Source organism: Euwallacea similis, chromosome 2 (genome assembly GCF_039881205.1).
Source record: "Euwallacea similis isolate ESF13 chromosome 2, ESF131.1, whole genome shotgun sequence".
In the NCBI taxonomy this organism is placed as follows: Eukaryota; Metazoa; Arthropoda; class Insecta; order Coleoptera; family Curculionidae; genus Euwallacea; species Euwallacea similis.
The window spans coordinates 8,353,437-8,497,615 of record NC_089610.1 but is presented as its reverse complement, the minus strand read 5'-3'; the positions used below and the strand labels follow the sequence as shown (position 1 = coordinate 8,497,615).

General features: G+C 36.0%; 1 protein-coding gene across 1 annotated transcript; it reads right to left on the bottom strand.

Annotated features, from left to right (window-relative positions):
* Positions 1–70,562: 70,562 nt before the first annotated feature.
* On the bottom strand, positions 70,563–71,707 carry LOC136417453 (uncharacterized). The gene is made up of 2 exons (XM_066403152.1): positions 71,155–71,707; positions 70,563–71,092 (listed from the first exon to the last, which is right to left on the bottom strand). The coding sequence occupies exons 1-2, from the start codon at positions 71,672–71,674 to the stop codon at positions 71,079–71,081; spliced, it is 534 nt and encodes a 177-aa protein (XP_066259249.1). The 5' UTR covers positions 71,675–71,707; the 3' UTR covers positions 70,563–71,078.
* Positions 71,708–144,179: the final 72,472 nt, after the last annotated feature.

Below are 144,179 nucleotides of genomic sequence, written 5' to 3'. Positions count from 1 at the left end.
ATGCATTAAATGCCTTTTTTTTTAACAAAATTATTCGTGTTTAAGCATTTTTAAAAATATCAAGTTTATGAAAGTTATAAATGTGTTGCAATGATTTTTACAAGCGCTGTATAATATATTATACAGGGTGGCTAAACGAAAACGAAACACAAGCTATTTCAGGCTCTTAAACTATTAAAAAAAAAACGCTCGGACACGTCAATTATTATTTCCAGGGGGAAATATTTTTTGAACATAATGCAACCCCTACTTGTCATACCTTGCCCAGGGTGGAACCCATCCCCAAATTTTTAAAAAGAATAGTGGCTCAAGTTACGTCTCGTTTGAAAGGTCTTTCGATTCTCTTTACGGCAATATATAGTTTAAATATTTTACTTCAGTGGTTTTCAAATAATTGATTATTCTAACATTTACAAATTTTATTGGAAAATAGTCACAATTTTTTGACAAACACGTTATTCAAATTGATGCTGCACGTTTGCTGGCATTTTAGGAATTTTAAAATGCCAATTTAAAAAACTAATAATGTAAACAAATTGAAATAAACAACGAAAAATAAATTCACTTAGATGTCAATTAAACTTGGACAGTGTGAAATCTAATTATTGATATTTGGTTTATCTTGTTTAAACAAAATAATAGTGAAAATGGTTTATACCCCACAAGAGACAATAGAAATCGTTGAGCTATTTTTTGCACATAATCAACATGCATTTTGGACAGCCAAAATTTTTCAATGAACGTGAGGCAAATAAAAATATGCAAAGAAAGTATGTCTTAGAGCTGATTGCTAAATTCAGGTAAGTTCAGGGAAACAGAATCGATGACTAATAAAAAAAAAGAATGGTGCAAGGCCGGTAAGGAACGAAGCTGCATAGGTTGTGGTTTTAGGACATGTTAATATGGATTCTATATTAAGCATTCGAAAATTAGCTACTGTATCTAGTGTCAATCGGGGAAGTATACAAGGGATTCACAAAGTCATCATTTCCACCCTTGTAAAATAAAGCTGGTAGAGGAAATAAATGAAGACGATCATGATCGCTGGATTGGATGGAGAGGTGCTATTGGATGGCACGATCACCAGATCTGTCACCTTTGGATTTTTTCTTTTGGGATCGCATTAAAAGTAAAATCTATGCTATACAACCAGCTTCATTAGAAGAATAACGCGAAAGGATTACGTTTGAATAACAACAGATAAGTTCTGAAATGCTACGAAACGTGCGTCATCGATTTGAACAAAATCTGTATTACTGCATGGAGGTTATTTTTAGCATTTGTTAGACTTGTTTTAAATTATGATTGTTTTAATAAAAAGTTTGTCAAAGAATTGCAACTATTTTCCAATAAAATTTGTAAATGTTAGAATAATTAATTATTTGAGAACCGCTGAAGTAAACATTTTAAACTATATGGCCGTAGAGAGAATCGAAAGACCTTTCAAACAAGGTGTAACTTGACCCACTATTCGATTTAAAAATTTGAGGCTGGCCAAGGTATGACAAGTAGGGGTTGCATTATGTTCAAGAAATATTACTCCCTAGAAATAAAAATTGACGTGTCTGAGGGTTTTGTTTTTTTAATACTTTAAGGGCCTGAAATGGCTGGTGTTTCGTTTTCGTTTAGTCACCCTGTAAATTCACATCATTCTACCTGCGTAAACCCTACAAATTCCAAACGTGGTTTACTGAGATCGAATTTTGTACCGTCAGTTTAGACTCTATCTGCAGTTAAACTTGAGATTAGAACAGATCAGTGGGATATACGAGAAATCTAGAACGTAATCTGCAGGTCGCGTTTAAACCCTGACTATACAATCCGGTTTAAAGAAGACGCGCTCTCATCGAGTATAAATTTGGAATTTTGAGTGGTTATAGAGACAACTCCATTTATTCATTTCTGTTCATATTAGCGGGGAAAAAAGCGCCAAAGTTGTTTTAAACGCGAGAACACGATTTGGCTTGCACAAAGGCCTAAATGGTTTGCTTCTACATATCCCGAACATTTCCCTAATGCATTTTCCCTTATAATCAGTTTTTTTTTAACTCCTTTTTTAATTAAGTTTCAAGCTCTATCAATCTCCATTAATCTTCTCAGCTAGACCGTTTAAGCTTCAAATTGAAACTCATATTTACTCGTTTTCAAAAATATGATATTAAAGTTTTATATGCTGAAGAATCGATACCCATGCATATGAGAATAACGGGGGATAATAAGTGAATTAAATTGCTTAACTGTAATATAGTTGAGCAGGATATTAATTCAAGTTGCACGGATATTTAAAATAATGTTAATAGTTGCCCGTTTCGAAATTGAAAGTGGTATCTACGCCTCTTGGTCTAACGGCACATGCGGAATTTTCTTCTAGAACTGTTTGTATAGGATGTCATGGATCGTGGTGGGGCCTTTAAACTCTCGAGGAGAACAAAACTTTTGATCTCGCGGGGAGAGAACGAAAATGGAAAAGGGGGAATTTCGAATAGTTCAATTCACATTCGTTCGGGCTAGTACAGGCATATGGAACAGAATTAGATTAGAGCATATCAATTAGAGCATTCCCATTCATTGAATTAAGACTGTGATCCGCTACTGATTAGTGTGTGAGACCGGTTAGCTCTGACTATATCGTATCCAGGAAAATTAGTGGGAGTAGTAAAACTAAATTTTTAAAAAATCGTTACATTTAATGAGGATGTGTTTCGCCGCTGATTGGCAAGCGTTAGCACTCTTCACGTGCGTAAATATTATATCAAGGGAAATTGGTGATTTTTTAGTCCTAATATCAGAGACGTGCCAGCCAGGATTAACACCATACTACACACGAATTTCTGATATAAAAGGTACTAAATTAAAAATATATATATACATGTAATAAGAATGTGATCCGTCACTGATTAGAGAATGATATACTCTCTCACGTTTTACATCGAGGAAAGTTGGTAGTTTCGTGGCAGCGGGAATTGGCAATATATTAGATTTAAATTTTCCAGTGTGAAGTCTTAAATTTGAAAAAGTCTCTACATTTCAAAGAATATATTCCTCCGCCTATTAAGGGTGATGCATTTCATGTAATCATTTCGAGGAAAAATAGCATGCTGTATTCGGAAAACAACAGAAGTGCCAATGAGGCATAATTCACATGAATTTTCCAATGTAAAAAGTATAAAATTTAAAAAAATCGTTATTCAATAAGAGTGGGTTCCGCCACTGCTTAGTGTGTGCCGCCATTCGTACAAGTATTGTATGAAAGAATTTTTTTATATTTATTGCCCCCAAAAATCAAAGGCGTGTCATTCAGGAATATCAACGCACGAGCTGCGACACTGATTAGTATGAGGAACCCTTGATAGTGGATTACACTACATCAAGGAAAAATGGTAGTTTTATACTAAAGACAGTTAAATTTCATAAAGTCGTTATTTCACAAAAACACTTACATCTATACATAAATAATCACACAAAAATGCAAAGAAACGAAAAGATAAATACATTTGGAAATGGATTGAAAATGGATGGATATTTGAAATGGAGTGGTTGAAGGGGAACAAGAAGCGGGATTGTCTTGTTTGTCTTGTAAGGCAAAGAGGGTTCAAAATGTTCCAGTTGTGACGATTGTCTTTCCATCTTCCCTGAATTTGTTGCAGTATTTCAGTTATTCTTGTCGTATGTGTGTGTTCGTATTGGTTGAGCGACTTCTCCTTGTAATCAATTTTAGTACAATCTGTTCCTATTGGCGTTCAGTAAGTGTCGCTAGTGCAACAATGGTCTGCAGATGGACATCTGCGTTCTTGGATTGAGCTATTTGAGAGCAGAAGTTTGATTTTAGTGGCATTTGGTGTTAGTCCCCATTTATATGCCATTACGTTGTCCGCTAGTATCTGAAGTCTTTCTACCGCTTTCTTGGTCGCTTATCACGTACAATAAGCGCGGGCACGTTTCATTAGAAAAAAAGGCCGTTTTGTGAATTTACCTGGATTACGAAGTAACCTTTTTCGACTTGCATGACCTGATCTAATCCCCCATTCGTTTGGTGTGTGTTTAATGATACATTCCGGAAATTAACCATGTCAATTAATCTCGAATCGACTATCCCGTATGGGTGAAGGGGATGGGGGGGGGGGGGCGAACCCAATTCGCTTTTTCTTTTCGCTGTTCATTCGGGATTTACAAGAGTTCCCGGAAAGGGATTAAAATTATGGTGGCATTAAAACAAAATATAGCATCGACTGAGGGCGGCCGCAGAACTTTAAAATTGCCATCGTTTGGCATTCAGTTCGGAGTCGATGCCGCAACCGTTGACCAAAAATATTTCGTCGTACCCTTTGAAACCTCCGGGCCCATCAATCTTTGAGGGTCGCGCAATCGACGCCCTTAAGCTTTGTGCGTCCCCTTTTGTAGTTTTTAGGGCGAGAATGACACCCAACGTCCTTATTCTGTCTTATCGGCCGCGATTTGAATATGAAAGGGAATAAAATTGCGTAATTCGGTTAAAATATTGCCGCCCTTAGTGATTAGTTGAATATGAGGAATTCTTGGTCGGATTTAATTGATAGCAAAACCAGTAGGAAAATAAACCAGTTATTCTAGTGTCTAAGTCTTTTTTGCATGTGTGAGCGTACAACAGCAGCAGAGAAGGGTTCGCTGACCAATCATTACAAACCTGCCTTTTTAATCACCGAGTACCGGAAGTCTCTACGAGATGAACTTTAAGCAACACTGGTAAGAACCTTCGGGGGTTTTACCGCGAGCATTTACAAGACTCGATGTCGGATTTACCCGAGCGATTTTCCTCAAAGCCCTAACCTGATGCCACCAGGCCATTCACAACAAGTTCTTATAGTAGGTACCTTCAGTAACGTAATTGAAGTTCGATGACTCTGCCGGATTTATTGATTGGTCACAATAATCATCCTCAATGCATCGATTTTTCATTAAAAGTTGCCAAACAAACAAGAATTGCTGGCGATTTGGACATTGGATTTTTTCGGTGAAATTTCCAAATTTAGACGTGCGGTCAATCGCAAAACGTGAAAATTGGTCTTAATGATAAGAACCGATTAAATAATTTGCTGCCAAATTTAGGTTGAATCGTGCAAATAATTAATGGAGAATTTGATATTTAAATGCTGCGCTTTTTCTCTTCATATAATTGTTCAATAAATAAATGGTTCCATTCTAGTTCGCGAGGTTTATTTGGCAATGGAAGTGTAAATTTACCCGACACTGGTGGCCTTTATTGCCAAAGCCTTTTAAATTAATAATAGCACGGGAACTCCTCGAGAAAAACCCTCTTCACTCTTGCTTGCCCGGGCTTTTTTCTTTGACATTGCAATTTTTAAGGCTGTTCTAAGACCACTTAATCGTAATTAACTTTCTAGGTCGTTAAATCTATACTCGGAGAATAAATTGGGAAAAAACGAAGAAAAAAATTTTGCTGAATTAACACGTTTAATAGCTTTATTGACACATTAAATCTATTAATTATGTGCTAATTTCAAACAGCGCAGAGAAATCTCATTATCAACAGAGCAGAGAGATCAAATACGATTTCTGCATTTATGATAGTTTCTGAAATATTGGTAAAATAAAGCTGCAGCATTATCATTTTTTTAAATTCTCAAACATCAAAAAGGTACAAAACGAAAGAAATGCTCACGGTTTCATCAAGTTCTTCCCATATCTACTGTGTTGTGTTGCATTTCCGTAAGTTCTTGACATTTCCATATACATTTTCAGGCGTTTCCTTAATTTGTACACTACTTCTCTTGGCAGGGAAATAAACCTTCACCTTAATATACTTATAGTATAAGGCTTTTCTGGAAATGGAATTTCTATTGAAACAAACCGCAGTCTTAGATGAAATAATATCTCTTTCCATCAATCATGATTTTATAGGTAAGTGGGCCAGGGGAGCAGATATCGGAAAAAAGTTTGCTAACGGAAAATACGTGGAAAATACGGCTCACGGCCACATCAAAAATTCGAACTTATTTTACCCGAAAAGGAAAGGAGTTTTCTCTTTTTTTCTTCATTTTTCATCCGCATCTGTCACTTTATACAAATTTAATCCTATCTCTGTCGCATGCATTTTGTTTCGGGTATCGGTATTCCCTTATTTTCTCCGTGGCTTAGCCTTTCGGTTTATGATGGCATAACTTCTGGAATAACGTATTTCCATAACCAATTTTCCGGGCCTTTTCCCTTTGTAATATATTTCGCCAGTTTCAATAACATATTTATGAGGGTGTATAGTAATCAGGCTATTTCTTATTTTTCGTTGCCGAAATAGAACTTTTTTGTGGATAATAAAAATTCCAATTTTCGTGGGTACGCCAGATTCTCAAATCCTCATTTTATTTTTCTAATTAAAAGCTTCGGTGTGGGCATGGACCGTCGATTAATTTCCATTTGTCTTGGTGACCCGAACGTACGCGCGCCTACCACCCACCTTCACCTTAATGACAAACCGCAGACTGTTCTGGCTATAACCACTATTTTATGGGTTTATGGGTTTACCGTTGGTCGAGTAGGATGAAAATAATGAGTCAGGTTTATATCAAAATGTAGTCGAATTTGTCTGAAAAGGACCATCGTCACTAGAAGATTTCCTTTAGACATTGGTGTATCTTAGTATCTTGAATCCAGGACTCTGGAAAAACTTGGGTCTGTTAAAATAATTTACTTATTCCAGATTGAAATTCTGAATAAAAATGCGAAACCCACATTCCCTGCTACAAATTTTCTACTCATCGTCTACATTTTTCCAAACTTTTTTGAATCATATTCAAATCAGCTCTGTTTTGGCTATTCGCATAAATTTATATATTAGCGAAAGAGATCTCATGTACGGTAGAATCAATGAAATTTGAAATTTACCTATTCATGCAATCTTTAGAGCTGAAAAACATTGTACATAATGGCGTGTTTTAAGCACCACAATATCCACTTTGCCTTATTTAATTTAGTTTCTGGAGCCAGCAGCTTCATAGCCAAGCAAAAATTGGTAATTAATTGCCTAAAATTATCACTCTGAATGTTTAAGGGCATTAAGAGGAGCATAAGGTCATTTCCTGCTACTCAGAAATCCCAAAACTGAGTCTCTAGATCAGAAAACTCTTGACTATTTGATATTCGAACAAATTCACGTTTTTCCCCTTTAGAGCTTATTCGACTACTCAAAAATTCAATCTGCGCTATTTCAGTTGATCAGAGCAACCAACCAACAATGGTGCTCAGATCGGAAGTTATCCTGTGTGACTCTTCAGGAGTAGCTCTTCTAACTTGAACCCACCTGAGTCAGTTTCGGTTATTCAAGAAGAATATCTTTAGGATAACATACAATATTTTCTTTATATAATTTCTTTAACTATTACTTGCATATACCCTTGGCCTTATTATCACTTTAGGAAAAAAGATATTATGCGTCACAGGACAAAAACTCACAAAGGAACTACTGGTCATTGTCCTTCGTTGTGCTGAACACAGGAGTGGCGCAATTCTTATTACTCAGCACTTACAGCTTTATAAATTGACTTATAGACATGCCTGCAATAACCTAACTTACTCTTTTTTTCAAGCTACGCCCATGATCTTTTCCAATTGGATTTTAATCTGATTTAGTCGATTTAAATAATTATGGTAAAGCCAATGATGCAGGAGGAAAGTGTGCCATTAGTCACCCGATTAAAATTGGAAAAAATGGACACTTAACTCATAGTTCAGTTACTAAGTAACGGATGGGCAATAAACTTCACCCATCTAGCAATATAAAGTGCCAACGTATGTGCATATTTTACAACCCATTTGAAGTGATTTGTCAACAAAATTAAAATACGACAAGTAATTTCATCTTCTGCTACGACCGGCCATAAACTTAATGAAATACGATGGTAATTTCGCAGTTCTACACATGGAAAAGGTTACAAAATAAAGGCAAACCCATATCGGTTATTATCAAACCCCTTCTGGAAATTTAAATTGGAAAATAAAGGGAGCGTGACCCCATCGTGTCTCATCCCCTAAATTTCATTTGTGTGCTTTGCGATGCATCGAGGGTGTGTTAAGTGATTCGAAAAGATAGTATTGCTATAATATGTTTTCACGAAGGGAAAATTGTTGGGCCCTTTTAGATGGAAAATTCTACCGGGATTAACATTGTTGTTGGTGGATAAATATTGCCTCTGCGAGACGAAAATGTTGGTTTAAAGCACGAAATATGAAAACCCTGAAAACCGAACTGAAGGGTCTTATAACTGTGCTAAATTATAAGGGAAACTTGGGGCACGCTAAAGCACGGTAAACGGTGAAATAAAAATACCGTTCATCACGTCGAAAGGGTCCGAAATGAGGCCTAATCCATCAAACTTCATTTGCTCTTTTCCTGTATCCTGAGCGGGTAGATTAGGCATACCGAGGATCTGGGCTCGGAACAAACAGAAATAAGTAAGAGAAGAGATAAGTATTTTTCTTTCGAATAACGGAAACGTCAGTCGTCGGTAATTACGTTCATTTTCAATTTATTTCAAGGCGTTCCTGGAATTTCATTTAGTAAAACCTTCATCCAGAGTTTGTCTTACCAACAAAGAAAAATAAATCGAGGTGTAATTTCTTTTATTTTTCCCGGAAGATTATAAGTTCATTAAACAACTAACCTGCAACCTTGCAGCTTGATGCAGAATGCCGAGAGAGACCAGTTTTAGGTATACGTGAGAGAAAAATCGAACCAGTTCTGATACAGCAACACGGCCAATAAAAATTAATATTCCGCATATAAGCTTAATATTTCCTCGGAAGGAAAAATGTCGTTTTAAGCGTTCCTGGAGACGCCAAAACGGCCATACCCAATAATTAAAAGCTATTAGATGATAATTTTGTAGGTACATCGATAAGTATTCAAATATTCATGAATTTTATTTGATTATGCGAGACGCAAGAAAATAGCATCAAGTGATATTAATCAATAACGAGATATCTTTTTTGAGCGACGACATTCATCAAATGAGTATTTCAATTTAATAGTATGTTATTACAGTAAATTAGCTGTCAATAAGAACTTGGAAAAATTTTAATGGGGAAAATTTATAGTGGAAAGAGCAATCTTTGAAGTTAATTTCGAAATGAGCACACAAAAGGGCAACGAGGTGGAAAACACGCAATACTGTGAAAAACTAGGACCTCTGCACTGCTGCAAGCTCCAAGTGGTGTACTCGAAAACATTAAAAAAAAATTATAAGAAAAAATTATAAGAAACAATTCCCAAAAAACAGTTCACGTTTCCTCAAACAAATTATATTGAATTTTTCATGTGCATTTGAAGGCAAAACTCCTTCATTTAGACAAGCAATCACGCTACGTTTCATCAAAGAAATTGTGCGGATTTCGCTTTGATGAGCGTAAGAATATAGTTCTGTTTCAGCTGCTTTGTCTGCAGACTGCTGAACCTTCACAGGAGTTTGAAGAAGGAAATTCTGTGGAAAATCAGACCGCGTTAGGCTGTGAAGAAACTGTGGAGATTTGAATAAGAAAAATGGAAGAAGCAGACAGACATACTGCTTCACATTTTTCTTCCAGATATAAGTTGATATTCACACGTGCTTGAAGAAGGATATTTCCTAAGAATGAGGAACCATTTTCTCGAAAAATTTTGCGGATTTGGCTGAGACGAGTGAAAGAAACGCAAAAAAAGAACATCAAATAATACACAAGGTGTTTCGTTGAACAGGTGTATCATGAACAGGTGTATCATTTGAAAAACCTTAGCTATGGGGATCCAGGCCACAGGTGCGAAGGTGTTCGAAATTAAAAAAAATCGCAAATCCGAGAACCAATCGGAAACTGCAAGCGATAAATAAATAACACGGAGACGTACCCAGATGACTTATCGCGAACTGAGGAATCAGGCACCGGTTGAGTTCGGCGGAACCGAGCTTAACCCATGATTCAACAGCTGGGCCTCAGTCCTCGAATTAGCTCTGTTCGAAACTCACCTCGCACAAAGTCTATAGAACGTAAATTCTCTATAGCATGTAATCGCATTGGAAGATTTAACCCAAATACACCTCAACGCCATAAAGAGTTCTTGAGATAGTTAGAAATACGTTCCCGCAAAAGGAACTCAAACTTAATAGAAAACACTCAAACAAAAGATCCTTGACACATCCTGCTTGAGCTCGGAATACAAATTATGCCAAGGTATACGAAGGGATAAAGTTCGGCGGAGCTTTATCTGAAATAAAAATCTGTGGTAATTTTCGCGGTGTCTTCGTATAATGAACGTTTCAAATGGAGGTGAAATAGATTGGATGCCTTAGTGTACCTATGAATATGGTTAGTGAAGCGGATATAAGAAGGTTCGGAGTCTTTTGAAATCTGAAATGAATGTAAGGACATTCGAAAACAGCTAACACTTCTGCAGACCCGTTTCCCCAGTTAATGAACGGATAATTAAGGGTCCTTTGAAGTCATCTTTGCAGAGTTTTAATCGGAGTCTCGGAAGTTTGAAGTTTGTATTGAAGTAGGGCCGGTTTCAAGATGGAAGACTTGCACGCTCTGAAACTATGAATCGAGGAGAGTAAACGAATTTAGTGAGTGCTGGTTTGAAAATACTTCACCTTTAAAGTCCTAAAGCAACATTGCTACCCGTTGGGTTGGAAATTTAATTCTGTATCATCTTTCGCAAGAATATTGTATAATTGTTTTTAAGTTTGCTGCCTGCAGGAATTAAGGCCAGCACTAATTTTATTTCAAAGAAAACTTGAATAAATATAGACTTAAAAACTTGAACAACTTTGTGTAATGGAATTCATTACTGGGTTTATAAATCCCTTGAACTTTTAACCTCACAAGTTGAAATGAAATCGTAATTTTAATTTCCGGAAGATTTAAATCTGCCTCGGTAATTTTTAAGAGACATTTTTCCGGCTATTTTCTTAAAAACCTAATAAAGAATATTTACAAGCAACAATGGAAAAGTTCCGCGTAGCAAAATGATAAATCGCAGTGGACATTTCAGGACGGCCAAAGCAGTTCATCATTTCTGCTTGATCTGTCGAGATAACTTCGGACAGAAATGATAATTTCGGATTATACGGAAAGTTTTCCGTTGCAATTTTACATATTAAAATGATCGAATTCGATGTACAGGGAGGTGGGCCAGAGGACATGCTTGTCAAGTGCGAGAGAATCAGTACTGGTTATTTATGACATCAGAGGCAGATTTAATAGGACATAATTCCCGTCCCTGTGTTATTTAAATTATTGGAGCAGGTGCAGGGCAGAAATCTCGACGAGCGAGTGGGTTCGCTCCGGACACGGCCCAACATTTAAATGGCCCATAATTTAGGGGGCCACGTACGCGCCCCTCAAAATCTGGAAATCGCGGGAGCATAACTGATGCGCAAATTCTATGGTAATCTCATGTGGTCCCGTTCGAGCTCACTGATTCAGGAATTATTTTTAAAAATTAGATCATCAAAGGTTTTCGTCTCTGGCTTGAAAATCAAGCCACTATGTTTCGCGGAATCGGGAAGAAACGAATGCTCATATAATTGCCCAAATTTGCGAATAAATTGTCTGATACTCTTTCCCTTCGCATTTCCTATCAGGAGCTTAAACGTGGAGTGTCTTCAACCTCAGAAGGAACTTTCAGGACGTTTAATTTTCACTTTCTCATTCGCAGAATATAAACCAATCTTCTCTCAATTTAAGAATTGCATAGATTTTGCCAGTAGAATTATTATTACACCGAGTAAGTAGAAATTTGCATTTTGAGTAAGTATGGTGTTCGCACTTAAACTACCTGTGTAAGTTGAACAGAGCGGCCCGTCTGCCTCTTTAACTCTTTGGTACAATGCGAAAATCCTGACTCAGCCAAGAAAATTTGATATAGAGGGTTCGCCTTTCGAAGCTGACTCAATCCGACTAAGAAAAATTACAACTTTAACGTATTTTTAAAGTTTTTATTTTTATTTTGTGAAAAAACCTGAGATTGTAAAAATATTTTCAACCTGATATGACTTCCGATTAAACCGGAAACTGATCTTTTTTTCATTCTTTTAAATGGAACACGGCGGTTTTTTTTTTAAATGAAAATGGGGTTTTTATCGAAAATAAACAATAATTTCATAATACTCCATAGGATTTTCATAGTGATTCTCAACTGTTCTTGATTTATTTTCATTTTTACGGCTTTTTCGACACTTGTAGAGCTTAACTAAAACTCAATTGTCTACAAAATGATTTGAGAAAGTTTTTGAAAAAAAATTATTGAAATTTGGAATTTGTAAATTCAAAAATTAATTTTTTTTTTAAATAACATCCTACAATTATTTTTGTATTGTTAGATGAGTAGAAAAAAAATGAACAAATACGATATGTATCATAAGTATCAGGAATTAATATGTCTTAAATAAATTTAAAAAAAACTATAAACTTTATACTGCGTAAGTAATAGATGCCTCAATGCACTTTTATACGATCAAATTGCTCAATGTTTACTTTGATTGTTTGTTTTGTTTTTTTACAATGTTAGGTTTTTTCTAGAAAATAAAAATACAAAATTCAAAAATACATTAAACTTGTAATTTTTCGTATATGGATTGTGTCAGTTCCTAAAGGCGAATCCTGTATTGTTCTGAGTTTTTGCTTCAATACTTGACATACAATAAGACAATAGAATCAGGTAAATAGGTACCTACTTTTTTAATTTGAAAATTAGATCCATCAATTTATTACGAATATTTTGAGTAATATATTTACTATATTTATCTCCTCCAATTTTCCGGTAATTCGAGGATTTGGCAATATTTGCATTCTGCGTAAGATTCCAAACATGGCTAGCTTTCATGCCCGCATAGCAAATTTTTTTCAAATGAGATAACAGTATATTATTTTACAGTAAGATTCCTCGGTTTGTTGCGAGTATTTTGAGCATACATTTGCTACATTTATCTTGTACAGTTTGCCAGCAATTCGAGAGTTTGCGAATATTTGCATTTTAGATAAGTTTCCAAACACGGCTCATTTTCGAGTCTGCATCATTGAATTTTTCAAACCAGCCACCTTGTATATTTTTTATGATTAGATTCGTAATACTATTATCAATATTTTAAAGGTATGTTTGCTATCTATTTCCTCTATTTTCCATCAGTTTTTGCATTCTGAACATCTTTTTAAGCGCGACTCGTGTTCGTACCTTCATAATTTATTTCTTTAAATGATACACCGTATGCATTATTTCATAATTATATTCGTTAGTTCGTTAAAGTACTTCCTACAGCTTGGCAGTAACTCGCGGATTTGCGAACATTTGCATTTTGAGTAACTTTTTGTACGTGGCTACGGTTCTTGTCTCCATAACTCTCTTTTTCTTAATGAGGCGCCCTGTATTATCTCTGACACTAAAATTCCATAGTTTTTAATCACGAATTTGTTTCATTGATCTCCTAAAATTTTCGAGTCACTAGAGGATTTGTAAAAATTTGCATTTTTTATGAATCTTTCAAGATCTGCATTTTTCAATTTTTCCTGCACAGAAACAAAAGATCTTTCGTATTAGCTAATTGCTTTAACATAATAAATTCTCAGAATTTCATGCATTATACTCGTCCCATTATACCGAACAAAAGCCCCCTAATAAGACCGTTCTTTTAGTAAATGGAGTACCTCATTAACCTTTTATAGTTCCCGTGTTCTGAGAACGAGGAGACATGCAAAAGGACTATTCGAGGTTCAGCCTTAGACTTCAGAGACTAACTTTTTATCTGCAGTGTTATTGGAGGCAATAAATGCGTGCATTACAAACTACATGATCCGCTAATGGCCGGCGGTATAAAGCTTTTATGACCAGTTTATCAGATTAAATTTATTCCTACAGATATGCCGAAATGTATTATACAAACCACCATCAATTTTACTACCTTAATAAACGTCTTTTGTGTTAGAGAAGGAGGAAGAATCGTAAATGAAATATGTTGAGAAAATCCTGACATATTTTAAATTGCTCATACGCTGCGGCATTTCAAGGAAAATCTGCAAGTTTGTACTCAATTTTCTACTTTTCTAATTCAAAATGGCATTATTCCTTCATTAGACTATAAAGCTAGAGTATAGACAAACCTCAAAGAGCCGAAAAAATACAGCTCAACGTTAATTCCTGGTACTTTAGAGCCCTTTTATAAACAACCGAGAGTGGCGTATATAAAGTAGACTTTACGTTCCGAGAAAAGTCTCATTTATAAAGCGAACTCAAGAAAGTTTAATGGCGGTTTTAATTGTGTTTGAAACCGCTTATTTTTTTTCCAACCTTGTATGGGATATTTACTCGTGAGCCGGAATTTATACATTTAAAACTATACAAAATCAATTTGTTTTGGGCCAATTAAATCACAATATTAGTTGATTATTTTGCGGAATTTGCAAGTTTCGATAAACGTGCAGCTGACAGGCTACATTAAAAAGGTAAATACATAAATGGGAAAACATATTCGGTGTTTGGAAACAAGGCTTATAATGTTATGATTTACCTTCAGGCCCAGACTTTGGCCCAAACTTTACATATGTTTCAATAAAAATAGAATTGCTCAAATTTCAATGCCTCGAAAATTTGATTTATATGCGGAAATTTCCTATACATAATTTACGAAACTTCTCGATTCTGTTACAAAAGTTTTTGCCTCCTTGGGAAAGCCTTCCGAATCCATATTTGTGGGACCAAACCTGCATTTATCCTGAGAGAACAAAATCGATACTGTCTCGTCTTTTAATTACATTGTGTTTCTGCCTCCCAAAATTCAATTTTTTTTCGACACTGTCCGAAATTCCAAAATAAAATCTCGTTCTGAAAGCTTAAATTCTTATCAGCTTTGAAACGCTTCTAAAAACGCCACTGATTTTAGTAAAAATTGTTAATAAAACTCTGGGCTGGTACGAGCATATTCCAGATATTATATAGCGCAATAAACTAGAGCAAAAGTAGCAAGAGTTTTGCGGTAATACCACGAAGTCTCAGAAAGAGCTGAGCACAATCTTCGCTTTGCTGCCACCACAACTTGACTTCTTTGAATTGAACACCAGGTATATTTTTGAATTTTTTAAAAGTATAATCAAGGAGGTGATTTTTAGCATTGATCACCCCATACCTATCTCTTATTGTCTAAGTAGTCGAATCTCCAAAAGAGCTTTGCACAGAAGAAATGTTTAAAAATCCCCTTTGTTGCCTTCGCCTTTCTACCCCCATTTTACTTTTTTCGTGAGTCTGCCGTCGAAAACGCGACTTTCTTCTGCAAGAATGGATTATCCTGTTACGATTTTTATCACTTCAATATCTTTCCTACGAGGAAAAGCTGCATCTCAGATTTAATAAATTGGATGATCGCAAAAAACCTGTTCAATCCCTTAATTAAATACGTAATCACAAGTAACATCCCGACATAAAAACGCAAGTTGATTCGAAGCACACTAATTGTTCACCTGTCTTGGAGAGAACAATGGTCTTCCGTTCACAAGCGAGGCACCCTCCCCGCGGCCCCGATCTGACCCCTAGGGCAGAGGTTGCTTTCGTTACACTTGCTTGAATTCAGTGTGAAAAAGAACCCAGTCCCACGATTGTGAGCCTTTTCCACAATAAGAACTATTATAGATGAATATGTTTATGTATGAGTCATTAAGACGTAGCCGGAAGGACGTATGAGAAAGCAACAAACTGTTGGTATATGAGTTGGTTTTTTCAGGAGAGGAAGTGTCCCATGGATTTGGTGAAGGTGATGAATAAGTTACTTGAACTCTTTCCATTTTCTGATGGTCGCAGGTTGCCAAACCTGAAACCCTTATGTTGTTTTTTCTCTTGATAAATGGAAGAAGGAAGTTTTGCATCTCCCTTCACCGAAATGTGTGGGTCGAACAAGACATCACGAAACAAGGCCTTGTAATATATCTTCCAACCTACTTGCCCTAGTTCGAGTAAGCTCATCGCCCTATATGGCGTACGCGTTATCAATCAAGAACATTATATCCGGGGAACAGGCAGTTATCTGAGGCGTGGAAGCTGGCCGATCGTTCTGTCGCTGGTAAATTACAGCCTAAATGCTTAATTACGTGAGTCAGCTACCGGTATACGACCAAATTCCTGCTGCTACACCGGTCCTGCTTTTTGTCCCTCGCCATCATCTTTTACGGCCCTAAGTGCAGTTACTTGTTTGATTAAATTTGCTTGGAGAGCGCACGAAAGTTTATCAGCTTTCACACGTCGTTATTTATTTTTGCTCGTATAATTGGAAAAGTTGCCTCCTCCGTATCAACTTAAGCTCTCTTGGTAATTGTAAGTTAATGGTATCTACCTATAAGGGTACTTCAATGGGGCAGCTTTATTTGATGAATGCGGGAAACGCACTTCAATCGTAGAAAAGAGAGAGAGAGTTGCCAAAACAACGATAAAATGCAAGAATGAGAATAAAAATGAATTACAGGGAGACTAAAATTAATATTTTTTTTTAATAACGCCTCACACACCAGTAAGTGTGTTTGAGGCAGTGATGGTGGAATTGCATACTATTCTCGATTAAACCTAACTGAGAATAATTATATATTATTTATATTAAATAAATAAAGTTATAGGAAATTCTATACCAAAATGTTATAACTCACAATTTTATACCAAATTCATGAAATCTGGGTGAGAAAAAAAGCACTCATGATCTATGTACACTCATGCATTTGTTATAAAATTAATCAGTAATTTTCAATGAACTTGTTATATTGCGTATCATCAAAATACTGAGCACAATAGATATGTAAAGCACGTTGACCTTTAATTCAATTTTACTAATGAACATATTAAAAACAAAGATATTAATATAGACTGAAACCACATCAGATTCTAACTCGGATATTTTAACAAAAGGGTTGAACGCGGTTCAATTTTATAATAACGAAAATTCATTAGGATTAAGTTCTGCTTAATTTATTTAATTTAAAATTTATTAATGAATTAACATTACAATGGACATTATAATTAGGAGGTGGAAGAGCACTAACAAACCGTACTGAAATATGTAATGCTTTTGTTTATTGAAGTTTGTTAATCGATTAGTTTTAAAAGCTGTCAGACTGGCGTCCGATTTGGCTAACCTAATTATAAAGTTAAAGCAGAGTGCAGTGTTCGAATTTTTAAAAACAAAAAAGGAAAAAAAGAAATGGAAGAAAAAATCAGAGCTTAGAATATGGTTCATTATTATGCTCCAGAACCTTAAAAGGTCAATATGCAAGCCCAGGCGATTAATTTTGACAGTATTAATAAGACTACAATACCAATAATCTTTCAACATGATAAGGCGCAGATCCTACTCCACCGTAGATGCTCTCTGCAAGCTGAATTTTCAGACTACTTCTCATCCTCCATACTCTCCAGATTTGATTTCATGCGACTTCCACTTCTTTCCTCATCTGAAAGGATATCTTAAAGGTAATCAAAGCCCCCGAATAATGAAAAAGAAAGCTGCCTACGTTAGGAGAACTATATTAGTTTAAACAAAGATTATTTTCAAAACTAAATATTACATTTTACTAGTGAAGACTCATACTTTTTGACATTTTCTGTTCTATCTATTTTAACTTCAATGCTACGCATATTTATGCAAATTTTATGAGCTGAGCCTCGTAGCTGTCAGATTTCGCTCTTTACCTTCAACCCATTTGTCCACATGGAAGGGTGGACCGCAACGAGGCGGGGTTGCGGTAAAACTTATTAATCCGATATTTTAATAAAATTAGTGGCAGGGAAGTAGTTCTGTTATAAAATATCAATTATAATACAGTTTCACTCGAATATCAGTTTTAATAAATTCTGCCTTAATCTCTCCTCGACGAAGCCCCCTCCACCCTTATCTGGATAAATGGGTCAAACCGGCCCTACGATCTGGTCTCAAATTCTCTGCTTGTCAAATACACGTTGGTTTGGGTGGTGCTGTTGCGGAAAGAAAGACTGTAGTTGGTATCTGCCATTTTTGTAATTTTGGACGAGCTGTAAAATTAATGTTCTGAACTCGCCACACAAAGGAAAATTAAATTTTCTTTTCTCAAAAACTCTGTGCTTTAAAGCAATTCTTAATTTTTCCTCTACATTTCCTCTCTTACAACAGTTGGTATCAGAGTGCAAATTGGTGCGCAATCCAACCGACATTCCTCATGTTAACCAAGCTTGGCATAGTAAAATATTAATTAATACAAGACTTGGCTTATATCCGAGCACATTTTCTAGCCAGGAACAATTATTTCAGTCCATTATCTGATCAGAACCCATAATTACCCAGCAATGTCACTACCAGAGTCTGGTTAAGCCCGCAATATCCACGTCAAAATAATAAAATATGGTCGGGTTGAAAATTCATTCGGTCGCAGCCGGTTTTAAAATTATTATTGTCGTATCCTTCAATAATTACTATTTTTATGGGTATGCCGCATTTATTTTATTAGCTTGATGTGAATGTTGAAATTGTCGATTTGAATCAATTTTGCGCTATTTATTGCCCATAAGGCACAACTGGGACAAGGCATGATGAGATTTTTTGTCCCAATTGGAATCGAATTCTTTGCAAATAAGTTCGAATAGAAAACAACGTTTTGGTTTTATCAATGCGATGTTTATTCCACATTTGAAAAACGTGCTTTTAATGGACTCGTGTTTTATGTGGCTCGTGTTTCCGTCCAGTTTTTGTTCTCGTGTCGAATCCCTGATTAAAAAGCTTTCAAAGGGGATAAAAATCTTGAAAGAGAGATCCATTAACTGTAGGAAATATTCGCCAGACATGTGACAATAACGTAAAAATTTCGTGAACAGCACAAAGAGCAAATTTCATAAACGAATCAGAGGAAGGTCTGACCGTTTTCGCCCACACTTCACGTAAATCACATAAAAAGCCACTCGTGGTTTATCTACTGAAATTACTACGAATTAGACAGATGAAAGGCGGATTTCGAATTGGTCGTAATAAAAACCCAGAAAGTGGGTAGCAGCACAACTTAATCTGTTCTCTTAATTAATCCGTATTGTATCAAAATTTCACTTCTAAGGACCGAGTCAAAGCCAATTTTAACTGCAATTAAAGCTCATCTCCTAGGCTCCGCACCAGGGGAAATTTTTGATTCCATTATGTAAAGTTAACCCTAATTTAAACTTCCGAATTAACGTATATTTATCGCCTCGCCATCATTTAAACTTTCACCAGGTGAAACTTTAAATTAGTAACTCTGTTTTACTAAACCCGTTACCATGGAACTCCCTCCTAAGAGTCCGAAATGTACCTTCTCCCCTCTTCAAACACATATTTCATCCATTAACTTCCCGGTTAAGCTATCTCCCCTAACTAGAGCGAACTTTTACCAGACCTAATATTTATAGTTTCCATTATAAATGAAACTTGGCCAGCAAATAGGCTGGTGATAAAAGTTGACAAGTAAATATGTTTCATAAGGGGGATGCGTCATGTCCCATGAAAAGGTCCGCATCTATAGATAGACGACAGAGATACGATTTTATTGCGAAACCATTACTATAGCCCTCCTCGTTTGGCTGGAATTGGTTTTTGTTGCAGGAAGTTTCATCGGAATATTGTATGAAGAAGGGGGTCGTTGCATGCGTCGTTGATATTTTAATTAGAAGTTCATAAATCCCCGTTTCCTCCCCTAAGTCTGGAATCATCGAGAACAAGCGCAAATAAATTAATTTTTACCAGAGTTTCCAGCTTTCATGATACACGATCATCGCTCATATGCCGTTTGTATTGGAGAACATTAATTACATCTGCACCTTTGTAAAACACACAACAAAAAGAACGTCGATGACAGCTGAAACGTGTTGTTATCGATTGGTCAGCATCCGAGAGCTCTCCTGGGAAAACACTGCTTACGACATTATCTCTGTAATATCATTTGAGTGTTCGGAGTTTGAGGAGTATTATGGTTCGAATAATGTAACGGAGGTGCAAGTTTTTTATGAGTAAATGAATTAAAACACTGGATCAATTTCCTATATAAATGTGCCACTTGTAATTTAGAGGATCGTGCAGCTTGGAGAGACCCCTGACACATGACCATATTATACAAAATGTATGCATACATTTAACAAAGTAATATTACGAGTACGAATCGTAATAGAGAGAGAGGTTAATAATATATAAAAAAATAATAAATAGGAGTTAACATCTTAAAACGGCCTGTACTGGTAGACTTTCTGTTTTAAGTAACTCCATAAGAAATAATCCACAGGGGGTTAAGTCAGGAGATCTGGCAGGCCAAAAAATATTTGAACGTCTAAGAGTTACTTTTCCATTGAAAATATTTTGAAAATGTTTACTAACAGTTAACGCACTGTGGCACGGGACATCGTCTTGTTGGAACCAAATTTGCTGACGTTCTTGTAAGGGTTAAATGTTCTAACCCATACTAGACTTCACTGTTAAAGAACGATTAAATATTTTTAAACAGAGATACTAGTGGATTAATTTAAAACTAACGTAAATAATCCTACATAGTTACATAAATTTGTACTCTTTTTCTTTGTCTATTACTAAAATTAATCATTGTTATGTATCAATTACGCATTTAAATTGCGCAGTTGTCCTGAAAACATATAAAGAGACAAAAAGTTATGTTTTCAATCAACAGAAGATAATTGTACGTTATTGAAGCTAACAATTATATGGTTTTTTGAGTAAAATTCATATTTTTAAAAAACTGGTATACGACTGCAAAAAAACGATGTCTGATTATTTCATGTTAGGTTTAAGACCATGCAGAACTTTTTATGAAGAACAATTTTTTTTCGGAAAATTGATAATAAAAAAGTGTCCTTTATGACCCCAATGTCAGTAGACACATTGTATACTGGGCGTAACAAATTAAGTGCAACCATTGTTAACTTTGTTACTAGTAGAAATATAACCCTAGTTTAAATAGCAAAGAGTTGTATATTATTAATTTGGTACGCCCTGTATATTCATTGTCGATATGCTCCTGTCTAACAGGAACTTCCAGAAAGAACTTCATGACCAGCTAAAACAAACAATTACATAGAAGGTAACGATGCTAGTTGCTACACGTCCCTGGAAATCTACACCAACTTGGCACAGGCACCGATCTATAGAGACTAGCAGTACATCTGGAAACAAGGCCGCAATGTCGATAACGTCAGATGGGGCGCCAGGATATTACTTAAACCAAAGGTAAAGCATTGCTGAGCGGATCCCCCTTCCCTGATTAATCCCTGGAATTACTGTCTTTATTTTGCTACCCCTTGCCTAGATGACCGGATCCATGTCCTCTTAATATACATACACCCACTCAATAATATAGAACAAAAGATACTGACCAAGGCATGCCTCTTCAAGTACACAATTATTATTGGAGACCACACCCTTAACAGGGACAACATAATACCGCTAGACAGATTTTTAGCAAACTCGGACTTTACTCAGCAACTTTCGCCACCGACATTTCTGCTCCCCGAGAATTCTGACTCAACACCGACCGTCTTATTTCATACAAGAAATCGTTCAAACAAGATAAATGCTGTATAAGCTTGACCAAAGAACTTGGACAAGATCATATGGCTGTGGCCTTTGACATTGACCCCTTTCAAATGCAAATTATGCTCCCTATAATATATATTGTCGAAAAGCTGAATTTAAACAAAACCGAGACGGGCAGGGGTAGAAGACACATGCATGAATACAGGGTGTTAGGGAAATAACTTTCGTAAATTTAATTAGTGATTAAGAATATCATTTTGAACAAAAATTCCTAGCAAGAGGGGTCGTAAATATAACCATTTCCCCGGAAAATCAAAAAAACATCTTCTGAGAATTGATAAATTCGAATCGTATTTATTCTTTTCCATATTTAGAAGTCTGTCCAGCAGAAAGATGCAGTTTGTTTGTCAGAGCCGTACTCCGAGTAATTTAAGTTATAAAAAATTATGTAAAGTTTTGTTTTATTTTTTATTTATGTTGTGTATCACTTACAGTACAAGAATACTCATAATACTAAGTTATTTAATTTTTTCATTACGATTTCGGATAGTCACTTTTTCAGAGACAGAGACAGTCAGTCTCAGAGACGTTTTTGATCTATTTTAAATGCGATCCTGTAAACAACTTGTAACCAACGAAACACGCTACCAAGGGTCACATGATGTTTACATTTGCTGCATCTTTCTGCTGGATAGGGTTTACCAAAATAGCCGCATAAAGTGGGCCGCTTTGGGGTGCTTTTTTTTGTACAGTTTTTTTGGGTCTGGTAGGTTTTACAGTACATAATTATCAAATTGCACTAAATTCGTGATATTTAAAAATTATGTTTTTCTTATTTTATTATTTTGAAAAGCCATTTACCTCTAAATTATTGTTATCATTTTTAATTAGCATTACATATTACGTTACACATTTTACACCATTCACATCACACTAAAAAATACAAATTTGTTGTTGTTTTTGCTACATTAAATGGTCTAAATATTCACCATTTGAGTCCATGCATGCTCGACTCCGGGTACTCCTTGTTGAACTCTCCTTGAAAAAGGTTTAAAATTTCTTCTTCGGCTTCAGAACCAATTTCTCGTTCTCCACCTCGTTCTTGATATGGAGGAATAACGCTGCCTGTATCCAGAAGCCTTTGGGAAACTTGTACAGATGTTTGTGGATCTGGAGGTTTTCTTTCTGGATAACGATTAACCTAAATGCGCCCAGCTTCTTCAGAATTTTGTGATGCCTCTCCATAAATCAAAAGCAAGTCATGATAATCACGTAAAGAATACATTGTCATGTAGATACTGTTAATACGTCGGAATAAGATCACTTGAAGCTCGCCCAAATTAACTTTGCAGATGATCTGTTGCGTGTACTGACAGAAGATGTATTCATCGAGAACGAAATCACAATAAAATATTAAAAGTATGGAAGGACATACAGTCCATGACAAAACTGAAAATTAAGGGTGGTTTTATCTTGCCCCTTCTCTATGGTTCCTAACGAGCTCCACTTGCTGACCACAGCATAACGCAGATAGCTTCATAGCTCACGTACTATTAAGGTACCAGGTCTATCTGTTTACTGCGCATTCCTTCATCCGCAAGTGCTTTATTGCTTCATCTGCAAAGTGGGCGAGCGACCCTACGAAGGGCCATAAAAAACAATCAAAACAAAAACAAACTCCTCTTCCTCAGTCACGTTCAGTACGACGTTGCCGCTTAAGTTATTCAGTTTTCAATTGCTTTTGGCAACGTTGTAAGGAACTTTTATGTTCAAAATGATGTTCTTAATCATTGGTTAAATTTACGAAAGGTATTTCCCTAACACCCTGTATATCCAGCCCATCTCGTAAGGGGATTTGAGGCACGTTTTTCATGCAATTACTCCTCTGATTTCCGAGATCTCTGAGCTCAATCGGCAGATGGAGGAATGGATAGATATATACGAATGATAGCTTACGCGGGTCACGTCATATACAGAGGCATATACGTAACACAAAACGCATACTATAATTAAATAATGTCTTATTTAAAGCAAAATTAAATCAGCTGTTCAAGCGATCGAGCTAGATCTGCAGAGTACTTTTACATACCCATCATAAAAAATCACATACTTAGAGCTGTTATAAAAGAAACGCTAACAAAAACTGTCCGCCATTAAAATCAGCCAAAATCGCCGTTTCATTTTCTGTAAAGCATTCGTTCATATCGTAAAATGCTTTTTGAAGGACACATCGTTTCGCGATTTCTTTGGCTCTGGTCCTTTCCAGTTGTCTTAACCTGTTCGGAAAGCTGTTATATGTATTTTTATACAACAATAACTCACATTTCTCACAACGCTCCGTAGACAGACCGGACTTGTCATTTTCTGCTACCTAAATTCTTGCTCAGAGAAAATGAAATTGCAATTAAATGAAAAAACACCAGATAAATCATTGTCACATAAGCCATGCAATATACAAAGCGTCTCTGAACGTAGTGCCATAAATTCAACCACGTATTCTAGGTCCCAAAATATGGCGAAAATTTCCTATAAACATATATCGAAAGGCGCTTGGTTTTCGATATTCAGGGTGTGAAAGGTTGGTTTCTGAGGATTATTTTTTATTTATATTTTCGAAACGTCTCGAAATAAATTCATAAATTTTTGTACTTTACTATAGCTTTTTGTGCTTTTTCTGAATCTCTGTAAAGAAATTGCTGCACTTTTCTACGGATGGGTAATATAAGGCAGTAGCACTTAAAAGGTACCTAAACTTCTTTGTACTTAACTTTATTGACGATTTTAAAGGAAAACTATTAAACTTGAAGATTTTTATATAAAAAAGGTGTTTTTGTTGAAATTTGACATCTCCAAGAATTTTAGAGGAAATTGAAATTTAACAAATGAGTGGATACTATGTTTTATTAAATAAACATAAGATTTAAAACCTTTTTTTATTTATTTCCTTTAACACTAATTGTAATTAAACACTATTCTGGTAACAACGTAAAACCATCAAATTTTTTTAACAAATGTTGTCATACATGGAAATGTGAAAAATATTTTATTGTTTGATTTCAAGACCAATGGGGTTTTAAAGCACTACCCTCCTGTATTACTCGCTTCTGGAAAAATGTGTCAATTTCTTCATAGCGGTTCAAAGAGTTATAAAAAAAGTAGAACATTTTATTAATTTATCTCCAAACGTTCCGAAAATATTAATAAAAAACCATCATCAGAAACCAACTTTTCACACCCTGTGCATCGAAAACTAAGCGCTTTTCGATATATGTTTATATGAAGTTTTCATCATATTTTGGAACTTAGAATATGTGGTTAAAGTTGTGGTGCTACGTTCAGAGACACCTTGTAAAACCGAATACGGACCCCTTTGATAACGTTCATTCCGAAGTAATATGTATTCCATTAAAATATTTTTAGGCGTCTGTTGAGTACTTTATTGAGTACACTCTGTGCATATGTGATTTAAAAAATATGAGTTTAAAGGGCTTAGTGCTATCCTTTGAATATTATCATATCTCTCTAGTTCCCTTAGTAATATGCAAAAATTTACACTATCAAAGGCCTTTGATAGATCCCCACACATGGCCATAGTTACTTTCTCGTCATTTAACGAGTCAAGCATGTACTTTACAACGTGACAAATTGCTTTTACGCTAGGTTTTCTTTTTTAAAAAGCAATTTGCTGATTAGATAGAACGAAACGTTTTTCCAGGAAGTCAATAAGCCATAGCTATTTCAAAAATCTTAGCGATATTAGATAGCAAGGACACAGGTCTATAGCTAGACTCCTGATCAATATCACCCTTCTTATGAATATCTTTAACCAAAGCCTTCTTGAGTGATTCCGGGAAGAGCTCAGTCTGAAAGCTTAATGATATGATATGACCTAAGGGACCAGAATAATAATTCTCTTTTGCAGTCGACCTTTTGGGAATTTACAAACGAATTAACCAGAGTGACGATCTGATAACATTTCAGCGTTATATCCATCAGTGTTCGATTGACGTGTTGACCGACTTGTTTGGTTGTATTCATTAATTTTAATAATTGGTGTCACATGTGTATAGTATTTTTTTCCTTCGTTTTACATGATGCAATTCGATTGAGTCTTGAGGAGCCACACTTCGCTTAAATTGATTAATCTGCACCTTATCTATACAATTGATCCTGAATAGTTCAGAATATAGCTGCTAGGCACTTGAAAATCATACGTGGGGAACTTTCATTTGAAATTATGGATATTTCTGGAAATTTATGATGACACTGTTCCAGAAATTACTCTAGAAGAGTAAAGAATATTCTCTCTATAAAGAATTCGGTACAAGTTACTTGGCTTAATAGGCAGCAATCCACATCCGTTTTATGGAGTTTAAAATTGTTCCTGAAATGGCACTAGAAGAGTAAAGAATATTTATCTTCACTCCAAGCATGGATGTACGTACATATGTAACCAGACCAACACTGCGGATTTTCATACACGGGAATTCACTGGAAATTTTACAAAACTGTTCTTAAAAAGACATCTAGAAGAGTGAAGATAATCAATCTTTAGTATAACTAGAACAAACCAAATCAAACGTGATCTAAAAAGTAGTTATACATAGCTATGTTTGAGGTTCTAACCCCGGATAAATCTATGGAAACTTCACATGCATATGGGTTTTTGAATTTCTTGAAGAGTGAAGAAACACCATTTTATTCCTGAAGGGCACCAGATCAGAACTGGCCTCAATTGATAACTTCAAGTCCTCAACCTGAAGAAATGTTGGAAAATTTAACATGACGCTTTCCAGAAATTATTCTAGAAGTATGTGGATTTTTCTAATCTGAAGTAATAGATGAAAGATGTACAGGGTTAATTTTTATAGTTTGTCAAGTTACTGCGAGCTTCTTATTGAAATTTGGAAAAAGTTGTTTATATAAAAGTTTTATACCTTAACGCGTATTTTTGAGATATTATATTAGGAGAAACAAATGAACATCAGAACTTAAGAAACTCCTTCAAAGTTAAGGTTTTTTAAATAGGAGCCCATATATATTAATGCACATTTGGATTGCGCCAATTTTTCCCTTTTCAAAAGTATGTAATATGTCAAGGTTTACTCCATAGTTTTCGATTTTCTATTTAAATAAAGAATTCAAAAAACGAGGCGCGCTGTTAAGCCAGGCATATCGCAGACAGCCATGAGTGGCTGAAGCGAAACAAATAAAAAGTATGACGTCAAACTATTATCTGCTACTTTTATGTGACTAACTTATTTATTACTTATTGTTCAATTATCAAAAAAATATAAAGTAATGTTTAACGAAGAGGAAAATTCGAAGTTGTTCGTTTAGTTTATAAAAATAATAAAAATGTTAGTACAGCTCGGACCGAGTACGCTCGTTTGCATCCTGAGCTTCCTCTATCCTCTCGTTGTTCATCTTATTATGTTGAACGATGGTTTATAGAATGAAGAATTCTTAAAAGATAAAAACGAAAAATTATTCCAAATGAAGAATTGGACCTAAACCTATTATTAAATTTCCTCTATTTTATAAGAAAATCTTTCCTTCGTATTGTTCCTTATTCTGAAACAAGAAAATAAGAATATAATTAAAAAAAAAGACCAAGTGATTCTACAGTAAATGCTTTAAGATATTTCAGTATGAATCAAGGAAAAGTTGTTTCAGTCCTCTATAAATATTACTACCATCCTTACAAAACAATGCCCGTTCAGAAACTAAAAGATAATCAAAGTGTACGGCGTTTAGGATATTGCGAAGAAATGCTGCACTTGAAAAATGAAGACCTGGGTATTTCTGAGAAGATACTATAGACCGCGAAGCATCTTTCACAACAGCTGGCTTTTATAAAAAAAAAATACTAATTTTTGGGCAAATGAAAATCCTCGTTTTATTAGGGAAATCCCACGTCAAGGTCGCACTTCAATCAATGTTTAGTGTGGTATCCACCGAAACAAAGTCATTGGCCCAGTGTTTTATGAGGGTGCTCTGACGGGGGCAAGATACTTACAATTCTTGCAAAATGTCGTAGAAAATGAGTTAGAAGCATTTCCTCTGATAGAGTACAAAGACCTAATTTGCCACCAAGACGGAGCACCTCAGCATAATAAAAACACACAAATAACAGAAGTAATTATTTAAACAACAGGTATGAAGTATGGATAGGCAAAGCTATTCTGTGGCCTCAAAATAGCCCAGATTTTGCCCCGATGGATAGTTTTCTATGGGGTTACTTAAAAACTGAAGTTTATAACTGTTGAGGGTTGCTTCAGTGGGTGAGAAAAAGAAAAAAGGGAGCACCTGATTACAACACGATATATTACAGACTAACTGTTTAAAAAGAACACACATCCAAAGGAACACTAAAAACGCTGACCTCGCATATACGTTTGGCGGGCCGCCTTATCAATATTATTGCTTTTAGGCAAATTAAGGTTTTCTTTCTTCAATACTCTCCCTAAAACTTAACTAGAATAAAGCAATAAACAACACAACACTAAGATAGAATTTTTTCGAAACTTGTTAAGCCTAATTTACCTTTTAGAAAATTAAATCTTGGTCTTGCTAAGGCCTTTGTAAACAAATCAGCGATTTGCATTTCCGACGAAATGTACTCTATTTTTATTGTACTTTTAGCATAAAGATCTCTTATAAAATGACACCTAATATCTATATGTTTAGTACGTTCGTGAAACTCAGGGTTTTTGGCTAACTTTATCGCACTCATATTATCCATGTACAAAGTGTTTTCCTGTTTTGCCTCGCTAATTTCACTTAGCAATCGTAACATCCACAACATATCTTTGGCCGCACTAGCCGCGCTCACATATTCCGCTTCCGTAGTAGATTGAGCAACACATTGCTGTTTTTTTACTACGCCATGTCACCGCTGCACCACTATAGAGGCACAATGAACCTGTAGTAGATTTTCTGGTCTCGACATCTCCTGCGAAATCTGCGTCGCTGTAGGTCATGAAGTCTCCAGTATTGGAATAAAGCAATCCAACATCTTCTGTTCCTTTTATATATCGGAGGATCCTTTTAACAAGTTGACAATGCGCTTTCGTCGGTTTATCTAGTGCTCTGGAGGCAAGACCAATTGCAAACGCAATGTCAGGTCTAGTCACTACTTGTAAATACATTAGATTTCCCACAATTTCTCTATATGGAAAATTGTCTTCTTTTTCAGGAGATTTAGTTGCTTTCCATCCAGTTTCTATGGGAGTTGATACAGCGTTTGCTTCCAGCATTCCAAAACGATGTAAAATTTTCTGAACATAACCAGCTTGATTGATAAAAATTGAACCATCCATTAATTGATGTATCTCAATTCCCAAATAATTGTTTACCTCTCTTGTAATTTTTGCTTCAAACCTGGAAGTTAATTGACTGAGAAGTTGATTGGCTTCTTCTTGGCTATTTGTTGCAATTAGGCCGTCATCGACGTATAGAAGTAGTAGCAGTTTATTTTCATTACTTTCTTTGAAAAATAAACATGAATCCGCACTACTCTCCCTTAAGCCACAGTGTATGAGGAAATCTTTAAATGACCGATTCCAACATCTAGGGGCTTGTTTTAGTCCATATAGGCCTTTGTTCAATTTACACACTCTTTCTGTCCCATCTTCAAACCCTTCAGGCTGCTGCATGTAAATTTCTTCTTCCAATCTGCCGTAAAGAAAAGCTGATTTAACGTCAAATTGACTTAAATTTAATTTTTCACGTGCTGCTACACTTAACACTGTTCTGATAGTATCAAAACGTGCCACTGGACTGAAAGTTTCTGAGTAGTCGATATCTTTTTCTTGAAAATACCCTTTTATGACCAAGCGAGCTTTATAACGATCAGCACCTGTTCCATCTGAATTGTGCTTAGTTCGATAGACCCAACGATTTCCTATAACTTTCTTATCTTCTGGTGCATCAACCAGTAGCCACGTATTATTTTTCTGTAAAGAGCACATCTCTTCCTCCATCGCTTTTATCCAGTTTTGTGAGTTCTCTGAAGAAACTGCTTCTCTGAAATTTGTTGGTTCAAATTCAGCAAACATAGCTACAGGAATTCCGAAGTAATCAGGTCTTTTTAGCATGCTTCTGTCACGTAATTTTGGCAAAACTTTTGGTACCTCCTCTTTGGTCTCTTCTAAATCCTTGTTTTCAACGTCTTGTTTGTGATCTTCAATTTCAAACGTGGTAGGTGAGAGAGTTTCTTCTTTAAAGACAACATCGTGGCTTAGCACTACATCATAGAGCTCTGGTATCCACACACGATATCCTTTGACACCTTCGAGATAACCCACAAGATATCCTTTAAGGGCTTTCTTGTCCAGTTTACGACGCTTTTGTTTCGGCACGTGGACAAAGCATTCAGTGCCAAACACTTTGAGGTCGTCAAATCTTGGCTTTTTGTTAAACCAAAGTTCATATGGTGTTTTTCGGTCTAATCTTGTAGGTCCTGTCCTGTTAATTACATATACGGCCATATTAACGGCTTCTGCCCATAGATATTGAGGAATTTTAGTATTGGAGTATAACATTGAGCGAGCTGCCTCCATTATGGTGCGATTGTCTCTTTCAGAGCTTCCATTCTGTTCAGGGGTATAAGGAGCAGTGATCGAATGTTTTATTCCTCTGTTACCCAGAAAAACGGATATTTCTTTACTGGCGTATTCTTTTCCTCCGTCCGAACGTAACTCAACAATGTCTTTTCCGAATCTTGTCTTTACTTCATTGCAGAATAATTTTAGTTTATGTTCTACTTCTGATTTTTCACGTAGAAAATAAACAGTACGATACTTGCTATGATCATCTTTAAATAAAACATAATATCGTTTTTGTCCAGGAGATTGCACACTCATAGGTCCACAAACGTCAGAGTAGATAAGCTCTCTTGCATTATTTGAAATATCTTCCCTTCTGCTAAAACGCTCCCGATGTTGTTTGCCATAAGCACAAGCATCACAAAAAAGGTTGTCATTGGTAAATGCAATGTCAGAGTTCCTAAGAAAGCATTTCACATATTTTTTGTTTTGGTGACATAGGCGTTCATGCCAGAGTTGCAATGTATTGCTCATAGTCGCCGCACAAACGATTTTCGGCAAGATCACACGTAATTTAATTCGATAAAGATTATCGGCCTCGACTCCAACAGCGATAACTTTATTATTTCTAGTAAAGAAACACTGTGAACCGTTATTTTTCAAAATAAAGTCAATACCTTTCTTAGCTGCTGTTTTAACCGAGAATAAGTTCTTAGCCATATCTGGTATGAATAACACGTCATACAATGTTGCCGTTATCCACTCTTTGCCGTCAAAAGATTCTACATCTATGTTACCTTGACCTAGTGCTAGTACTTGGTCACCATTTCCAATGTAAACTGCTACTGGATCCGGGAATTCCTTGTACTCATAAAACCACTCACGCTTATTTGAAATATGATTTGAAGCACCTGAGTCTATCAACCAATAATTGTCACTGTTCTCATTAACAATAGTATTCCCAACAAAAGCTTGTCTTTTCGATTGATCACCTTGTTTTGACGAACAGTCTTTTATTAAGTGTTCTTTTGACCCGCACGAGAAACAACCTTTGCAGTCTTTCCGCTCATGATTCACTTTCCGACACAAGGAACAGCGCGACACGTTAGAGTCCTCTTTCTGTTTCTGAAAAAACTTTTTCTTCTTGAGAAAATTACCTTTTAGGTTTACTTTAGATAACAGGGCGACTGTGGATTCCTCCTCTTCCTCCCGCTGTTTTTCCAAACGTAATTCTTCAGTTAATAAACGAGTTGTTAAGGTCTCAATGGTCTTTTTAGAAGCTTGAGTTGAATCCCAGGCACTATGAAAATAGTTAAACTTGGACGGCAAGGTTGATAGAATTCTTGTGATCAACATGGACTCAGGAATGTCGCCTCCCAGCTTTTTCATTTTGCTGGCCAGTTGCTCCAGCTTTGACACATGGTGTGCAACATTACCATTGGGGTCCCACTTGAACTCGAAGAACTTCTTTTGCACTAGGGATAAACTTTCATCTGATTTTAAGTCGTACACGCTGTGCAATTTCTTCCACATTTCTTCTCCTGTGGCACAATTCATCAGCAGTTGTAACGGTTTGGATTCCACAGTTGTGACGAACAGTTTTCTTGCCATCCTGTCACCTTTGATCCATTTTTTAAATTTCTTTTCATAGTCCAGTTCATTTTCTTCAGGCCTTCTTTCAGTACCATTGCAGATGTCTAACGCATCTTCACTGTCTAATATCGTTTGTATAACAAACTGCCACTGTTGCCAGTTTTCGGAATCACGTAGTTTTTCGATTCTAGGCTTGTCGATCTCCATTTTTTTTTTTATGGCAGATAATACACTAATTTTGTAATTAGTCGTATAATTGCGAACAAAAGCTCAAACCGACACTTCTCACTACAACACTCGCGACTTACTCTCACTCGCAGTGGAAGCGTGCTGGGCCCATAACCTGTTGAGGGTTGCTTCAGTGGGTGAGAAAAAGAAAAAAGGGAGCACCTGATTACAACACGATATATTACAGACTAACTGTTTAAAAAGAACACACATCCAAAGGAACACTAAAAACGCTGACCTCGCATATACGTTTGGCGGGCCGCCTTATCAATATTATTGCTTTTAGGCAAATTAAGGTTTTCTTTCTTCAATAATAACTATACTAATTCAGACTTAAATGAAATAAGAGATAAAATTGAACAGTGCATACAAAATTTAAATGACGTAAATTCTGATTTTATTACAAATACAACTTTGAAACTTGAAACACAGATTACTTGAAGTGTATAGACAAAGGTCATATTGAACCATTGTGTTTATTTTTGTTTATTTTTTTCTGTTAACTTTATTAATTTGAGAAAATGTGTTTCATCATAGGTCAATATGGCGTTAATACTGACAAGCTTTTATTTTATTTCAAGGATTTAACGCATTTTAACCCATCGTTCATGGCTGCTTCGGACCTGTCTGTCACTGGGCCGTAGAGGTGCACTCCGTCTTCTCAATTGAAACATATCGAAAACTACTGGAGCAAACCTTGACATATTGTATATTTTTGAAAAGAGAAAAATTGGAGGAATCCAAATATGCATTAATATATAGGGGATCCCATTTAAATAACTTAGCTTTGATTATTTTTTTCGGATTCTCATGTTCATTTGTTTTTTTTAATATCATATCATAAAAATATTCGTCAATATATAAAACTTTTATATAAACAACTTTTCCTAACTTTAATAATAATCTTGCAGTAACTTTTTAAATTATAAAAATTAACCCTGTACAACCGAACCATGAAACCCCCGTTCAGTTTATGAAGTTCCAGATATTAGTTAATGGATATTAATTATGGAAAGGATCGCTTGAAGTGATTTCCAGTGGTCAAATATTTCTGCCCTAGTGAACCTTGTAATATACTTGTATATACATTACAAGAAGAGACGAGTGAGGATAAATTTAACCGGAGAAAGTCCACATCACCTTTCTGGATTTTTCCATGTGCACAATGCCAAGAACGACGCCGAAGGTATTTTGCAGTAACTGGATCAAGTTTTTGTCCCCTAATTTGGACATTTTCTGCAGACACTCTGGAAAGAAATTTGCTAGACGGAAACAGTTCCAGAAAGTACAGGTTTTGTACAGGGTATTTGGTTTTTTTCTACAGCCTTTGGTTAGTTTGTATTGTAGTGAACTACTTCGGTAATTGATAATTAAATGGTAAATGACGGTACATTGTTCCTTGCAGACTATTAGGGGCATAAATGCCACTCGAGTAAGCTTATTCAAATTTCGTTTAACTTTCAATTGAAGTTGAAACTTAAAATAATACAACGTTCGTGCATTCACCAACCGCTTTCATTATAAATTAGGGCGCGCTATCTATTTTCTTGAACTGAGTCCTAATAAAATAGGGCCCTTTCTGCTCGGGCCCGTACACGGCAGCTTTAGAGCGGGCTTTGGAGCTCGGCAATGATTCCGAAACGCGAAATTAGAGGTTCTGTCGAAAGTTTCGCCCAAGTTTTCATAAGCAAACAACAAAGAGAGGCATATTTCTCAAACACATTTTCCGGTTCCGTTTATTCCGATAAAAGGACGCCGACGCCATTACTGTCAACGGCAGACGCTCGGACTGAATTTAGGGTATGAACAAATGGACGTTTTTCACGCAAAATTGGGCCTATTGGAACTAAATAAATAGACACGGTTCGGTGCCATTGATTGCCCTAAAATCAATTAAAATACTCAAATTGTTTCCCCCCAATGGCTCGGATATAAAAAGTAATTTATTTAGCGTTGCTGTTTTGCTTCAAGCCTTTGTCCCAAAAAATGGTTGTTATGATTTTGGTTAAATGGCACAATGAGTTTTTGATTTATTTACCCCGAGTTTTTACCGCCAAATATCCATATTGTTAGCGAACACGTTTAATTTAACTAATGCGTATAGTTTGTATTTTTTTTGCTGAAACCAGCTAGCAATTGAAAACTTTCACATATCAGAAGGAGTTGTTATAAAGGGTTTTCTGAAGTCACAAAGGGGTGATTTAAACCGAAGGTTCTGTATTGGACGGGAGCTTTGATGGAGAGCTTTTTTGACTTTTTAAAGCTTTGGTAATTAGTTTTTGCTGAATTTGTCCTGTAGCAGTCACCTGGAACAATGCCCTTTTTGAAACTTCCTAGCATAAAGATAAGACCAGTAGCGCCGCTCTATGAACTTTCCCTGGGAACCGTAGATCATAAGGGAAGATAATATGTTGCATTAACATTAATGCCAGTCTGAGAAAGACCGGATTTAATAAGACCCTTAATTATAAACATAATTAACTACTTCAAGTGTTCGTTTTATAGAGCTGATAGCGTGTAATAGGCCATTTAGTGATCGTGGGAAGTATTTGGTCAAATGGACTGTAAAGAGGCAATTTTTCGATGAACCTAACTTCTTAATCTCTGTACAAATCTTAGCCCTTTGTTTCGATCCTTGAGCATCTAATTGGATTAATTCGTGTTTCGGCATTATAAACCCCCGTTAGGGCTTCTCACAGTAAATCATTATTTTAGAAGGGAAACATTTTCTTATAAAGGGCGCCCATTTAACATTCAGGTCGAGGCGGGAAAATCCAATAGTCTTAATAACGCTCATAAATCTTGCGTTGGTTCGAGGCGGCCCATACGCTCTTATAGGTGTATCATTTTTTATTTCCCCGGAATTTGTATATTGTTTTTCTTTTTTATCATCATCCGTGCTATTCGCTTTATTATTTGAAGCGTTATAAATCTCCTGGTTCCGAGAGATAGAGGAGAAATAATGAAACGGTGGTGTTTTCCGGAAATGGTCTGTGAAGGTTTTAGGGGGGATTTCCATGAAATTGATTCGCCATTAATTTGCTTTTAGTTAAAAGATTTTTTCGACAAAAAACTGAAATTTGAGGACATCGAAACAAAATACAAGTTTCTTCGGAACACCTTTGGCCTCCTTCTTCTTTATAAATTCTCTATCTCATTTTAATCCTTCTCGCCTATATGGAACAATAAATTGGCATTATTCAGTCATTAAAGGTTTTCTTCTTTCAGGTTTCTTGCTTTTTTCACCTTGTTCTTCTGATTCCTCTTCTGTAAAAAGTATGATTTTTTTGGTTTTTGCCTTCTTTTTCTACGACAACAATACTTCCTTCTTCTTTTTTCTGAAAAATATTCTACCGTTGACAAGTTACCTCCAAATTAGCACGAAATTTGTTTTTAAGCTTCATATAACGAATTTATTTCATCTCACACCTGGTTAGAAAATAATCGTAACAGCTTGCTCATAAGCCACAATTAACGTTTCACGCAAACCATAATTATTATAAAGCAATAATTTCCTCAATTCTTCGAGAGAAAAAAAACAATAGAAACAGTGGTTAACGAGCTTCAACATCTTGGAAACAATACTGGTAAGCAATAATGAATGGTTAAAAAAGCAACAAGCTGAAAAATTAGCATTCACACGTGGCCATTCATCCTTCTGTTCTTGGGAAATTGACATTGTCTGTTACGTGCTTTATTATCAATTATGTCAAGAAAAATTGCCCTTTCCAAGTAAAGAATACGATATAAATTTAAACTTTTTCCGCAGATTATTGGACTCATGTTCAATTGAAACTCATATATTTTAGCTGGAAACTTTGACAACACTCGGCTTTATTGGTCGACAGATATTACACATAACTCGAGGATATGGAAAAAGCTGCGAGAGCTCCCTCAAACTCGGAATTCCATCACAAGTTTCCAGGATTTTATCATTGCGAGAGCCCTTTCATCTCGCTTAGTCTATTTCTGCCAACAGTCGCACGTAATTTAGCAACGAGTACTCCGGAAATTGTTTAAAGTCGTTTTTCTTGAAACAGGAAAAGAGTATAGTGAAGGAATCTAAGTGGAAAAGAGAGATTGCTCGTGTAAAAATTTATCTAAATGATTAAACTCAAGTGCGAACTTCTTTCGTTGAAGCCTCAAAGGCTCGATTTGTGTTTGCTTAGAAGTTGGCAAAAACTTCGATTTCCCCTTATCGAATCGCGGGCTATAAACGATTTTCTTCATTAAGGGTTGAAATAGAAAATTCAAATTAGCTTTGGCGTCTCATTAATAATCAGGATTCGATTACTTATATAGGAAGTTTTAATTATGCTCCAACGGCGAACTTTTCTCGAGGAAAACTTTCCTCCACGGAGCCGACTCCCTCAAGTATTTAGATAATTGTGAGTCTAGTTTTTCCTTTTTGTCCGTTACGGCTCCGAGTGGATTGGATTCCGTGACTCAAGTGTGAGCTGTTTTCAAGCGTAATTTAGGATTCAAAGGGCAATTTTAGTAGCGGGTTTTTGCATAGTTTTAGGACTTACTACGTTAGGGAAGTATTGACTGCTTTCCTTCTTCTCCTTCCTTCTACTAAGTGATTTCATTCAAAGGGCATTGACCACTCAGACAATTGCTGTCTCCAAAGACATTTGTGATACTTTTGTTCATCGTCATCAGACTTCCTACCTCCCTTTTAACAGATTGCAATGCAAAAACAGGAATAGATGGCCCTGGGGGTTAAGTACGGGAAATAGAGACCCAAAAAAACGGATTTTTAGATTTCATGCCCTCAACTGATCCAGATCAGTTTAGGTCCAGATCCAGATCATTTGACGTAAAAAAAATGAAGTACTATCAGAAAATTTCATATTTTCTTAAAATTTCCAACATGGGTTTTGCCACTTTCACCCATGGTTATAATAACAAGGCAACTTAATCCAATTCTCCATCTCGTCCATTATTTCGTGATTTACCTGAAAACTTTCGAAAGAAGGAGATAAAAATTCAAAACTTAAATATTTCGCAAACATAAACGGCTGTTTGAAGGGGCCGTGACACACCCCTTAAGCAGACACTTTATACAGCAGATACGAGTTGGCGAGACAGGAAACGACCCGTTTGACTTTATGCTGTAATTCTTTCATAATTTTTAGCTGGCGTGCTTGCTAGGGCCATGCAATGTGAATGAGAGAAAAGAAGTTAACTACAGAGCCATAGCAGTCACAAAAGCAGTTACCATAAGAATAGAGCTCTGCGATCATTTTTGCCCAACCTGGGTGGAAGGACGTATTTTCATTCGTGCGCCCTGGCCCAACAAAAAATAAAATATTAGAAGTCTGTGGTTCCCTTGTACTGTAAGAGATCCGACTGGTGTTTCCATGGCGCTCAATGTGGTAAACATAAGAAAAAGGAAGATTCATACATATAGACTTTATGATAAAAATACCATGCATTTAGTTTTTGTGCCATATTTTCATTTCCTGTCCATGTTTAAGAAAGCCTTAGGATAATCTTGAAGTCAGCCCCCTGATGACTTCGCTTATCGCCAATATTTTTCGGACACAGGCAAATTGGGTTAGCTCTTGGTATTACAGGGTGTTCATTTTTGCGGCTCATCCGTGAGGACTTTAGTAACCACGAAAGATACGAGGTCGGTTCTGCTGGACAAAATTGTGCCATTTGAAGTTCAAGGATGTGCGCTTGCAAAATTGGAAAAATACCAATGACTTTCAGAAGTATTCTGAAGAAGAAAACTGAATTTTAGAAAAAGCTTTTTACTTTATATATCTGTGCACCGCGGGGGGACTATATAAGCCAATATAGTTTTAGAAGTTACTAGAGTTTTGGTTTAAAATTTGACACTAAATTCACTTGGCAGCAAAGCGGAAATTCTGAATGAAACATTATCCATTCCCCATAATTGCATATGCATAAAGCGTGAAAATAGGTCAACTAATTCTTAAGTGTGTAAAAGTTAGGAAACGCTATTAAATTTCGGTTGTAAACACGACACTGAAGTTCGTCGTCTTGTTTTTCATTCTCCTAACAAACTTCTTGGGTCTTGAAAAGTTAATTTGTCTTTGAAAGACTTTAAAAATGAAGCTTCGCTATTCTTAGTGTTCGGGTTAAAGTTTGTAGATGAAAGGTCGCTATATCATTCCCCATACTCTCGGGAGTGTTTTGATTAAAATTTTTCCTTCAAAGTTTTTTGGGGCGATAAATTACCCACAAAGCCAGTATAGAAAGACGTATTCTCTTGCCACACCACGATAACTATCGCCTTACAAGCCAGCGAATCTGAATTTCAAATCCCGCTTTCGATATTTGCATTTCGCTCGGAATTGTCAGAGGCCATCGAGTTGCAAAAAGGCCATGTAGAATCAATCGTCGATTAGCTCCAGCGAGGCAGAACCCTTGTTTTAAAGCTCAATGGTCAGTACTTGAATGTCACCAGTTATACAAATGTCGGCCATTTGTATGTGTGCCACCAGCTCAACTATTTTCCTGCAGGAACTTGCCGAGAATAAACTAGCCGGCTTTTATTAGCGATTTGTCTACTATGTGCTTGTAATTCCGAATTTGCCCCGATTCGGCACAAAATCGAACAGATGTTCGTCGAAATTTAAAACCTCCCCCCCGTGCAACGAAAAAGAATCAATCATTCGACAAACTTCCCCGAGTTAACTCTTCGGCGTTGTGATTGTTATTAACACCCCTTTTGTTTCGGGTGACAACTTCCCCAAACCAAAAAGCAGAGAGGGATTTATTCCGCGACGTCCTTAAATTTTAAATAAAAAAACAATAAAAAAACTTGGGCCCAAAAGGAAACTTCTCACAATAAATTCAGAATTCATTCTGTCGTTCCGCCTGAAACGGACATGCAAATTCGGTCCTGGACTTAAAAGCTGAGCTTAATTAATTAAATTTGCTCCGCATAATTCTACACTCGGATTGTTTTATTGTTGTTTCCTCAGTCTCGAAAACGCTAAATAATTTTTAGTTCCCCCGATTTAAGGATTACAAAGAGTAATTACGAGTTAGCTCAGACGCGCTTAAGATGTTATTGGTATTCCAGTTGGACCACGAAATGTTCGCTGTTTACTCACTCAAATGAAACGCTTGATTTGTTGTCTTGTATACCATTTACTTAAGTTATTGCTCAGAAATTCATTACGAAACTTGTTTATGTTCTTCACGATTTTTCCCTAAAATGCTAAAAAATCTTAAGAATTCATCTACTTAGGCTGATTAAGACATCAAGTGTCGGCTCTGCTGACAGATGCAGCTGCATAACAATCCTCCCCTTGACCATGAACCATGCAACTAAATTAACACATTCCTACTTGAAATTTATTAAATTATTAATTAGCAATTTTGCTTCTATATCCATTTCCCGTACACCTGTAAAGGATACAACCAGTTATCCTAGGCTAATCAACTTACTTGTATATTTATATGATAAGCCTCATCTACTCATGCGAAAGGTAAAAGTACGAGGGAGTCTTTAATTATTGTAATTTCCGAACACCACATATATCATGTGTCTCTTTTAAATATAAATATTACGCGAAATTGGTATTTATGGGACGTGTGTCGGGTTTGAAGTATTAATGGGTGTGTTTATGAGGTGCCGGTTAATATGGGGAAAAAGTGAAAAATGCTGCTGCAGATGAGTGGCAGCGGTGCAGCAGGAAATGTTAGAGCCAAATTATGAACGAGGTGGTAATTTTACCTATGAGATGATTATTATCAGAATTAAGCTCGGGTGAGGTCGGCTATATGTGGATCATCTGAAAACCGCAAAGAATTGAGAAAAACTACAAGCATAATTTGAAATTCCCAAGAGATCCGGTATATTTTATGAAAGCTTATTTGGTTTTTTTCCTGTTACTCAGCCTAAATACCATGGATCGTTCAATCCAGTTGCCTCTTCAGTCATCGTCCAGAAGCAGAGGAGATTAATTCGCCCACATCCTCATAGGCTTCCGTGATGTCCACCGCAAATGGCCACCGAAACATCCGGGACAAATTTCCTTGGACTGCAGCTTCAAAACGCAAAAAACACTTCAGATTACCCACATAGTTTAATGGTTAATAGTTAATGTTAATAGTTAATGGTTACGAATTTCTAAAGTGAATTCTGCACACCATCATTCATTATTTATCATCACACTCCTGTCAGCATAAACTATTTGCTGTTTAATTTGAGCGAATATTTTAGGCACAAATTTCCGAATTTGTGGAGTTTTATCTCAAAACTTCAAATCAAACCAAAAAAATTCTTATTTTCAAATGGAAGAAACTTCTCAGTTCAGGCTACTGCAGTCATCTATCGGCCACACTGGATGTATTGTTGACCATACACAGTGGACATCATCTCTGATCCTTCTTCCTGATCCCACCCTTCTTATAAAGGTTGCAAAACAAGGACAAAGTTTTAACCAACTCATCAAAAAACATGAAAATGAAAATTTCTGCGAACACGTGGCTGTAACATTACCCGCCGCAACCGCATTTCTCACCAACGTCAAATGCAGAGGAGAAACCTCGAAATTATTAAAATAGGGCCAAAGAATAATGCCCTGTAGTAGGGCTGACGTATCTCCATTGGTTAAAACAAAGCCACGGTCCGGCACATTTGGGGCCGAAATCCGCGGAAGTTGCGGTTTCTGCGGCCGCCGACTGACTTCAGTCTAATCCATATGTGAAGGAGTTTAAAACGGGTTTTGCTGTTATGAGGAGGACAGGTCTGGAGGGTTTAGAGGGCGGACCTTCAATTAATTGTTTAGAGGGTATGAGGTTTTGTTAAACATTTATCAGTGCTCTGGTTGAGCTCATTTTTTCGCGTACATAGGGATTTCCGAAGTGATTATCTTCTCTAAGGTAAGATTTTAAAATTTCTGTCAAAAATTCTGATGGACTGAGTCCGGACCTGTGCACAAGAAATTTCAATTCTACTTTTCTAGTAGTTGATTAGGATTCAGAGGTAGTGCTCTTGAGTTTTGCTATAGAAGATTAAGCAACAAAAGCCTCCCAAAAGTTGTCCTTATTCCATGGCAAAACTCTCATTTAAAATGCAAGATGCCTGAGGCATTTGGATCGGAATATTTTGTTATTCCATTACCTTGCTCTTCAGGCAAAGGGCGGCATTTTTCATCCCCTTAAAAAATTTTCTTTGTTCTACAAACAAATGATGAGATATTTCCCCTCGTTTAGCCAATTTTTGTAATACTTTTGTCGGTTAGGCTTGACAAAGGACATGCTCGAGCCCTAAATAACCATTTGGAAGGGCGCCATCATACAACGTACCATCAGTGCATTCCAACATTTTTGCTCCATATACAGGGGTAGACCTGAAGATTAGAATAATACATTTTAACGGGGATCGTGGATCAGTTGCGGATTAGACTGTTAGGAGGTACTTAATTTATCGTTATACTTAGTTGATTTGTGTGCGCCTCTAAGTAACGCCTCGTTTCTCTTTGCAGCGGAGGAAGACGAGATTGTTCTATTTATATACAAATTTAATTATTTTAGTAAATTAAATTGGTCCCCGAGCCTGACACCGTGTTTTATGGCGCCAGAGACAATAACAAGGCTCTCGCTGCCGGATTAATCTCATTTAGAATGGGTACAGGTTACTTATATGATGACGTCTCGGGAATTATTCATCAGGTTGTCATTCGCAATGAGTCTTGCGAGGGAAGAAATTTATTTTAAGGTTCTTCATATATTTCTTCATTCCGGAGTCTTCGACAAATTTTCACACAGTCCTTACCGGTTTCTGTGTAAGCCCCATCGGTAGGTCGACTTTTTATATTGTTTCGCTTTTTGCAACAAATGTCTCCATAGTCGTCGCCTCCGTCAGCTTTCGAGTCACTTGAGCCTCTAAGAGGCAATATTTCCAACAAACACCAAGTTCTCCATATTTTTCGATTCCTGACTGAAATCTGTTGCTTTTTGGGATTTAAAAAGCCCAATTCCAGCCAGTCTAACCGGTCGTATATCCACGATAGCTTCCTAAAATATGGGCTTAAAATGTTACTATTTCTGGCAGCACCGGACCAACATGCCTGCCACTCTCCCCAACGATTGTTCTTCAACTTAAAATCTATAGCTAATTTTGACCAACTTCAATGATATCGGGTCCAAAAGTGACTCGTAAACCTGATCGTAGATTGCCGGTCATATTTCAGCGAAAACTGGGCAAATGATTTATCAGTAAAAACTGGGCAATACAAAGGAAAAATCAGGAATTCCGTAATTCGACTGGGGCACAACAACGTGATTTTTGCAATTTATAATGCTGCAGGGGAACGGCTGATTTTTCACTGTACGAATGGCGACCCTATAGCAAATTGCTGGACCCTGCAGAGAATATTTATCACTAATGGTCTCGATTTTTGGGGGGAGATTAATGTAATTGTTTTTATTTTCTTTGGAACGACCGTCCGAAATTCCATAAATATGCATGTGTCCATCATCGGCGTTTCCTTTGTGCCGGAAATGGGTCTTTTCGAATTGAAAAATCCGCTTTTTTAGAGCTCTTGTGACAGCCACTGATTCAACAACGATTTGCAATTTGTTGTTGAAATCATACAAAAATACGGTCTGTGTGTATATTTACCATGCGGACCATTATTTCTACTATGCTAAAACAAAACCGATGCGGTTTCATGGGAGAATAACTTCTGGTTAAACAGCTCTAAACATTTGGAAACTTCATAAAAGTTTTTATTAACGGCGGCGGTCTGACTGTTAATTTTATCTTAATGTCTGCCAAAGGAATAAAGGACTTTCCTGACTTCACAAAAATGCCTAGATAGCTCCAGAAAATATTTGATTTTTTGTCCCTTGAAAAAAATGATTATCTGAAGAAAAATTTGCTTTCAGGACTAATTTCCGACCGCGGCTAGGAGGTCAGATGAAACCCGTAGAGCAAATTGGGGGCTTGATTTACGTTCAATGACGGACGTCCGCTAACTGGTCTCAGATGCTTCTGAACTTGAGATTTGTCCACTTAAATCCGCCCAACGACGCTTTCGTCCATTAAATTATTATCATAAATTTCGCTGGCATCCATTAGCTATTTGCTCTAAAAATTTGCAGCCAATTTGTCAAATGAGCTTGACCAGAATACCCATTGCTAGCACAAATTGTTTGGGAACACAAAATTCAGCCCAAACATTTTACTACAGTTTGTTTATTCCATTATCTGCATTCAAGGCACGTTATTATATTTGCCGGATTTATTAGAACTTTTGGGAGGTTTTACTACCCACAAAAGTGTTTGGTATGTAGTTTTAATCAAAAAGTGCAAGATTAATGGTGTTCTCTATCATTTTTCTCCGGGTTATTACTGTACAAAACTTGCAGGACAAATGAGCAATTCTTGCTGATAGTTGTTCACAATAATAATTATTACTGCTGTCACCATTAAAAACTGCTGCTGCTGCTGCTGCAACTTCGAAACTCATATAAAAATTTCCCGTCGTTGGGAAGAGGACGAGTTTTAAAACTTATAAAGGAAAAGCAGGTATTCAAGAAACGATGCTCGTACAATATTTTAAAATAACGAGCGACATTTTGTTTCAGCTCCGGCAAAAGTGTCCCTGCGGAAATCTAGACCATATCCAGGATGTGGATTTTTAAAGTCTGAATGGGATACTGCACAAAGAATCCTAAATATCTTCTGCTGGAACATACTTGACTAAACAACCGAGTGTGGCAAAAAAGCCAAATTTCTGCTTCACTTATTGCGCTACTTCTAATTTATATAAATTATTTACTTTGTGCAACGTTTACGAGTGCATTTCCTGTTCTTATCTGATACACAATTTCATGGGAAATCTGCTACATGCTGTTGACAATAGCAGGATGAAATGACACATCATTGCTTTTATGCAAGTGTTAAGCGCAAATGGAACGTAAAAGAGAAGAACAAAACGGTCGATTGTGTCATCACATAGAATGAAACGAGGCAAAGAGACTTTTGGGGGAGCATAGTGTAAAATCCAATACAAATATGGCACAATTTTGTATATAAACATATCGAACTATACACGCATACGTTTATTTGCATTAAAGTGGCAACTAGGTTTGGCATTTATAATTGGTATTATTTTTAGTCTAATGGTTTTCGCATTAGCTCGCCATACTGATGAATATGAATGTGTTTATAATATACGAACCGTATAACACATACGGTATCACACGTTGATTTAAAAGTTAATACCTCGAGCGACTGCTACCTGAATAAACCCAGTCAACACGCATCATGTTTTGAGGAAGTTTCCTGACATTTTTGAGGCGAGAAGGAAGATAACAGAATCTTTTCGCCCCGATTGGGAAAATTCTTTTTGAAAATGGACGTGAAGAAACTCGTCATTAACAAAGAGACCAGAAATTTCTAGAAGCGCAAAAAGTTTAGATTAGAAGAGCTTAGCTTAGAAGCAGAAAAAACATTAATTGGCTCGGTTGGAAAAAAAAGAATTTTTACCTGGTTCGGGCCTTGGAAGCCCCGAGCCAGAGGAAAGGTATTATAGTAAAAAAAAATCAATAGCATCATCAGATTTTGGGAGATTCCAAGGGTCCGCAGAAGGAAACAGCAAAGGTCATTCGTCTAATATCACTATCTAAACTGACGTGGCCCGTTTACAAAATTGCGTACTTCAGAGGTACCCGTTCTATTCGTTAGGTGCAGAGCTATTAGGAGTATTAGCCGGAGCTGACTCAATAATTTTGACTAACCCTGTAGAGATTCCTTGCAGGTTAGTCCGGGTTTGTTCAGGTAAACAAGCGCAACTCTTCCGAATCCTATTGTTTTTGATGCGAGTTCTTACCTAGAGAAGAATATAAAACTTCCGTGTTCGAGAAGTGCCATTTGAAAGAGTGGCTATCAAAAATTACAATGCTGAGAATAAGAAATAGATAAGGCAAGCCTAGAGTATAAACAAGCCATTTTTCACGAGACTTGGCCCCTTTCGGTTCGCTATTTCACAGTACTTTAACGAGGATCAACTTGGCTCGCCGTCATTTTACAGCTGAACTGATAGCACCGTTTGCTGTCTATTTTTCTTTCGCTTCAGTCGGTTTTTCTCCAGCTCTCCTTTTCTCCAATTTCTTGCCGACTGACTGTCTGGCTTCCAGAGAACTTTTTTGCCCGATCTTTGACTTAAACACCGAATTATCTGCACCTCAATATTGTAAATTTCCTCAAAACTCCGCAGAATCAAGTAAACTTCTTACACAGAGGGAGAAAAAGCCATTAAGACAACTCGCTTTTAGAGCCCGGTTTTATGATCCGGATATGGCCTGAAACAATGTGAAAGCGGAGAATCTAAACACACTGCCATCCGGGGTGTCAGATGGCGTAATTCGAAGGGCCTAAAAGTTGAGTGCTCAGTTTAAGTTGATGGTTGTTTTTTGCGGCATTACAACGGAACTTCGGAACACCTAAACATTAAAAACCTCTCATGAGGTTCAATTTTCCATTTTAACCGTTATAAAAGCGTTCTCTAGTTGCATTGGCTTTTAATACCGCAAATTAATATACAAACACAATGCGACCCGAAGTTGCTTGGCAAACAACTGCTATTTAAGTGCGAGGAAACAAGACTCCATAAGGCATTCCGCAATTGCGTTCAAGACGTCATATGGTAGACCTAAATGTTGCGGGTTTTGCTGCTGCCACAGTGGTCAATGAGACGCTTGTTGCCGATTAGTGTAAAAGTGTACTGCAGAAATAGCGTACCTTTATTCATTTATTGCTGCAGTAAAATGCAACATACGGCGCTTGCACTCAAAACTTACGTAAAACAGTCATTTAAGTGTCTCATTTGCACGCTGAAGACATGGTCCCTGGGGAGAAAGATAACATCAAAATTATATGAGAAAGCGTGCCTCAGTATATTTTATAAGTTGACATAATGGAGCTTTAAGCTCCAAAACACTTGTAGACCAAGCTTCGCTATAGCCGGAATTGTATTATCGCGAAGTGTTAAAAACCCCAAGCGACAGGGGAAACTTGGTGACTTTGACAGAAACTTAATTTAAGCCCCGCTAGAAGTGAGGCGCAACTTCTTTATACAGGGTGTCCCAATTAAAACAGTCCACCTGAAATATTTTCGATGCAAGAAGTTTTTCCTGAAAACCTCGGGACAGGTCGATTTTGCTTTCAACAGGAACATCTTTTGAAAGTAAAGTCATAGATGTAGGTTGATCTCCTACGCTGTGTGGCACCCCTTTTCGTGAATCTTAAATGGCACGGGGCGTCAAGTGGCATGTCATTTAAGAGGAATTTCAATCTTCTTTACAAACGTGGTGAAATTTTTTTTGTTCTCCGTGAAAAGTAATGTAAAGACCGTGTTGAGAGTGTCGGTGAAATATATCGAAAAAAAAGTTTTGAAATAATTTTTAATTATTTAAGTATTCAAATTGGGACCTCACTTACTTCCAGGCAGTAATAAAATTTTTATTCAACATTTTCCCGAACACTTTGTAGCATTTCAGGGGTTATTTCATCACATGCTACTACTATTCGGTGGCGAAGATCTTCTAGAAAGGTAGATTTCGTTTTATAAATAACACTTTTTAAATGACACCGTAAGAACAACTGCAATGGTGTTAAATCTGGCGAACTTAGAGGCCATTTAACGAAAGGGTTCGTTAAATGGCCCTGACCTTTTCTACTAATCCAGTGTTCGGAAAACTGTTGATTTAAAAAATCACGTACAGTAGCTGCATAACATGACGGAGCTCCATCTTGTCGAAAAAATACATTATTCTCTGAGATCTAATCGTCGTTTTGAATAATCTCCACGATGCGAGGGTAGATAGATCCATAAAGCAACTTCAAGTAAGATTCGTCCGTCAAGTTATTAGCTATAAAAATAGACCAACAATATTATTTCCAAAAAGTCCAGCCCAAACATTCAATTTTTCTAGATACTGCGAATGCTGTTCTCTCATAATGCTAGGATTCGAATCGCTCCAGTATCTACAATTTTATCTGTTGACATAACCATTAAGAAAGAATGTGCATTCGTCAGAAAAGTATGTAGAATATAAAAAATTACGATTGTTCAAACTTCTTTCAGCCATCTCCTCGCAAAATCGTTATCGGCGATTTGGACTGTCTTCATTACACTTTTGCACGAGATGAATTTTATATGGATGGAATCGATGCTTTTTCAAGATCCTCTGAAGATTACTACGTAGAATTCCTGAAGTTGCATCTAATTTTTTAATGCTGGAAGTAGACTGTAATTTACTGTGTCCCAAAATTATCACCTGCGTAGCTTTATCAGTAATAGTGTGTCGCCTTTCACGTTTTTTGTTAGCAACAGATCGAGTCTCCATGAAATTAGATATGCATTAGATATGTATTACTTATGGATGGCTGAGATTCTTACCGAGAGGCCTTTCATCGAAAATACTTACAGTGACCCTGGCCATTTAATTATTTTTAAAATAGAGAGTGACAATTTCAATTCTCTCTGCAGTCGTGTAAATCATGATTTGGATCGTTTGCTTCAAAATAGATAACAACAAATTAACGAATTTCACTATCCACACTATCACACACCTTAAGATCTATCACCTTATCAAGTCTTCGGTGATAAACTTCCTTTTTTTGCAGTTTATTCTTCGGTAAATTTATTATTATTATTGTGTTATTTCGTTTTTTCACTCGGAACAAAAAAATTTCACCACGTTTGTAAAGAGAATTGAAGTGCCATTTGAAATTCTCGAAAGGGGTTATCACCCCGTGTAGGGGAAGACCATGACTTTACGTTCAAAAGATGTCCTCTTTGAAACTAATATCGACCTGTCTCGGAGTTTTCCAGAAAAACCTCTTGCATTGAAAATATTTCAGGTGCTCTATTTTACTTGGGACACCCTGTATGTATATAAAAATGTGCTCAAAATGGCAATAATTGCCCAGGAGAATATTGTTAAAACTCCCGAGGACCCTCTCTTTTTCATGAATTATTAAAAAAGCAGATCTCATTAAAGAGCAAAAGCTCCCCAACGTCACCTGTCAAATAATTACGTTAATTTGAAAATAACAGAAGGATGAAAAACGTATACACCCAAAAGCCAGTCAAGTAGAACCGACTTAAAGCGAAAATTATGGGAGCATTTCGGCCTTATTCTGGGCGATATTTTTGCTCCCTTTAGTGAGCGTAATATTTTTTAATTGAAGTCTCCCTGCACCGGTTTAGGGTCCCCTTCTACGGTGAATACCAATGAATTTTAATTAAAATTCGCTCTTAAGGTTCATCACGGTCTTAATACGCCCCTTTACAGTACATATTTTGGGAACAAAGCCCTGCGCAACGAAATGTACGGACTCCATGAATATACAATAAAATTCTGAAAAGTGGGGATGTTCAGTGCTCAGCGTTCTTAGGAATTTTAGTCTCTGGATCACGTTAGACACATCCATTAAAAGTCAATTATGCAAAACACGACAAAGGAACATCTAAAGAGTAATACGAGAGGTATACAGAAGTGCTTTAGCTAATTTAGTATACAGTTATGCGGAATTAATGCAGTTTATACGAGAGCAAGTAGACATTATCGAGTATTATAGGGCACAGTAATTATTATCTGTTAAAAGCATGTGAAGGCACAAGCAGTGTGTCTTGTGGTATTACCATAATAGTGAAATTTCGCAAGAGTAAATTTTTGATATTGAAATTTCATGAAATTGCCTCAAAAAGAGGTCCATTAGAAGAACACCCGACAAATGTGGTGTCTAAAAGTTCTAACTACGAAATAAAAAAAAAATTTCATCTATCGATACTTTCCATCAATCTAGCAAAATAAAGAAATATGGAGTAGTAAAGCTAAAACGTGAGTTTTGCAGAAATGTGTAAAGAAGCCTGAACGATCTTGAAAATTTCCCAAAAGTCTGATAATATCGGAAACTCAATTTGAAAGAACTAATCCTAAAATGTGAAGAAACTTTCTTATTGAAGGGCAAAAGGTGGTGTTCGCTCTAAAACTACTTTAGAAGCATCAAAGTGAAATTTTACCAAGGATATTTAGAAAGAAGGAGAGAGCAAAATGTAAAAACATTAACTGAAATGCAGAATACAATACAGAATTCGGAAAATTGGAAGGATAAATGCTTTGCTATCGATTCAAGAGTTCATAAATTATGCTCTCAGACCAACAGTAAGTTTCGTGGGCTCCCCATCGTACAATCTAACTAAATAGCCAGCAAACATAATAAAATTCGCATTTGATAAAGATGGCTATTATAAGGACTCTCTTGAGATCATTTCCCTACTTCAAAACTCCTAACTTCCAAACAGTTACATCTTAATTTCCTTGGACGTGGTGTCCTTATTAAAATTTACGAACATTCCATTAGATCTAACTACTTAAATTTTGAAGGAAAAAGGTCCTTAATGTAGGACGACAGTGGTCTGAGCTTCGAACAATTCTTAGAACTTCTTACGTTGATTTTTGATAATAGTTATTTCTATGGCCATAATGCCTTTTATAAGCACACAATCAACAACACATTAGAATTCGGAATGAATAATGGATTCTCTCGTTGCGTTGAAATGCTGATGCAAAATCAACAAAAATGAACATTGCAAAATTGGTTTTACGACAGATTTCTTAATTTTGAGTCAGCTCATTACTGCATTCATCACCTCTAGGAGGCTCTGTCAGAGTATTATTTTTCTCTTAACTGGTGTAGGCAGACGTTAAAGCATTTCACTTATTTTTAATGTTTTCCTGTTCGGTAATAAAACTCCCCTCCTTTCATATATATCCCCACCAACTTGTAGATTTAGGTGTTTGCATACCTTTTTCCCTCAAAAAGCTCGCGGATTTTTGAATCTTGGAAAATCTACAATATGGCGCAAATCTCTACTTCTTGCCAAATATTTCCTGCATTCACAATGAGAGACGTGGTTTGTTTCCTTGCAGTAATTTTCAAATTTATTATTCACATTAACTTTATTTTGTTAAAATCGATATTCTAAAAACGACAAACGACTTCTGAAGTTTTTAAATGCAAGCTGCGCATGTCTCTTCCAAAATTTTGTAGTTCCTCAGGGATCGGGAAAATGGCAGTTTCCGAGCGCGCGCTGCAGTTTTCTGCGTGAGGCGAAGCCAAGCGCATAATGAACGGTACTTTTATTTTAGATTTATTGGAGTTTTTAGGCAGACATTCTAGAGAGTTTGAAATTTTATAAACTCTGAAAATGACAGGTAATACTCCGAATTGTGTTACTTGCTTCAAAAATTTATTTTTTTACTTGTAAACAAATTTGCAAGAAAATCTTGCTGTTTATATAGCGTTATATACTATATAGCAGAAAACGACTTTATAAAGCAGAACGTTTCATTACCTCCTTTCTTAAATTAATAAATATTAATAACGTTCATGGTTCTACCTCCATTATTTTTGTTATATAAACCACCAATATTCATTTTCTTCATTTACATGTCTTTCTCTCGAACGTTGAGTTTACAATTTCACACTTCAAGAATATTTTCAGCTACTTGCTTGAAATTTGAAATTGTGAGGGGCGTGTTTAAAAATAATGAGGAAATTTTAGTGTAACAGATTGGTGTGACATTGGCAAAAATTGCTTGGAATAGAACCTAGTGGTTGCATTTCGGGACGTGTAACGAAGGATATTTTGCATTATTGCATTATGAATATTATGACTCCGGAAATTAGTATTTTGCGGTGCACTTAAGACGAAGAGGTATTTTGTCGTGCCCTCGTGGAAAACGAGTATTTTCAGTATACTTAACTAACTGAGAAATACTCATTTTCAGTGTCGTATAAGGAAAATCAGCGGTTTTTTAAATCTCCCAGAAATATCGAATCAACCTTGACACTCAAATAGGATGGAGTTTCCATTTCATGAAGTTTTCAATACTAAAAGTAAATTCAAACCAATTTCTATACGCCATGAAAACAAGGTAATATATTGTGTATAAAGTTCCATGTTGAAACGGCCACGAAAACGGCTTGAGCTGAACGATGTGAGTCCAAATCACATTCTTCCAATTTTTATGAGATCATGGCTTTGGCTTAACAAAAATATTTCAAATAGAGGATAATTCTATGAGATGGTTGAAATCCAAAAACATCCCTTCAACATAAATATAAAACTCAGCTACAAATACTATCACATCGTTAAAACTGTTCAATACAATTAATAATTACTGACACTCAAAATTCGAGTTGGAATGTTCGGTGGAAAAATATTAAATTATTATGTAATCTGCATAGATACCAATTGTTGTAATAAATCATTATGCTTTTGTGCAATCAATGATATTCCATGGTTCACTGGGGTCCGCAAAAGTTAAAAAGGAACTCCTCCGGGTGAAGGGGGAAGGAGGGAGGAAAAGGGAAAATCAAAAAGTATAGCCCTTAATATGGAACCTGAACGCCAGCCAATTACTGTCCAATGTACTCTAACTTTGCTGACCCATTATACAGGGTGTCCCAGATAAGGATGAACAGCATGGGGATCTCGGAAACGGTAATAGATACAAAATGGTTTAAATTGGGAAAAAGTTAGGCAATTTAAAGCAAATTAATAATCTGTTTTTATATCGACGAAATTCCGAATGGTTACGAAGATATCCGGAAAAAAACGAATTTGGCGGTTTTCGTTTTTTGCAAATAACTCTTATACGGTTATAGTTAGAGGAATAAAAGTTTTACATTATTAAAGCACTTTTTTGAGAACTGTTTAGCAGTGTTGCCAGTTTTCTTGTTACATCCTTACTTTCGGAGAAAAATGAGTAAACTTTTGATTTTCATATGGGCGTGATATCAATTGTTTATATTTTCAAAATCGTCATAAAATTCCCTTTTCAGCCATGCATTACATTTAATATTTTTCTCAGAAACTCTATGAGTTATAGCCATTAAAGCATTTTTTGATAAGTAGGCCATGATTTTGACTTATAGTAATGGTGCACATTAAATAAATGAATGCTGTGGAAACGTCAACATTTGATTCGATCCAAGTTTAGCCGCATTGTTGTTATTAAATACATAATTTGAAACAATTATTTTTTTAATTTTAGGGTGATACCAGTAATATATTTATACTTTTAAATAATGTTGACGTTTCCACAGCATTCATTTATTTAATGTGCACCATTACTATAAGTCAAAATCATGGCCTACTTATCAAAAAATGCTTTAATGGCTATAACTCATAGAGTTTCTGAGAAAAATATTAAATGTAATGCATGGCTGAAAAGGGAATTTTATGACGATTTTGAAAATATAAATAATTGATATCACGCCCATATGAAAATCAAAAGTTTACTCATTTTTCTCCGAAAGTAAGGATGTAACAAGAAAACTGGCAACACTGCTAAACAGTTCTCAAAAAAGTGCTTTAATAATGTAAAACTTTTATTCCTCTAACTATAACCGTATAAGAGTTATTTGCAAAAAACGAAAACCGCCAAATTCGTTTTTTTCCGGATATCTTCGTAACCATTCGGAATTTCGTCGATATAAAAACAGATTATTAATTTGCTTTAAATTGCCCAACTTTTTCCCAATTTAAACCATTTTGTATCTATTACCGTTTCCAAGATCCCCATGCTGTTCATCCTTATCTGGGACACCCTGTATACGAAAAAAATTGAAAAATCATATCAAACTTCGAAACTCTCTCTGCTTCTCGATATAAGATAATTTGAGAATTTTGTTCGCGAAACTTTTCATAAGCCCTGGATTTGCGCAAATTCGATATTTCGCTTTCATGGCAAAGATACTTCATTAATTTTTTTTATTCCACCTGCTTTAGCATCCGAAGAGGGCCATTTCCGAAAAGGAAATGACATAAACAAGCAACGACCCCAACGAATTTTTTCCTGAATATATACATAAATTTGATTACAGAAATCGAGCCTTTAAGTCTCCTTGGGCTTTGTCCTGATCTTCCGTGATCTGAGATCTTGGAACTGCTCCAGCAACTACTGATTGCGTGTGATTCGTTAATCCCAAACAAAATAAAAGCAAAATGGGAATAATATACAGGGTGCAACATAAGTAGGGGGTTTCCTTTTAACACGACATAGACCTCAAAAAAGTAAGCAATATTTTTATGTAACATTTTTTCGAAATCTCAGTAACAACTGAAATATGCGCCTATGCAAGTTTTAATAAGTACCATATCTTTAGCTACTACTCACTCCGGGACTGGCTTTAAATTTACCAGCAGCATGGGTAAATTGCATAAAAACAATAAATATAAACATTTTTTTACGTTTTTACAATAGTTGATAATTTTTTGTGGGACATTTGATTTCCTTTACATTGAATTTACTATTTTATGTAGGGATGGATTTAGATTTTATACAAAAAATTATTAAAACTCACCTACGCATAGTTGACTTTTCTTATTTCGAAAAAATGTTATAGAAAAATATTGCTTAGTTTTTTGAAATCTATATGTCGTGGTAAAAGGAAAACCCTTACTTATGTTACACCCTGTATTATACGAGACTGTAACAAAAACTTTAGAGCAAATATTTCTGCTCTTCCACTGCGCCAAACCAATTTTGTGGATATTTATTTTTATTAATTTCTGCACTGTTATGTAATATACAGGATGTAAATACCGCTTTAGGCATGTATTCACACTTACTAGCCATTTCAAGAAACATCTAAAACGTCCGTTCTTCTCATAGGTAAGGTAGTGGCAGAAGACTCCTCTTCTACCACTACCCTACCCTGACATTGCTCCATTCGGAATACCCTTTTATTGTCCGTTAAAAAGATGTTAAATTGCAATCTAATCTGTGTAGACACCAATTGTCGTAGTTGATTACATTACTATTGACTTGATATTACTATGAACTTGTTGGGTTGTATAGGGAGGCTGCAAGTAAGTCCATAAATGGAGACTAATAATAATATATTATACATTAAAATTGTGAAGTGCATTATTATGACCCGACGTCAAGTTTAAAGTCCTAAGGGCGTAGCGGTAAGGGACCTAAAACGCAAGGGTCATAAATATTTATTTATAGGTACTTTCTGTTATGGCAGACCTGACCAATTATTGTTCACTACGTCCTTCCTTTACTGACCTATTAATCCACTTTGAGGTAGAAAAAGAATTAGAAAAATTATATAAAACTTCAAAACTCTCCCTGCTTCTCGTTATAAGATAATTTGAGAATTTCGTTTCAGAAACTTTTCATAAGCCCCGGATCTCCTCGAATTTGATATTTCGCTTTTATGGCAAAGGTATTTCATTAAAATTGTTTCTTTTTTATTCCACCTGCTTTAACATTTGAAGAGGGCTATTTCCGAAAAGGAAACGACATAAACAAGCTACGATCCCAACGAATTTTTCCCTAAATATACACATAAATTTGGTTACACAAATCGAGCCTTTAAATCTCCGTAAACTTTGCACTGTTCTTAAAGCCGTTAAATCTAATAAATAATTTGAAAGTTAAATAACGGCCTTTACCCCGTGCAAAATTAGGGTGAACAAACAAACAAATAAGGGGTTGCTCGGCGAAGGTGTAGTTTGAGGGGCTCAGGTTGTCAAGGTAACATTATGATTTAGTGCAGGAATTCTCCTATGTGATATGGGAAATTTATTATGTAGACATTTTCGTTGGATTTTCATTTAATATCCAACGCTACGAAGCTAAGACGAGGGTTTGGAGTCTCGATAGAGAGATTTAAATTTTTGGCAAGGCTGTCCGCTTTCATTTATTATTATATGAACTTGGGTGACCTTTGTCTCTGCCCCTGAACTATAATATCTCCGTTTTTTTCCCTTAAAAGGAAAATTTAAATTGAAGTTAATTTAAATAGGAAGGGTGGTAATGAAAAGCAGAGAGCTGAGAAACTGAGGATCTCGTTTTCTTCTTTCCTTATCTCGGGGATTAACGTCTTTTAAAGACATTCAGATGGATATGGATAACGCCCCCAAAGCAGTCCCTTTTGGCGCTGAGAAATGATGAATAGAAAGTTGGCGCAGTTCTTAATTTTTGTGGTTTTATATTTAAAATAAACGAGGCAAAATCAAAGCTATCAGCCATCGCCATCGTGGGCCGAGCTCTAATTTATAAGCCTATCTCAGATAGGTTCAGGATATTTTTAATTTTCTAGGAGGAAATAAATTTATACTGGGGACGTCTGACTGATTTATGCGGGTTAATTTTTATCGAAGTTAAGCCTCCGAAGTAGCTTAAGATTTATTAATTGGTTAGATTTTATCTCCCCGCACTTTAAACATCCGCATTAACGATGTAGAATAAATTGGACCCGCGGTTTAAATATAAATAGGAACCTTGGAGGTATTTGTTTTTGAACCTTCCATGCACAGTGACACACTTCGGCAAATTACGGACACCGCTAACAACAAATCTCGATGATAAATCTTAGCGAGATTCATCTTCATTAAGATAAGATCAATTTAGAGTAGTTCTCCTGTTCTTGAAAGTAGATTATTATTGAACAAACCGGAACAGAGTCGATACAATGGCTGCCATTCGTAGCATCATGTTAATAAATGGAGAGTTTTGCTTTAGTTAGTGCAAACAGGAAGTCATTGTTATATCAATTTTAGATGATTGCTATTAGTAAATTTGGCAGAGAGATTTATTTGTAACGAGTTTTTGGATAGTTGGATTTTTTGTGGTAAATTACATTTATCAAAGAGAGGACAAATTAACGTTTCGAAGAAAAACAAAGTGCATTACTAGAAACAGCAGTAACTATTGAAGAAGCGATAAGATTTATTGAAGCACAAAAAGAACTATCTTGAATTCTAATTGATGAAATACCAGTTTAAATGCAAGAAACCGTCATCGTGGATAAAGCAGTTCCCGAGAAGAGCGTTATTGAAAGAGAAAGATCAAGAAGCAAAATAAAGACAAAGCAGATGCAACCAAATCGGTTGCCACAATTGTTGTAACGAAAAAAGAAACCTTCGTTGGGAAGAAAGTGAAAAAGTTTAGGAAAGTAAAGAAGTAAGTGCTCAAGAATTTTTAAGAGCTGCTAAGCTCTTCTAGAGCCAAAAGAAACAACTCCAGATGAAGTATAAGTAAGTTTAGAAACAGAGTGAATTAACACCTTTAGCAGATATTTTCCAGCACAGATAGTTCCAAAAGATCTGCCCAAATATATAATAGAAGAAGAAATTGTAGATACCTATTGAAGTTAAGCTTGAAGAATCTTCATATACAATAGAAGTACTGCCCGTGGACATACAGGACACTATCGTAATTGAAGAAGGAATTCCCAAGGAAACTATTATTAAAAGGTGTGAACAGAAGAGAGATCAACACAAAACCACGGATATTATCACAGTAAGAAAAGAAGGTGACAAATCTCAGTCTCTCAGACTACAACGCAATAGATAGAAAGGCTTCTTAACACTTTTTTCTAAACACATAGTTGGAAAACTTCTTGAAGACGTAATAGAACAAAGTCTTTTCTGTTTTATAAGGAAAATTGTTTCCCAGTTTTCCTTATAAAAGATGTTGAGGTTCCATTATAAAGAGTTAAAGCATGGAGAATTCATAAATTTCCTATATCTCTTTATTTATTTATTAAAACAAGAAGAATGGATCCTTTTAATATCCCTATCCAGAGGAATATGCCACTTTCTATATTAATTATCCGATAAATTCATCAAGTTTTATATGGAAAACCTCATAATTTTGTCTAAAGGATATGTTCATTACCTTATTGCAAAACTCCTAGCCCAAATCCGCGCATAAAGATCTATGTTCTATCTCATGTTTCGTCTTGTAAATATTTTTTAAACTAAAGAATAAGCACTACAATTTCCTCTACAACCTTCTCTTTAAACAACGATTAACGCAATTTAAAGAATTCGTGAATGATATTCTTCATTTTCATATTTAATTTTAGTACACTCGTTCACCCATTTTTTTCATCTTATAATTTTTTAATAAGCCAAATGCAATTTTTGTAACTTCAATGTAAGCAGTAAATATTTAAAAAATTACTCTTAATTAAAAAAACGATACCAATTTGTCTGTAGCAAATTTAATCCATTTGAGACTGCTTAAAAATAATTTTTGAATCCGCGAAATATTGAAATGATTTATTCAAAAGTATTGAAAGTTTTTAAGGAGACTTTCAAACGCCTTGTCACTTGATTCACATCACAAACATTTGTCCACAAAAATGGGACAAATGTTTTTAACAAATGGAGCTATAAATCCGTTCAAAACCAACTGGAAATCGTCTAGCATCAAGTAGAATCGATTTCACGAAACTTACCACGGATGACTTAAAATTTACATATTTTTCATAAATCTTTCAAACAAAACTTAGACAAGTGGAAATTTCGAACGTAGTGGTTGGAGAACAATTGAACGTAACGCCTAAGATGTAAATTTATTGTCAACTACGTTCGAAATTTAAATTTTGTATTACCTAAAGTTCTTTTAGAACTTTTCTTTCATTAAATTACATCCAAATATCAAACAAAATCAGTTTTGAAACCAAAGATAGTTATCAAAAAGTTTTAATTTATACACCCGTGTTACAACGAAGAAATTTTAAAAACTGGTAGTGTATGTTCTCCTTCTTCCGTAAGTACAGTATCATCGACATATCTGTCTGGATCTGATAGCGCTTTAATAACGACGTAACATTTATAATATGCGATTTGAAAATAAAAAATGCCAGTGAAAAGCATCGAAAAAGAGCACTCTAAACCGCTTTAAGCCGTTAATAAAACCAGTGATCGATTCGTGAAGGGCGCTCCAGTTCCGAAATGAATTGAACGTCTTGAGCCACTGATAGCATGTTTTATTCATGGGAAAGTCACATTCACACATATATTAGGCAAAATCGAGAAGCGATCAGAAGAGGCAGGTGTGGCCAGGATATATTCACTCATAACTGTGTGATTCCGGAAGAGAATGTGATTTACTGTAATGCCGCTGAACTTAGATTAAGTGGATATTTCTTCCCGGGCTATAAGGGATTTTGCTGAGTCGTAAATTTCGCCTTCAAATGGGCTGTATTTGCCAAAAACTTTCATTTATGACTCGGCTATTTTCTGCCCTTCGACAAATCTGAAATACGTCTAAAATTTCAGTGTGCGGATGTGTGTGTGTATCCTTTGTGACGGAAATTCCGAACTAAGGGAGAAACTTATTAGCATTAATTTCTTTCAGTAAGTTTCTTGTTCTTTTCTTCAGCCCTATTTAACATTTATCTAGCACATTTATCACTGGGTAGAGAAGACTTGTCAAGTGAAAAAGAGAAGTTGGGCGCCTAAAAACTGCGTCAACTTTTCCAGTCCTGGCCTATTCAAGAAAAATAGGTCGATAACCGAAAAAATTGTTTAGTTCTAATGGTTTTGAGACTCATACCATACTTTTCCCTTACTGTGAGGTTTCTTTATTTCTTCACGGGCGAAGTGCAAAACGACCCGAGCTATAAAGTATGCGAAAAAATGATTTCAATCGAGGACCCAACCTAATTATTCGCTAACAAAAGGGTCGAAACCGCAATAACCGAATTTCTTTTGGAAGGCCTTCCCTATATTTCGAATGTGACATTTTTTACTTCTGAAAAGACATCACAGTTGTTTATAAGGCAAAAACCTCTGGTGTGGGTTTTTTCAGACTAATTATTATTTAGAAATTGGATTTCTGAATGGATCCCTCTGAACGCGACAAATAATTACGTAAATCTCTCTATTTAGGGTCGGAGGGTGCGGCGCTTGTATGAGGTTAAAGAAGTTTGTAACGAGGCCAGATGTAATTAAAATCAAGCTGCTGCGGTCAGCTCTACAAGCTGCTCTTATATACATAGCTATATAGAATGTCACTTGGTTTGTTATTGAACTGTGTTTGCCTTTGCAATTTTTTTTTGAGGCTTTATTAAAGGAGTTACAACTCAAATGCGTTTTTAAGTGTTTTAGACGCTGGATCTCATAAATTAACTAGATATCATGAACAAAAACGTAAGGCAATTGCTGTGCGTATTACCGAGACACGAGCGCAAAAAATTCATGAGGCGAAAATGAGCAACTCCGCTCTCTTCAGAAAATTTCGAGATGTTTTGGGAATTCTTGAGGGGGCGATTTCCATTTCAATCGAATATTTCCACTGAATTTCTACACGTTGACGCAGTTATTAAATACATTATAACTAAAAAGTTAAAACTTCGACTCTGCAAAATCTGTACCGTATTCATGAAGATCAGCACCGTTTGGAGTTTCAGTTAAAAAAGCCAGAATTAGACAAAAATGCTCCCATTCAGTGAACTCAAAATATGAGCTGCGCCATTGAAGATCTTCAAAATTCCAATGCGTAACTGTTTTTTCACCCGAAATTAGTAGATGAGCAAAAACAAGACTGACGCATTTCTCCATGTAAAATCTCATAAGAGCATCACGCATTGAACGAGCTACAACATGTCTTCTTGGGACTACACGTCAAAAGGGGAGGATTGAAGAAAATATGCCTTTTTCGAAAGCTAATAGTTTCGGATATATGCAGGGTATTGAAAGTTAAAATTTTAACATTTTTTTCCATTATTCTGAAAATATCTAGGTTGGACACTTGACAATTTGGAAAGTTATGTTTTTTTAGGTGACAAATTATGTGTTTTAGAAAATGAAAATACATTTGGTTTATTTGGCTTTGAATTTTGTTGTTTTATAAAATTTAAACATAGTGTTCGTTAAGTAGATTTTTATCGAACACGGATCGAGATATCCAAATGAAACAAGAATATATAATTAATGGAAAAATCATTACCTTTTCAGATTTTGAATCAAATTTTATGTTGGACATACAGGGTAAAAAGTTATTAATTGTAAATTCTGTAAAATTGGGTGTCAGTAGTGCCCTCTATTAGCAACGCGGAAATTGTAAAACGTATCTTATTCGTCACCTAAAAAAAACATAACTTTGCAAATTTTCAAGTATCTAATTTAGATATTTTCAGAATAATGGAAAAAAGTTAATTACAATTTTAACTTTTAATATCCTGTTTATATTCAAAACTATCAGCTTTCGAATAAGGCATATTTTCTCTAATCCTCACCATTTGACGTGTAGTATCTCCAGTTTTCGGTTACTTCATTGTTAATGAATGACCCTGTACATTGACTCAGGGTAAACATTAACCTTTGCGATCTAAAATCTTGAAAATACGTGTTTACGCACCTTTTTACTTCCAGTCGTTTCGTAGTTACAAAAATAGGTATGAAAGTGACCTTTTAACTTCAAACGTAAAAAATATATTAAAACATGATCTGTACTTGTAAAGTGCTTGTAAAGCTTGTCGTGCAGAAATATGAGCCACTTTTGTAAGGTAATTGCTTTGAATGTTAGTTAGGTAAGTATACCTACTTGTTTTTCGTTCCAATGGACCGAATTGGATCCTATGTTGACTGCAGGTAAATAAATTGACATTTTGGAGCTTTGAATGGGCATTTAAGCACCCTCCTTTTAGAGCACTATCATAATTGCCAAAATTCTTAGGTATCAAAATGAACTTGCATCTCAGAATTTAACAGAGGTATTAGAATCTAGCAGCCCAGGTTATAAAGCTTACTGAAATGATTCATTTGAGCTGCTATTGTGAACAATTGCTCCTTTTCTTCTCGATATATCGGGGCTCACATTTTGAAAGTTTGAAAATTTCCAGAAAAACTTTTGAAGTGGTTTTAAATTATATGGATGTATTTCGATCATATGTTGATCATATTGTGATCATATCATTTCGATATATTCCTATAGTCTTGAAAGTGAATTTATATGCTTTACTTTATAGAGCCCTTATAAAGATAAATATTTCAATTGCTGCCCACTCTTACATTTCAATTCTTTTTAAGAATTTCTTTGCAGTTGCCGTAGCTCAAAATTCTCTTATAGGAACCTTTTATAATAGGAAAGTTTTACCTACATATATTGAAAGATGTGCAAATCCGCGGAGGCTGATTTATTCTTCTCAAAACGATAAGAGAATTTCCTTCCTCCTAGAGAGGGGAACGCGATCTACTTTACAAGGGAACAACCCTGAATCTTGATTCCATGTGTTGACCCATTTTTATTCCCTCTTTTTTCCCTCACCAGACTCCGATATGTCGACCATCATAGCACTTAAAAATACCGAGTTTTACCTTACAAACACCACTTAATCTAGACTGCTATCTGGAGCATTTTGCACCCTGCCACAAAACGCACCTCCCCCCAATAAAACCCTTATCGCAAACTGATAATTAAACGATCCGAATAATGTCAAATTAATCTCCTTCAACTTGTGCATCTGACAGCGAATCTGAGGCCCAAACACGAGCACTTCAACCCGATATGGCCATCTAAGGCACAGTGCGTATAATCTATTAGGGCGAATAAAGGCTGTATGCGCACACATCATAAATTGCAATAAAAAAAAGAAAAGTAAATAGGATTTTCTCCATGTTTCCTGGACAGGACAGTGGTAAGTCTATCCTGTTTGAGAGATAAAATGGAGGCGAGAGAAAACAATTGTGCCCCAAAGATGTTTACCAAGCATTGATTTAAAAGTCGAATGCTACTGAACAGAAGACGTTATTTAACAAGGCTGCACAATTCGGTAGACCCAAAGTAATAAATTACGAGAATGGTAGGTACGTACCGGTTTTATCAAAGTTTTAAAAGTGCATTAGTATAATTCCTTCCATTTCGCAATTCATATTAACCCACTTCTGAACTGCATAACAGTGAGCAGACTTTATCATCCTACAATTTTTATATGCACAATACCTTCTGATGTTTAACATAGAATTGCGCCAGGACTTTTAAGGAAATTACTAGAGTGCACTTTATTATTCCGCGCAGTTTTGACTTTTTCTCCGATGGAATTTAAATCATAGGCGTCCCCATGCCCCCTACAAAAACCCAAAAAGGTTCCTGAGGCTCAATGCATGATTACCGCAAAAAATTTCCTCGCCCTCACCCCCCTCCCCCCCTCCCGGACCGTGCTTTGCATATGCCGGATTTCGCGGCATTTTCAGCAAAGTCATGTTAAAAAATGACATATACGATGACAAATTACACTACACGAAGTAAACAGTACCTACGTTTTCACGGCTTCCTAGGGGCTGGATCTTAAGCACCATTCCAGAAATATAAGACGTCACACACGCATGATTGATTGACTTTATAAAATACGAATTTTCGGCTGTATACTGAGAATTTTCATATTTATTGAGGTATTTTTAATTTCGCCCCCTTGGCAATATTAATACGAAATTAAATTCCTAGCGTTAATTGCCAGTTTCAAGCTATATCCGCGAATGAGGAAGAAGATACATCGAAAGCATTTTTCCTGAATATTGCATATTGCGTATTATGCGACCGTGAGAAATCTGGGAATTGTTCACAGATCGATCTTGATATATGAGAGAGCAAGTATCTCTGCATTATTGATTTTGAAGGGAAATTTCTACAGGAATTCAACTCGGATTGGCAATAAGACAAAAGGAATTCGAATAAAAAATGTTCGATTAATTTCAATATTTTGTTGATTTCTCTTTAATTTTCCTGTGCCTGCCTGAATTCCAACGTGACGCTTTTGTGCTTGCTTTAATGCATATTTTAGGTGTTTGTGACGATTTCATGATATAGAAGTACAACTAAACTATTGACGTAGATCGATCTCAAAATTATTTAAAATTTCTTCAAGAAATATAACTATCAATTTTTTTCCCTTCTGGTACGCCCCTGCTTATTTTCCTACAGATTTGGCCACTAATCCTGCAAGCTAATTAAAGGCCAGTGGCGCCAAGGTTCCATGCAGTGCCTAGGCGACAGAGCAAATTGCAATAAAGCTCTAGCTTCTGTATTTTCATATTTTCAGTATCCATATGCATGTTAGATACGCCTCTGCATATTCCCTACATAATCTGGAAACTTCAAAGCTATTTGCGAATATTTTATGATACAATACAATAAAACTATTGGCGTAGGTTGACCTGAAAAGAACCTAAAATAACAAAAAGAACATTCCTTTCTTTTCCAATTTTCTGTGTCCAAATTCCTGTCTTGTACGCCTCTGCTTATTTGCTAAATATTTTCTCAACTTTAAAAGCTATAGACGACAATCTTTGGCAGAAAACTATTGAAATAAAAACTGCTGGCGATAAGGTTGCAAAGTTTTGGTTACTTTTTATATCTTGTTTGTTCCTTTTAAACATTTCTGTATACACATCCCTGTCAGGTAAACCTCTGTATATCCATTAAATAATTTGCAAGTTTTGGAAATTTTGTAAATGTTTAATGACACAGAAGTGCAGTGGAATTATTGACGCGGATGATCATAAAAAATTAGTTTCAGTTTAGTAATTTTAAGTCGTTGGCGTAAGATGATTATCAAGGGAAATTCGAAGTAAAACTTTTGTCTTGGCAAGTTTCCAGAAGAGTTATGCAATTTTTGAAGTACGCTTTTTCTCAAAAATCGAGGTCAAAATAGCTGTGAATTTTTCAAGTCCTGGTCTTGATTATGCAAATACGAAGAAAAGATTCATGATACAGGATGTTAAATTAAAAAAAAGCCTATTTCGTATAGTCAAAAGTAAAATCGATTTAAGTCCAAATCTCCATGGTCTAAGCTTGACAAATGTGGAAATATATACAGGCGGCTCTATTTAAGAGATACGACTTTTGTAGCGAATTGAATAATTGCAGTCGTTTTTAATGCACCTTATATGTATAAAAACCGTTTTTAGGCGGTCTGAAACTCAAAAACGAGCACAGCTAAGTATAGAGAATTGGTACATGCAGAAAATCTTCCTCATGGTCTGTGCAATTACGAAAAAATGTACGTGAATTATACGTTTAAGGTTTATTATTTAAAAATGCCTAATTTCCTGTAACCGAATGGTAAGTTGACTTAAAGTCGATTTTTTGCACGTTATTGCACAATAAAGTAAAAGTCCTCCACATCATCTAAGATACTGAAGTAAATTTAAATATCCATGATATGTACATTATAGAAACAGAAGGGTGAAGAGGTATTTTTTAGACAACGTGCCTTGACAGCTGAGAATTTGGTGAAACAAAATTTCCCAAAGGACAGGCCGGATTTCCATCTACCTATGCAGGGTCCGGCCCATGGGGACTAAAAAAGTAAGAATTTAATTTCACAAGAAACGTGAACGTCTTTTCAGCACGAAAATTGCTTTCAGACGCACAGAGTGTTTCTTCCAAACACACAAACAGAGCTTTTATGTGAAACAGTGATGCTACAATGTCACAATTGGAAGCTCGGACTAACCATTTTTATCTCTAAATTGTAACCAAATTGGAGTCGGTTTTATTTCCTTAAGTTATTACAAGAAAATCAAAGAATAGTCCAGATGCTGCTAGCACTGAAACATCTCAGTTTACAAACTACATCACCAATGGCAAAAACAAACAATAATTGGAGCCGAAATTGATTGCATACGGACGGTAAACAGGACTGCGGTATTTACCAATAATGCAATGTTAACAATAGAAATGGGGATTATATCAATAGACTGATTTAATTACATAAATCTAAGTTTGTTTAAATAGTCAATTCGCCGAAGTTATGATTTATAATTAGTCGGAAAAGGGATTTGCCGATTATTAAGGTATTTGGGCTTCAGGATTGGTTGCTCGAGTGGGTGTACGTTTGTAAAGAGGTTTAGTGCAAAAAAACACTCGGAGTTAAGCAGCTTTGAATGAAATAAAGAAATAAGTGAAACCCGTCTCTCCTAATCTAAGAAGTGGCACATTCGCCCAGTCGATTTAACATATTCAAAGATTCAACGTCGAGTGTAAAAAGACCTTTAAATTGGCTATTTCTGTAAAATAAATGAGCGATAGAGGCCCGAAGAGTTACATTGGATCTTGAATTGGCCCATTTCCTACGAAAAGCGTTATTCGGAAAATCTTTTTCTGGATCTCCTAACGGATTTTATCGCTCGCTATATTTCCCTACCCTATAATTGGAGCCGTTTTAGGTAAATTTTAACATCAGGAACACAGTTAAAACGTCCCATACAGCGACTCCAACAAATCAATGGGGTTAGGGCGCCCTTTTTTGCATCCAATGCACTGTGGAGTGTGATTTATGAAAGTCGTATATCTCGGTGCGCTTTAAATAAAGAAGAAGAATGAATTTCCCGATACCCGTTCGTTGTTATTCGTTTCCGCCTCATTTCGATATACAGGAAAAAAATTAAGGAAAAAATGTTATTAAAAGAACGGAAAAACCTATCGCCATAGTGGCAGTACGAGCATATTGGGAGGATTAAATATTTAGCTAGCCACTGAACTAGTTAGTGATCTTCCTTAGTCAACTTGGGTCTCCCACCCCATTAGCTCCAGATATAAATTATAGTCCAATAAAATCTACGGGAACGTATCGATTAATCTCATCCACCGCGTCCCTTTCATTTGCTAAAGGATATGGCATTATATTGTCACAGGTTGGGGTTAGCTTAATTAATATGCTCCCATATTATTCGATTACCAACATATTCTTCCATTCTTAAAGTGACTCTCATAATGCGCATATTCACAACTCGGGCAGATTTATTCTCGGCAATAGTCTACGAATAATCCTAAGCCAAAATTGAGATTAAATCCAGATATTTTATGTGTATTAAATTTCAATTTCCAGAGAAACCGCAAGGATATCCAGATAGTTCACGTAATCGGATAAGCGGATAAGAAGCATTTCAGTTGCAATAACTGCGGAAAGTAGATACCAAGCTGACATTAAGCATGCACTTGGGTGGGATATGGGCGGTTTAATGGGGCTGAGTACAAATTTTGCCTTGGTGGATTTGAGTTCGATATAGTAAAAATGGTTGAGAGGTATCCAGGTTGTAGGGGGGCGCAAGGATTCACCCGATAACATGGAGCAAAATCGCAGCCGTATATTACTGCAGTTCGCTAACGCTTCTGGAGCCGCCCCCATTTTCTTAATATTTTAGCTACACAGATTTTTTACTTTTCGAGGAGATCTACAAGTTGCCGGCTTCAATTCCAGATCTTTAGTGGAGTATCAAAACATGTCTTTAGAGATGCCGCTCATAGCAATTGAAGGGCTATCTTTTTATCTCGAATCTCTGAGCTCGCATTGCGGGTGTTTACAATTTATAAACATTGCTGGCGACGACCCTGTCGTTTCCATATTTTAACTGTCTCGTGCTCCTTACCTTTATATACAGGGTGTCCCAGATAAGGATGAACAGCATGGGGATCTCGGAAACGGTAATAGATACAAAATGGTTTAAATTGGGAAAAAGTTAGGCAATTTAAAGCAAATTAATAATCTGTTTTTATATCGACGAAATTCCGAATGGTTACGAAGATATCCGGAAAAAAACGAATTTGGCGGTTTTCGTTTTTTGCAAATAACTCTTATACGGTTATAGTTAGAGGAATAAAAGTTTTACATTATTAAAGCACTTTTTTGAGAACTGTTTAGCAGTGTTGCCAGTTTTCTTGTTACATCCTTACTTTCGGAGAAAAATGAGTAAACTTTTGATTTTCATATGGGCGTGATATCAATTATTTATATTTTCAAAATCGTCATAAAATTCCCTTTTCAGCCATGCATTACATTTAATATTTTTCTCAGAAACTCTATGAGTTATAGCCATTAAAGCATTTTTTGATAAGTAGGCCATGATTTTGACTTATAGTAATGGTGCACATTAAATAAATGAATGCTGTGGAAACGTCAACATTTGATTCGATCCAAGTTTAGCCGCATTGTTGTTATTAAATACATAATTTGAAACAATTATTTTTTTAATTTTAGGGTGATACCAGTAATATATTTATACTTTTAAATAATGTTGACGTTTCCACAGCATTCATTTATTTAATGTGCACCATTACTATAAGTCAAAATCATGGCCTACTTATCAAAAAATGCTTTAATGGCTATAACTCATAGAGTTTCTGAGAAAAATATTAAATGTAATGCATGGCTGAAAAGGGAATTTTATGACGATTTTGAAAATATAAATAATTGATATCACGCCCATATGAAAATCAAAAGTTTACTCATTTTTCTCCGAAAGTAAGGATGTAACAAGAAAACTGGCAACACTGCTAAACAGTTCTCAAAAAAGTGCTTTAATAATGTAAAACTTTTATTCCTCTAACTATAACCGTATAAGAGTTATTTGCAAAAAACGAAAACCGCCAAATTCGTTTTTTTCCGGATATCTTCGTAACCATTCGGAATTTCGTCGATATAAAAACAGATTATTAATTTGCTTTAAATTGCCCAACTTTTTCCCAATTTAAACCATTTTGTATCTATTACCGTTTCCAAGATCCCCATGCTGTTCATCCTTATCTGGGACACCCTGTATATATCCGCAATTTGTCAGCTGCAATTCGAGGTTTTCAGTAACAAAATTAAAATTCTGTAGAAATCTGAAACAAAATTAAAATGAATTATTGTTCCAAATCATTCAGCCTCTTGATGACGGCCCTCATTTTTTCTATTTTAGCTACATTGTATTTCTTAGAAATTGAAGAACTCTGCAATTTGTCGGAGTAAATTCGAGGTTTTCGGTGGCGTACCAAAAGCTCAATAATTCTGTAGAAACTCTGCAAAAAGATTAAAGCGTGTTGCTTCGGCGTTTCAAGCCTCTTGGGAGAACTCCTGGATCTGGCAGTTTTATCTAAAACTTTTAAATAGTTTGAAAAAAAGTCAAAAGATTGGAGGCCAGAACGCAAAAAATACCAATATTTAACAATCAAGTATAATGAATATAATGTATATAATGAAATTTAATTTAAATTTATTGATGGTAATGGTCCTTGTAGCCGGGTTAACGAATTCTTTACTGGCTATTCGTGAGAGGAAACGTGATAATAAAACAAGTAAGATTCAGTAGACTGTATTCTAATTTCAAGAAAATTCGATTGATTGATTGCAAGAAAACTAAGCACGTGTACTCTCCTTAAGTATCGCTATAAATTCTGAATTCTGCTCCTACTTTTGGGAAAAGCTTGAGCTCAATCCCTTCGATCGATGGAAGGAGTTGGGGGGTAGCCGTTGTGCACAATACCCCGAAGTTTGCTTAACACCTACTTTTCAACATTTTTCAAACTTCGAGCGGCCGGATCTTGGGAACCAAAGGAGCTGTTCCAGTGAAGAATATGTCAAATTAATCGTCTCGGTAAATGTTAAAAGCTCTGAAAAATTCAGATGCAGAGCGAGAAATTTCAGTTTCAGTGGAAGACAGTTTTTATGCTCATAAAACATTTACGCTCTTTCATGTAAAGAACTATGCTGTAGACATGTTGATACTTGATGTAAAGTTCCATTACTCCAAAGATGTCTTTGTTTCAAAATTTGCCAAATAAAATCGAAAAATATTATGAAATATACAGAAAATGGGGAAAAGCTATTCTTTTTCATATAAAATTATCTCAACAGATGTGATAAAAGTAGCTCCGTATCTCCAACTCTAGATAAATTAAAAAATCTTTTCCCTCGTCAATTGTTCTTCGACGAAGACGTTCTTGTTTCTTTCGAACGTACGTCAGTTTGAGAGAAAATTCCTACATACAAGTTAAGTTCAGAAAAAGGAAATTCCAAAGGCTTAAAATGCAATACGTGCGATCAATTCAGATAAAGAGAAAAAATTATCGACTCGAGAAGCTGTATAAGCCTTCACTGGGCGGAATGCAATATCTCTTTTAGTTTTCGAGATATACGACCACTTTTTTTCTTTTATTTTGTTGGGGAATAAAGCTTCATACGCAACTAGGCGTTGTTAGAGCGATGTAATTGCAAACCATGCTCAATTAAAATAAATCGAGAACAATATTCGCTGTTTACTAAGAGCTCAGATGAAAACCCTTGTTAACGTTTCGGCGACAAGTTCATCACCGTTTTCAGAACAAAAAAAAAATTATTCGAAAAACGAAAAATAACAGAAATAAAGTGTACGAAATAAGAACGCTATTCTTCAGAGATTGAACCGAGGAGTTTTTTGGATACTGCATTTTGAATCTCCAAGGCCTCAATGGAAAGTCTGTATAGTACCCAAATTAATTGATTTAAACGGAAAGTGTCTCCTCAAAAATTTCGAAAAATGTCTGAAAATTTTCAGCTTTCCAAAATGTCTCAACAATTTCAAAATTAGCAAAACTAGAGATTTAGACACTTTCGTGCTGAAATTCTTCCTGTTTTAGTATTTTATTCTGGATGTTGATCAATGTTTCCCACAGTTCTGTAGATATTTCATTACTATAAATAGATAAGAAGTGCTAAGAAAGAAAGAAAGAATCACAACCAATTCACCATAACATCAAGAAACTTTGCACGCTCCATAAAATAATCAATGCTGCCTTAACAAGATAACCACCGGCACACACTAAACAAGTTATATCACGCGAGAAACTTTCAATCCATATTTTTGGCAGCAAAAGAATAACCTAGAGGCAAAATCCTCGAGTAACGCTCAATTCAAACGCAATGCCCTCAATCGAATTGGGGTTACTCTGATTAATGAGAATCGGTAAGATGGTCGCACGTAGAGCGTAAAACAGCCTCACTAATTGCGAGTTGTGTCCAGTAGTAGACGCCTTTAATAACGAGAGAAAGAGGGTCGGAGACGCGATAAACGAGAACCGGAGGTCGGCGAAGAGCATCCAAGTGTCAAAGCAAACAGGGAACAAGGGATATTTGATTGCAAAGGGACTGTTTAACTGTAATCCGGTTTCGTTGATTTTTCCTCGCATAAGGGATTAAATTCTTGTAAACGTCCATGTTTTCCCCTGACTAAAACTGAATTAGACCGTCATAGATTCATGGAGGACCGATCAAAATCACATTAGGCGTTATTAACCGCAATCCAATCCTATCCAGCACATAGAGCCCTTATTTACCCTTACACCCGAAACAAGGCCGAGGGTTGTCATGTTTGTTCCAGGTGTGTCCCGAATACTCTCTGTCGACTACTTAGGCCCAAACGCATTAATTCGGGTTTGTGTCGTTGTGACTGCTGTGGGTTTTGGGCCGGATTTGTCGTTCATAATACACCCCCCAAGACGTGTAATTTTGCTAATGTCTTTGATTGTTATAAGAGGAAAAGACCAATCAATAAATAGCCGAACAGTAACGAATGTCTCAGGCGATGCAATCAGAATTTTAGTTGCGTAGGAACACATGAAAAAATGATGAAATCAGTTACGAATCCTCAAACTTCCTCGAGATTTTTTTATCGTGTGTAAAGGGTGAGTAAGGAAACGTGGGTTAGAATCATATCCGAAACACGTATACAAATGCTGTTGTAATCTCTTTCGTTTGCGAACGCGAGTTAAGTATATCTACCTGTTTTCGAGATTTTGCAAGGGGTCTAAACGGGAGTCCCTCAGGTATCCAGAGACCAAATCAATTGATTTAGCCGAAAAGTCATTTCAAACATCCACAATTTTCCTTTTAACATTTTGACTTTTTGTTACATTTCAAGCTTCGCTGGGGAATATCTCAAGAGTTGTGTAATATGTGCATAACTTATTTTACCGTCAACCCACGCCTATGGCTTCTATCTCGATTTGTCGTGTAAAATCATGTCGACAAACTCTGAAACTATAAAATTATTTAAAAGTGGGATAAAGGCGTATCAGCACCGAATCTATGAGGTCTCAATGACCGATTCAGATCAGTGCAGCTTCCCCCTCTCACCGCACGAACTTTAATAAAACTTCAACTTCTTTGTCTTTCTCTCCCTGGGGCAATAAGAATTCCGTGTGTTTATGTGCTCGTTGACGTAAATATTACTTAGACGAGAGAACAAGGAGTAAATAAGCCATTTCGGGCGTAGAGATCCGTATCATTTAGTGTAGTATGACGCATTTCCGCTGACGGAGTAGAGGCAGCACATCGGACGGCCACAGCAGCAGCCGCTGGACCGATCAATAATGTTGTACACTCCCAAATTCGAGGAAAGTGGACGAGTTTTCGGGGGTTTACCTCTGGAATTACATCCTAAAAAAATATCAACAAATGAGAGAAAATAAATATTTATTTTATTCAATAAAGCGCGCATCACAAAACCCGCGTAACTAGAAGTCCTCGTAAAATGTCTTCTTATTCAGGTAATACTTCCTCACTCTAAAAAAGGGGACATAAGCTACGTATCTTGCGTTATTGTTATCCGGATCGTCAAGATCACCACTCGTGCTCTGAAAGGGATCAGAATAGAAGTTTCCAATGTCAGTCCTCACTAAATACTTCTGATACTCACTTGGCACGCTCAAAGTGGCACTAACATCCCGCTTCCTTTTTCGCAGAAACATTGTCTGCAGCACATTAATATTGTCACGTAATGTAGCATCACTGAATTCACTTTTGTCCGTATTCCTCTTAACGAGACTTCGCTGGTTAACTGATGTCGTTTTATGGTCTTCATTATCTGCATCCTCATCGACATGTTCATGTTGAGCAAACCCCGTGTCATCTTTATCCACAATTTCCAGTCGCAAATATCTATCGTCCTTCTGGCGATATAGAGGTAAAAAGTCGTAGAATTCTTTGATTTTAAACAGGTAGTAATGTTTCTTGGTGTCTGGACTGTCACTACTTATGGCCTTCTTCAATGCTTCCGACGATATCGCTGAGGCTTTGGCCACCACATTATCCACCTCACTAGGCTTAACTGCGAACCCTTCCACCCCAATGTCCTCGTCGTCCTCGTCTAGGGGATGACCGAGAGTCACTTGGAGGTTACTACACAGCAATAAGAGTGTAAAAGCAAAAACAAGCATTGTGTACTATTTGGGTGTTTGTGAAGGTTTAGCGAAAAGGCGGTGACTAAGCGTGGTTTTATATTGATTTTTTGAATTGACGTTATTCACGTGAATGTGTTAATCGAGGTGACGCCTCGCGGTCAAGAGGTGTTCTTGAAAACAACTATGTTTGATTTGATTTTAGGACAATTTGCAAGTTCGACAAAAGTTTTATTTCAGCCGTGAGGTTGAAGATTGGTTTGGAAGGAACCGGATACAGCTGGACCCCCGACTAGATCTTCGGGACGTTAGCGAGGAAATTTATTTGAAAACACTCGAATTTTGTATAGTGAAAAAGAGGGGGGATGTCGCAGCTTCAGTAATCTTCTTGGAAAATATTCATGCTAGAGGTTCTTATTGCTGGCTTTAGATGCACGGCGGAGCCCTACAGCAGGTGTTGAATGATAATACGAACGTTATTACTGTTGTTGTTGTCGGTTTTATTACATACAATTCTTCCGTTGAAAGAAATAATTAAATTCGTAAACATGCCTGAGAATGGTGTTTAACGATTTGTATTTGAATTGCTCATTATCAGGAGCGAAAAATATTCCAGAACCGAGGTCCTGTTATTTTCCTGCAGCAATGCGGACGCAAATATTATGAATTTTTCAATGAAAATACCATACTTGTTGCAAAAGACCTCTCCTGTTTTCATACAGAACCCTTCCAAACCAGTTTTGTTTTTCCACATGTTAATGTTTCCATCCTTTTGCGTAAGGTGTGAGTTATTATGGCACGTTACAAGCGGCGACAACGTTAGGCGTTAACGTTATAATACATTTCACTTTTGTCCGACATAAGCATACCCTCGGCCGTAAATAATTTGCGATGTTTGCATGTAAACGGGGATCTAATTTCGGAACTGTCATAAACTGAATGGTCGTTGTTTGTACGGCTAAATGGTAAAGTTTCCCTATTTAACCTTTATACGACTTTTACTTGTTACGTTTATGGGCGGCCCATGACGACGTGCGGAGCGACGGAAGTAAAACGAATCGCCCTAATAAAACCTCGTTTTATGCTCGTCTCCAGCTTCCAGTTTACTGCTGGATACCTACCTCGTCCCTGGCGGTATCCCGAACATCCAGATCTATCACATACTAAGTATTCCATGTCCAGGGCGCGTCTCGAATGCTTTTAATTCCGGACCTTGTTAGGGACTAGAGAAGCCGCACAAGCTATGACATAATTTATCCGGATTTCAGGAGCCTAGTTTCATTTTCCAGACCCCGCCCGTGCCTAAAGGGCGAAGCCCTCCGTATATGCAACAAAAAGGCATATTCATCATGTGGGGCGTCGGCGTTATACGTTTCACTTTTGTCCTAATACGCTAGCGTAGTCTTGTTGCAAATAATTTAGGAAGTTGTACGTGTAAAGGCGAATCTAATTTCGAAACTGTCATAAACTCAATGGTGGTTTGTGTCTGTGCTAAATGGGAAGTTTCCGTATTTAACCTTTGAAGACTTCACACGGCAAAGGGATTAATTAGGAAAACACACTTAAGCCCCGCCGTTGCCAAATAACGTCTTCTCCATTTAAATGCCCATATCTCTCTATTTACGACACGCCTAATATGCATATTCCGATGGTAAAAAGGATCGGATGGTCGCATCAGCGCCGAAAAGCTCCCCCTATAAGGAATATTTATGATTTTCAATTATCCATACAAAAACCTATCAGCGCCAAACGTGCCGGAATATAACTTACCGAAATACAAAGCCCGACTGTAAACTGCATTACCCATAACTCGTTGAAATATTGCTTCAGATAAGGTACAGAATTACTTATAGTCTTTTTGGTACCGGTAAAAGGCTTTTTTCAGAGGAATTACGTTCGGAAATTGACAGAATATTCTTCCTAGAACATTAGCTCAGGCTTCACCGCAAAACAATCCCTTTTAAGCTGCGATTGAGGTAGACCCTAGAGCATCCTTAAAACCTCTTCTAATCCTCAAAATAGAGAATGATGAGAAACACTGAGAATTCCTCGGATCGGTTTCATCTAAGTCAACTTCAGGCACGTCAATAGTTTTAAATCGGATCCAATTTCAGCATGGATTTCTACAAGAAACTGTATAAACGTCACTTCGGAGGTAGTTCTAACAGTTTTAGAGATTACTGGATTTTTCAAAATTCTGAAAATAATGTTACTTTCAAATACGATTCAGTCAAGTTTGTGTTGAATGTCATCTCATTTTCCTCAAAAGACGATGTAAAGGCCGAACCAGAGTTAGCTGGAACTCTTTCAGTACTTTAAGATTTTTCCGAGTCAGGAAAATGTAAGTAAATTCGATGGTATTTCAATTATTGTTGAAGTTAGAGAGATTCGATTTTCACATTCCTGTGCTCGTTTTTTTTGAAGCAACAGTTTGCAGTGACAGAAAAGTCGTCTCCGTCTTAATTTCGTAGATACCGTGAGTTTTAAAAAACTCTGTCTTTTATTCCCTCGTATGTATTTTATTTATTCAGCATGACAACGAGTAAATAAAAAGACAGATTCTGATAATTTTGGCCGTAGAATCCATTGGCGTAGTTGTTTTTTCTGCACCATTTAATCTAACCGCATTTGAGCATCACTATGATTTTTTAAATGGGACGTCCTACATAGTATAGATTTTTTGAACCGTGTCATCAATAGTTAGGTTTGTCACAATAATGAAATTTGTAATATTTTGACTTTTCAGGGCCCAAATCAAGGCCTGTTGAAACTTATATTTATGGCCTACTGATGCAACCGTTACGTATATGGAAATTTTATCGGGCCTATTTGGACTATAAAGCTTGGATTTAAAAGCATACTAAAACTTCAAATAAGCGCTTTAGAAAATAAACAATTTTCATGGAAAAAGCATTATTGAAGTTTCACTGCCACAAAATATACATTAAAAAGGGCCCAAAAAGCTAATTTTCGAGGAATATAAACAAACTTGGCTTAAAATAGATAACTTTTGCTATTCAAAAATTCATAGAATAACTAAAAACAGTATATTGCTTGCGGTACAGGCAATTACAAAATGTTGATTCAAATGTTCCACTTCAAAAGTTTGTTAGCCAACAACGGTCCATTTCTTGCTAGTCTGATCCACTTTAAAACCGTGTTTTCCATCACTCAAAATATTTTTCAACTCTTAACTCCTTTCCATGTCTGCACTTGTTTATGGTGCAAATTCAAACTCTTAAACAAAGTTGGGTGTATTGTGCAGTGGCAACCGCCCAACGCCCTCCATCGATTGAAGGGATCGAGCCGAAACTTTTCCCAAGCAAGAGCAAAATTCAGAATTGATAGAGATACTAAAGGAAAGTACACGCACTCAGTTGTTTCGCTATCAATCAATCGAATTTTCTCGAAATTAAAATAAAGTCCACTCAATCTTATTCGTTTTATTATCACGTTTCCTCTCACGAACGCAAACTTTGCCTTTGCATTTAAAAGTAACCTGAACAAACTGAACCTCTATTTCATTCTCTGTTCACCTACACTGGGTTTCTTTTTAGACACATTTTAAATCAATAATCAATTAACCGCTCTATGAATTGAGATTTTAATACGTTATTGTTTTAAAAGCCCAAGACTACAACTATCTCCTACCTAGAGATTCAGATCGTAAAGAATGAATAATGAATGAACTTTAGCAATAACTCGAATGAGTAAACCTCCTTAATACCTTGCCAAATGAAATTGGTGGTAGAGAGGGTGATGCGAAATACCATGATGTATTCAGGATGCTGCAAAATATTGTTCAGAGAAGTTTAAAAATGCCTAGGTCTAAAATAAGTCTTTCACACCCGCGGTGCATGTATCGCGAGAAAACGTATATCATAGTCATTATCAGCACATATTACAGTATATTACAGTCATTATCAACACCCAATAATGGTGTCTTTGAAAAGAGAATTCCTGAAGTAGGGAATCTGTGTTACATAGAATATGACTGGATTATCAATATATGCCATACCGAACATTTTGCGATACCCTGTGTAAATGAAACAGGGGGAGAATTCGGAAAGTAGGTTACTTGGAATATGGTCAGATTATCGATATGTGCTATATCAATATGTGCAATCGATATGCGCTATATCGAAAATCTATTGGACTATTGGGAAATTCAGCTCAGCATGCCAGCGTTGCGAAAAAGGATAAAACCCACAATGCGATTAACAAATCTCAAATGGAATTTCATCTCAAATAAAATGTGGTCGTTAAAAAACCTCTTCTGAAAAAAGCATGAAAAACTAAAGTTATTTTAGCAAATATTTATTCAATCTAGCACGTTTTCAGATTTTTACAAATTTTGAAACTTTTTAAATGTGTTAGTTTTAAAGATAAATCCAATTTGTAACCAATTTCACGTATATTTTCGTTCAAAATCACTTTCTCAAAAATACTTTTTTTTAATTTTCAACCAGTTAAAAATCTCCCTCGCAATAAAATCGATTTTAACTCGTTCTTTTACTACCGCTCGCATGCAAAAGACAGAGACAAAAAAAGAGTTTACCCTGGCGCGCTTAACCACTGATTTATTGCTTTTTTTATGTATGTCGGATATTCTGATACATTTGTTTATGTTAATGTTTACATGTTTTTAAGAAAATTGCAGAATCTTAGTCATGGAATCTTTGGCTATATAAGTAGAGCGTCGTTAAGAGTGAGTAATTCGTAAGTTCGAAGAGAAAGCAATTCATTAATGAACTTCTCGTTGGCGAATTGCAGCTTTGTTTATTTATAGAGTTAATGAGTAGTATTTTACTTGAAAGTGAGTATATTGGAATCGTTCCAACTTAGAAATATATTTTCACATACATATCCTTTCTCGTTTTAAGTTTCAGACTACAGAATAGTATATTCTTCAACGAATGATAAAAATAGCATACTCTATTGCTGAGAACAATTTCTACAGGTAATGTTCAACAATGTAAACAGAATCAACAGTCAATAATCAACTTCCAACAATACTCCCATGAATGGCGAGCTGCGTTCACGCGTCACTTTCAAACTTTTGTCTCTAGAGACGAAAGTTATCGTTACAGAATATTCTCTCTCTAGAGGTGAAAACGATATTTTCGGTTTGGGTAAAGTGACCATAAAAGTCGTCTTTTCATAGAAATCGAAAAAAAAAAAATATATATATATATATATATATATATATATATATAAGTCGTTCCAATTTGTTTTGCCTATCCAACAGTTGATTTGTTAAGGGATTTTTAAGTACAAACAATTATTCCATGCATTCCTGAGACACAGGAGCTCAAATTTTTAAAAACCGCAAGAAATTGGTATATACTACCCAATTTCTCAAGTGTTTTTTCTTAGTCATCTTACTCTTCGCTGTGGCATTTCTCTCTACTCTCTTTGATTTTATTTAGCGCTTTTCCCCATTTTTCCGACTTTTATTTACTCATTTTGCCCTAGATGCCCATCAGCATGCTGAAACCTAAATTAGTTTCAAATTCAAAATCAAAAATTAGAATCCATTAAAACCAGAATCACGTCTAAATTGAAAGTACTCATTTGCCCCTTAATTTTATTAATAAATAGGAAATTTGACGCTGTCACAGATTTAAGAATTTGCCTCCAGATCATATTCTCTAATTTGGAAAAAGATTGTTCTCACGGACTGCCGTAAAAACAGCCCATTGATTGTTATGTAAACATCATCGACATAAGGTCTACATTATTTGTGCAATGCAGAAGATTCACTTCACAAATTAGTGAATGTTAGTTCGGATTCAGATGGGTAGGGACGAGAAAGCCTAAGTTCTAGAAAATTTAGGTGCTCACAGAAAGCTTCTTTGGGAGATTTTACAACATCCTCTCATACTTTTATGCAACCCAAAGATATCTATTATCTAAGATTGTAAATTTTCTTTAATTGGGGTACTCTTCGCATTTCTGGTGAATAATCTCATTTTGTTGAAATCCAAAATTACGATGTCTGGAGTATCCAAAAGGGCTCTAGAAGCTGATCTGTCTGCGCAAATGAATCGTGCCCTGCTTTAGATACACAGTCAGTCTGGTTAAACCTTCATATTTTCAGCATATAACCGAAAATGGAGGTAGATCAATAATCGGTAACTTTAACCGTTTAGAGACAGCTTATCCCTCTCTGATAATTAATTAATCGAGGATTGTTACCTTTGCAGCATTAATTTCGATTCCGAAACTTGTTGTTGCATCTCTAGATCAATCCAGGAAACTGAAGTTCATTCGATCGGCCTGTTTCCCTGCCGGTTCAGGGGCTATTATCAATTCTCTAGTATAAGTTAATTTCGATTATATTAAATTGATGTGACAACCTTCAAGACGTGCAGCGAAAACCTTTATGTGACAAGTCACGTTTCGAAATTATATCTTGGCTCTCACAACAATTCCTGAAATGGCACTATCGTTCCTATGAGGAATTAAATAGCTTACGAAATTAGCTAGTTATACTGTAGGGGCGGTATCGTTCCCCTACCTAATAGGGCTCTATTGTAAGCAGGAACAGAGTCCCAGGTGAATTTCTGCCGCGTTGTTACGGCATCTAGAATTGCTACTGACACCGTTAAGTTTAAGGGATAGAACCGTATGGGGAAATTCAGTATTTAAATTTTTAAGCAGACAATTTCAAATTTTCTTTGATAAGCTTCTCCATAATATTCCAATCATAGTAGCGTACATACGAAGATAAATTTCTCATATTTCTCCTTTCTAAAGGTAAAGCTTATTGAGCCATATTATTCAGATCAATGCTCTAACCAGCTTATCAAACATTCTCCCTTTCTGGCTGGGTAATGGATTTTCCGCCTCCATGAGCACACAACTATCACTCACATAAAGCGTATTAATTAAATAATTCAATTCTCAACTTCTCCAGGAACAATTCGCCAACTACTCCAGCTGAAATTCACTCCCGACGGTTAATCTTCGAGGAAAAAGGACGAAAAGTAGGTCGTTGAAAAACCCAAAAGCCCGAAATTCAGTGACGTAAAGTCGGCTCAGATGTTTTGAGCTGTGCCAAACTGAATGCTCTTTATGGTTAAATCATCCGCAGTGGAAAAAATATTTACACAAAAAACGTTAATTTATCATGAGGCCTTTTAAAGCGTTGGGAAAATCGATGTGAAAGCGTCCCATGGAGAATTGACATGACCTAGAGATTTACGGTTTGGGATCAGTAGGATGTAAAAAGTTAAAGGCGCACTTGGTCATCGTTAAATTTATCAGTGTTTAGTCACTAGTTGTTTTGAAGCTTTTTCTAAAAAAAAGTGCTTTTTGAACATTCCATAACGGGGCAAAACGATGAAATTTCTTCTGGCCAAGACATCAGTTGAAGGAATACTTCAGTGAGCGTTCCAGCAACTTTCTCAACACATCAAATCTCCGCTATGAACTCGAAGGTCTATAATTCAAAATTTAAATTTATTCAAATTGTAGACAACTTCCAGTTTCCGGATCCGGTAAAATTAAATATTTATGCGGTACAAATTTTACAGGCTCTACACAGAGTTTCAGCAATTGTTATGTGATGAACGAATTCTATCAAAAGCTTTGCTCCAAACAAGATTTCTCCAATCCAAAATATTTCCTCCTAACGTCAAGTGTCAAAGGAAGTATTTGAAGTATTTGAAGAATTACTGAAGAAAGCACGAATTTAAGCAAAGAATTCAATTAAATCTGGCCCAACGAGGGAGGAAGAAGAAACTATCACGAGAAATCAATTAACAAAAATTAGAAACTAAATTGAATTGATAGAAACTACCCGGAATTAATTTGGCCTAACTCGAAACTGACCACAACTAATCATAAGAACATTTTCCACCTATATTTATCTTTATTGCAAAACTCTCTTAGCCCAACTCCATCTGATATCCTACATCAACCTAATACCTTACATAACATGAACAACACCACATTCAGAAATGCAAATATCTGTGTAATATGTAAATACGTGAGCCGTACTAAGCAAGTTTCTCGTCTAGAATTTTACGTCTAAAGCTGCATTCCCCCAATTCTACCTATATGCCGCTATTGTGGTTTCCCCAGCAAATATAGGTTATAACGTATTTGAATACACTAAAAAATGTACGAATAGTTAAGAGATTCCATTCGTTATTATACATGGAGAGGGAACATGCTCTGCATTTTTCATGAAATTTGCTCTCGATCGGATGATGGGGAATATGTTTATGGACCTCTGAACATAAACAATGAAACAATGCGCGGAATTGGTAAGTAGATTTTGCAAGTTTCGTTTCATATGCACACACCTTTGCAAAGCAATCAGACCGAGTGGAAAGCTTGTTGTTAGAAGGAATTAGAGTTGAAGACGTTGTTTACATGTATTACTACACCTGAAACTCGTTGTCAAATTTCCTTTCAGGTTGGGAGATGCAAACATAGGGCTTAGAGTATTCTTGAAGTAAATATCATGCTGGAAAATATTCCAATTTAATTTCCTCATTAGCAATGCATTAGAGATGTTATGAAAACTAATCAGAAGTGGCACGTTTCCGTTGAAAAAGCTTGTAGAATGTGAATTTAATTTCTGAAATATTGACAATCCCGGCGCGATGAGGGCTAAGAGTTTTGAATTGAATTTTAATCAGAATTTCATTTAATAGAAGTTGAAGTTTTTCAAAACCAATTTTTGTGTTTAATGAACCCATTCCGTAAATTAAGCTTGCATTGTGGCAATTGATATACAGGGTGTCCCGAAATTAAGCCACCATACTTAAACAGCGTAAATTACGTCCAAAAATAACACCAAAACTTTATATAAACATATATCGAAAAACGCTTTTTTAACGATCTATGGCTCTTTAAAGACATAACTCTGATGATGGTTATTTTGACATATTTCCAAAACGGTGCAAGATAACTTTATGAAATTTGGTAAGATTTTATACTTTTTAAACCTTAATTGACTGATGCGGTTGAATGGAAAATATTTCGTCAGAGGCGTGCCGCACGGGGGGCGTCGGAGTTAAAAAATGCTACATTTTTTTTATGTGCCCGGTTTTTTAGCTGCTGATGCAAAATTATGAAACCACATATGTATCCAGAAAAAAAATGTACTCTTGGTTCATATTGATAGAACGCTCCATTTTCGAATAAAATTAATTTGAACATTACATTGCATGACAAATACAAATGATGCTTAAAACGATCATTTTCAACCATATCAAAACTATTAAACAATAATAAAAAAAAACAACAAGAAATTGAAATGACACATTTTTAGAGTAAGTTTTCAAATAAGTTACTGTTTTGTTGGATATACAGTCTAGACCGTCTTTTTATGCTCTGGGAGGCACGAAGAATTTGAAACAGATTTTCTTTTTTGAACGGTAACTTATTTGAAAACTTACTCTAAAAATGTGTCATTTCAATTTCTTGTTGTTTTTTTTTATTATTGTTTAATAGTTTTGATATGGTTGAAAATGATCGTTTTAAGCATCATTTGTATTTGTCATGCAATGTAATGTTCAAATTAATTTTATTCGAAAATGGAGCGTTCTATCAATGTGAACCAAGAGTACCTTTTTTTTCTGGACACATATGTGGTTTCATAATTTTGCATCAGCAGCTAAAAAACCGGGCACATAAAAAAAATGTAGCATTTTTTAACTCCGACGCCCCCGTGCGGCACGCCTCTGACGAAATATTTTCCATTCAACCGCATCAGTCAATTAAGGTTTAAAAAGTATAAAATCTTACCAAATTTCATAAAGTTATCTTGCACCGTTTTGGAAATATGTCAAAATAACCATCATCAGAGTTATGTCTTTAAAGAGCCATAGATCGTTAAAAAAGCGTTTTTCGATATGTTTATATAAAGTTTTGGTGTTATTTTTGGACGTAATTTACGCTGTTTAAGTATGGTGCCTTAATTTCGGGACACCCTGTACATATAATGTATCCAAGATAGAGATAAGAAGTCTTTTTACTTATTTTACAATTCTTGCACAAATGAAGACAATAAAAAATAAAAAAACTATTTTTAATCATCATTCAAGATGTATTTTCACCTTTTTTCAATTATGATGGTTTATTTTTAATTGGATAAGATTAGCTTGGTTTGGTTAGTTTAGGATATGGTGGATTTGGTTACGGTTAGGTTAGGTTAGAAGAGTTTTATTACATGATTCATTCATTATTCAACTATGTTTTTGATTTGTGTTATCCCACTCAGTACCCCAATTCACTTCACGGTCTTGAAAGCTTGCAGATACTGCAGATACTTATATGAAAAATGATAAAAAAATAATGATAAAGAGAAGAAAAAAAGCCGCAATTTTTTGCTAAGAATCACGCATTGCAATATCAAAGAAGTCATTTTTTCAAAAAAGAAATGATTACTTTTTGTTGGGCTAAAGTAATATGGACCCATAACCTTATTATTAATATCAATAGTAGAGCAGCGTGGGAGGAGGGGCCGCGTTTAGGTCCTTAGGGGCTCTTTTCGCTACCCAATTTTCATATTCCTCCGCTTAATGATACGTATGCTCCTTCCACCACGCAAAACGGCTCATCATCTTTACGAAAGAGCGTTTATTGTTCCATTCGAGAATCAGAAGTTCTTCTCGGAGGGCAAAGGCGGCTCCGAACACCCTGTGTTGAGGTTCCTTCGATAAACGAAACCACGAAAACAACAATTTGGTTTACGAAAGTGGACTGTATTAATTTTCACTTATATAAATAATGATAAAGTATTGGTCTAAGTATGAAGTGGGAGTTTGCTTAGTTGGGAAGATTACGAACTACGTTTACGATCACATGTCTGGAGCGAGCACCGGTCAAAGAGGGCAAAATTACTGCGATCATCCCTTAAGTACTAAACCGGAGGAACTCCAATCAGGGGCGCACCAATACCAGAATCCCTTACGAGCAATGGTTGCGCCTAAGGTCACAAATCGCCGCCATCTGGCAAATACCTATATAAGCCGCTTTCATTGAAGTATTGCAGATCCGCCGAACTGCGGATCGCGGCAATGGTCCAATTTAGAAAGCTCCCTTTGACGAGCAGCGTATTTCCCAGCCATAAAGAGCCCTTCGATATGACCTGATGGGTACGATGGTCTGGCGCCCAGATGGAATCCTTCAAATACGTATCGATACGCATGGGCGTAACTTAAGGGATGAAAGTACAAAATAAATTAACTAAGCAAACTACGCCAAGAAACAATAACCTAAAGTCCTTAACACCCTACTTATTAACTTAACGCCTACTTATTACATAGTTCTATAAACCGGTATAAGAAAATTGATTGATACATGTCATTCATTTTTTTAGTTTAGTCCTAATTGTCTGCAATAACATGTGGAGAAAGAGGAGAGTAGGCCTTGAGATGTCAGGACCGATCTTTTTCCTACTGACTTAATACCATGTTACTCCTATTGCCTTATCATATATTTTTCTCACGAGGAAAAGCTATTTCATGTGGAAAAACATAAACTCTAAGTTTTTGAGTATTCCTTCCAGAACAACTTTGGTACCACACAAGTTCCACCACCAAAAATCAATCGTTTCTTGAAAATCAATGTTTAAAGTTGACTCAACCAGTACAACGTTGTTCCAGTGTAGAATGAATATATGTGTTATTATTGGGGTCTTTATGGAAAAATGGCTCTTGAAGCAAATAGGAGCTGCAAAATCGGCAATATTGACAATATCAGAGCGATTTCGGTAAGGAGTTTTCGAATACAGTTTGCAAACTTTGCACATCGTGTGCAAATTTAGAAACTATTATTTTATAGCAGTAAACCTTTACATAACCCCTTATCCCTTTCGTATTTAAAAATCATATAATACATTTCTTCACTTCATATTTTAATAAAACCTCGAAATAGACTCACTTCTAAGTCTCTACAGTGTCGTAAAAGCTTCTTTCCGAGCGATTGCGTTAAAATTCATGTTAAATTTGATTAGGCCACGAACCTTTTTACGAAGGAATTTAAATTTTAATAATTAATTTAGAAAATTTCTCCTCTTCCTCATTTTTTAACGCTACTTGGAAACTTCTTGGATTTCTTAAACTTCCGAATATTTTTATTAGGACGGCGCGGGATTTATATCAAACGACTTTTTAATAGAATTTTGCCGAGTTTTAAATTTAACGTAGCATATTTTAAACGGGGGCTTTAGGTTGTTTGTCAAAGAGACGCCCCTGATACGAGGAAACTTTTAGGTGCGGTTTAATCCATCTTTAACCTACATTGGTCACTAGATTTAATCGTAGGAATTTGATATGAAATACTTTCACTCTATAGGTGACTGCACAAAAGGGAGAACCGTAGGCTTATCCTCAATTGACACTCAAAAAAGTGTAAAACCCTTCCAAATCTCTTGTCTTCAGAGAAAATCCGGTTAAATGAAAATCTTTGTCTCTTTTGTTCGGGTTGGCTTTCCCTTATCGCGGCAAGTGTCCGAGCAGATTAGAAAGTTCCTTTAAGCTTCTTGGTAATTAATAACGCCTTTTACGAAGTTTTTTAACTTTATTCCCCGATAACTTTTTATTGCTGATATTTGCCTTGCTACGGATACAGATATTTCACTGCAAAGCTGTAAAAAAAGGAAATGACATGTAATAGACTCCACATAAAAACTTTATTGCAGCTGTAAAGTTGGCATGTATATGTGTTTTAAAAAGGCCTTCTGTCGGGGTTAGTTTAGTAAATATTAAGAATATAGGGCAACAACGAGAGGATTTTTATTTTCCCGTTCATTTCAGGTATTCCATTATGTTTTAACTCGTGGCTAGATTTTCATTAGGTTGAAACAAACATTCCAATTTTCCCTTGACAATTTCGCAAACACCGCAAAACAACGAAACTGGTCAGTTTCTCCTCCTGAGGCACAGTTTGGCATTTCCAAATTGCAGACTCACTAAGCGAGTAATTAAATTGTGTAATCTAAATTGCCACACCTCGTAAAGCTAGACAATAACTGAAGAAGACATTCTAAGACTAAATATGTACTGTTCGTCTAATTTAATGGCCGCTGAGCAAGATATAAACCGATGTCAAAATATTAGTCGAATCAACAGAGATCCAATCTACTAACATTGCCCGGGATTCAACTTGTTAAGGCAAGTCAATTATCAGAATGGTAACTACCTTGTAAACGAGACGTCGGTAAATTTGAAATTGCTTGAGAACTTCTCTAAGGGCGTTAATTATCAAATGCATTGTTACACTTATTAGGAGTATTAGATTCTCAGCAAGTATACCAAACTTTAGCTATATTCTTGTTTGAATTTGCTGCATTTGTCATGTTAAATATAAAGCTAATAACTCCTCCCAAATCGAAATCCTATTAACAAACAATTTATGGATTAAACTAATATACTATTAGATTGGAATTAAATTTTGGAAAATTAATAGAATTTATATTTATTGGGCGAGTTCAAATTCGTTTTTAGGGCACGCCATTATCTTTCCATTCCATTAAGTTTCTATATTGTTGCGAAGCTATTATACGAAATATGCACAATACTACACTTAAAACAACAGATATTAGGTTTAATTTAGTGCTTAATCGAAACTCAAACAAACAAAGCCCTCAAGATCGAAGATTCCCAGTCATATTTATATTATAAGGGAACAAATTTCCAATTTTATGTTTTTCCGTTCAGGAAAACACTCCCTATAATAACAAAACAACGAAGCATTAATATTTTATTTTTACGGACCGACATAAAACGGGCAATTCCGAATTTATACAACCGATATATCCAGAATAAATAACGAGAATTAAAACTTAAGGATACAATGCGGTTTTGTTGCCAGATGAAATATGTTTCTGCAGCACGTATAATGCGGAATTTGTAATGGAGAAAAAACTCAGAAGATTTTGTATTAATTCTCGAGGACTGAAATTCCGATATTATTAGAGAAAAATATTTCCACTCCATTACTTAGTTCTTTTTTTGATTTTTGGGATTGTCACCTCACGCCACAGATAGGGTTATTGGAGCAGGGGAAATCTTTTTCGACGAAGAACTTATTCTTATATACAAGTTAAGTTCAAAAAGAGGAAATTCCAAGGGCTTAAAACGCAATATGTGGAATCAATTCAGATAAAAAGGAGAAAAAAATTGCCGGCTCGAAAGGCTGTGTAAAAACCTTCATTGGGGAGAACGCAATATCTCTTTTAGTTTCCGAGATATTGCGTCACCTTTTTTTCCTTTATTTTGTTTAGAAATAAAGCTTCATACACAAATAGTGATTGTTAGAGCGATGGAATTGCACATTACTCTCAGTCAAAATCAACAGAAAATACCGTTCTCCCTTTCCTAAGAGTTCGGACGAACACCCTTGTTAACCTTTCTGTGCCACCGCTTTCAGAACCTAGAAAAAAGAGCAGAGAAGACAAAAATAAACGATAAGCTCAAATGTATGATAAGCGAATATTTAAACTGTGTGTGAAACTACAAAAATCCTCTTGTTAATCGCTGAAAGATTCCTCGGACATGAGTCATGTCATCATTCCAAAAGTTCGAGTCGAGCTAAGTGGTCGATAAGGAGAGGAATCCGAGAGTTTCTCCACCAAATTAGGTGTATCCCTTTTTGCATCAGCTCGAAGAGCTAGTTCGGCAGCAAAAGCGATATCTTCCAGAGAAGATTATAGAACGTGATGAACTTTACGCTCTTTTGATCTATAGTTCCATGTCTTTAATTCCTTAACAGATCCTTGAGCATTTGGATATTTTGTGAGTTTTCTGGCTGCTTGTAGATGTTTAAATCCTACGTGAGCAGTAATAACAGTAACAACAAAATATTTTTTTCACCAGAAACATTTCCAATTTGATTAAGAACACATGGATTTTCCTCGCAAATTTCGACCGCATGTCGTCCAGTTTGCTAGAAAAATATTCAATAATATCCTTCCAAAGAAGTTCAATTTCCTCTGATAGCTTATTTTTTTAATTTCTCTCGGGCTCTTTTAGCATCTATATTTTTAGAAAAATGTCTTCGTTTATATGATCTATAGAAAATTATACAGTGTGTTTTCAGCAGAATTCAACAAGGCATTTTGCTTATCTTTTTTTCACATCAACTATGAGCAAAATTATCTATCAAACAGGTATCTTGTCTTTAGTAACGAAGATGGTTTAAGTAACGCTTTTTAGCAGACATCATCCGTGGTGCTATTGAGGAAAATTTATTAAAATCTTCCTTGAAACATACTGAAGAAAATCTCGTGATGAAAAATCTTTATAAACCTCCCAGTATATTTGCCCTAAATACTAACTTATTTAATGTCCAATTTGCCTATAACAAGATCTATCATAAGTCTATTTAAACTTGGAAGGTTTCCGAAATTATTAGGAGCATTGATTGATGACGCTGGCCTATATAATTTATCATGCTTATAAATCTTTCGATAGGTTTTCATGGAAAGTTTAATTTTATACGTAGGTGAGTTGACTGACTTGCTAAAATCTTTTCCGTAAAGGGGGAGACGTTTCACCACGATAAATTGATGTCTAAATTATTATCGCATTCCGATGGTTTGATATAAATGAAATTAAGGGATTAAAAACGTCCCTTTTGCGAAGCAGGGCATCAAAGAAAATTTATGTGCCTTGTCGCGTTACGCTCCCTACATACGCTTCTTGAATAAAACATAGACAATTTCGTAGGCACCCCGGTTCTATTAATCTGTCGTAAACTTCACCCCTGTTAATAAGACAAATCTATTATTCATAAAGTTTTCTAATTTGTCTTCAACCGTGGGGCCCTTTCGCTGAGTGGTGACTGAGCCCTTGTGGTACGTTCATAATCGCACCCGAAGGCCTCACAAACTCCTGCCGAATTTATCCTGTGTCTTACATTCGTGTTTATTGGCAAACATGGAAACCCCCTTCCTAATGTAATATAACCTTATTGGAAAAATCGTGCTTTTATGTCCAGTATAAAGCGGGAAATATTTGAGCCTCCGAAACTTTCCTTCTCGGGGATATAAAAAACCCCGAATCCGATTTCAAATAAAGTGACGATTGATTTAAGTGTAAACAAAGCCTAAAGTTCGGCAATGAAATATCTTATATGGGTTTTATATGGGATTGAACCTATAAATCTTTTTTATCATTTTCACACCGCATTTTGAAAAATAATAGGACTTTTATGGCTGAATAAAAATATATTGTTCAGCAGATTTTTTTTTTAACTTCTAATAGTCTAAGAACAATAAGAAAAATTATCTCCGACCCATCAGAGGAGACCTCGCCCTATTCAAGTCAAAATCCCAACCAATCATAAGAAACCACTCCCTTTTCATCGCAAGGGAAGAACATGTAAAGAAGCACTGCCTCTCGACCCTTTTTGTTATAAAATAATAGTATGAAAATAGTAGAATATCCTTGATGCATTGTAATGCGGAATGCAAGACTCCATGCGCTGACGAGATAATACCATTAAAAAATATGATATTACAATAATTTTGGGTAAAGAAAATCTTAAGGTTTCACCCTTTCGACATCAGCTGCACCTAATAGCCGGCAAATGATATGCGAGGAGGATTAAGTAACCAACCTAAAGGTCTTGCTCGAGCGGGTCCTTTTAGCTGGTGGTTAACGAAAGGGCAAAAACTGACAGGCGAACACGAAATGGGCGTGGTAATTATTTAATTATTACATTTTGGAGAGGATCCATGCCTATTCATGGTAATTGTCTGGACTTGAATAGTCCATTGTTATGTTTACCCTCAAGTTTAAGTTAATTACAGCGTCTTAAGCTCGGCGTTAACTGCGGCGTTTAATCGTCCGAAAGAGGGGTAAGACTTTTTGCAAATTGCCCTCAAGTGACAGCAATATGGATTGCCACGTTTGGGAATTTACCATGAGTATTAATTAACGGACTAGTTCTGCCAGAGGACAAACTGATAACCAATGTTAGAAAACAAAGAAAATTTAGAAAGGATTTGGTTGACTAAGTGAGTGTAGTAAGGATGAGCAACGCACCCCCCAGCCAATTACAGACTGAATTGGGCGTGTAAGTGTGAAGAAATGGGCGTAATTAGTTGAATATTGACGAACTAGAACTTCAGAGCCTCTGGTGGAACGATGAGGGTTTCATGCAGTTTTAATGTCCAAAAAAAAATTCTATAAGCCCTTCCCTTCAGCCAATCGTTTACTAAATTTTGCGCCTTAGCCTTACGAAATGGGCGTGGTCACTTGGTATGTAACGCCGCAGAATTTCATGTTCCTTTCAAAAATGGGAGGAGTTTTTTACAGCGGTAAGGCATAAAGGAGGAGGTATATGGCCTAGCCGTCAACGAATTACATACTGAATTGGCCCGTAACTCTTAAGAAATGGGCGTTTGATGAAGAGGAGATGCTTTATACCCTCGTTCTACAATAATATTAATTAGTAGCAATAAGCAAAAATTTGGTAGAGTAATTCTTTAAAAAATATGAGGAGCATCAGCAGGGAAGGTGAAAATAACTATACAAACTTTTAAAATTTTATATTTTAGAGAAATACATTAGTAATAAGTAAAGGAGAGATTTCTTGACCTGACAAAGCAAATAAGCAAAAAATAGGATGTTCACCTATCAACCACTGAAGAAAAATGAATCTAACACCCGTCTTCTTCTCACTGAATCACAGAATTGGAAGATTACGATAAGAAAGATGATAGAATTGGCAAAGGTTCCTTCTGATTGGTTTCATCTTCGATTTATCTGTCCTAAAGGGTCAGGTATCTAATAACTCTTAGTATCATTTAAAATCCATCGCTCCAAATTTTACGTTCCATATCAAACAATGTGTTAATAAAAGCTCCTGGATAATAGTTATGCAGGATATTGCGTTATTTCCCCTATAATAGTATCAGTTGTGAAACTTTAATAAACGTCATTATATCAACTAATAGGGTATCGTTGTTAAACTTTATTAAAAATGCCTCGTATGTTTAGGTTGGTAATTGGTAAAAGCTGATAGATTTATTAATTGAGTTATGATCGTGCATTATGCAGTGATATTGTACACCGTTATAGAATAATTTATTCCGTACTGAAACTTGCACTGAAAGTTGTAAAATATCGATCTAAAAGGCCGTCTAGTTTTAATTTTCGACACCGATTTTTTACCTTTTACGGACTATTTTGCTGGTAATTGAATTTTATCTAAAAAGTCAATAACTGCTCGAATTCCTGTTAAGAGAATTTGAGAGAGTTTTAAATTGGCAGCATTTAAAATGCAAATCGAGTTTTAAACGTCGATTCTGTTACTCGTTGGTTTTGTTCTTGTTGCCTTTTGTTGATAAGCCCGGCACTCTGCAGTTTTCGACTTAAAGCTGGAAATAATTTCTATTTCGGATCAAAAAATTGGGCCGAAAATAAACTGGAAAGCCATTTTTTATTACCTCGAAAAGTCATGCGGCATAATACAAGGTCTATAAACGACTTTAAGCATCCTCTTTCCTGGCACTTTTTAAACGTGTCTAATCCCTCGGCAAAATGGGGATTTTCGTGTGGCACTGTCATTTATATATATTACTACAATGATCTCCTCAGAGATTCTCAAAGTCTGATTAAATAAAGAAATTTCCCTTTTATAAGACACAAAAGATTTCACGTGTACTCAGTCACCAAAGAAGGGCAGATCTTTCTTATAAAAGGGCCAGATTTGAAGGTGTAATATTGCCCTGAACCTTCCTTCTCTTTGACTACAAAAAGTTAAGTGATGACTCGGGCATTGAAAAGTTAAAAGGAGCCAAACCGGGGCCTTTTGCTTTCCTGGCACTTATCAATCTTGTGTCCTGCTGGGTTCGAAACTATAAATCCTGATGTCGTGTCAATTCTGGCCTAGTGGAGGTTTTTAGATGCGATTTTCTCTTGTGTTCGCAGCTCTTATAAATAATGTTCAAGCAACATGTGAGTTAATAAATCCGGGAACTAAAGCAGCAGCAATGTGGGTTCTAAGACAATCAGGAACTCGCATTTCCTTAAGGGAATTTGCTATCAAGATGCATATATTTTCCTTTGCCATTAATTAGAAACATCACCGAGTACAAAGACAACTACTTAAGCTGAAATAAGATTTTGTCGTGTAATAGGGCAAAGTCTATGGTAATCTTAAAAGCAAAATGGAGCTTTATTGTTATTAAATCAGGTTCTACAGGTGGGATCGGCTTTAGCTTTTACGTGCACAAATTGGCTTTGAAAGGTAGGTTTGCTGCAAAATCATTATGCTGGGTTTGAGAGAAAATACCAATGAAGGAACTTCACTAAAACGACGAACGAATGAAAGAATAATGCTAGTGGGGCTAAGATGTTGCTGAATTTAAGGATTTTATTGGTTGTTAAACACCAAGTCCGATTTGGTTGGACAACTAATACAAAACAAGCCCTCTAATGGAGTTTCGTAGTCCAAATTGCAGTATATCAAAGCAATTAGCCAAGGGAAACGTCAAGTGGTAAAGCAGTTAAAGATTAAGACTAGGATTCAGAACTCTAAACTCTCAGTTACAATAAAGCATTAATAAACTTTCGTAGCTGAGTTATTAGCTGAGCTGCATATTATGCTTGGAATTATGGTTTAGCGTGTGGCAAATTATCAAAGAGAGTTGTCTGCAAATACGTTAAAATTAAACAAAAGCTTTTTATGGTTATAAAACCCGGCAATAAAACACCGAACCGCTGACAAGCTTCCTATTACCCCAATGCTTCACTTGAATGAAAAGAGTAATTGGTTCACGTCTTTCCAGCATTCAGAACAATAAAACGTCATCTTAGAGGAACGAAGAACAGTTAAACGTTTTATATCGCACCTCTTTGAATAAATTTCGCAATCTTGGCAAATTCTGTTCCACCTTTTAATTTTCGCATTGATCCGTACCCTCCTGCGTTTGACAAGTAAATCAAAGTGGAACACGATCATAAATAATTGGCACAAAAGGATTTGTAAAAATCCAATTCGACCTCTGGATTGGAAAATTGCAAAGCCGTAAATACTGATGGTTTGAGCCAGCTTTAAGGCTTCAACTGTCTTGAAAGTTTGACAATAAAGCTCAGTTTCATATGTTCAAGAAGACTGCAATATCCATTAGTGCTTCAAGGAGCAAGAGTATATTACTTCGCGTGGAGTGGATTAATTTGCCTGCTTCCTGAGATTCAATTTTGTTTGATTTGAGATATTGCTCTACACAAGTTAAGCTTTTTATTATACACTAACGAAGGGTGGGAGTTTTCAAACTGTCCTCATCAGCTTTTATCTTTTTCAGCACGTTGATTGCAGGGCGTACTTGTTCACTTCATGGTGTGTTTTCCCACACATAATAAAGATATATGTTCATCTAATTAAATGTTTAAATAAATAATGAACAAACGCACTCAGCAATTTTATGGAAAACAATTTTATGAAATTATCTAACAAGTACTCTAAAACTGGGACTCGTAGAAGAAATTTCCATAAATATATTGGAATTAAAACAAAATAATCCGCATTTACCGATCGTCAAGAACTTGTTAAATTTAATCAACAAAATAGGAGAGAACAGTGGGAGGTGTGATGAAACAATTCTAAAATTGAAAATATAGGGTGTCCCGAAATTAAGTAGCAATAATTTAAGGGTCAATTCTACGAACAAAAATATTAAGAAAAGTTCCTATAAACATGGGGCGGCAAGCGGATACTAAGGACAGTACAGCTGTTTCAAGGGTCGCCCCTAAAGATGGTTTTTCCTTAATATTATCGAAACAGTTTGAGATATAGTAACAAAATTTTGTACGTTTACTAAACATTTTACGTGAAATCCAAAAATCTAAACGAAATTTAAAACAAAATTTCATAAGTGTATTATACAGGGTCGGTTTAAGGTATTTTTGACCCCAACTTTTTTGCTTCCAATTGTTTTTACGATTTGACTACAGCAGTTAAAAATGTGGACTTTTTTGCATGAAAAAGGTACTGTTAATTGGCGTCGATAAAATGTATCATTTTCGAATAAAATGGACATTACTTATTACAGTACATGCCATAATCTCTGTTGTCTACGTACATTTTCAAAAGCAAAATCAGGTACTCCAAAAGAAAGGACGTTATTGTCCCTACACAAAAGCACTATTAGCTTCCATTTGCCGCTCTGTGTTTCTAGGAACTTTTCTTCATATTTTTGGTCGTAGAATGGTCCTTAAATTATTGCGACTTAATTTCGGAACATCCTGTATAGTCGACAGTTTAGTTTCAAAAATCTTAAAGATCAACGAAAAATGAATTTTGGGTTCTTTCACAGTGAAAAATCTCGAAATGCCTTCTCAAACTTGCAAATTCATGGGAGAGCAGAGGTTATTTCAGGTTTTTAAAAATGTGAATCGAAGGTGAAACAATCGAATTTTTGAAGATAAATCAAGATTTTTCTCTACGTTACTGCTTATACGCTGTTTCAGAATAAAATAACATTCTATGGGATGTCTAAATTACTGTTAAACAATTTTCGCACAATAACCGGGGGGCACAAGAGGAATTTTGAAGTGTTTCAAACCAATACCAAACACCCTTATATTGAATTGGGTGGGGCACTTGAATTAGCTATTACACCACTGATTTTGTACTAAATTAACGCAGAGAACGAGGCCTGTAACATACACAAATTTACGTTTCATTAGACGAAGAAAGTGCATTCTCAAGGGTTTTTACCAGTAAAAAGTCAGGGATGGATTCAGAGAGAAAAATAATTATGTATTTTACTATCTACGTTTTAACAAGTTTTATTTTTTTGTGCATCGATATCTCAGAAGTTCATGGAACAATTTATTCAAAAACTGGTCAAATTAATCTGTCTGTTAATTCATTTAAAAACAGATCGGGTCCTCTGAGAAAGCTTTGGAATAAAGCAATGTGGGTTCACCTTATTATTGCGATTTTGAAAGTACCTTTAAATACGTTTCCAAAACTAGGCCTTAAAATTCGTATTTTTTGTATCCAATTTCGCATCCACGCCCCCCAAAGACGACTAAAAACAAACCTACAAAACAACATATCGGGAAATATTTCAACTGCAAGACATTCCTCAAAACGAACTTTTCGTTTTTCACTGGGAAAAAGGGAAAAGTTCCGTCCTTGGGGTCACATTTTGGCTGTGTATCGGCTGCCCCCACGGGACTGCTGTAGAAATGTATGTTTTATACTTTATATAACTTCGTGCTAAAGCTGTGCAGGGCGTTTGGCCCTATTTTACAGCTTGTGGTGTCCATGACAAATTCGGTTGACGTTCCTGAAATAAACCACCGGAATAAAAAACGGTTTTTACGTAAAACCTTAGATCCATATCCCATTAAATTTCGGGGCCTAAATTAATTAAAGCGAGGCTCAAAGCGCCCTTAAGTATTTGGGCCAATGGGGAAGTTGCTCCAGACAAATGGATCTACTTACAAAACTGGGTGGAAGACATTAAGCCATGAGTTCTGCATAAGGATAATGATGATGCCGAGGCATTTGTGCTAAATTAATCAATGTGTTTAAAGTTGGGCGGAACGGGATTTGGGACAATGCAGTTCGGAAGTTACTTTGGGTTTTTGCCACAAGTTTGCTCGGGAAGACCTATATCACACAACGAAGTTTTTGTCGCACACAAAACACATCATTGTAGTCTTACGGGAATTATCATCGAAAAGTTCAGTGATACTCCTAAGAGAAGCCACCTGTATATTGACAAAAGTATAGAGAGAGAACAGCCGGGGTTGAGTTTGAAGTACTTAGGACAACTCAAACATCGTGCATTAATAAAAGTGTCTGAAGGAGTTTGAATGGTGCACGGTAAAAGGAATTGCTAACTTCTGTAAACATAGACTGGGGATGTATGAGACAATTTCGAAACTAACAACCGACATCATTTTATATTTAAGAAAGTTCATGCTTCGGAAAGCCCGTATGGCCGAGCAAAAAATTCATGCGCGTATGATAAAATTACTGATGAACGATTCACAATTCAATAGCAAAATTTAATTCTGGTTGGGAATTTAGTTGCTCTTCTGAAATATTAAAATTTGCAGATTGAAATGAAACAAAAAATTATTTGTTACAATCGGGAATTATTTTAACGGAAATGGGAATTTCCAGGAGTATTTGGTGTCAAAGTCATAGCAGAAAATTGTAATTTGTTCTCTTCTATTTTCTTTGGAAATAACGTCCCACACACGGGTAGAGGCTACTAGAGCGTGGAATAACATTCACCCTTTGCTAAGGGCTCGCTCGCAAACCCTTGTTAACGTTTCGTTGACAAATCTGTCACCGCTTTCACAAACTAGAAAGAAATTATTATAAAAACGACTAATAACAGAACTAAAGTGTATGAAATGTATGTATGAAGCACTGAAAATCCCTTGTTTCCATTACTGAGGGCCTGCTAATGACTCGCTAGCTAACCTGCACTAACTGAGAATAACATTCGCCCTTTATTAAGGGCAGGAGAAAAGCATTTCCAGCTCTGATAAATGATGGGAATTAGACTAAATTAAATAAAAACGCCACAGAAGCCAGCCACCCTAACATTAAGTTAGCTAGAAGCTCGAATCTACACCACTGATTTTGTACTGAATTCGACATTTGCGAATTTATACTTCAAAGAGTTTAAAACAGCTGTGACACGCCAATAAGGTTTTTACCAGTGATAAATCAGGAATATAATAAGAATAAAAAATTATTATGTGCGTAGTTGTTGTGTTTACACTACGTTCAACACTTACAAAGACAAAACCACACACGAAAATGAACAAAGGTTTTCGTCTCGTTTCAAGCCCCTAATGAAGGGTGAATGTTTGTTATTCTCAGCTAGTTTAAACTGAGAACAATGCGCAATTCCACCGCTGCAAAAACTCCTACTTGTGCGTATTCCCAAGCAAAATAAAAGAAAAAACTAATAAGCAATGTAATCGGAAATCGGAATACAAAATGGCTTGTACAGGATAGAATTTTCATTTTCTTCTACAATAATTTCAACGTGCGAAAAATGTATTGTATTCGTTATACATTAAAATCCGAGCTTTTATGTTCAATTTCGTATTCAATACAGCCTGTCTTTGGTTGCATTATTTATGCGCTCAAAGCTTCCATCTATAAACAAAACTTTACCGTTTTGAACATAGCCTGAAGCTGGATTTATCCGAAAACATTTATCTAAGCAGAATACATTTTTTATAACTTTTAGTTCTTGAAAAGTTTAGAATAGACGCCTTTTTTTGGCCCGAATATTCCATTTTGTGCGCGCTTAACTACTTATTTTTTATGGCTTTTTAGTTCAGTTTTAATGTCGACTTTTTTTATTATTTCTAGATACGAACCAAAAGAATTAGCGTGTCTAGGCTTATACATTTGTTGAAGCGACCCAAGGCAATTACTCAAAAAAATTTACAGTAAATTTTAAAAATTTTACACGTATGTTTCATGCTCCAACGGGGATATATAAAATAGGTAAAAAAAGTTATGACCACAAAATCATTTTCTTCAAATGAGGATCCCTTATTTTCGTCTTTCTTTTCTTTTTGAAAAACATTCAGAATTTGTCAAATTGTGCTTTTCAAAATTTCAAAATTTCTGAAAAATACTAACTGAGATAAGACAGTGTAAGCCGTTTTATTCAACAGATCCTATGCACATGCGCGTATTTTGCACCCTAATATCAGTGTGAAAAGTGCACCTTTCACGTTCATATATATTTTTTTTATATTCTGAAAATCCCGAAAATGAAAATCACGTCGTCGGCGTGCCCATTTTCTTCCTAATTTTTGTTTTTGCTAGTCTCAAATCTGCTCTCTTGATGCAACCTTTTACCCTCTGAATTTCAAATCTATACTGCGGCGAAACCACCAAACATAAATTGCACCAAACAGATTTATTCCTGATATAAATTTACGAGCCAAATCTCTGCATTTCGCCGTCACTTTGATTGATTAATGGTCATGTACTGGGTGGTCAATAATAATTAATAGAATCACCTACGCCAACGTCAACTAAATAATATTAATTCTCCTAATTATCTATTCGGTGGTGGTCAGTCTGGTCTGATAATTAGTTGAGAGATGATTGATTTGTTCGTCCTGACCCCACTGGTCGCTCCCCAAAGTGCTAACGTGGCAAGGTTAAGCGTTTTGAGTTTATGAACATGTATTTGTCTTGTAGAAAATACATTTTGAGTAAATATAAAATCAATATTTGAGAGAGGAAGCAATATTCCCTAGAAAGAAACAAAAGTCTAAAATTGAGTTTCACTACAAACGACATGGAATTTTTGTATATAGAGCAGTCGGGAACATATTGCGTTATGATGGAAACACATATTGTTTTTCCGAAAGGCATTTTCCACCTTCCATTTCGTAGGCATTCGCCGAACCGTAATCATAAATTATGTATTGGACCTCTCGATAACGGAATTTTAATCGGATCCGATTCCACTTTTATGCATCAGAGTATTGTGTTCAGATAACCGACTAACGAGGTAGCTGAAAGTTAAACTGGAACTCATTCGAAACGGTGGAAGACAAGTAATTGCATGCATATACATTTATACATCAAGTCGACCATTATTTCTGCTCCATCTATTCAATTCTCCAGCTAGGAACGTGTTTTCCTCCCGCATTACAAAGAAAAACTTCCTTCCCTTCTTTCATTCGACAGAAGGGTAAATGTTAAACTGTTACCGAACATTTTACTGAGCCATAATGGGATTTGATAGATCTAAATTTCGAAACTTTTATAGGAAAGCTGTATTGAAAATCTTTGCATAAATTTCCAAGTTTCTCAACACCGAACTTTTTGACTTTTCCACCGCACTTATTTGGTACTGTTATTGGTAAAAGTTTATAAGGCTGTTGTGATTGAGTTACAAAGCCATATTCCCGAATATCGGCCTAAATTCTCTACTTTTCATCAAAAATCAAATATCCAATGAATAGCTAAAGGCAACCCTATTATATCCGCTGCTAACGCGTTTCAGTAGCCAAGATGTCAGGGGTTCCCTTTGTTTCTTGGGAATTTACAGCCGCACATCTCACAAGGGAAACAGCTATATGGATGGGGTTTACCTTATGTACATTTACCTAGTGTGTAAGTGTTATTCTGTCTTTGTATCCTGAATAAAGTCTTGCACATCCTTAGAGTATTATGTTGGGTTTTTGCGCGAAAAGTGCCTTTGTTTTTGAGGTATGAAGTTTAATACGAGTATGAGCCATAAATTTGAACAAAAACCTCCCTGTAGCTGACTCCCGATTAGGATCTCATATTTATTCGAATATCCTATTCGAATTTATGTGAATTTCCCACAACTGCTAAAAACTTCTGTTTTGTTTTCCCAGTGCCAATATATGGTAGGCAAAAATTTCAAAAACTCCCTTTCAGGTCTCCCCTTCCAGAAGATTGCCTTGCTCAGATCCTCCCAGATGTAGATACATCTAAAACTAAGAACTCGGAAATTTCCACAATTTCTTTTCTGGTCAGTTGAGATGATTCAGAAAAATGAGATTTTCAGAAGTTCCTGGAACTTCTGTTTAAGTCTCTCCAGATTTCTTAAGATTTCAAAGGTCTCCTAAGACATTAAAATAATATTCTTTTTTGGTATCCCCTTGTTTATTCAGGAATTTTTAAGTAAGCGTCCTATAGTATAATGATTTTCCAGAAATTCCCAAAGTTTCTTTTAAGGAGAAATTTTTAAAACTCAAAAAAGAATTTTAATTTGAACTTTAATGCTCCAAACAATAAAAAAACTTTTCTTCTGAGCTATTTTTAAAATAGAACGTTTTTTGCTTAGAAACTAGCAAGTTTCAAAAATTTCTTTCTGACCACTCAAAGTTATTTAGAAATATCAAAATATATTTCTCAGATCCATCTGTTTTCCATAACTTCCTGGAAATTGTGTTAAGACATCTTCAGCTTACAAAAAAAATTACGCACGCGTTACTTCATGTTATGGTTCCAGAAAGAATTCCAGATAACCAAAGATTCAGAGATTCATAGATTTTGGGCATTCATTAATATCATGGATGACTTTTCTTCTGAAACGTTGTATTCTTCAAGTCATAGGATAAACGCTAGAGCGACGCCTAGATATTTAACAATAACGTGCATTAATATGAAATAACTTGTTATCAGTATATATCTTATTTTGCTAAAGATTCATAGTACTCTTTTAAGGACTGCAAATATTTATATTACAGGCAAAGGAACTCCTCAGCCAAACCGCAAATATAGAGTAAACCAGAATTTGTCAAAAATTAGCAAGCATCCGCTCAGGTAACTCTAATGACGTCGAGTTTCGTTAGACATAATTAAAATAGTTCGGAAGTCATTGTGCGCTCTCTTAAGAGCAAATTCGCAGATAGAATCTAATAAACTACACTGGTTTGGTATCCCATTCTATAGGACAAAACCCCTCTTCAAATGCATGATAAAAGTGCGATATTTGATCTGAAGGCCGAAAGATTAATGAGTTTCTCACCCAACAAAACAAACAAATCGTGTAACAATAAGGAGTCTAATGCGAAAACCTTGTTCCAGGGATGTTTACGTTTGCACCGGGAGATCTGAAGCCAGAGGCACCCTTTGGATTTTTCTCGTGTGACTGATTTAGTGGAGCTTAGGAAGTATGGAAGGGAAAAGGTTTGATGCAAAATGCCTTATAACAAACTAAATTAAGTCCTCCAAAGGGAAACTGTGGCAAATTCCTCGGCAAGGATTTGATAAATTGCACGCAGTAAACGGTCCTTATATAAGTATACGTTCCACAATTTTCTTTTCAATCTTCTTTGCCTCATGATGAATATACTGTCGACCCCAGGAGTCTACTTGGACTCTATTTTTCTGCTCGCTAAAGAATAATTTCAGAAGATTTTTCTTGATTATGAGCCACTTATTTCAGCTCTAAAATTATTTACAAGGCAGGGACGCACTAGGCTCAATTTTCTCGCGAAATATTTTCCAGCTCCGTCCTCTAATCAGCTTAAAAATTGTCGCCCTTAAATATCGTAAAGATAATTAAATAATTCCTTGTAGAAGCTGAACATTTATTACACTATAGAATTAATTCAGAAAATGAACCAGAAGGGATGTAAGTAAGGAAATGAACTACGCATTCAAAGGAAAACTTTATAAAAATCAGTATGAATTGATTCTAGTTTTCAATATTTCTGAATTTGAAAATTCTTGTCCCTCGTTAGTCTAAACAATATTATGTTCATATTTTTTCCGTACAAAACTCAATTTAATGATGTTTTGTTTACTCCAAACGTTTGTGGTTACATAAATTCTGGCACATGAGAAAACTTCGAAGAGCTGCTGAATGAATTTGATAAATTTGCTGAAAATGAAAGTCAAGGGAAATCAGAGTAGATAGATAATCGTGGTACATTGTTCGAAGACTTTGAGTTCACTAATACACTCGTACTTTTAAACAAAGGAAAAAAGCCACATTTTCCTGTGCGCAAGGAAACTTAGGCATCGATTTCACAGAAACAACTAAGAAAATTGGCAAACAGGTATCTGAATGGAAAGTCGATGAATTCACGAAAACATGAGTGATCACCGGAACATCCTGTTTTGCATCGATCCAAAACCCATCAATTTGGCAAGTAAAAATCCCAAACTCCGTGAATGAAAAGTAGCAGAAAATACGTTACGGAGTTTTTCAGAGGACATGAGGAAAATGTTCAAGAAAGAAACAGATATTTCGGCAGAAATCATTATTCTTAGAACTCAAAGGAAATGCGGCAAACACTTTCATCACAAGAACATGAACGGATATCGATGCATATTGGTGTAATGATACAATCGTCAATACATAAAATAACGGAAGCACTAAGAACAGGAAAGACTAAATTAGTAAGAGCAAATAGTAAAAATGAAGGGAACTATGCGACAAATAGAATATAGAAGTATGAAGCAGAGCCTATCATATTTCTGTCAAAAGATCGGATATCAGGATATGCCACAAACTTACGACTTAAAGGGAAAAGGAAGGAAGTGACAAAGTATTTCCCACCAAGGCTTCTGGATCTGATGGTATCGCTTCCGAGACACTAACAGAGTGTATAAAGAATACGGTCGAAGAGTTTTTTACTTGTTCAACCGACTAGAGTAACACGGTGAGTTTCCGGGCATATGAAAAACTGATAAATAAGCTCGCGAAGTTGTCTGAAATATTAAATATCGGTTATATAAATTCTACCTTGATCTCTCCTCAACTCGACCTTCCTTTTGGGTGAAAAGTGGCTGAAACGGCTCTGTTACCCAGACATGCTTGTAAATAAGTAGCTTTACATAAGGTTCCTATATCAATAAAAATATTTGAATGCGGAAAATAGTTATTTTCCCAACAGGTGACTGTACCTAACACTTGACTGCTTGTCTCCGTTTCGCGTCGTTTGTACATCGGCAATCGCATACAGAACTATCACTTTCTGCAAGAGTTAGGAGTAATGTTTTTCTACGAGTATTGTGTAACCTTAGAGCCTTTGTTTGGTGAGCAAATGTCAAGCTCACTTTCAGGTAATCATGTTACTTTATAAAAAAAATAGCTACAAAATAGCACTTAACTATATTCCCCGTTCTAAAGCGGGAAAGCTCACTTTTCCACACTTGAGTAGAAAAACTGTATTGTTTCGTTATTCTAAATTTCAAAAACACAGAGTTTTGTAGGACTTTAAGAGAATAAAGTCAGATTTATATACTCGACGTCGGATTTAGTTCTGGCATTGGCTTTAGCACTGAAAAAAAACAATAAATATAGTAGCTCTGTTTATATACGCCGTCGGATGTGACACTGAGTCGCCGCTGGGCTGCCGTTGAAGATAAGCCAATTTTCTCTTTTTGAGGTTCATAACAAAGCCGTAGCAGGGCATCGTCGTGCAATAAAATCAATCGTTGAAGACTTGACCTTGTTTTTGATTTTTGAAAAAATGTTAACAACGAAATCAGGGTTATACTTGCGTGTCTCGGTGCGCTACATAACTCCATGTCCAACTTCAACAATATAAATTCGGTGCTCCTACTGTGCTAGGCAAGTTTAGCCGAATCGCTCTATTTTATTGCCCTCTAGCACAGAATGCTCGTTTGTACCGTTTTTTTCAGGGACACCGCGTATATCAGTAATGGATATGCATCAAGAAAAGTGAATTTATTGACTGTCTGAGTCTAGTCAATTACCATTCGCTTTTTACGGCTTCCATTAGCAGTTACTAACGCCTGTGCCAGTTAAGTGCATATTTCCAGGATATCTTCGTTTAGCAGTTTTTGGATTTCTTGTTCTACATATAAGTTTGTAATATGCAGTGCTCAGATGCATTGAGCTCAATTTTCTCTTCCATTTCTAAAGAAATAATTCGCAAGTCTCTTTTCATCAAAAAATTGTCGCCCTTAATTATCGATCGCATAATTAAATAATTCCTTGTACAATTTGCATTGCCTACAATATCCAGCTAATTCAGCAAATGGATTTAATGGACTTTAAAGCAAACAGAATTATTCAAATTTATTATGCGAAGATGAATTAGGGCCCCTCGATTTGCGATTTACGAAGACGAATTTATTGTTTTTACACGTTAAACTCGTTAAAAGTCCGGAGATTTATCCGAGTTTCGGCGTAAAGTTGATTTGTGTGCTGAAGACCCTGGAACAATGGGGCCCTTTGAAAGACGTTTGCCGGGGATGTTGTTTGCTGCCCTTAACTTGTGGTGTCCAGTAAATTCGGATTCACGTCGGTATATCATTCTGGCTTATATATTGTGGTTAAAGTAAGAGCTCCTAGAGCAAAGCTAAAACTATTTCCTGAGAGGTCCGGAAAGGGTAGACAGACCGCTAAAAACTGGTCAAATGTTTTGCTCTTTGTTGGTTTTGTGTTATTACTCCCGCTCATAGTTGCTAGAGATTTATAGTTCATTCTAGATGGAAATAATGGAAAATGTCGACATAATTGACAGGAAATCCCATCTCTCTCCATTAGCAACCTCAAATTATTTACTACCTCTTCCCCATAACACTTCAAAGAAAAAGTAGATAGATGCCTTGCTTGTCACAAGTGGCTTAGAGTCTTCTCTCAAAGAACGGTCTATAGGCCGAAAAGAAAAGGTGGCTTTTGAAAACTGTTGCGCCACATTCGAAAAGGGCTTAAATATTTGGGAAGTTTTCCTTGGAAGTCGTCTTGAGGGACAAATAAATGCCCACAGATAATAAGCCCCCATCAGGAGGTTTTTATCGAGTTGTTTTAATTAAGAATTCGTAATTAAATACTGTGCAAAGTTTTTTTTATTGTTTAAGCTATTTTAAAGTTTTCGAACTTCATAGTTTCCGGTTTTAAGATTCCTAAAAATTCCCGCAGCTAGACAAACTTTTATGACTTTCCTTGGGCATTTAAATACTGGCAAGATTAAAACTTCTTATAATGGATTAATATAGCGGGAGTAATTTTGCCGGTGGAACTGTCCGAAGTCATCTCACCTCAAAGAAAAGAAAACACTTCATAAAAGGATCCCTCCAGTAATAAAAACCTTCCGTTGTCTTGTGTTCGCCGAAACAAAGCCATTATGAAAAGGAATGTGACCTTCCAAAAACATCATAATATGTCACATCTTGATGTCTGCCAAGAAATTAGAAACCTTAAGATGCCACTTATTTCGGCTTATCTTCTTTGTGCCTTGCCATCATTTGTCCGTAATCACTTTCCACGTGTCGTCCATTGAAAGAATACCAGATTGTCCCTATTAGGGGAGCTACCAAAGAGGATAACTAGGTGCTTATTCGAATAAAGTGAACTTTTTAGGAAAGGAAAGTTTTTCAGGCCTAAACAGCACGGCCGAGATCGATTTTGAGCCACTTTTAACAAAACAACCCAATTTCAGAAGATATAAAATATTTCTAAAGCAAACATTCCCTTTTATGCCGTTCGCCTTTCAATTGAAACGGAAAATGTAAGGAGTTAAACGTGTGGCTGTCTGGGTTTTGCCTTAGGCTGGAGAAATGGAAATATGTAGAACAGGAAAAAAGGGATTTGGAATGTTATTAAGGGGGGGTATTAAATCAGGCACAGACGTCGCGTAAGAGAAATGAAAACATGGATCTTCGAACGAATCACCATTGATTTAAAAACATTGATGAGATACGTTTTTGGCAAGTTTAGTTGATGTTGTGAAACTAAAAGAAGTTTGGTTCCGCAAAAACAAAGGGAGAGAGATGGCCCAACGACTATCGAAGTCTGAAACACAATAAACAGGGTATTGGAGGGTCAGTATTGTATCTTCTTCGCACCCCCCGATTTCACCATTCTATGAGTTTTGCCGATACCTTCCAATATAATTCGGTATAATAAACTTTCGAGTGTCAGGTTTTATCGACCTTCAAACATCCATCACGTACGATTTTTTGCTACATGGCATCCTCACACAAAAAAAAATGATCAACAATATAATATCAAGAGGATTGGAGCAAAGGAATAACATGTCATAGAAACACTTATAACACTTTTATAAAATCTCACTTTATGCCTGAAGAGGTTATATAACTATCCTCGCACTATTTTTAACACTATTAGTCTTACAGCCATAGATTATTTAATATCTCTGTACCGAGGTTACAACAACTGTTACAAATGCCCTATTTAAAACCTCTAAGAGGTTTTTAACGTTAATCGAGATACTTACATTTCAAGTTTTGTCGAGCTTAAGTTTTATACGAAGATGATATAAACTTTACAATGATAGTTATAAACACAAAAATGTTTATTACAGAAGCGGAATGAGCTCAAAACTCGAGAAAGAATGCAGAGACCTTCTTCAGGAACTGGCAGATTAATGATCGTTTTCATTTCATTTTTCTTTATAGAAACTTATCGGCAATTTTAGAGTAATGTGGGAAATATTAAATATCAAACGTTTAGTGTTTAGAAGCCGCGTTTCTTAAGGCTTTTTTCAAATATTAATATTAAAACAGTTCTTATATTTAAATAACAGCAGTAAAATAGGCTTGAAACCAAAAAAGCATTATTCTTATTTAAGTGTGAAATCTGATTAGCAATTGCCGATTTTCTTCCTTCTTAGGTTCCGCCATTTCAAGAGAACTGGAATGACTATCATTATTGTGAGTACTATCACTATTTCTCTCAGAGTTTTTATTCGGACTAGGTTTGGTTGGGTTTTCTTTTGGTTCTGCATCGATTTCCATCAACTTTAATTTCTACTGAATTTGCCGCATTGTGGACAAAAATTGCAGTGGTAGGTGAAAGAAAAAGGAAATAAAAAAAAGTAAAATGAGAGGAAAAATAAATTTAATTCTATTTCCAATACCAATTTTGTTTCTCTCTCCAGTGTGCCCACATTTCTCATCGACTCTAAATCAGTAGAATTTGTCACATTTAAGGTGCCATGGAACAAAAAAGAAAATGGAGTTCCGATATTCTACTCTCAGTTCCAGATTTATTTCAGTTTTGTTCTAGTTTTCGACTGGTTTACGACAATTTGACATATCTGTAATTTTATTATGACTCCACATAATATATTTTAGTGCTGGATTTATACAGTGCATAATGCATAATACATATATACATATATATTACGCGCTGTAGGAACAGTAATAGATATAACCATAAAACCAACTTTTTATGCTATACAATATGTTATACGTTATACACTATATAAACTTCGGATAATCTGTGTGAACACATCTAAACCTTAATTCACATGAAAAAACGATCTTTAGCATATATATGCTTTCTTCACATTAACAGCATTGTCTGTAACCACTGCCAAAAATCTATGTGGGCCTTCCATGTTCTTTTTGATCTTTTTTCTAAACTCAATCTAAAAATAGTGCTAATTTTAGCTAACAAAGCAGATGCTAAAATTAATAAAATCAATACTGCCGTTTTATCATCTTTCACGCTATCTTGAGTATTTTTGGATTCGTTTCCATCTTCTTTTATTCTAACGATATTCAAACTGCCCATAAAATTTACTTGCAAACTTGGTTACATCTTAACCGTTTTTGGTGTCAAAAAGGTCTTTCAGTTTTGATTTTACAGGCATTTTAACAGCAAGCAGACTAAACCAGACTACGACTAAAATCAAATATGAAATACTTCTGGTTTTCAGCCCCTCTCCTTATCGGCCTAACACTTGTAAACTGAAATTGGGAAATCACCAAATATTGTTGCCCTCTACTAAGAAACAAAGACACTAAGGAAACAATGCAATTACAAATTAAACGCTTTGCCGTTAGGCGGAACAGCATGGAATGGGATGGCGGCACTAAAGACGTTGTTTGACTTCGATTTTATGTAAACATCTGCTGACTTGATTTTAAAATGTTTGAAAATTACCGAAAAAAATTTTACATTAAATAGTCAAAATCACCATTACCCCACTAAGGTTGCCGCATTTTAATCCTTGTATGTCACACAAAGAGAATTCCCCTGGGTTGATCCGGGTCTCGGGTAAGAGGTGCTCCGACCGAAACGGGTCGATGATAGTAGGGGTCACGCAGGACTCCCAGTCACGTTTCAACGGACCTGAACCATCTCTAGAGGTTAGAAAAAGATTCATGAGAGAAGAACAAAGGCAAACTGGATACAGCCAGCGGGATGTTGACTACCTTGTCTGGTCCGGATACGTGCAAGAAGCAAGAAGCAAAGGAAGTTGGTAATCGGTAAATGGGATAGAATTCTCTCCTTCATAAAGAGTATGTGGTAGTAGAGAATGAGGCCAAAAAAACGAGTTAACTGGGAAGCGAAAACGACCCCTAAGAGCCTAATCGCCACATTTTGGCACCTCACTTTTCTATTGTGGCTATACAGAGTGTTATTTAAGTATGCGAACAAACTTCAAAAAACAATTCTTTGGATGATTCTAAGACGAAAAATTTGTATAAACATAAGTCCAGTAATGCTTTGTTTTCAAGATACAGCCTGTCAAACTTTTTTTAAATTATTTTTTCCTAAAAATCTTAATAATCCTTTAATTGATTTTGTTGACATTTGGCAGTGTTATTTATGGTTATTATTGTTATTTATGCGCCACTGACTTTTTTAAAACTTTTATGTTTTTTCGCATTAAGCTATCAAAAAGACAACTTTTTTGTTTCTTGAATTTTTTTCACATCAAGTTGTATGTTTAGTTGTTTAATGCGAAAAAAAAGTTTTTACAGTCATAAATAACAATAATAACCATAAATAACACTGCCAAATTTCAACAATATCGACCAAAGAATTATAAAGATTTTTAGGAAAACACGATTTTTCTAAAAAAGTTTAGCACCCTGTATGTTGAAAACGGAGCATTACTGAACCTATGTTTATATAAATTTTTTGTCTTAGAACCACTCAAAGAATTACCTCTTCAAGTTTGGCCACGTCTTTAAATAACACCCTGCATACCCTTCTGCCCATTTGGTGTCTACATCTGTCTCAAGAATTCTTTTCTCCGTTTTGGAAGAAAAATAATAAAAATATTTGGAAATTGGAGTTTGTTTGCATTTTTATAATATCTCAAAACTTTCATCTTCATCGGTCTAAATATTAAAACAGCTAGGATTACCTCTATCTATAATAAAACACAATGATGACATAGATATTTTAGACCGGCTCTAGGTATACATATTCCAAGGAGTAAATATTTCTGTAGAAACCTGAAAAAGTTTTCAGTATTTTCATTGCTTCTTTCTTGAAACCTCAACGACTTGACTTGAAGCACTAAAATTGCCGATCTTCTTCCAATCTTCGACCAAGATTCCTGTTTTTTTAACTTTCTCCAGCCTCTACTTCCTTCATCTCGTGCCTATAACACAGGCCTCGGCAAACTCTCCACCTTCATCTTATCCGTAAAAAATCCCTATTCATTTCGCTGCACGCTAAAAGATTTATTATCAAAGACAAGTGCCTTATAATTTATAAAAGACATACTCCAGGTCTGATGGGAAAGGACTGTTTTGGAAATTGTCTCGAATCGATCCAATTCGAGGCACTTTGAGGAAAAACGCCCCACATATCGTTGTTTGAATTTTTCATTACCTTAAGAGCAAAATCCGTTCCCTAACGCCAGGGAATGCTCCAGATTGGGCATTCTTTGCTATTTATTCCATAATGATATTACATTTTTGCTATAAAGTAAAACCTACAAAACTATTGAGTATCATTATTTATGAATCACATTTATCATTCAGCCATGTTGAGCAGCCATTTAAAATGGCTTAGCCGGGTAAAACCCTAGATAAAGTAAAAATATGAAGGAAATATGACCTGTGTGCATATACTACCATGACACGAAGACTTGAAAAGTAGGATGGCCATTTATAACGCTTAAAGAAGGCTCTCACCGTGGAGTGTAAGGTAATTTGCTTTTGAATATTCGGTAGGTAACCAAAAGTGAACAAGATATCAGCAAGAGGAATTTAATACATCTCATCTCTCTCACATAAAAGAAAAAGTTATTTTTCGGGAAACCAATTTTGGTCCGGAATGGGATTCCGGACAAACAACTACAAGCCTGACGCGAATGTACAAATTTTCAAAGGGAGCATTTCTAAAACGCCGTTCCAATAATCTCTCCCCCATTTTGTCTATACGGAAGCCAAAGATTTAATCTGGCCACTGGCTATGAAATTTGATCTTATTTTTCAAAGCTGTATACGTTATTCCATCACTTATCGCGGGTTTTATATTGCTCAAAGTTGGGCGAATGAAAAGCACGTAGTTTAGGTTACATTTGAGTTGGTTTTCTAATATCACGTACAGAATTTCAATTTCAAAATAATTCCGAAAACTTTAATTCGGATCTAAAGTTTGCTTTGTCAGGAACGACTCAGTGTAACCCAGATATTTTAAATTAATCTTCAAAATCGAACTTTCTTAATTAAAATATTTTAGATAATAATTTTGTTTGTCGGTATCACACTCAAACGATTTCGAAAAAAAATTAATTGAAAAAGTTTGAAATTGGAATTTTTGCTTATTTTTCAAACCGGCATTAATATTTTTAATCCGAAGTTTGATTGAAACTCCAGAAATTAGCTCGATGATGAAATATCCTCCGGGATCGGTTTGCCTGGAACATGAATTCATACTTAGATATTAAAAAAGTTTCGCCCTTTTGGGTCGGTCCTAAAAGATCTTGCAAGAGGTTTTTCAGCAGATAAATAAGCAACTTCCATAATCTGAATAAGGCACACACATTAGACTCAACATAACAGAAATTCACCTTTCAACCCATCCTTTGGGCGGGAACAAATCTCCTTAAAGCCGAAAATCCTCAGGCGCTTTTCCGTAAGCTTAAAGGAATATTTGGAAATATTTTAGGGCAAACTTTCTGACAGCTGAAGTAATCAGGTTTATCAGCGGAGTTTAAGAGTTGTGCTTACAACGAGAAAAAACTTTTAAAAATTGGATTCCCGTCAATATTCGATAGGGCTTATTACCCAAACAAGCATGCATGTAATCCAAGCTCCACTGCAGATGGAACAATAATGCCGAAAGCAATATCGAAATCCTTCCAATAGATTAACCAATCCCACTATCTTACGGGATGGGGTGGCCCATTATGAAGCCATTCAAGCATAATTCAGGTCTCTTAAGGGCGAATTGATTTAAAGCCCGACCGTGTCCTGTTCCTGATTTCGATGTCATAACTCAAAACGAATCGGACGCTCAAATGGAATAGTAAATTTTAGGTTAACGACTTGGACTTCGGACGAAAAACTCCATGGAGCTGGATATAATGATGTTAAATCCCATTGATATTGGTGTGAGGTTCGGCTGAAATAGCGACGTGTCCGCAGCAGCTGCAAAACACAATAAAACCCTATAAATTTGGGATTACTGGCCACATTACCCTTTATACGAGGGAGATATCGGGTTGGAAGGGACAAAAGTCGGGGCTTCAGAGCAAATTGTCGACGATGAAGAGTAATTTTGAGTGGATTCGTATAAATTGTTATTGATTGCTCGGGACGATTCAGAGAGCTGTTCACGTGAGAAATCTTGCTTCAGTGCTCAAAACGAAAAATTTTGCTCAAATTTGGAGTATTCCAAAAATTTGATATTATTCTCTAAAATGTGGAATTTTTGTTCGAGAGAATCTTTGAGCAAAGGTCGACGTTAAGATCTCAAAAATGAACAGCGAGACATTACAACTCAGTTTATCCAAGCTTCCAGAGCTAATGGGGATAGTTCATTTTAGGTGTTTTTAAGGCAAATGTTCCACCTATTCCTAAGATATTGACATTGAAAAGTTGAACTGTGGTCATGTAGATATCTCGCGTCCTTCGGCCATTTTTAGAAAATCGAGTGATGTAGATAATATTCCATATTAACTCTGAATAATTCAACTGAGAAACTTGGAGATGCCTCAGGAAAATTGAAGACACACTGTCAGACAACTTCATTGTAGAGCATATCTTCAAAATTGTAAAAATAGGTTCAGAAGGAGCCGCGTATCTCAGAAACTAAAAGAGAGATTGCAATCCAGTTTGTGCAGACTTATAGCAGGGAACATACATGGCGTCCTAATTAAAACAGTCCACTTGAAATAATTTCCATGCATGAGGTTTTTCCGGAAAATATCGAGACAGATCAATTTTGTTTCCAAGGGGAACATCTTTTGCACATAAAATCATGAATGTATGTTAGCGTCGTTGAATGATCTCCAAGATCATCAGATTTAACACCATTGGACTTATTTTTACGATGTCATTTAAAAAGTGTTGTTTATAAAACGAAACCTACATCTCTAAACGATCTTCGCCACCGAATAGTGGTAGCACGTGCTGAAATATCCCCTGAAATGCTACAAAATGTTCGGGCAAATGTCGAAAAAGATTTTATTACTGCATGGAAATAAATAGGTCGCAATTTGAATACTTAAATTATTAAAAATAGTTTCAAAACTTTTTTTCAATTTATTTCTCCGACACTTCCAACAAGATCTTTGCATTAATTTTCACGGAGAATAAGGAAATTTCACCACGTTTGTAAAGAAAATTGAAATGCCTTTAAAATGATGTGCCACTGACCCCCCGTGTCATTTAAGATTCTCGAAAGGAGGTACCACTCCGTGTAGGGGATGAACCTACATCCATAACTTGAAAACACGTCCCCTTTGAAAGCAAAATCGACCTGTCTCGCAGTTTTCCTGAAAAACTTTTGCATCTAAAATACTTCAGGTGAACAGTTTTAATTGGGACACGTTGTATATTTGCCACAGAAAGTTCTCTCCACCTTTTGCCTCGCGCACCTGCTGGAAGTAGCGAAAGCAGCAATTCTATTTAATGTAGTGTGTTAATAGACCAAAATTGAAAGAATGTTTACACAGCTCGCCTCTCCGGTTTTCAGGCTGGCTGAACTTTCGTCAACTTGGTAACTGACCTTGTAATTTTTTTGGCTATGAGGTCCAGTTACCAATTCCGGAAAAATGAGTCAACGAGAGCGTGACGATCCTTTGTCGCATTCTAATGTTGGTAGTGCTTCGTTGAGATTCGGAAACTTTCAAAACTGGCAAAATGACAAACACAAAGACATACTAATATGTAAACTTTGAAGCATTTCGGTCCTCCAAGCCAAACAAAATTTCAAAAAAATGTTTTTAATATTTTCGAATACAGGAAAACAAGTTTCACAATTTCCCGTAAACCTCTGCCCATTTATACGAGCCAGTGGCTCTAAATTTTGATCGTTTCGAAAAAACTGGCACTACAATAAATTCCCGAGCATTGTCGGTAAAGTCGAACCTGATAAAACTTCCGAAATAGCCATACGGCCGTTGTGAACACATCAAACTTCATTTCCACGTCGGCGAAAACAAAAGCGTCCGCATTGTTTCGCTAAAAATGAACTAAGTTCCTTTCGTAATCCTGCAGGATAAAGCTTGACAAATGGCGTCAGTGTTTGAAGTGTTGTGTAGCCCGGCCAACATGGCCCAATCAGGGCTTTTGACCCATTAAACTGGCACAATAGAGATTAAGTTGTTTAAAAGCCATTCGCTCGGAAGTAATGCGGGGCCAGCCACAGCGATTTCGGCAATCGAAAATTATTTTTCGAGGTTTGAATTGGTGAATTTCGACGTTTTTCGGGCATTGACGATGACGTATTGGAGCTGAGCGACAATGCGAAGCCCTTACAACATGTTTTCCAGATCGTTGCAGCAATAAAACGAAATTTACACCCAATAATCCGGCTATATGAGGGTCAAAAAGTATCCGGCTTAAAATATTAACAGGGTTCCCTGGAAGGGTATTTATGAGGTGGTTGCGACTATAAATCATGTAGATACTCCCCAGCTGCGGAAAACCGAAATCAGAATTTAAAATTCCATCATACCCAATACGCTTTGACGCCGGAGGTTGTTGTTTCCATCCAACACTGATGACGTTGTAAGTGAATAAAAATGTCCTAATCTTCAGCATCCAACGCAAAGTCACTAAATTGACTACTTGCACTTTAAAACCAATTAACGTGGAAGTAATCGTGGTTTGAATCACACATAAACCCCTGTAGGTTTATGGACGTTTCGGCAAACACGAGAAAGAGTCGTATTACCACTGGCTTTCATTTCTATATCCTCTCGGGGATTCAATACTTTTCGTTTGATCTGGTCCGCAAACCAAAAATCGATTAACTTTGTATCGGTCTCGATAGTTTGCATGCAGATTGCTTGTTTGGTTTTTGTATATGTCTGTACACAAAAGAGATCCTTATTGAACTCATAACTCAATAGAGCATTTGAGGCCATCAGCGGTTTAGGGCCATAATAACGGCTTAAAGTTATCTCCGGAAATTGAGAATCTGATCTTCCTCCATTAAAATTAAACATTATTCACAACAGGGAGATTCGAAGGCTCCTGGACGGTTTTCTAATCCCGGTTTTAGTGGACCTTGTGAGATTTTCGCATCGATTAGAATTTCCTTGTAATTCTTGTTAAGCAGCTAGAAATTCAAAGGTCAGTACGGGGATTTTACAAGCCGCTGGAGACATCGGATTGGTCAAATGCGCATTTTAAATGTTATGAAACTTGCAAATTTGCCACTTAAAAATGCCCAAATTGGAAAAACGGGGCTGGCAAAATGGGTCTTCTCAGGACCTCTATGATACACTTTTTACGTGAAAGAGAGTGCTTTTTCTACTTTACCAGTAAATTGAAATCGACTTGAAAAAATTTCGATCTTCATTCCTTTATTTTTTGCATTTACTTCACCAAAGAAGTTCATATCCAGATTGAGCAGAGAACCCACAATCAGTAAAGGACGTTCCTTATAGAAGATCCTACGAAAAGAGATTAGCTTGAATAGTATCTGGAAATATCCAAAAACAGTAAAAGCTATGTTAAAAAAAACGTTGGGGAACATTTGTACGCCACTTTCGCAGCCAAGGATAAAAGAATAATATTAAACATTTAAAAACCTATGGATTTTAAGCCCTTAAGTCGATCTCTACTTCCACGTTATGGAAACGCTATATTTTTCATTTCTTTTTTTGAATTGTATGATCAGAAAATGAGGGTTTATCAAGTTTCATCTTAATGCGCTGTAGGGTATATAAAAAATGTATTCGAAAAAGGCTCCATGTTCAAAGAGCCCTAGAGCTTAAAGAGCCTTTGAACGCAAAGGAAAAATACGTACCTACTAATTTTATTGGTAGAATTTCTAGTTGAAATTCGAAGACATTTGTAAAAGATAGAGAAAACTAACTATACGTTTCCCGAGCTCAAGTTTAAGGAAAAAAATTATTGGCGCAAGCCCTATCCCTCTAACATTTTTGGTTCTTTTGCTTCGAGGATTTTCTCAAAAGTTAACATTCGCAAGAGACCTATATACATCCGTAATGCTATGTAATGAATCCAGAAGTTATTAGTGCGGTTTGAAGGCACTTTTTGAAATAAAGTCGTCTTCCACATCTCCTCCACATTCTAAGAAACCTCTAAATCCCATCGATTTTTATCCGCAGTGTGCTCAGGTAGAAATTTCCTCCTTTTATTAAACTAATACCATGAATCCTCATAATTGGAATTGTTGATGAGGCGGTTGGCGTATACTCCGATATACTCGCTCCAAGTATTTATACCAGGAAAGGGAGGACCTTATTTAATTTCAAGCCTGCCATATTATCTGTCTCGGGAGATATCGAGCTAAACTGGAGACCTAAGCATGCAGGAGCACTCCAGTTCAAAGGCTTTTATGGCTTTTCTTAATCAGAGGCTTCCACTAGCTCTGTTCATTAGAGCTTTTACATTTTAAAATATTCAGTGATGTGTTTGGTTTCAAACAAACTGAACAATACCTTAATAAAACAGCGAATATGCATTGCAAACTAGGCTCTGGAAATTTCTGCTCTGGTAGCTGGAACGGTTGATAATAAATTTGTTTATTTTCGATGCATCCTCACTCACTCGGTGCAATTGTAATTAATAAATTGATTTGGAATTTTGGGATTCCGAGAATATAGTAAATAACGCACCGTTGGAATGGCTTTTCTGAAAAAATAAGCTGGAATTCAGTCCAGGCTTTTCTTTAAACGTAGGCATGGAAAGATAAAAGAAAACTCTTCTCAAATTGCGTGTCTGATTAAAGCTCCTTTCTATAACGGAAAATTATTCAAAGTACTTATATTCAGAGCTGTTTACCGACTTTGTCATTCAGATGATCCCTCGGCACCTGAATTTTTTATCGGCTCCTTTCCTGAATGTTAACGACTTTCCAATCTACATAAATTTCGACGATTCTCCACAAATAAAATCAGTATATTATCACGGGATCTCTTAAACTAATTATTAATTATCGCGCATTCTCTTTTTAGCCAAGACTCATCACATCATTACAACATTTTAACAAATATTACATTTCAAAATCAGCAATAATTAAAGGTACACAATTAATGTAAAGTACAAAGGTTTTCCTCTCGACTTTTAAGCTGAATAGGTAATTTAAAACTTTCAGACAAATACTATAGTTTTCCAGCTACACGAGCGTTATGCGCTATGGCTCTAAAAGTTTATTATGCAAGCTAGGGCTGATTAAAACTTAAATGCAATAATCAAGTGTTACATCCCCAGAAGCTCTTACAGAAAATGTAGTAATTAAATGTGTTGAAACTCATTTAAATTTGATGCTATAGGGTCGGCGATATTTGTCAGAGAAATATGTATTTCTTCTCCTCATTATCTGTATGTTTGCCACGTATGAGAAATAAATTTTAGCCCCTGCTAAAAACGATGGGAAAGGGAAAACTCTATTTTTTTTAAGTGAGGCCACCTGTTTATTATTATACTGATTCTACCGGAAAGGTACAATTTCTCAAAGCATGGTCTTATTTTGTCTCTCAAACCTGTTTTCGAGATATTGGAATGTGTATGCAGCTCACGCAATTCATAGGAGTGCGAAGCGTCATTTCCAAAAAATAAAAGAAATAAGAAAAACAATCGGCCTCGAGCGCATTAAACATATTTATGGTGTTCCTAGCCACCAACTCTATCTGAATCTGAGCTTCATCACAACGGGGAATATTATTATCTACTTAGCCCCAATAAACTGGGAAAGTTTAGCAACTCCAACAGTAGCCTTTCTTGCTTCTGGTCTCAGCTGAAATGTTGGAAGTACTTTCCACTATAAATCTCAATTTTACCTCGATAATCTTGGCCAAATTTATGTCCAAATAGCTTTAAAAACCCGTTCAAATCACTCAAAGCTCTAGAAATACCGAGTTAAAAATAGCAACATAAGACTTTCGCAGCGACGTTCCAACACGTATTTTGTATCAGAGAAAAAGAATCAATCAGTAGCAATCTGAGAAAAAATATGTTTTCCTAAGCTAAAATGGAAATATACTGCCTTAGCTTATTTATAGACATGTATATATTGCTGCAGAAGTAAATTTTCTACTTTTTCGCCTTGTGGAATAAACAAGTACTCTTGTCCCTCAATATTCGACTTTTTAACGTAAAGTTCCCGAATTGAGCTCTTCCTCAGGAACCATCCACGAATGCATATCTATCTGATTCTGTGCCTGTGATAGTCGAAGGTTTATCGAGACCAGCAGTTTAGTCCAGTTTTTTATCATTCTAAGGCCCAAAACTAATTTTTTTGGCTTTTTTATATATTATTTTTTAAAGCTACAATCAAACTTCGAAGTTTTCGCTTGGCTAGAAAAAAGACATTTTTCAGATTTCTGAGCAGCTGATCGGATGTGAAGGAAATGACCACACTCCACAAAAAAGGGGTTATCAGAAGTTCTGACCAATTTGAAGATCATTTTCTTGAATATTTCTGTAATTTACTGTTTTTTGATCAGTTTTTAATTATAGCGAATATCTCGTAGTTCCCTGTACCATAATCTACCTTCTACTATTCCTACAAATTTTTCTTCCATTTTAGAGCTTTTAGGGTGGCCGCAACCATTCTGTCCAGAAGGTTCCACCACACCAATTCTGGTACAAATCCTGGCACATGGCAAACACATTTTTTAAATCGTTTTCCACTCCGCAACAACTACTCCAAAACAAAAGTTCTGCTGCAGTAAAATACTTCTCAATTAGGAAATTAATACCCAGGCCCTGCAATTAAAAACTAATAACTCATCCAAAGTTCTGGATAACATTGTTTAACAAGGTCGGGTCAGTTTCGAACGTTTTCCAGGCACTAAGCCGAGTTTTAAGGACTATAACAAGCCTTTTTTCGCGGAATTATTGTGGCGGTTTGTTAAAAATTTTCCGGATTAGAGTTAAATGTTTCGGGTAAAATAACTGAACAATTTAATAGCTAATACAGTAAAAATGTGTCAGTGATCAAAGCCTTTCGAAAAAAGGGCGAAGCAGTCAACTACTCTAGCCTATCGAATTTCCTATAAACCTGTTTTCGACGGATTAAACGGAACGCTGCAATCAAAATCCCCTTATGTCCACCACAACTCCATGATCAATCCTACTATAGATTTGATCTTTTATTGGAATTGAAGCAAATCGAAAGCGATCTAGTTAATAAGTTTTTTTTTTAGGAAATATTTCCATTAATTCATTTCTGTGAGGTTTCCGACAGCGAGAGTGTCCTTTGTTACGTTTGATACTTTGGTTTATAAATTAAGAGTCGACGCTTTTGATCTTATTCAAGGGGAAATTTTCAGTGTTTCCAGGATATTTACCACTGCTGCATTAAATCGTAATAAAGCATACAAGTAGCACATCGAAATATTGCTTGTTCAGTAAACTTCCTAGTTCATTTAGTTCGTTTACAGTTTACTGCCGCTTGTTTACAAAAATACGCTTCTTCAGACAAAGCAAACAAATCTATATCTTTGCCGATCCGATCAAATAGAAACCTTTGAGCCATCGACATAAACTATCCTTTTTAATAAATTTGTCTCTTTACAAAATAGAGGGAGACTCTTAAAATGCTAATAACCCCAGTCCCTGGAGCGAGGGAGACGTAAGTCTGCCCTATGAAGAAATAAACATGGGCATGGCCATAAATACCAGTTAGGACCGAAAAAAGTGCCTAGAAGGGAGACGTAAAGGTAACGAGAATAGGCGGAAGAGAAGAAGTAATCGCGGAAGACTTCTTGTAACTTCCAAGGGACACGATTTATTCTTAAAGATTCATGGCAATGTTTGTCCCGATTATAATTTAACCGACACAAGATGACCTTTTCCTGATGGGATTACAAATAATGTCTCTTAACAATGAACCGGGATTTTTATTGTAATGAGCAGAGGGTGGAGAACGAGACAAAAGAAACTGTTAGCGGTAGGAGTTTCCCCGAGAAATAAATGAAAAGAAAAATGGAGTGGGATTCTTTGGGTCGTTTATCCTGGCAAAAAGATAAAATCGATAGCAAAACTGCGCATCAAATCGTGTTGAACATAATAGGATTTTGATTATAGCGATCCCTTTATTGCTGCGTTTCCAGTTTATTTATCAGTTACATGGGTTTAATAAGTCCCGGTTAATAAGCCCCGGTTTTTGAGTTGATAAAAGCGCGTGTTGCGAAGCAAAAGTTCTCAAACTGTAAGTCCTGGGTCTGCTCCGTAACAGGTATATACGTATAAGTGTTAAAGGAATTAAAAACCAGATAAAACATATAAATTTCCTTACTGCACATATTACGAATAAAAGTTGACTTAATTGTTCTTTCATTCCACAGATGGCGCTATGGTATGTATGATAAAATTTTTATTTAATAGAAAATCTCAAAAACTTTTAGTCGCCATTCGGGCAAGAAAACTTTCGATATTTACGAGCATTTTTTGGAATTTCTGGACAAAGCCAGGAATTTTCGTCAATAGAACCGACTATCGGACTTCAGGTGAGGGTTTTAGCAAATGTCCACTTCCAATCAACTGCCACGTAAAATTGGGTTTTATATACGTTTCTCCACTTTAACTTTATTCTATCGATATCAAACCAGAGACGCTAAAAAAATTAGATTGTTTGTTTTGACTATGGAATTTAAAAATATATTGGCATTTCATTTTGCTTGTGAGAGATGGAATTACAATCCTCGAGGTCCTATATCCAGATTGCTTCTACTTTTTTTGCGTAGTTTCCAGTTTCCTTCAGCCATTCAGCAATATTGAATCTCCGAAACATTGAAATCGGGAATTTCGACTCATATCTTTTCATCACTAATTCGCAATTTCGTTTTCAATTTTCCGAGTGTTTGGATCAAAAAGCTGCCAAAAGCTTGCAGTTTCCCTATATTCGCGTGGTCCGGAATTAAAAGATAACAATAAGAAGGACATTATTTCGAAACATGTTTTGCGTCGAAAAGACCACAGTCCGCCTAAAATTGGATTAAGCTGTGAGAACGGCAATGCTTTATACATATCTAAGTGCGGTCTTGTGAATTATAGTCTCTGTGGGGTGAACGTGATAAAATTTCCTCAATCTCTGAGTTGCGTTAATTTAGTTTCAACTCATTCATTTCTACTGTATTACCATTACTTTCTGGTTCTTCACTTTTGGATTTTCCAAAAAAAATTAAATTACATATTAATTTTAAAACTCCGCTCCCAGATCGCTCTACATTCCCCATAAATTTGAGAGAGAAAATTATAAGATTATGACTCTATTACTACAAAAATTTCTTTAAGTCCTTTCCGACATCACCCTTCCGGAGTTTCAGAGAATTACAATAAAAATCTGATATGACCATACATATCAAAATTTCTTCGAAACTTGAAAAAACATTTTTTCAAAACGCAGTGAGTTACTCATAAATTCCAAAAACATTCCAGGAAATGACAAAATCATGTTATCATAAGGAGGCGCTTTTTTTCATTAAAAAATGACACGCTGAAAGTCAAAAACAAGGTAAAGTGGCTTTTGATTTCAGGGTAATTGCAATAAGTTGCCTCATTAAGCAGCAAGATGATCTCTGAATGGCCTTTGGTTGCCTCGCCTATCATTACCACTAAAAGAAAATATGAGTTTGTAGTGGAGTATTTTTAACTGAAATGCGTCTATTTAAAATTCTTCTAATTTCTCACGTAATAGTAAATGTTTAAGATATTAATCTGCTAAATGACTCTGTTTAATATTCAGAATATGCCCTGCTCTTTCCTAAAATAAACTCCATTCGTTATTTTAGCATTTCTTCCTGGTTACGTGACAGAGATAACAATATACTAGTTTTCAATTAAGTCGTCCGCCTCAGTATTTTTTCTTTCCCATTGTGGCCCATTTCGTCCATGCCTAGAAATATAAATCTTGCTCGCTTTTATCACATAAAATATTAACGGCGTGTTCCTGTGAAGAACGAAAAAACGAAACGTTTCGTTTCGTGGTTATAATCAATTTGCCTCTGCCATGGCATATTTAAATCCCTGATTGTGTTTTTTCCAGTCGTATAGACAGTTCCTCTGTAGGCCCTTCTTTGTGAGCGCAGAGATTTATTTTGCTTCGTTAAAGAACAGAATAATGAAGAGAAATTGGGAAATTTAGCGATTTACATACAAATTCATCCGAACCCAGGAAGGTCTACTATAAATTCTAAGACCATATGAAATATTTCCTTTAAATTGGCGATTTCCTTGAGACGCTAAATTAAGGTGGAATAGCTTATTTTAATTTACGAAATTGTGATTAATCACCTGCCAGAGCCATTGAATATCAGGCGGGATTTTGAAGAGGAAAGCCAAATTACCTTTATTATAATTTTATGATGAACCCCCAAGGGCTTGAATTAAATTTATTTCGCGGTCATTGCTCTTCAAGATAGAAATCATAATTGACAATGAGAAAATAATAGCAAAATCCCGGGGGGTCGGCACTAACAGTGACAGTAATATGAAATCAGAGTAACGCCAACGTTCTGACCCACCAGGATAGAAATCGGCTTTATGTCTAGTATATTGGAGTGGGCCTTCATTCAAACATTTTCAATAACAACCACCGCAAAAACGAGTGATGTCAGAACGGGATCTAATAGAAATCGGGAAAGTGTCAGGCATTGATACAGGAACCTAATAAAACATTTTGTTTTAATATAAATCGACTTTCTTAACCTCTGTAACAAATGGTGAGACTTAAACGTATTCAGAACAGGCCCCCTAATACGCCCCTATATCAAACCGAAACAATTCAGAAGAATTATTGGGATAATAAAATCACGAGGAAACAAAAAAGGGATTACACGAAATTGTACAAAACTCCACTTCAGGGCACCCTTTCTGGGAATAATGCTTATTTTTCCACTCTAAGGGCTTTCCGGTCGTTTGCACTCAGAATATCAATTATGTAGATATATGCGGAACAACTTAACTTTGGATTAAGCTGATAATAAAAATCCCAAATGAGGATACGCAACGAGGATCTCCTATTATTCTGAAAAATGAAATATCTATATATCCGCTGTTTAAACTGATTAAACATTGCAGCTCATTTCAATATCGGATTTCAGTTTAAATGAAATATTCCGGTGTGTCTCCGAAATATATATTCGAAAGAGTTATTGAGGCAATAGATTTCGGGAAATGAGAAAAGTAAAAAGTATAAAATGTTCGAGGCATCCATCTCCGGCCGAATATTAACACTCTTTTCATCACAAGTTACTCGTTTTTTCGCTCCGAGAGCTCTTTAAAGCATTTCCGCCCATTTTTACAAGGAGAATACCAATTTACTTTATTAAATATCATTATGGCATAACAATGGCTTAACTTCTGAGCATTTATCATTCAAGATAAGAGAGGCACTCGAGCTCAGATTAAGTGATTCTTTAAAATGTTTTAGTTCATAAGCGCGAGCGGCCTTTGTTAGTTACTGTTATCGGCACAGCACAATCTAACATTTTAATTTTTAACATAAATAACCCTTTTATTTCCCAACGTAATGTTCTCTTCTATTTATACCCAGAAAATGACTGAAATTATTTCGCAAACTGCGTAATTTATTAGTACAATAGAAAGTCAGGGTTCGAGACGTTTCCCTGGCTTTCAAGAGCAAACTTTACCAAAGATCCTAATTTGTGTTGCCAATTTATATAAAGTTTTGACTTGTTTGTTTATCTACATACACGGCCTAACAAAGAAGGCCGCAGGCAATTCAGGGGCACTGCTTGTGCTAGAATTTACCTAAGTTGGGAAAATCGCCTCAAGCATACATTTTAGTAGGAGTTTCTTACCACTTACCATACCATATATTCATATATCTATATATTTATATGTATATCTATGTATATTAATGAACTTCATTCGGAAAAGCAAGCTTGGCATCTGATTTTTCGAATGATAATAAATCATCTTTGAGGAAATTTGTTTGTATCGTGCTGTAAAAAGGTAGATTAAATTCATCACTCATCCCAGAAAATTAAATAAACTTATTTCAGGTCAGTCAGAAATTCAGGTTGCTTCCCTCAGGAATTCAAAACAATCACTCGGACGTTCCCATCATTTTAAATTCACGTCACTTCAGTTCAGAAACTTAGAAATTTTCAAAATTTACTTACAGAAACTGTCAAGTCTCCCAAGTTAAAAATCTGAATTGCTTCAAAGTTCAACTTTACGTGACAATGGCTCTGCTTAGTAAAAAGTAACTGTAGATTTAGCAAATCTAGCGATGCACTTGCACAATATATTCTGGACACAAGACATACATCACATGAGATTCGACGACGCCCGCATTCTTGACAAAGAACCGAATTACCACGAGAGAATTTTCTTGGAAATCTTAGATATTGCCGTGCACAACAACTCGCTTAACAAACGAATTGACATAGAAGGCCCTAAAAGCATGTACCGGAATCTTACAAATCAATGACGGCACGACCATCAAGAGAAAGAGAGAGAGAGAGAGTACCACATACCTATAATAGTTCATTTGATTGATCATCACAGCAGTAGTGAAAAGCAAGAAAAATCCATCAGCATATACAATATACAATAGTAGTATATATACAGGGTGGTTTACCGGGAACCCGCATTAAACGTTTTGGAAAAACTATGAATAGCAAAGCTACAAAAGTTTATTTGGTGAGAACCATGCGGCAATCTCATGTAAAATATTTTCTATGTCGTCACACTTCCGGTTGCACCAGAAGGAATTGCTTGCTCGCTTATTTGAAATGGAACACCCTATACATTTTTGGATTTTACGTTCAATTCTAATACAAGTTTATTAATACGTTGGCTTTGTTAGAATTAATAATTTTCAAGATATATGCAATTGCATGTTGATGCAAACGGAAAGGCATTTTCTAACTCTTTTTTATTCCCACACTGTAGATAGTCCAGATTTTAGTATGCTGTCAAACTTTGCTTAATTTTTTCTATAAGGCGTCTACAAAAATAAAGCCAACTCGAACATCAAAAAAGGTTAAAATTTTTTTATTTTAACATTTTTAACAATTTTTATTAACCTTTTTTAAAATTTTAAATTTTAACAATTCTGCAGACATCTGCACTTTCAACATTCAATTGCATATATCTTGAAAAGTATTGATTCTAAGATAGCCAATGTATTAACAGACTTATATTAAAATTGAACGTAGAATCAAAAAATGCAATAATGTATAGGGTGTGCCATTTCAAATAAGCAAGCAAGTATCGACTTCCGGTACAACCGGAAGTGTGACGTCATTGGAAATATTTTAGATGCGGTCACCCCAGGACTCTCACAAAACCACTAAATTTTCGTAACTTTGCTATTCATAATTTTCTCAAAAAGTCTAATAGCGGTTCCAGGTGGGAAACCCTGTATAGTAGTATACACATAGTCGCCTTACAGACGCACTGAGGAAGATATTGGAGAGAAACCTTAACATATATAGTCAAGTCACGGTCAGGTCAAATATTGTAACGGTCATTTTCATTATATTGCCGTGCACGGTCAAGTCAGAATCAAAAAGTACAAAATAGACGTTTCAATATCTAACCTGGTCGTGACCTGACTATGATCGGTAACCACTAGATTTATTGAAAAATCCCAGCCACGAAAGAATTTTTTTCTGTGCCTTCAAAGTTTTTGTTAGATCCAACTCACTGGAGAAAAGTTTATAATATGTTAAACTTTCAGTTTGCCTTCGGTAAACCCCATCAGCAATCAATCACTGTTTAAGTTGAATAACAAAATTTTCAGTGTCACTCGGAATTTCCCTGTTTAAACAAACATAAGAATGAACGAATTAAGACTAAATTAAAGCCATCCAGCGACTTTGAGGAAATTTTGTCACGTTCACGCTACAGAGACTATAATGCACAGGACCGCACTTAAATATGCACAAAGCATTGCCGTTCTCACAGTTTAATCTAATTTCAGGCGGACTGTGGTCTTTGCCAGGCAAAACATGTTTCGGCATAATGTCTTTATTATTGTTATCCTTTAATTCTGGACCATACAGGAGTAGGGAAAATGCAGGATTTTGGCAGCTTTTTGCTTAAAACGCACGGAAAATTGAAAACAAAACTGCGAATTAGTTATAACAAGATATGTGCTAAATTTTCCTAATTCAATTTCAAGGTTTCAATTTTGCTCAATTGCTCAAGGAAACTGGAAACCACGCAGAACAGCAGAACCAATCTGGATAAATGAAAAAGAGGGGAACCGAAACGGAACGCCAATACACCGTACAGCTCCCTAGTCAAAATAAGAAATCTAATTTTTTTAACATCTCCTGACTGATGCCGATGAACTGATGTTAAAGGAGAGAAACGTATATAAAAGCCAATGGTGCGTATCAGATGATGCAGGGAAATTTGCAAAATTAAAAGATTGGTTCGGGAGATGGAATCAAAGAGGATGATAGCCACAATCAATATGGTTTCACCAGAATTCAGTCAGGAGGATCCATCAGTATACAAAGGAAGGCACAAAGAAGTTTTGTACCATGATCATGGGTTGATGCAAACAGCGTACGATTGGTTGTTATAAACAACGAAATAAAATAAATTTTTGGAAAAAATAAAAAATTTACTTCAGCATTAGACTTTGCGAGAAAGAAATGTGATCGGGACCAAATTGGTTTACAATTCGTGTGAAAACATGATTTGGGTAAGTTCAGCATTAAATGCACTGTGAAATAGTTGCCATAGAACTTCCCAATCTGACTATCTTGTTTTGTCTCTTGTTTGACTTTGATAAATTCACAGAGTGGGTCTATGGTTTGTTACAGAGTATTCGATATAGCTCTCAGTCAATCTTTAAATACAGGGATTTTTACGTGCATTTTTTCTACTTCTTAGAAATTATTTGTGGAATTTTCGAGTCTGTATCCGTTTATTGGATTTTTTGAGGAGATTTTTAGTTCAGATTAGTTCATCGGGATTCAGAGCGCTGATTGGTGAAAACACGAGAAATGACTCTTGCCTGAATGATATACTGAATAATTCGGGTATTTTTTATACCACTAGTGTGTACGAACCGGCCCCCCTGATCATTATTTGTGCCGGGAGGAAGCCAGTTTTGAGGTCATCCACTTAATCGCGCTACAAAAGAACATTCTTTTCACTGAATCCACTTTTCATAATTAAACTGTGAAATAATTTCCAAAGAGATACATCAAACAGCATTTAATCAGGCCTCTGAAACATCGAAACAAGGAATCGGAAATGATGCAAGTTTGAAATTTTCATCGTCGTCAGAGTTGGGGGAAATGCGGAATCTTTAATCACCCTCAAAGTCGACGGGTCCAAATTTGCATTAAAGAGTAAGCATAACAGCGCCGCACTGCATTTCCGACGCCCTTTAAAGATGCATCCATTTCGAACTAGATCACGTTCAAATTGAATACGGAATGAGGGATTTCCATAATCTGAAGCTTTGTGATACCAACCGCAACTCGCTCCGACCGGAAAAATCATAGATTGCCAAATGTTAATTTTAAATGAGAGAGTCTGAGGATGGCCAAAAAATAGTCGAAACCCCTCAGTTATTTGAGCTGCACACCTAGGAAGATTTATAAGATAATCAATCACTCGATAAAAGGTCCCTCGTTCGTTTAATAGATTCGATTCAAAATTTATCTATGTTTGATATAAACCGCTCTGTCATCTTTTGTTCTAAGGAAAACGACTTATATTGTAATATTGATAGATGGAGTCTGGATAGAAGTTGTGATAAATGGCTGGATGTCCCCAGCAAAATTCTATCTAACGTGCCCATACTCGGATGATAAATTTCCAAAGGTGGGAACGGAAAGGCCCTTCCCGGATTAGATTTTCATTTTTGTATCAAATTTGATTTATTTTTTCGTTCGGCGGAGGAAAATTGTTAAGCTCGATTTTGAAATATTAGGTCTAACCTTTCATCTGGCAGCTCCTGAATTTAAATGAACATTTTATTTCTATCAATATAAGTCACATTTACCATCCAAACAAAATCGCTAGTCGCGGACAAACAATTTCCGCACAAAAACCCAAAGTTGCAATGCCTAAGCCATACAAATACAAATAAAGCATTGTAGATATATGCTGAAAGGTAAGCACATTTTGATCCACATAAAGCTTCTGATCGTCCTCTGGAACAGTAGCCCTAACCCCCATCTGCAATACTCTTGAAGTGACTTCTTCCACCTTCTTGCGAAATATGGATCTTTTCTTAATCGCATAACATCCGTATTTCTTAGAAATACTTTCCTCCATCATTGTGTATTTAAAGTCCAATTTCCTGTTCAAATAAACCTTTTGGTACATATCCAGGCTTTTGTAGGAACCAATGAAGACCGATTCTCCTTCATTTTCCATTAATTTATCTTTTATTGTATTCAATGGTAGCAAGGTCATGTTCAACAACGGATGCATGTAGCCATAAGTGTATATGGGGAATTTGCTTTTACTCAAATCATGAATGGTCTTCAAAGGTGCTTCATAGCGAGGAACAAAAACAACATTCAAAATAACGATCTCGATTAGTGCATAGAAGAAGATGCTTGATAATATCCAAAAGTGCCTTAACAGGGATTTTCTCCGTTTTATTGAAGATAACGGCACTCCAATTCCTGCAGCTGCTAAAAGCCCTATTGTCATTATCAATTTTTCCATCTTCAATGATGGCCCTAGGTCAAGTACTGAAACCAATGCTGTCAATGCAATATAACTGACCACTACTCTTATGTTCGCAAAAGCTCTAATTACGTTTGCAGGAATAATTTTGGGCTTCGGAACTAAAGCTCTGATATCATTGATCATATGAGGATAACTGCATGTAACTTTATTGGTGATATTTCCAGGAATATCCAGGAAGCTACAAGGAACAGTGATGCAACAAAATTCCGTTTCTGATGTGGAGATTTTATCAAACACAATCTGGCTAAACATATTCCTAACAGGTTGTGAGTTAAAGATCACGTTAGCATTTGTGGCCTTTTTGAATGCAAACAGGAAATTTGGATCAAAGTTGTATCTAGGATCCACTTTAGTTGCATTAAAGGTAATGGATAGTGTAATTGAATATCCATTTGTATCTTTGAGTTTATCTGGGAATTCCTCAAAGTGTTGCTCTGCTTGATAGATGGAGATATTGTCACGAAAGGGGTCGAAAATTGCCACATTTATTGATTGATTTAGGTATGTTAGCGAGAAATTTAGAATCTTCTGCTTCCAGATTCTTAGGGCAATCCTGTGAAGCGCTTCTGCATCTATGATTAATTCGCAAAATATAAATTTGTATTTTCCTGTGTTGTGAAACTTCTTTGAAGATGTCAGTTTTAGTAGAGCCTCCGAAAAGGTTTTGGTCTCCTTAATAAAGAAGACGTTGAGGTTTGTATAGTCATCCAGGAAAAAATCCAAATTTTCCAGATTAAAAATCACCATAGGGCTTTTTGCGGATTTAAACACTCCTGCATATTCCGAGCAGGATTTCCACTCACTCGGCACTATAATGTTCCAAGTATATGAAGGACTCTTCACGTTAGTGACATTATTTAACAGATTCTTGGGTAATGATTTCTCGTCAACCATCAAACGCGAATTTATCGAAATGCTGATGGGTATTACGAGAATGAAGATTGACATTACAGATTCAGTCTTCATGTCTAATATGCCTAATAAAAAACTATGAAAACGTTGCCGAAAAAATCCATTTGTGGTAATAACAGAGGCGTCTGCAAAAGACTGATGGAAGTAGGTAATTAATGATCAAACTTATGGAATTGTCTTTGTGTGTATTGTTGCTTAATGCTATGTTTTCCAGGCAGGTATTTCATATTCCATGTAGAATTGAGGTGTTTTTTACTTGTAAAGATTTGAATGTGTCACGGATGAAATTAATCACTGGTTTCGAGTTACTGTATATACTTAAATGGAGCTTCATTCCTTCCCAATCCTTTCCTAAGGCGGAAAAATTGGAGAAATAATCCCGATTATTCTGAAATGAAGAGCCTGCTTGTAGATGACTAATGAAGATGATAGAGCAAACTGAGAAAATTGGGGCACATTAACGAAATTAATTATTAGTACCATTTTTCTGCTCATAATCATTTTTGCTCTGTCATGAAGATATACAATGGATTGAAACCAAGCATGAAACACTCTTCTATGAATCGCAATGGGCATGAAAATACATGTCAAATCGAATCATTAAGGAGAGCTAGAAGCACTCATTAACGAGCATTTAGAGTAAGTATTGGAAAACATTGCTAAATGTAGGTATATGCTTTTTGGCAGATATTAAGGTGAATTTTCGGACACAGAAAGTCCAGTTCGTATTGACTTAGGCTCAAAGCAAAAACGTTTCTTTTTAAACCTAGACTAACGTTTATGTAAACCAACATTAACATTATTTAAGTGAATTTTAGGGCCCAGAAAGTCAATTCGGGAGGGCCTTAATTGAGAAAAACTTGAAAAATCCTATTTTTTAATCCATGCTAATGTTTACCTAAACTGGCTTTAACATACTTGACTATGAACATTCGCGTAAGATGGAAAATCCTGATTCTTAGTCCGGACTAATATTAGCATAAAACGACTAGAACAAACTTTAAATGGAAAAATTTTTCTAAATGGTAATTTTGAGCCCATTTACATTATACGTTGCTATCTCCAAGGAGTGAGATTTTAAATCCAAGTTGGAGTTTACGTAAACCAAGATTAATGGAGCTTAAGGTGAATTTCCAGAAAAGTCACTTCGGAAGAATTTTGATTTAGGAAACTACAAAAATCCTCATTTTGAATCCAGAGTAACGTATGCTTTAACCAATTTTAACCAACTTTAAGATGAAGTAAGGTATATACAAACCAGAACACTTTAAGGTGAATTTTTGAGAAACACAAAGGTCAGCTAGTGAGAATTTTGATTTAAGGAAACTTGATAGGCACAGGTTTTTAGTTACTGGCCATATCATAGAATAAAATTACAGTTTATACGATGGATCAGATTAAAGTATTAAAAGTAAGTTCCATTTTTTCTTCCGCAGGTCAAACTAATGATTATGAGCCGGTAACCCTGATGAGTTAATAAATATTACCGAAAACTTGGTGGTTGAAGAGTTTCCCTTCTTGCTGTCTGCAACAGAAAACCAACGATTACTACAGTTTATTAATTAATAGAATTGAGAACTTCATTTATTTTCTTTATTCAAAAACTTTGACTGTAATACACCCCAATCTCCATTAAAAGCACTCCTAGACTTAGCGTATACCCGATTAACATTAAATTTACGATTGGCCAAATGTTACTCAACTTCAATCCATGCTGCTCATGGTAATATCTTATTTGCCGAGAGTTAAAGTAAGTCCGCCTCACCCCATATTCGTGAATCCTTAAACTAACTTGCCATATTTTTTTGGTAAGCACCGACGTCTTTTTCATGACGTAACTTCCATAAGCGTACTTCAAGGGTCGTTTCATGATATGATACCTCTCACGCACTTTCTTGCTCAAACTCATAATTATATCAAAGAGTTGATATGGTCCTATGAATATGTAATCACTAGGGTCGTCTACCAACATATTTTTCCATTCTTGGAATTTGACGAAAGTGATTTTCAAAGAGTGATAAATGGTGTGTTCATAAGAGATCACCTTCAAACCTGAAGATTTTATGTCTTCAAGTGAAGTTATCTCTTTGTTGTAAATTGGGATAAACAGCGACTGTAAAAGATGAATATTTGCAATTTCATAGAAGAATGTGCAGCCAAATACCCAAAAGTACGTGGGCACAGTCCTGTGTTTTTTTATTGAGGGTATTGGCGCTCCTACGGCAACACAAATTAGGGAGACAGCACCCAATCTCTTCTTATGAGTTTGAAAAGGAAAATACTTATCCAACAAAGACGTAAGGATTGCGAATGCAATAACCCAGAAAGTAGCACTTAGAGTCAAAACACGTAGGACTCTATTACAATTAATCGAAGGTCTAGGAACTAAGGCCACAATATTGTTGATTATATGTGGATAGGAACACATAATCTTACTCTTGAAGGCTTTTGGGATGTTCCCATCCATGCAGGAAAAAATAAATGTGGAGAATTCTACATCTTTGTATGCCATAGCTTCAAATACTTTCTGAGTAGACAAACCAGAAATGGCAACTGTTTCATAGACAAATGAACAATTTGTAGCCCTTTTGAACGCATATAGACACCATAACTCAAAGTCTAAATGTGTCGTGCATCCTTCACAGATGAGCAGCTTCACTGAGTAACCGTTCATATCTCTGAGTTTATCTGGAAATTCTCTTCCGACTAGATCTGGTGAGAAACTATCCATAACGGTTAAATTTTTGTTAAATGGGTTGAACGTTGCCACATGCACTGAAGATAAATTTCGAAATACTATAACAAAATTTAGTATTTGGTAGTCCCAAATCCTCTGAGTAATTTCTCGCAGCTCTGAGATTTCGTTTAACCCTTTGCAAAGCAGAAACTTGATTTTTCCTTTTTTGCTAAAGTACTGAACTTCAAACAACCTTTTCAAGACGTTCTCAAAAATGTCTAGGGACTTAACGAACATTAAAGTTAACGTGAAGTCATCTTCAACGTTTTTCAACTTATCAACATTCCTTATAGAAACAACGTTTTTTGAGCAATTACTGTATCGCAACATAGCTGATATGGCATTGGAACATCCTGAGAGACCTGGAGTAAAGATGAAGTTGCAAATTATAAAAGGATTTGAATACCTCGTGTTTATGGCATAATGCTTGAAATCTTGTGAGTATGACGATTCAGTTAAGCCCTTCCGAAGAGCTTCTTCAGAAAAGTCAACGGCAGCCCACAGAATGCATAAGCAATATCCTAAATTTATACACATTTCGATTTTCATGGTTCTAGGTGAACCAACTGGGTATAATGCAATAATGGATTCGTGGCTTTTACAATGTAAAAGAGCAATGTCCATATTAACCTGGCGCTGCGTCGTTATTAAGTAAATCACTGAACATTAGCAGCAAAGGGTAAATATTAGATATTTGTGAAAGGTGGTGACTTTAGATTTTTCAAATATGGTCGATTTTCAGCACTGTAATGCAGGTCAGTTACCATGTGCACAATATTTACATTTATTGTTTTACTAGCTGTTTCAGCACATTAGTAGCTTTTTTGGGAAATTTCTAATCAATGGATCCTGAGATAGTAAAAAAAAAAAGATAATAATAATAATATTTACAATAATAAATTATCTCCTGAATAGAGGGTGTTCCTTGATGATGTGTGGATATTTTAAGATGAGATTCTATATGAAAAAATAATGATAGTTTGTTATATAAACTATGTTTCAAAAATGTTCCGTTCCGAAAATACAGGGCTGCAAAGTTTTAGAAAAAAAAATGGAAAATGAATATTTCCGAAAAGCATGCATATTAAGTGAAGGGGGCATTTTCAACACTTGTTGTAAAAATCGTTTTTTTGTTTCTTGTTAGTTGTAATTCGTATTTCATTACGATGTCAACTCATAATGTGTTACATTTTGTATTGTTTTATTTGTCGTATTAAACAGTTTTGAATAAGTTTGCATTGAAACGCATACTTTTATTGTAATTAATGCCCCTTTATAAACTGTCTTTACATACCAAATTTCATTTAAATATCTCAAGCTGTTTCGGAAATATTCATTAATTTTCATTATTTTTTCTAAAACTTTGCATCCCTATATTTTCGTAACAGAGCGTTTTTAGAACATCGTTTATATAACAAACTATCATTTTTTTTTTTTCACCTTAAAATATCCGCAATTATTAAGGAACACCCTGTAGAGTCAGCATGATGGTTAGTTGAAACGACAATCACCTCTATTCACTACGGCACGAACCCTATGGTGATGTCTTACCTAATTTTTTCACTCTTAAAAAACAGTAGTTTGATTTCAGTAAATGTTATCGTCTAAGGCCTTTTCGGCTTAGTACGAAAGAGATTCTCTTTGTGTATCTTCGTGAAAGTTTTCTCACAGGATTTTGGGTGTTCGAAAGTTTTCACGGGACGTGAAATGTTTACCGACTCCGAACTTGGGCCGTACCGATTTAGAAGGAAACTTATGTCCTCCGAAAGGAGTTGCATAAATTATTCATTCACTTTATACCAGCCCAGGAAATCCTACAAATAAATACGAGTAATTGAGGCGGCCATTATCGGCGTCCCTATCTTGTAGGTTTCGCGATCAGTGGCTCAGAACGGAAGCCCGGAACCATGAAAAAGTTTAAAATATTAAACGGAATGATTAAATTTAGGAGAAAAACATACGTCAAATGACATAAATAACGACTTCAGCAAAGCAAATTGTTTCGTTTCGAAGCGAAAGAAGACAAATAGGCGAAAAAAAGCTAGGAGCCAAGTGGGACAGGAAGACAGTTTTCGCAGACCCTCTACTTGGCCCTAAAGCATCCCTTAGGGTACGATTCTACGACATCCGGTGTATCTTTACAGCAGTTTATCTTTACAGCAGTTTATCTCTATAACTTTCATGACAATTACATCTATACATTGTTAACGTCGGATGTAAATAGCTAAAAAATGCATGCATTAGTGTTTCTGACTACTCACAGCATCCACATACTCCAAGACGAGCCAAAACTGCAATTGTTCAGAAAACGAAGGAATTGGCATCAAAGCTCACTTGCAATGCGAAGTTTCGGGCTTGGAACGAAACCTGAAAGAGGATCGCAAAATTTCCTCTTAGTAATCGACGAGGGGACGTCACAAAGAAACTATCAGTTAGAGGTTCAAAGGTCATCTGCAAGACGTGAATCTAAAATGGTTTTTGAGAGTGTAACGTCCATACGGGTCGCATAATGCCTCGAGTCGAACGGTCCGTGATAAATCGAGCTCATGTTTTCTGCTCGATTATTTCTTTCAGCATTACGTTACAAAGACAAGAGACCGTTGATAAATGACGTTTGTTCTATGGGAGTTTGATGATAAGGAATGTAGGTCGGATATATGTTTAATGATATCATCCTGGCAACCGGTTAAAAGGAAAGCGAGGCAGCAAAAATAACTCGAGGTATACAGTTTCAATAAACTCTCCCTCGCAAAATCCCCCCGAGAAGAGATAATTTTGTATGACAATGAATTAATTTTTAATTAGCAGGAATTCTCTCTACGAAGAGCACTAATGCACCTCTTTATGTGACTTGTATACAGACCATTCCCAATTCGACCCTCACCACTGGGATCTCGGGAACTAGAGGAGATATCAAGAAGTTTAAATGGAGGTAAAATTGCGCGATTCAGCGCTTGGCCAAATGCCGTTTTCAAAACTTGAACTTTCCGAGTATTTCCGAAGATAGCCGAAGAAGACCAAAAATTGAAGATTTTATTTTTGTTTTCTTAGAATTATTTGACGAGGCAGTTCAAAACCACAACCACGTTTTCTTCTCCACTTTTTCTCAGCTGCACGATGACGGTTTCAGATTTGCCATCCGCCGTTTCGTCTTTCGGTTACCATCGTCAACTATATTTTTTTCTTAAAGGAGCCACATCGGATTTTTCCACAGAAAAATAGTCGGATGGCAAATGTGAAAAAGTCATCGTGCAGCTGAGAATAAGTGGGAACGAAAACGTGCTTGTGGTATTGAGCTTCCTCGTCAAATAATGCTAGAAAACAAAAAAGGAATCTCCAATTTTTAGATTTTTGCGGATATCTTCACAAATACTCGGAAAATTCAGATGTTAAAACGGCATTTGGTCAAGAGATGAATTTTGCAGTTTTGCTCTTATTTAAATTTCTTCGTATCTCCTCTAGCTTCCGAGGTCCCAATGGTGAGAGTGGAATTTAAAATGCCCTGAATATGTTTTGCATTAAATTTGAAAATGTGCTAAAATGAAAATGCCCAAAAATGCATTTTCAACGTTCGGCAAAAGTTTTTGTTGCGAAATTTCAGAAAATTCTCCTGGGAGTTAATACAGGCTGCGGGAACCTTTTAAACACACAAATTCTCATTAAGGTTAGTTCGGGCTAATTCGAGTTAAAGGAATTTTCTTCAAGCCCTCTTCAAATTTGCCTAAACTTTCCTACCACACGCAAATCAAAACGGCGAGTGTCAATTATGAATTGTTTTCATTCTGTAACTAGTAACCAAATGATACCCATTTAGTCGCCGTTTTTTATTTTAAAAAACTGTCACTTCATTCATCGAAATTAGAAAAAGTTATTTCTCAAACTCGAATTTTCTCATCAAGATGCAGCACTATAAAGCAACCGTACCTGCGAAAGAACCGCGAATTTTCCTTTTTAGTTTAATACTCAACGTTGCTATGAACGGAAAATCCTCATTAGTAGGTGTATTAACAATGTTTTCGAACTTTAACTGCCCTTTTTGCCTCTTTCCAGAAATCCTCATTTCAAGGTGGCAAAAGCTCTCACATCATAGTATCATTTATATTCCGAAGTCGAACGTTTCCTATATACTTTAACTGCAGGAATGAAAATTGTCCCTTATGATCCTGCATTACGATCTTTTTATTCCAAATGGCCTAACCTATAATAGGAAATGTTCATATTCCGTAATGTCATTTACGGGCGTTGAAACGGGTGAATCATATTTGTGACTAAATCTCTATATCACGCATTTTTAGATTTTCTCGTTCTGTAAGCGTGAGGTAAACGTTCCGCAACCACAACACGTAGAGATTAGTTAAAAACTTTCCAGTTCAAGAATGAGTTTCCCCAAGTAAAGAGCGCGTCTTTCTCGAAGTTTCCCGGACAAAACGCTACTAAGGAAAACCTAGTAAGTAGAAAACTCTTAAAATTTTAAATTACATCCCCATGGATTCTCAATTTCAGCCGGCTAAAACAACGTGTAACTTCCTTAAGAAACTTTAATTTGGATGAGGGACATTGTAATGGTTTTCGCGCGATTCTGTCGAAAGAGCTTTGTAGGATAAAAACTTTCAGACGTAAAGCGATCGAATTTATATACTTTGTTCGAGGGTTTTAAAAACATCCCGAAAAGAAATTATAAAGGGACGAAAACAATTCCAGCCCATGCGAAATTTATAAAAACGAGCCTTAAGGCCTGAAGGTGACGATCTCATATACGAGGAAATCTCCAATTGTCATGGGAGCAAGAAGGCGGCAAAGGACGAATTCAATTTGTCTCGGAATTGGCATAAAGGGCAAAATACTTCCACATTTGCATTGACCGTTACGAGCCACTGCCCGTTCGGGAGGCACAAAGCTGTATCCGAGTGCGTGTTAGGACATTTTCAGTCAGAATGATGGAGTTTACGAGTATTTCACTCGTATCAACGTCTTACTATGAACCTGCGACTCTAATCCAAGATATGCAGTGTGTATTCGATAATTCTGGTCCATTTGAGACTTTATCACGAATGCATGAGGCGATTTGTGTAGGATTTGCATGCTTTTCAGATTTTCTGGCAATGCTTTTGCCTCGGTTCTAGATTCTTCATTAAAAAATATTGAAAAATTTAATGTTCTTCTTCAAGTTTGGCAAGCTTTAGAAACTTTTCTATGTTATTGAAATGGATCATGTGTCGACTTGATCGACAAGTTTCTCCGTTTGGACATCTCGCTTAAGCTGCAGCTTCTTAGGCAAGCTGTGCCGTAATATGGCGTTAATAATAACATCAGTGACGGTTTTGCCTATCACTACGTAAAAAAACCACGGATTGTAATAAGAGAAATTGTCTCAGGACGAGCTCATGCACTGGAAGAGGCATAGACAAATCTATTGATGTATGGTTTAAGATATAGCTCCCGATAAACCCCTAACAGTTCCAGATAAAGCTCAAGGATTTCGGAAACAATGGAGGAAGGAAGTGTGCCTATAGGGCTCTTTTTAGACTTAGGCAAGGCTTGTAATACAATTGATAATAACATACTACTACATATACAGGGTGTTCTTTAACGTCGACCAAATATTTCAGGGTGTGATTGCTCAGGTCATTTTATGAAGGAAAGTATTTGATTTTTATAGAAAAATGGGGTGCCAATAAAACACAGCACTAGATATCAATCGGAGCTTGAGCGTTTTTATTATCATGTGTATATGAAGCAAGGGCAGCGTCCCTCTTTAGACTAACTGACTTACACACCTCATCTATATGGGGCATGTACGTCCTATTTCACATTTTATTTATTTTATCTAGTCATCAATATTCTTAATGGGTCTAGACGTTTGCTTTAATTGATACCTAATATTATTTATTCCTTTTGGATCTAGACTGGCGGGATACATAAATCTAATAGAAAGTTCGTATGAATATATGTTCACAACGGTCCAAATTTTTACCAACAATGTTGAAATTTTTCTTTTCAAATTTCTCAGAAAACACTTTAGATATTACTTTCAATTTTGATATGCATTAATAGGTTCTAAAACCCCGTATTTTAATAAGAAATCTATTGCTTAACTTTGGCGTCCCCGCATAAATGCCTTCCGATATTATTTACAAAAAAATGGTACGCCACTGACATTTTTTCGCGGGAATATTTTTTCTGATTAGACTAGTCAATTCTGTATGAAAAGTGTCTTACACTTTTCTTGTAAGACGAGTCGTTCAAATGTCTCAACTCTAATGAGACTAGCAAGAAAACTTTAAGGAACTGTGCCAACAGTTCAAGAACATATTGTTAATTACTTTAGTAATTATGAAAATAATAATGAAAACTGCGGGCATGTAAGTACTACGAAAATAACTTTATTTACGTAAACTTTCCGTGGACTATCGGCCACGTCGCCCTCTCAGCGTAATTCTTCATCTTCTGTGGATTAAAAGTCAGTCCGGTGCCTTTTTCTTAACATGCATAATCAGCTTATTGCATTTAACGTTAGATTGCTTACGCTGAGATGTGACGTTACCATATCAATATCCAGTCAGGCACACCTGCGCAAGAAGTATTAGTCACTATTTTCTTAATTGGCTAATGATAATACAAACGTACTTTCCTATTACAATAAATACAGAACACATGTATTTGACATCGTGCTCAGGAACTAAACATTACAAAATATATTATGCAGCGTATTCTCGCTAAAGACTTGTATCTTCATTCCTATAAAATCCAACTCACTTAATAACTCAAACCGGCAGGTCATGCACAGAGGAAAGAACTTGTCAGTTGGATCATTAAACAACAAAAAGTGAACAGTAATTTTTTCAACAAAATCATCTTCAGCGATGTGGCCTATTTTCATATCTATGGCTTCATAAATATGCAAAATTGGAATATTAAAAATCCACATGTGGTTCATGAGAAAGAAATTAATCTCAAACTCTTTGGTGTGGATTTTGGGCAGTAGGCAACGTTGAACCATTTTTCTTTGAAGACGATGCCGGGAATACACAAACAATCAATGGCGAAAAGTATTGGAGGATGATATTCCACTTTCTTGTGCTTCACACGGACGCTATTAATCTCGAAGACATGTGGATCCAACAGAAAGGTGCTAGTTGCCATACATTACATGAAACAATGGCATTATTGCAGGAAACATTCCTTGGTCGTGTAATCTTTCATTTGAGTGACATGAATTGGCCACCTGGATTGTGTGATTTAACGCCTTTGGACTTTTTTCTCTAGGGTTCTTTGAAGTCGAAAGTTTGTGTGGACAAGCCCACGATCGCTCAATCTTTCAAAGAGGAGATTAGACACTTTATCACTGAAATCCAACCACATTTATGCCAAAAAGTGATTGAAAATTTTGTCAAAAGAACGCTAATGTGCCAGCAAAGCCAAGAAGGGTCTTCATCAGATATATTGTGTCATATATAATTTTGACATCTCTACTTTCTGATTCATTGTAAATTTTGGTATTTTCTAAAAAAAACGTGTTTCACTTTAAATTTCAATCTCGCGTTCTTGTTCGAACTCCTGAATAAACTCCACTGTTCTGGATCAAATCACACTTGGATGAAAAGAAAAAAGATCATTGCTCTGGATAAGGAGAAAAGCAGAATACCGTCGGAGGCCAAAAATTATAAATTGGGAGTTGCATTAATAATTTAATTTCAATTAAACCTAATCAGGAAATCTGCCAGATGACGAATTATACTGATGGCACAGTCGGTACGGACAAAAATAGATTATACGTCGTGAGCTTTTTAATGTTATTTTACCAGAAAATGTTGTTATTCCGGCTAGAAGTGACTAGAAAATGAAGTGACTCTGGCTCGAAGTGACTAAAAATGGTGCGTTTTGATGATGTTACCGAAATTTGAGAATTCATAAAATAGCCCGCCGCACTAACTATAAAGTAGACAAACTAAGATTCGGAGATCGAGGAACATAAAAGCTTGAATGGAAAAATAGAACGATCATACTCAGATGCCCTCTCAGGTGCAGTCACTCCTGATGAAACTGAGACAATTACCAAAAAAGAACATGAAACGAAGAGAAGACGGAAGCAGCCTGAGTGCATTTAGGACTACGATCTTTCCGAGGACGTAAAGGATGAGGATGGCCCAATGTAAAGGAGTATCGTTATCGACGGCATGAAAATGACCCGTGACTGATGGATATGATTGGCAGAGGGTGTGAGATTGAAATGATTTTAGGGAGAGTTCGAAGTTCTGTTAAAATGTTTTGGATCGTTTTAGTTCAGTATTCGCATAAATAAGTCCAAATTAACAACACAATCGATAGAGTTATAGAGTCAAAATTAATATTCTAATGACCCAAGCGGCCGTACCAGTTTAATATTTAAAACAATAAAATCTCTTACTTTTTCATAGATTTGAAACGATAGAGAGGCAGCTAAGTACCGTAAGGGCCCTTGCCGGATCAAGATATGCCGAATGCTTCCAACATATTTGAATTTTTATTCAATTTGAGGTATTAACTTATCAAGCCCCAGACTACTAAATCGGTTACGTGAAATTTAATAGGGCCGCAAGGAAATACCCCTCTGCCATTGCAGAAAGCGTGGAAACTTGGTCCTATGTCATACCGCGTCAAATTATGGTAATGCTCCGTTTTGTATTCGAGTCGAACGTGATCGCGTTTAAAATGGCAACATATTTTAAACTCCCGGAAAGGCAAGACATCCATTGCTGCCCTAGCTCTACCTGATAAATACATGTACAAATCTTTTTGTATGAGTTAAAATCAAACTGAGGCTCGAATCTATCTTGCCAAGTGCCTACCAGCATTTTCCCAGCAGAGACACGTTTTCTCTTCCATAACTCTCCAATTCTATCTAATTTAACTCCGTTTGATCGGTTTCTGTAAACTTTCAGGCAGCAATAACGAACATAAGGGCCCTGCAAACAATTCAACAAATTCGAGAGAGCGCTTCGACGTGCACTTTTTAAGTTGACAGTCAACATTGCGATATATCTGACGCTGATTCGCCATACAATCCTCTTTTTTATTGCTTCGGATAACAAACTTTTCGGAGATTCAACTTTTAAGTAAATATACAGACCTGGAAACGACGGAATATAAATTGAAATTTCCAATAGGGTGTTCGTCCCTTTTTCTAGACACCTTCCACGATTTTTCAAATCACAATTTGCATTTAATGAGAAGATTTCAATATCTCAAGTCTACTGCCTAGAACTAATATTCATGGAGAGATTTATGCCGCATCCTCCAAATAAGACTGAAATCGCGTTGTAGTTTATTACAAAGTTTCCAAATTCTGTTTGTATGCTTTTAAAATGGCCGGGGCATTAGCAATATGGCACTGTTGAGTGTCGTCAAGTTAAAATTCGAGAGGCGTAAAGCTCTCGCGAACACTTTGAGTTGTTTGCAGTGCACTTATGCTCGTTATTGCTGCTTCCAGGTTTGCACAAGCCGATAATTGACCATGGCATGGGTAACCCGAATCTTGTCAAAACCTTACGGTTGTGCCGAATTTATAGAGTAAGCCTAATTCGATGGAAATCTAGAATGCCAAGGCATTCTAGAGGAATGTTACAGTTAACGATTCAAGAGCAGATCACTTATTCATCATAAGAAGTCGTTCGGAATCATAAACCGCGCGGCTCTAAATTGGCCCCCCTCCTGCTAACTTTTTAATACACATGTTTTTTTAATTCCAAAGGAGCGTTAAATGAGGCAAAAAATACTATCCCTCGACATCTGTTTATTTTTCTAAACGTTGATTACGTCACCGATAAGGCAAAATGACCGATTTTTTAAAATTGAAACGTGGGTCGAGCAACACCTCAAATTAAAGGTACTTCAAAACCACATTTTATGGCGTAACGCGACCTAATAGTTTTTGAGAAAAAGACCCATACATAAAAAAATAAATAAATGCCATAAAAATGTAATAAAAATCAGTCTTCGGTTGTTTTCACAAAATGTCAGTGGTTATGTAGCCATCTGTATCGTCATGGGGCCATCTGCGTTATCCTGTGGTCATCTGCATTTCATCCCATCTTATCCCATTGTGTTATCCTGTGCAAAGTCGCCTGGCGCGATGGACACGTGGAGTCCATTAGGACCACAAGATAAAACCGCCCTTAACCATTGAAACCACATTGCTCTTCCTCATAATTTTCTGTGAGCAGTGCAAGTTTGATCGTTGTAAATCAGTTCGTTAGTGCAATAATTTTTTTTTAGTGCAATAAAAACGTCGAATTACGGAAGTTCGCAGATCTATTAACTTACAAACCATCGTTAATGTAAGGCAGGAATTTGTTGACTGATTATATTTTTGTCAGGAGCAAAACGGTGCCTCTTTTTGGACATTTAATTTATTTCACTTCCTATTAACAAATAGGTTTTTTTTATTGTTTATATACCATGAATTTGAATTTGTGTGGAATTTTTTATATATTTTTTTCTATTCATAGCTCCTTTTTTCAAAAACTAATCCATCGATTTTTAATCGCATTACGCTATAAAATGTAGTTTTGAAATACTTTTAATTTGAGGTATCACTTGACCCATGTTTCATTTTAAAAAAATCGGACATTTTGCCCTACCGGTGACGTGAGCAACATTTAGAAAAACAAACAAACGTTAAGAAATAGCATTTTTGTCCTATTTAATGCTGCTTTTGAATTTTGAAAAAATAATAATTCGTTAAAAGGTTTAAACCACACGGTATATTATTTTTTGCAGGACCATACTGTTTTTTTCACGATAATGGCACATATTCCATGTATTATAATCTTCGTCGGATCAACTAAACAATTTATTTTTTTTAATCCAACCAGTGCAATTTATTCCCATTAATAATTAGTCAATATTATAATTACACAATTAAAGCTACTAATTTATGAAAAGTTGAAATTGCAGGAAAAACCATACGATTGATTAAATACATAATAATTATGAACATTTTAATAGATTAATAAAAACATATGCCATTTTGAGATGTGGTTGAAAACCACCCATATAGACAATCATTGCAATTATTTATTATTTGTTATATTGCAAAAGGATTTACAGCTTTACCTTAAAATATATCCCCAAATAGTACCGCTTTTTTCCCAGCTGCAACAGAGGCATGGTCCACCTGTTCATGGTAGGCAAGGTGTCTTCAATGCAATTGGGGCAATCTGAAATTATAGCGATAATCGCCTTAATTCATTTGTTGGTCGACCAAAAATGAGCCATTTTGCAGCCATGTGAGGCAACTTAATATTCATTTTGTAATTCAAGTTCCACATATCGCTTTCGTTACTTTTTTTTAGTAGTTAAAGCCCGAATCTCTTTGGACCCATTAGGAACATCGGGTTTAGGTTTAAATACCTTGCTTGAAATATGAATTTCAAATCTTGTTTTGCGGGGGGGATTTAAAACCTCACAGTATATTGATTGATCTGGACCAACCCGTAAATTGCGGCAGATAGACCAATGTCCGTGAAAAGACTTTAGCGTACTTCAAAGGGAAAGACAGCACTGAAAATAAATTTTTACATGTTTTCAGCTTTTAGACACAGAGATTCAGAATTAGATATAGCTGAAACACACACCCAGATGAACGCAACTTCATTTTCACTTAAAATGTTTAGACTCGTACTCAGATACGAATTTTTTTCTTCCAAATGAAATGTGGCTCGTACCGGTCAACGCAAATTGACAAGAATTCTGCCCTTTATATCAATTTTGGGATAAATCAAATTCGTCCCTTAGCTCCTTCTTCCTCCTGTGACAATTGCAGATTTTCTTGTGTTATGAGATCGCCACATTCAGTCCATAAGGCCTGTTTTTATAAAGTTAGGATGAACTACAATTGTACAGATGCTCTGCAATTTCTATTCGAGATGTCCTTAAACCCCCGGACAAAGTGTATAAATTCCATCGCATTACTCCTAGAAGTTTTTATCCTACAAAGCTTTTTCAACAGAATCGCGTAGAAACCATTACAACGTCCCTCATCGAAATTAAACTTCCTTAAGGAAGTTACATGTTGTTTTAGCCAACTGAAATTGAGAATCCATGGAGATCTAATTTAACGTTTTAAGGGTTTTCTATTTACAAGGTTTTTGTTCGTGACGTCTCTAGAAAGACCTGCTCATTATTTGGGAATTCTCATTTTAGAATCAATAAAATGCTAATTAATCTCTACGTGTTATGATTGGGGAAACAGTCACACGTGTGAAACAAAGAATCTAAAAATGCTTGATATGACAATTTAGGTACAAATGGCAATTCACCCTTTTCCCAGTCTTTGAATGATATTATCGAATATGAACATTCACATGTTATAGGTCAAGATATTTGATATAAAAAATCGTAATGGAGGAGCATAAGGGACAGTTATCCCTGTTGCAGCTAAAGGTGTAGGAAACCTTCGGAATATAAACGACAATATCATGCGAAAGCTTTTGCTACCTTCAAATTGGATTTTTTAAGTAAAAGGAGCTATCGAGGTTTGAAACTATTTTTCTTCATGTAAGCAAAAATGAAAAATTCATGGTTCCTTTATGAACATGTGGAGTTTAGATCTTAAGCTCTTTATAATAGTCCGCGCCGTTTTAATAAGAAATTACTCCCTCTTTTTATGGCTCCAAACTTGTCTTTTGTTAACAACAAGTACCACTAACTATGTAGCTTTATCAAGCGCATACGAGAATAATTCCAGAAGTACCCGACCCCACACTTAAAGAAAAAAAATGGAAAATATTACACTATTTCTCAACTTAGTCTCTTTTGAGATTGATACTCTTTTCGCAGCGATGCTCTGTGGCTTCTATACCTTATTTATAGTAAGAATCTTCGAATGTTTCAAAATAGGCATCACCCTCGTACTCCATCTCGTCATTATTGGTAAATTTCTTTCCACCGAGCCATTTTTTCAAGTGGGAAAATAGAAAATAATCTGAGGGGGTTAAATCTGGCGAGTAGGGTGGGTGAGGAAAAAGTTCGAAATCAAGTTGATTGATTTTGGCAATCGCAATCACGGAAGCGTGGACTGGTGGGTTGTCTTGATGAAACAAGACTTTCTTTTTCGCCAAATGCGGTCGCTTTTTCCTAATTTCTTCGCTCGAACCCTGCAATAAATTTGTATAACATTCTCTGTTCATTGTTTTTCTTTTAGAGCGATAGTCAATAAAAATTATCCCACGTGCATCCCAAAAAACTGACACCGTCACCTTTCCTGCAGATGGAACGGTTTTCGCCCTTTTTGGAGCGGATAGTCCCCTTTGAGTCCATTATTTTGACTACTCTTTCGTCTCAGGTGTAAAATGATAGACCCATGTTTTATCCATAGTTATAAGTCGACGCAAAAACTCGGCTTTATTGTTGCGAATCTTGTCAAGCATAATGCAGATGGCTACATAGCTCATGTACTATTGAGGTACCAGGTCTATGTGTTTACTGCGCATTCCTTCATCCGCAAGTGCTTTATTGCTTCATCCACAAAGTGGGCGAACGACCCTACGAAAAGTCATAAAAAACAATAAAAACAAAAAAAAAACTCCTCTTTCTTAATAACGTTTAGTGCGGCGTTGCCGCTTACGCATATTTTTACCGATTAAGTTATTAATTAAGTTTTCAATTGCTTTTAGCAATATTGTAAGGAACTTTTTTGTTCAAAATGATATTCTTAATCATTGGTCAAATTTACGAAAATTATTTCCCTAACACCCTGTATAGGCAAATTTTTAACAAAAAATCACCATGTATATGTCAGATCAGGTACTTCTGAGACTATCCTTGAACTCTTCATCATAGAAAAAAAAATAAATTCAACATTATACCCCGTGTTTGCATAGGATTTCGAGCCCGTGCTCGGAGTCCTCTATCGCGCTTTTGAGCTGCTTTTGGTGTTTGGCATAAGATAACAGAGTCAAGCGAGATTATCGCTTTTTACTCTGCCATCGCTCTAAGCCTTTTTCGTGCCTTTCTCGGGAGGTGAGTCGAAGACTCTTCCCAGATTTTTGGCTTGCATCACCTCGCCGACACGAATTTTCTCTGCCCTCTTCTGTCCTTCTGGACGCTTCTTTCTTCGTCAGCTGTCTCCCTCGTTGGTTGCTGGTTCACAATGATGAGTCTGAAATACCAGAAAGTCTATCTGGCCTTCTTCCTTCCATCATTGCGGGGTTGCCTTTTGACTCTTTTTCTGTTCTTGGTTCAAGTTTTTTCACTTGTTTGATCCTGTGTAGGTAGATCCTCTTCATAATTCATTGTCCAGCAACTGATATCTTGGTCTCTTGTGCGGTATGATATTTTCAAGACTGTAGTCGGTTGCCCTCCTGATCAGCTCATTCGGATGTGTTTCCATTGCTTGGAATGTCTTGATTGCATGGTCTTTGA

Bases quoted from the DNA above. Each gene is read 5' to 3' on its own strand.
- LOC136417453 (XM_066403152.1), bottom strand. From the start codon at position 71,674: ATGCTTGTTTTTGCTTTTACACTCTTATTGCTGTGTAGTAACCTCCAA.